The sequence below is a fragment of the Lagenorhynchus albirostris genome, chromosome 15 (assembly GCF_949774975.1).
Source record: "Lagenorhynchus albirostris chromosome 15, mLagAlb1.1, whole genome shotgun sequence".
Lineage (NCBI taxonomy): Eukaryota > Metazoa > Chordata > Mammalia > Artiodactyla > Delphinidae > Lagenorhynchus > Lagenorhynchus albirostris.
The window spans coordinates 23,962,371-24,106,549 of record NC_083109.1 but is presented as its reverse complement, the minus strand read 5'-3'; the positions used below and the strand labels follow the sequence as shown (position 1 = coordinate 24,106,549).

Below are 144,179 nucleotides of genomic sequence, written 5' to 3'. Positions count from 1 at the left end.
GAACAGGAGAGTACGACAAAAAGGAAACTAAATTTTCAAGTCCTCAAAACTGGTAGATGATAAAATTGAGTATGAACCATGGATAAAGTGTTTTGTTTGGCATTACTTTTATTTTTAAAAACTGTTTGCATTAATTCCTATGCTGCCACAAACTCTAAAATGTTAGGTTTCCTTCCAAGATCCCAGTGGGCAGCCCTGCCAAGCTAGCTTGACCAGAAGGGTTATCTGACATAATCTTGAGATAATGCAGATGTCCTGTATCCCTCATCACCACTTTTCAACCTATGGGGGCTTCTGGTTTATTTATTTCATGACTTCAGAGCAGGTTGGAACACCAAATCAGTATATCTCAGTACTTCTAGACCTTTCATTTTCAAAGGGAACTGGAATTCACTCATTCATCAAATATTTATTCAGCATCCGCTCTAGAGCAGATACAGAATATACGGTGGTTAGCGAAAAAAAAAAAAAAAAGACAAAGCCTCATGGAACTTATAAATCTAGTGGGGGAAGAGAGAATAAATAAGTACACCAACAAGTAATTACAAGATGCTACCTGCTATGAGGGTAGAGGACATGAAGACCAATTTAGATAGGATACAAAGCTGCGACATAAAAGATGAATATGAATCCTCTTAACCACTACTACACATACAAACAAGGCCTTACATAATATGTCATGTTGATGTTGGGAGGAAAAGTTTTTAATTAAAAAAAAAGTGATATTTGTAGTAGAGCATTCATCAGATGTTAACTGATCTCTGGCTTTTAATGCCAAAGTAAGTGTACTTACTCATTTTTTTAAATTATCAACTGACTACCTAAGAATAATATTTGCAACATGTGTAAGTTATAGAGATAATAATAGAATAATACCCATATACCTACCACCCAGTCCAAGAAATAATGTGCTACCCTAAACACAAATAAATTACACATTCTGGTAATGACTGAACTTTTCACAAAGAGCTTATATCACTTTTATAACAACAAAAACAAGACAATAATTAAAAAATAAAACAAATGATCTTACCAGGCTTTTCCTTACTCTCTCTATTAACTATATGAGAAATAAGAATTTGCAAAGAAAACATAAAAGCTGAAACCAAGGACTATTAGAAACTACAAAGATGCAATTCTTTTAGCCCAGTAGTTTTCACACTTTTTCTTTTAAAGCACTAGACTTATATTTCTACCAAGTATAAAATAAAGAGAGCTGCTTAGTTAGGGGCGGAGAGTGTCCTACAGCCGAACATAAGGCATGTCCTCATTGTTAAGAGTTAGGAAGGGAAAGAAGAGAAACTCCTGGGAATTACCATCATAACAGCAGGTTAGGAAATGAGTACCAGTGGCTGATAAGTATACTTACTTTTCAGTTTCTGTCCCCGAATAGAGATTGTAGGCCTCATAAGAATTTCTACAAGGAGCTATAAAAAAAAATTGGATAAAAGCTTCAAAATTCAAACCACAACTTACAAAACAGTCTTTGCCATGACAACTCATGGCCCAAATATCTGTCAGGGTACTGCAAGACCCTCTTGGTCCCAACACAGGCAGAAGGCAGTGAAGTTCAGGGAAATGAGCACTGTACCAAGAGTCAGGAAACCTGGGTTCTAGTTGCAGCTCAGTCACCTATTCCCCATGTAAACTCGGGCAAGTCAGTGTCCCTCCATGGCCTTGGCTCTCATTTTTAAAAATAAGAATGTTAGATTAGTTAATCTCTGGGGTCCAACGTGGCTTTAATTTTTTAAAAGCTGCAGAACATTTTCACTATGATTCCTCTTTTGCTTTTAGAATATTTGTGTTCTTTTTATAAACATAAGTTTATAAAAAGAATCACAAAAGGTATACCATAAACTGTTAATACTGATTTCTACAGGGGGCTGGGGAGTATATGCATTCATTTTTCATTTTACATACTTGTAATACAACACATAATTCTGTTTAAACTGTTTACAATAAATATGCATTTAAAAACCCATTCTGTTGAAACAAAGGACAGTTTATAATGATACAAGGGTCAATCCATCGGGATGATATAACAATTATAAACATATATGCATCTAACAACAGAACTTCAAAATACATGAAGCAAAAGCTGACAGAACTGAAGGAGACAATTCAAAAATAATAGCTGGATAATACCCTACTTTCAATAATGGATAGACAATGAGGTAATACCAAAAATATAGAAGACTTGAACACTATAAACCAACAAGCTCTGACAGCTATAAAGCATTCTGCCCAGCAACAGAATACACATTCTACTCAAGCACACATGGAATACACACACACACACACACACACAGGAATACTACTCAGCCATAAAAAAGAATGAAATTTTGCCATCTGCAGCAACATGGATGGACTTGGAGGACATTATGCTAAATGAAATAAGTCAGACAGAGAAAGACAAACACTGTATATCACTTGTATGTGGAATCTAAAAAAGTAAAACACAATAGTGACTATAATAAAAAAGAAGCAGACTCACAGATACAGAGAACAAACTAGTGGCTACCAGTTGGTGGGGGGCAATATAAAGGTGGGAGAGTGGGAGGTACAAACTAGTAAGTCTAAGATAGCCTACAAGGATGTATTGTACAACATGGGGGATACAGCCAATATTTTACACTAACTATAAACAAAGCATAACCTTTAAAAATTGTGAATCACTATATTGTACAACAACTATACTTCAATAAAAATGCAAAAAATAAATTTCGCTTAAAAGAAAAAAAGGGAATTATCTCAAACCAATAACCTAATCTTTCACTTCAATTCACTGGAAAAAGAGGTGCAATACAAAGCCAAAGCAAGCAGAAGAAAAGTAATAAGGATTAGAATGGAAACTAATTTAGCAGAGAATAGAAAATAACAGAGAATATCAACGAGATCACCATTGACCTTATAGAAAACAAGAACTACCTTCCTCCTGATGAGTACTTTTAACTATTATATATAAAGCCACACTAAGCATCTTTGTATACAAAGCCTTATCTCATTTTGACTTACGTCTTCATGAGAGATTCACATAAATGGAAACAACAGGGCAAAATGAGTAATGATCTTTAAGGTTTTGAAACATACTACACAAATGCTTTTGAAAAGAGATGCCCCACTTTTCACAGTCATCCAAGAAAAGTATAAGATATTCATCTGCATAGGTTATTATATTTAAAATAAATTCTCTTGAAATAGAGGATGGACTATGTCAATGAATAAATTAAAAGTCCCTGAATGCCAAGTGATGGATCATACCTGGGCCACAGACATAACTCATGTGGTCTACACCTACTGAAAAGCTGGGAGATTCTACATAAGAATCTAGATTTCCTACATCCCTGAGGGCAAAGGTCAATAGGAACGGAAGCCATTTCCCCATAAAAGCAGGCATGCACTCTCCAGTTCATCCTAGTCCCTGAAGTCATTTAATTTATGCAGATCTCCATTTTTTTTCTTTTTTTTTTTTATAAATTTATTTATTTGGCTGCACTGGGTCTTAGCTGCCACATGCGGGATCTTCATTGCAGCATGTGGGATCTAGTTCCCCGACCAGGGATTGAACCTGGGCACCCTGCACTGGGAATGTGGACTCTTAACCGCTGGACCAGCAGGGAAGTCCCAGAGAGACATACCTGTTACTTTGTACCTTAAAAAAAAGGCGATATATATATATATATATTTTTTTTAATTTTATTAATTTAATTAATTTATTTATTTTTGGTTGTGCCGGGTCTTAGTTGCGGCATGCATGTGGAATCTAGTTCCCTGACCAGGGAACAAAGCCGCGTCCCCTGCACTGGGAGGCGAATTCCTAACCACTGCACCACCAGATCAATTTACATAAATCAATTATTCTAGTGTAAAAGCTTTGGTGCTTCAATATATGTGAATATCACTGAGCTTCTAAAGATGAAAATTCTGGGGAATTCCCTGGGGGTCCAGCGGTTAAGACTCCACCTTCCAATGCAGGGGGTGTGGGTTCAATCCCTGGCTGGGGAAGATCCCACATGCCACGTGGCCAAAAAAAAAAAACTAGGCCTGTAGTGATAGTTACTCTGTAACTCTGTAAATACACCAAAAATCATTGAATTGTACAAGTAAAGCAAGTGAACTGTACGGTATGTAAGCTATAACTCAGTAAAAATTTTTTAAAAATCATAAAAAAAGATGAAAATTCTGAAATGTTTGCTATAAATTGTAAAATGTTTCCTACCTCCCATTTCAAGAGTTAAATTCCCAAGCCATTAAGTACCAATAGTAATAATAAACAACAACTTACATCAACACCTCCAAACAAATCAAAAATATAAGTATTTGGATAAGTGGTTTCTTGGGTAAGTTTCCTCTCTTCAGTAACAAATGCCATAGCCTCCATGGAGAGAAGAGGAGAAATTTCCTAGTGAAAAAGGATACAAAAAGACATTCAGTTTAGCATCCAACACAAACCAGACACCAAAACACCAGTTTGCATTTTAGTCACAACTTGAACTCCCATGAGGTCAAAGACAATGAACCATAAAAAAAAATCTTACAGAAAAGCTGATACAATAAAAGTTGTTGTAATAGTAATAATAGCTAACTTATTAAATGCTTATTATGTACCAGGCATGGTTCTAAGTACTTCATCTATTACCTATTTTAATCCTCACAACCCAATGATATAATAGTAATTTATCAGCCCAGTTTTACAGATAAGGAGACTGAGACACAAAGAAGTTGTCAATGTCATACAGGGTATGTGACAGAGTCAGGACTTAAACCTAGGAAGTCTGGCTCCTAAGTCTGTGCTTACAAAAGAAAGCAGAACTATTGGGGTGAAACAGGAGATAGGATAGGAAGAATATAATAGGGCCCTACTCATTATGCTCCCTTCTCAGGAACCTGGAGGGAAGATGGAACACAGTGGGCTAGAGCAGCAGTTCTCACACAGTGATGATGAGCATCAGAATCATCTGAAGGGCTTGTTAAAAACCCAGACTGCTGGGTCCCACCTGCAGTTTCTGATTTAATAGGTCTGGGGTGGGGCCTGAGAATGTGCATTTATAGTAAGTCTCCAAGTGATGCTGATGTTGCTCCAGGTACCACACATCAAGAAAAAGCAAAAAAAAAAAAAGAAAAAGAAAAAAAGAAAAAGCAGAACCCTCTCTTATGGATAACCTATTATATGCCAAGCACTGGGTTTCTATACTTTAGCCCATTTAAATCTTTAAAACAATTCAGTGAAGTGAGTGTAGTTTTACAGGTGAAAAACAAAATCACAAAGTTGTACAAGATCACATAATTAGTAAGTGACTGAACTACTTTCTCTGGGTTTCATTTCTCTCATTTATAAAACTAGAATGTAATTCTGCTGGCAACATGGTACAATGGAAACTGGTTTCAGGAGTAAGACAAATCTGGGCTCACAGCAATAATAGCCACGTGACTTTGGGCAGGTTATGCTGAGTCTGTTTTCTCAACTGAAAAATGGAACGGAGAAGACATCTGGATTTGCCTGCTCAGTATCTCCTTTTCTCTTCCTCAGGCAATAGCCCTACTTCTGTGGAGGAACATGAGGCCACACACAGATGTCAAGATAAGAAATGGACAGCCTAACTCTATTTGGCCCCTTAGTTCACATCTGTGCTTTCCGATTATGTGAGACAATAAAAGATCTTTTTCGCTAATCTGAGTGGGTTACTGTTACCTGCAATCAAAGTATTTTGGACTAATATACTAATACCACCCATCTCACAGAGTTATCATAAAAATTAAATATGCCTGGTACACAGTACATTTCAAATAAGTATTTGCTGAGTGCATGAAGAAATGATGATCACATAGCAAGCACTCAAAATATTAATTTCCCTCTTTCATCTACCTCATATCTCAGAGATTTTGCATGAATCAAATGAAATAATGCATTATTCCTTGCAAAATGTTTTCAAACAAGTGTAAGACACTATTTCTATCCTAATCAGACTGTGAGAAGATCAAGAACACAAAATGCCTTCTTTTTAATTAAATTTTTATTTGGGAATGATTTTCAACTTACAAAAAAGTTGTATAGACAAAACATCTCTTCTATTTTTTTAAAGATTTATTATTAATTAATTAATTTATTTATTTCTGGCTGTGTTAGGTCTTAGTTGCAGCATGCAGGGTCTTCGTTGAGGCACGCGGGATCTTTCGTTGCAGTGTGCAGGTTTCTCTCTAGTTGTGGCGTGCAGGTTTTCTCTTCTCTAGTTGTGGCACGTAGGCTCCAGGGCACCTGGGCTCCGTAGTTGTGGCATGCGGGTTCCAGAGCACGTGGGCTCTGTAGTTTGCGGCACGCAGGCTCTCTAGTTGAGGCACACGGGCTCAGTAGTTGTGGCAAATGGACTTAGTTGCCCTGCAGCAAGTGGGATCTTAGTTCCCTGACCAGGGATTGAACCCGTGTCCCCGCCAGTGGTAAAGGCGGATCCTTTACCACTGGACCACCAGGGAAGTCCCAAACGTCTCTTCTCAAAGGTACAGACTAAACTTTTTGGCCCTATTATATATACATTTTTTTTTTTTTGCAGTACACGGGCCTCTCACTGCTGTGGCCTCTCCCGTTGCGGAGCACAGGCTCCAGACGTGCAGGCTCAGCGGCCATGGCTCACGGGCCCAGCCGCTCCGCGGCATGTGGGATATTCCCAGACCGGGGCACGGACCCATGTCCCCTGCATCGGCAGGCGGACTCTCAACCACTGCGCCACCAGGGAAGCCCCTGGCCCTATTTTTAAATGACTTCTTATGCGATATAATAAACAGAACTTCACCTCTGAAAAACATTATATCGTTTCATTATGATCAAATATAACTTGCATGGGTTTTAGCTACATTAGAGCCAGTAATCTAAATTCAAAGTTGGACCCACCTCCCCAAGCTGAAGTCTGACCTACTAAATAAGAAACTGCCGGTAGGGCCCAGGACTCTGTTTTAACAAGCCTTCCAGGTGACTCTGATACACACTCAAGATTGAGAACAACTGCCCTAGATGTCTATGCATTCTTTCCATCCCTCTCCCAACCACCAGGCCCAGTCCCTTCATCTTTATATGCTAGTCATAATTATCAACAGCCACAAGGCTACTTCTTGAACCTTCAGCAAAATGGGATCTTTTAAATCCTGTTGAAAAAGAAGGTAACCTAATCCCAGGGCACAGGCCTCCTTAATTAAGCAAGCACTGATACAAAACAAATGTGAATAAAACCCAAAAGTATATACACAGGAAACTTAATGGTGATTATCTCTGGATGGTGGGGGATTATTGGGGATTTTTATTTTCTTGTTTGCACTTTTTCTGAACTTCCCAAATTTTCTATAGCTTATGCAATAAAAACAGACTATTTTAAAAAGTAAGCGGAAGAAGAGAAAAAAATCAGACATCTTGTATCATCTGGAGACCCTGAATGCAGTCCCTCCAAGTCCCCTAAGTTACCTTGAGGATGTTCTGGCACTCAATGAAGTCACTGTGGAGGTGGCTGGTTGCATACAGCTTAAGGAGCAGCTGAGGAATTCCACTCCATTTGGACTGTTTGTCCCTCTCCGTCAAAAAAGTTTCAGTGAACTGTGAGGCAAAAGAAAAAAAAAAAAAAAAAAGAGGAAAAGTTTACTGGTGAGGAAAGAACTACTAGCATATACAGCAAAAGAGAGCAGCTGGCTCCCAAACCCACACAGGACAAATAATTCAAAGGTCTTTCTAGAAACGTTCAGAAGTTCCCCAACAGCCTGCAAGATAAAAGTCCAGCTCCTTGCTCATGATACACACCCTTCCTATTCTATCACCTACTTTCCTCTCTAGCTTTATCTCTTTCCCAGTGCCCGCTCTAGGCTCCAGATGTACATGTTCTCTCTCTATGCCTCTCTGCACATGCTTTTCCCCTGCCTACAGAGCTGTGTACCTGTATATATGGTATGCCACCTGTGTGGGGAGAAAATAAACCTAAGGTCGGGGCAAGGTGGGTAATTATTTACACACACCCATATACAGTTGACCCTTAAACACAGGTTTGAACTGCGTGGGTCCTCTTATATATGGGATTTTTTTCAATAGTAAATACTATAGTACTACACAATCCACGATTGGTTGAATCCACAGGTGCAGGGAAACTGCAGGTATGGAGGGCTGACTCAAAGCTATACAAGAATTTTCAACTGTGGAGGGTCAGTGCCCCGACCCCCTGTATTGTTCAAGGGTGAACTTTACCGCCACAGAACATCTTTGGATGTCTTTTCTATCTGGAAAGCTCCTTCTCCTCCCTGCCTTTTCTACCCAGAAAGCTCTTTCTCCTAAATGCAAGCCAAAAAACCAGAAATTTTCCTTGATAGGCCTTCCCCTCTCTCCTTTCTAAGAGTCTGGGGCCTTATCTAACATTTATCATATTGTATCATAATTACTGGCTCATTTGTCCCCCCCTCCTGTAGACCACAAGCTCCTTCAGAGTAGGTACCAAGCTGTGTTTATTGTGCACACCTTCTTTCTCTCAAAGAATACCAGACACAGATCAGACACTCAGTAAATGTGTGAAGGCATGAGCAATAGCCGAGTCTAATGACAGGTTCATTAATCAATATGGCAGTGTCTACTTTGGGGACACAGCATTATCAGGTGCCAGAAGTCAATTATTTTCATGTACACTTGTCCCTCAATTAGATCAAAAGTTCACTGTAATTTATTACAGGACATGCACGTCTTCAATAACATCTTAGCCTATCCGGACGCATATCAGTCCTATGACCTTGAGCAAGTCCCATTATTCTTCCTGAGCTTGTTTTCTTAGATGTAAAAATAAGATAATACAGGGGTAATGGGAGGTAATGAGATGTTTGTGAAAGTAATTTGTATTAGGGTGAACCATAGGAAATTACCACTTCCGTAGGTCTAAATGATTATCAGAAATTTTATATACTTCAAGCAAGCTCAAATCAAGGCAAGCCCCAGAACTATGAAAAAACATCTTTCCCTTCCTTGAAAGGAAAGAAAGAGAAGACAATAATGGTTTCATGGGACTCAGCAAAAGCAGTGCTTACAGACAAATTTATAGTTAGAAACATTTATATTAAAAAGGAGAGAGGATCTCAGATGATCTTATCTTCCACAATAAGAAACTAGGAGAAAAAAGGAATAAACCAAACCCAAAGCAAGCACAAGGAAATTAAAAAGATCATTGCAAAAATAAGTGATATAGAGAAAAGAAAAATAACAGAGAATAATCAACAAAATCAAATTTGGTTCTTTGAAAAACCAACAATATTGAAAATAGTTACAGTGACCAACTCACACTGACTCAACTATATTCAGGAATGAAAGAGGGGACAATACTACCAATTTTAAGGAAATAAAAAGGTCCTGTGCTCCGCAACGGGAGAGGCCACAGCAGTGAGAGGCCCGCGTACCGCAAAAAAAAAAAAAAAAAGGTTTACAAGGAAGTACTAGGAGCAACTGTATGCCAACAAACTACATAACTTAGATGAAATATACAAATTCCCAGAAAGACACAAACAACAGAAACTGACTCAAGAAGAAACAGAAAATCTGACATACCTACAACAATTAAAGAGATCAAATTAGTAATTTAATAGGAAAGGAAGAAAGGGAGGGAGGGAGCAAGTAAGGAAGGAAAGAAACTACCCACAAAGAAAAGCCCAAGTCCAGATGCTTCACTGGTAAATTCTACTGAACATTTAAAGAGAAATTAGCAAATACTTCACAGACTCTTCCATAAAACAGAAGAGGAGGGAACAGGTCCCAACTCATTCTATGAGGCTACTATTATCCTGATACCAAAACCAAACAAAGATATTAAAAGAAAACTTATAGAACAATATCTCTGATGAATATAAACACAAAAACGTCCAGCAAAATAGCTGATCCTTGAACAACATGGGGGTTAGGGGTGACAACTGCCCATACAGTTGAATTTTACAATCAGCCCTGTATCAACGGTTCCACATCCACAGATTCAACCGCAGATCATGTAGTACTGCAGTAAGTATTTATTGAAAACAATCCACGTATAAGTGGACTCATGGAATTCAAACCTATTGTTCAAGGATCAGCTGTGCCAGCAAACCAAGTCCAACAATATGTAAAAAGGATTATACAACAGACAAAGCAAGATGCATGTCAGGAATGCAAGGTTGGGTGAAACATGAAAACTAATCAATGTAATCAATCTGATAAAGGGCGTTAATCAAAATTCCACAGCTATCATCATAATTAATGGTGAAAGCCTGAAAGGCAAATATATTGTAAAGGCTGAGGATCAACCACTTAAATAAGCTATATGAAAATTAAAAGACAAAAACTGTAAAGTCAACTGTAACTATAATAAACAATAAAGGGATAAACATAAAGATATAAAACTATGACATCAAAAACAAAATGTGAGGGAGAGGAGTAAAAAAATGCAGATCTTTTAGAATGCATTTGAACTTACATGACTATTAGTTTAAAACAAGTCAATACAGTTAAAAGTCAACATATATGAATGTCATAGTAACCACAAATCAAAACCTAAAATAGATACACAAACACTAGAGAAAAAGGAACATAAGCATACCACTAAAGAAAATAGTCAAACCACAAAGGAAGAAACTAAAAGAAGAAAAAGAGAACAGAGGAGAACTACAAAAACAACCAGAAAACAAGTAACAACAGGGACTTCCCTGGTGGTACAGTGGTTAAGAATCTGCCTGCCATTGCAGGGGACACAGGTTCAATCCCTGGTCCGGGAGATCCCACATGCTGCGGAGCAACTAAGCCCATGCGCCACAACTACTGAGCCTGAGATCTAGAGCACGCACACCACAACTACTGAAGCCCACGTGCCAAGAGCCTGTGCTCTGAAACAAGAGAAGCCACTGCAATGAGAGGCCCACGCACTGCAACAAAGAGTAGCCTCTGCTCACTGCAACTTGAGAAAAGCCTACATGCAGCAACGAAGACCCAACGTGGCCAAAAATAAATAAATTTTTTTAAAAAAGGAAAGAAGGCCCTGATCATTTAAAAAAAAAAAAGTAACAATAAGTACATACAAGGCAGTAAGTACATACCTATCAATAATCATTTTAAATGTCAATGGACTAAATGCTCCCATCAAAAGACATAGGGTGGCTGACTGGATAAAAAACCAAGACCCATCTATATGTTGCTTATAAAAGACTCATTTCAGAGCTAAAAACACACCTGAAAGTGAGGGGATGGAAAAAGACATTTCATGCAAACGGAAATAACAGGAAAGAATACTCATATCAGACAAAATAGACTTTAAAGCAAAGTATATAACTAAAAAAGAAGGGCATTATATAATAGTAAAGGAATCAACAGAAGAGAGAATATAACACTCATTTACATATATTCACTTAATACAGAAGAACCTAAATACATAAAGCAAACATTAACAAACATAAAAGGAGAAGTTGACAATAACACAATAACAGTAGGGGATTTAACACCCCATTTACATCAATAGACAGATCACTGACACAGAAAATCAATAATGAAACAGTGGTCTTAAATAACACATTAGACCAGTTGTACTTAATAGGTATCTACAGGACAGTCCATCCAAAAAAAGAACATACATTCTTTTCAAGTGCACATGGAACATTCTCCAGGAAAGACCACATGCTAGGCCACAAAACTAGTCTCAACAAATTTAAGTGCATAGATAATTATGTCAAGCATTTTTTCTGACCACAACAGTATGAAACTAGAAACCAATTACAAGAAAAATGGGGAAAAAACACAAACAGGTGGAGACTAAAATAAACTACCAAAAAACCAATGGGTCACTGAAGAAATCAAAGAGGAAATCAGAAAATACCCAAAGAATGAAAATGGAAACACAACATTCTAAAATCTGAGATGCAACAAAAGCAGTTCTAAGAAGGGAGTTTATAGTGATACAGGCCTATATCAAGAAACAAAACAAAAATCTCAAATAAAGAACCTAACCTACTATCTAAAGGAATTAGAAAGAAGAACAAACAAAGCCCAAAGTCGCAGAAGGAAGGAAATAATAAAAATCAGAGAGGAAATATATAAGAGAAACCAAAAAAAAAAAAAAAATAGAAAAGATCAATGAAACCAAGATCTAGTTTTTTTTTAAGATAAAACAAAACTGTTAAGCCTTTAGCCAGAAAGAGAGAGGACCCAAATAAACAAAATAAGAAATGAAAGAGGAGAAATAACAACTGATATCAGAGATACAAAAAAATCACAAGCGAATATTATGATCAGTTATGTGCCAACAAGTTGGACAACCTAGAAGAAACGGACAAATTTCTAGAAACATACAACCTTCCAATACTGAATCAGGAAGAAACAGACAATCTGAACAGCTTGATCACTAATAGTGTAACTGAATTTGAAATTTAAAAAACTTCCAGCAAACAGAAGTCCAGGACCAGACAGCTTCACAGGAGAATTCTACCAAACATATAAAGAAGAAATAATACCTATACTCAAACTATTCCAAAAAATTGAAGAGGATGGAACACTCCCAAATTCCTTCTACCAGGCCACCATTACCCTGATATCAAAACCAAAGACACTACAAAACAAAATTACAGGCCAATATTTCTGATGAATATAGATGCAAAAATCCTCAACAAAATACTAGCAAACCAAATTCAACAATATATAAAAGTGATCATACATCATGATAAAGTGAGATTTATTCCAGAGATGCAAGGATGGTTCAATATCCGCAAATCAATCAGTGATACACCACATTAACAAAAGAAAAGGATAAAAAATCACATGATCGTCTCAATAGATACAGAAAAAGCATTTCACAAAATTCAACATACATTCATGATAAAAACTCTTGTCAAAGTTGGTAATACAGAGAACATATCTCAACATAATAAAGGTCATTTATGACAAACCCACAGCTAACATCATACTCAACAGTGAAAAGCTGAGAGATTGTCTTCTAAAATCAGGAAAAAGACAAGGATGCCACTCTTGCTACTTCTATTTAATGTAGTATTGGAAGCCATACCCACAGCAATCAGACAAGAAATAAAAGGCATCCAGAGTGGAAGGAAAGAAGTAAAACTGTCACTATTTGCAGATGACATGACACGATATATAGAAAACCCTAAAATTTTCACCAAAAAACTATTAGAATAAATGAATTCAATAAAGTTGCAGAACACAAGATTAACATACAGAAATCTGTTGCTTTTATATACACTAATAATGAACTATCAGAAAGAGAAAACAAGAAAACAATCACACTTAAAATCATACCAAAAAGCATACCTAGAAATAAACTTAACCAAGGAGGTAAAAGACATATACTCGGAAAACTATAAAACACTTATGAAGGAAATTAAGGTTGATACATAGAAATGGAAAGATATCCTGTGTTCTTAGATTAGAATGATATTGTTAAAATGTCCATACATCCAAAGCAATCTACAGATTTAATGCAATCCCTATCAAACTACCACTGGCATTTTTCACAGAACTAGAACAAATTCCTAAAATTTATATGGAACCACAAAAGACCTTGTATTCCCACAGCAATCCTGAGGAAAAAAGAACAAAGCTGGAGATAACACAATCCCTGATTTGAGACTATACTACAAAACCACAGTAACCAAAACTGCACAGTACTGGCACATACATGCAGACACACAGATCAGTGGAACAGAATAGAGAGCCCAGAAATAAACCCCCACACTTATGGTCAATTAATTTACAACAAAGGAAAAAAGAATATACAATAAGAAAAGACAGTCTCTTCCATAAGTGGTGTTGGGAAAACTGTACAGCTACATGATAAACAATGAAATCTGTAACAAACACTGTAAAACAACTATACTTCAATAAAATAAATTTTTAAAAAATTTGAACATTTTCTCACACCATATAAAAAATAAACTCAAATGGATTAAAGACCTAAATGTAAGACTGGAAACCATAAAACCCCTAGAAGAGAACACAGACAGAACACACGTTGACATAAATCATAGCAGTATGTTTTTGTACCAGTCTCCTAAGGCAAAAGAAACAAAAGCAAAAATAAATAAATGGGACCTGATCAAACTTAAAAGCCTTTGCACAGCAAAGGAAACCATCAACAACATGAAAAGGCATAACCTACTGAATAGGAGAAAATATCTGCAATATATGACTGATAAGGTATTAATATCTAAAATATATAAACAGTTCATACTACTCAAATCAAAAATACAAACAACCCAATTAGCAGAAACTAGCTTAACATTGTAAGTCAGCTATACTTTAAGAGAATAGAGGAAAAAAATATAAACAACCCAATTTAAAAATGGGTGGAAGACCTAAATAGACATTTTTTTCAAAGAAGACTAAACATGGCCAAGAGGCACATGAAAAGATGCTCAACATTGCTAATCATCAGAGAAATGCAATACAAAACCACAGTAAGATATCAGTTCACAGGAGGATGTGGAGAAAAGGGAACCCTAGAACACTGTTGGTGGGAATGTAAATTGTTTCAGCCAGTACAGAGAACAGTATAGAGATTCCTCAAAAAACTGAAAACAGAATTACTGCATGATACAACAATTCCACTATTGGCTCTATATCTGAGGAAAACGAAAATAGTAATTCAAAAAGAAACATGCACCCCAATGTTCATAGCAGCACTATTTACAATAGCCAAGAAATAGAAGCAACCTAAGCGTCCATCAACAGACGAATGGATAAAGAAGATGTGGTATATATATATACAACAGAATACAAGGTTGCAGGATACAAAATCAATATACAACATGCTCAGCAATAAAAAAGGATGAAAGGACCTAGAAGGTATTATGCTTAGTGAACTAAGTCAGACAGAGAAAAACAAATACTGTATATTATCACTCATATGTGGAATCTAAAAAATAAAACGAATGAATATAACAAAACAGAAACAGACTGAGATACTGTGAACTAGTGGTTACCAGTGGAGAGAGGGGAGGGGCAATAAGAGATATAAACTACTATGTATAAAATAAATAAGCAACAAGGATATTTTGTATAGAACAGGGAAATATAGCCATTATTTTACAGTCACTTTAAACAGAGTATAATCCGTAAAAATACTGAATCACTATGTTGTACACCTGAAACAATATGATAATGTAAATCAACTACACTTCAATTAAAAAAAGAAAAAGAAAAACTGGGGAAATCTGAATAAAGTATGGACAAAAGTTCAGGACCAGATGGCTTCAGAGGTGAATTCTATCAAACATTTAGAGAAGAGTTAACACCTATCCTTCTCAAACTCTTCCAAAAAACTGCAGATGGAGGAATACTCCCAAACTCGTTCTATGAGGCCACCATCACCCTGATACCAAAACCAGACAAAGATATCACAAAAAAGAAAATTACAGACCAATATCACTGATGAACATAGATGCAAGAATCCTCAACAAAATACCAGCAAACCGAAACCAACAACACATTAAAAAGATCATACACTGGACTTCCCTGGTGGTGCAGTGGTTAAGAATCCGCCTGCCAATGCAGGGGACATGGGATCGAGCCCTGGTCTGGGAACATCCCACATGTCGCGGAGCAACTAAGCCCACGCGCCACAACTACTGAGCCTGCACTCTAGAGCCTGCAAGCCACAACTACTGAGCCTGAGTGCCACAACTACTGAAGCCCGCACACCCAGAGCCCATGCTAACAAGAGAAGCCATCAGAATCAGAAGCCCACGCACTGCATGAAGAGTAGCCTCCACTCACTACAACTAGAGAAAGCCCACACACAGCAATGAAGACCCAACGCAGCCAATAAATAAATAAATAAATTTATATACATATATATAAAAAGATCATACACCATGATCAAGTGGGATTTATTGCAAGGATGCAAGGATTCTTCAACATGTGCAAAACAATGTGATACACCATATTAAAAATTAAAGGAAAAAAGCATATGATCACCTCAACAGATGCAGAAAAAGATTCTGACAAAATTCAACACCCATTTATGATAAAAACTCTCCAGAAAGTGGTCATAGAGGGAACCTACCTCAACATAATAAAGGCAATATACGACAAACCCACAGCAAACATCATTCTGGTGATGGTGTGGGTGAAAAACTGAAAGCATTTCCTCTAAGATCAGGAACAAGACACGGATGTCCACTCTGGCCACTATTATTCAACACAGTTGGAAGTCCTAGCCACAGGAATCAGAAAGGAAAAAGAAATAAAAGGAATATAAATTGGAAAAGAAAAAGTAAAACTGTCACTGTTTGCAGATGACATGATACCATCCATAGAAAATCATAAAGATGTCACCAGAAAACTATTAGAACTAATCAATGAATTTGGTAAGGTTGCAGGATACAGAATTAATGCACAGAAATATCTTGCATTCCTATACACTAACAACAAAAGATCAGAAAGAGAAATTAAGGAAACACTCCCATTTACCACTGCAACAAAAAGAATAAAATACCTAGAAATAAACCTACCTAAGGAGGCAAAAGACCTGTACTCAGAAAACTATAAAACACTGATGAAAGAAATCAAAGATGACACAAACAAATGGAGAGATATACCATGTTCCTGGACTGGAAGAATCAATATTGTGAAAATGACTATACTAACCAAAGGAATCTACAGATTCAATGCAATCCCTATCAAATTACCAATGGCATTTTTCACAGAATTAGGACAAAAAATCATACAATTTGTATGGAAACACAAAAAAGACCCCGAATAGCCGAAGCAATCTTCAGAAAGAAAAACGGAGCTGAAGGAATCAGGCTCCCCAACTTCAGACTATACTACAAAGCTACAGTAATCAAGACAGTATGGTACTGGCACAAAAACAAATATAGATCAATGGTACAGGATAGAAAGCCCAGAGATAAACCCACACATGTATGGTCACCTAATCTATGACAAAGGAGGCAAGAATATACAATGGAAACAAGACAGCCTCTTCAATAAATGGTGCTGGGAAAAATGGACAACTACATGTAAAAGAATGAAATTAGAACACTCCTTAACACCATACACAAAAATAAACACAAAATGGATTAAAGACCTAAATGTAGGACCAGACACTATAAAACTCTTAGAGGAAAACATAGGAAAAACACTCAATGATGTAAAACACAGCAAGATCTTTTATGACCCACATCCTAGAGTAATGAAAATAAAAAGAAAGATAAGCAAATGGGACCTAATTAAACTTAAAAGCTTTTGCACAGCAAAGGAAACCATAAACAAGACGAAAAGACAACTCACAGAATGGGAGAAAATATTTGCAAACGAAGCAACAGACAAAGGATTAACCTCCAAAATATACAAACAGCTCATGCAGCTCAATATCAAAAAAAACAAACAAACAACCCAATCAAAAAATGGGCAGAAGACCTAAATAGACATTTCAGCAAAGAAGGCATACAGATGGCCAAGAGGCACATTAAAAGATGCTCAACATCACTATTAGAGAAATGCAAATCAAAACTACAATGAAGTATCACCTCACACTGGTCAGAATGGCCCATCAAAAAATCTACAAACAATAAATGCTGGAGAGGGTGCAGAGAAACGGAACCCTCTTGCACCGTTGGTGGGAATGTAAATTGATATAGCCACTGTGGAGAACAGTATGGAAGTTCCTTAAAAAGCTAAAAATAGAACTACCATATGACCCAGCAATCCCACTACTGGGCATATACCCTGAGAAAACCATAATTCAGAAAGACACACGTACCCCAATGTTTACTGCAGCACTATTTACAATAGCCAGGACATGAAACAACCTAAATGTCCATCGAAAGATGAATGGGTGAAGAAGATGTGGTACACATATATAACAGAATATTACTCAGCCATAAAAAGAAATGAAATTGGGTCATTTGTAGAGATGTGAATGGACCTAGAGTCTGTCATACAGAGTGAAGTAAATCAGAAAGAGTAAAACACATATATATGGAATCTAGGAAAATGGTACAGATGAATCTATTTGCAGGGCAGGAATAGAAAGGTCGACCTAGAGGACGGACGTGTGGACATGGGGGGGAAGGGGAGGCAGGATGAATTGGGAGATTAGGTTTGACATAAATACACTATCATGTGTAAAACAGATAGCTAGTGGGAACCTGCTGTAGCACAGGGAGCTCAGCTCGGTGCTCTCTGATGACCTAGATGGATGGGTTCAGGATTGGGGTGGGAGGTCCAAGAGGGAGGGGATATATGTATACATATAGCTGATCCACTTCACTGTACAGCAGAAACTAACACAACATTGCAAAGCAATTATACTCCAATAAAAATTTTTTTTAATAAAAAATAAAACGAATGAATATAACAGAACAGAAACAGACTCACAGATACTGAGAACAAACTAGTGGTTACCAGTGGAAAGAGGGGAGAGACAATAAGAGATACAAACTACTATGTATAAAATAAATAAGCAACAAGGATATTTTGTACAGCACAGGGAAATATAGCCATTATTTTATAGTAACTTTAAATGGAGTATAATCCATAAAAATACTGAATCACTATGTTGTGCACCTGAAACAATATGATATTGTAAATCAACTATACTTCAAGTAAAAAAAGAAAAGAAAAATTGGGGATATCTGAATAAAGTATGGACTCTACTTTTAAAAAAATTGAAAGCCTGAATGAGTTCCCAAAATGATCAAGAAAATGACACATACGTTAACCCTCACCACTTCTATTTAACATTGTACTAGAGATTCTAGCCAGAGCAACAAGGCAAGAAAAAGAAGTAAGGGCATGCAGATTGAAAAGGAATTTGTAAAATGATATTTACAGATGCTATCATCTTGTATACAGAATATACTAAGGAACCCCTACACACACACACACACACACACACACACACACACACACACACACACAATTAGAGCTAATAAATAAGTTCAGCAAGATTGCAGGATATGAAATCAATATAGAAAAATCACCTGAATTTCTATACACCTGCAATGAAGAATCCAAAAGTGAAAATAAGAAAGCAATCCCATGGGTGTGCTCAGAGCAGGGGTCTGAAGAAATGGCTCGTCTGTTTACAACACACTCAACAGGAACCTGGGTTCACTGTGACAAGGGGCACAAAACTTGTGGCCTTCCTATGAACAAATACCCAATATGTATCCCCCTGCACTTTTACGTGGCTACCAGGCAGGACCAGTGGGACAGGGCTCAGTACTGGAAGGAAATCTACAGTATTTAGTGGGGGAGTTTGGCACCTAGAGCCTGTCTGGTCTATGCACGGGTGGGCCATGAGTGGTCTTATAGGCATTAGGGCTTTGAACCCCTATCTTCAAGGAAAAAAGAAAAATAGATTCCAACTATATGCCATCCTGGAAAAGGCAAAACAATGGAGACAATAAAAAGATCAATGGTTGCCAGGAGTTTGGGGGGAGAGGGGAGATGAATACACAGAGTACAGATGTTTTTATGAGTGGTGAAAATACATTGTATGACATTATAATGATTTTATGTCACCATACTTTTGTCCAAACCCATAGAACGTGCAACACTATTCACTTCATTATAGTGAACCCTAAGGAACTTTGGTGATTATGATGTGTCAGGGCAGTTCAGCCTAGGTTAAAAAAAAAAGTCTTAAAAAGAATTAACACACAGGGTAGACGTTTTTGGCAAAATTTTGTTTCACTTTTATATATGTATACATATTATATATGTGTGTGTGTTGCACTGTGATATAAAATGTACTTTTTAGATTAAAAAAATTGCCAGCTACTGTATTTATACTGGCAAATAAAAGCACAAATTAATCTCAAAAAAAGAGAAAGCAATCCCATTTATAACATCATCAAAAAGAATAAAGTACTTACGAATAAATTTAACAAAAGAGATACAAGACTTGTACAATGAAACTACAAAACATCATTGAAAGAAATTAAAGAAGTAAAGAAAACCTAAATAAATGGAAAGTCATCCATGTTCAAAGATTGGAAGACTTAATATTTCTAATATGGCAATACCCTCAATATTGATTCATTGCAGTTCCTATCAAAATCCCAGATGGCTTCACTGCAGAAATTGACACTACATCTAATAACCACTCACTACACATTGTTTGCAAGTACACAGAACGTTTACAAAATGACCAGTTGCTAGGCCATGGAGCAAAATTCAACATATTTAAATGAACTGAAATACAAACTATGTTCCCTGACTGCAGTGCAGTCAGCCTAAAATCTGTAACAGAAAGATAATTATAAAACTCCAATGTTTGGAAATTAAGAAATACCTCTTCTAAAAAATGCATAGGTCAAAGAAGAAATCAAAGTAGAAATTTGAAAATATTCTGAAATAAATGACACTGAAAACACTACAGATCAAAATTCGTGGGGTCCAACTAAAGCTATGACTAGTGGCCAGGATAAACTTGATACCAAAACCCGGTGAAAGGAAAATTATAGGCTACTTTCACTCATGAACACAGAAGGATAAAAATCCTAATAAAAAAATTAGTGAATCAAATTTAGCAATCTAAAAAGGATGAAATTTTGAATCAGAAATTCAGATTTGGTTTAATATTTGAAAATTGTACTCAATGTAATTCACATTAATAACACAAGGAAAACAATTATATGAACATCTCAATGCAGAAAAAGCATTCTGATAGAATTCAACATCATAAACTCAAACTCAGAAAAGAAGTGAACTAATAACAGTATCTACAGAACATCTTCAGCAAACATCATACTTAATGGTTAAATGTTTAAGGCTCTCCCTCTTAGATCAGGAACATGTCAATTCAATTCGCTGTACTGGAGCATCCCAAACAGCACATTTAGGCAAGGAAAAAAAAAAAGGATGTAAGATTGGAAAGGATAAAAGCTTCATTTGCAGATATGATATTCGCAGATGACTGTATACATATACAATCCAAAATAACCTAAAGGTAAAGTATTAAAATATAGAGCAATATAAATGCTGAAGCAATAGAAAAATCAATCTTGTTTTTATCTTACAGCTATCGTGAGAAGACGCAATTTAAAAAACACTATTTACGATACCATCAAATCATGTCAAATGCCAAGGAATAAATCTAACAAAAGTTATGCAAGACCACTATATAGAAAACTACATACATAAGACATTATCAAGAGAGATTAAGGGAGACCAGATCAGAGAAAAAGAGGAGTAAGGGCAGGAGAGAGAGAATGAATGTGTTGTACTGAATAGATTGAAGGCAATCCCAATCAAAATTTTTTTGTAAAAATGTACAAGCTCATTCTAAAATGTATACGGAAATGGCAAAGGGGCTAGAAGAGCCAAAGAAATCTTGAAGATAAGTAGGAGAAGCTACTCTTCTGATTCAATATTCTATAACCAAAATCAACACACATAAAGTTACAGAAAATAGGACAATGTGATTTCAGTGTAAGGGTAAATGGACAGACCAGAGAAACGGAACAGACATGAAACAGATGTGAAAACAAACACTACAGAGCACTGGACGGACAAAAAAGACTTTTCAATAAATAACAGGTCGGGGCTTCCCTGGTGGAGCAGTGGTTGGGAGTCCGCCTGCCGATGCAGGGGACGCGGGTTTGTGCCCCGGTCCGGGAAGATCCCACATGCCGCGGAGCGGCTGGGCCCGTGAGCCATGGCCGCTGAGCCTGCGCGTCCGGAGCCTGTGCTCCGCATCGGGAGAGGGCACAACAGTGAGAGGCCAGCATACCGCAAAAAAAATAAATAAAAATAAATAAATAAATAAATAAATAAATAACAGGTCAACTTGGTATCTCTACTGAAAAGCTCACACCACATCCAAAAATAAATTCCAAGTGGAGTGTATGTTTAAATGGAAAAGGCAAAACAATAAAGTTTCTAGAAGATAAATAGAAGGGTAGGCAAAGATTTATTAAACAGAATACAAAAAGCACTAACCATAAAGGAAAATAGTTATACAATGAGTCGTATTAAAATAAAGCACTTCTGTTCATCAAAAGATCTTTTTAGAGACTAAAAAGGCAAGCCACCAAATAAGAGAAGCTATCTGCAAAACATCACCACAAAGGGCTCTTATCTAGCGAATAAAAAGAACTTCAAATCAATTAAAAAAAAAAAAAGAACGAAAAACCCCACCAGAAAAATGTGCAAAAGATTTGAACAGGTAATCCACAAGAGAGAATGTCCAAATGGCCAGTAAACTTCTGAAAAGGTGCTTAACTTCATGAGTCATGAGGGACACACAAAATAAAACCATAATGAGATTCTACTGCTCACACACTAGAATGACTAAAATTAAAAAGACTGGCAGCACCATAGGTTAGCGAGAACATGGAACAACAGCAACTCATATACACTGCTGGTGGGACTGTAAATTAATACAACCACTTGGGAAACTGTTCAGCAACAGCTGCTGATGCTGAACCTATGTATATCCTATAACCCAGCAATTCTACTTCTAAGTATATACCCAAAAGAAATTGTGCATATACACATCAAGAGACATGTACAAGAATGTTCACATAAGCATTATTCACGATAGCCAAAAACTGGAAAGATCCCAAATACTCATCAAAAGTACAATGAATTAACTGTGGTTTAATACCACAGAACACTATACAGAAATGAAAATGAATGAACTACAGCTTCACCCATCATCATGGATGAATTTCACAATGTTGACTGAAAGAAGGCAGACTCAATACACAGTTTGATTCTATTTACATAAAGCATGAAAACTAGTACAACTAAATGCAATGTTGGAAGTTGCATTGGGTTGTTCTTTATTTTTTGTGCATTTTTTTTGTATATTTCAACACAAAAAGTTTTGTAAACACCTAAAACAAAATAATCTGTATGTACTGATTATGGAAGGATCTCTAAAATATATTTTAAGGGAAAAAAGCTGGATGCACAACAGTGTGTATAGTATCACTTGTGTAAGAACTAACATATAGAGACATATTTGCTTTCCGAAGCTTAGATACAGAGATACACAAGAAATCAAAACCATAGCTGCCTCTGGGAGTAGAACTGGAGCGTGCTAGTAGAGGTGGTAATAGGCTGTTTGCAAGGGAGACTTATTTTTCTCTGTAACCCTTTTGTACATGTGCATATGTTATCTACTCAAAAGAAGCACCTCTGGCAGGGAGGGACTGACATGAAAGGGGCATTAAATGTATTGGTAACTCCTCAAATTTGGTCGTGGGTACATGTTTATTGTTGTAACACACTGGCATTACTTATTACAGCTTTTCGAAGGTCAAATATTTAACAATAAACTTAAAAAAAAAAACCCCAAGTATCTGCACAATGACAAACTGTGTATGCTCAATAAATGTTAGTTACCCTCCCCACTCTATTCCCAAATATCTAAACTTATCTCCCACCTATGTCCCACAGGAGCACTTCACTTTCTCTTCCATCTTCTAATGGCTGGTTATGAGGACTTTCTCAGTGGTGTTCTTAGTGTCAGAAATACCTCTGCTACTGTTAAAATTCTACTCATTCTTCAGAAACAACTCAAGTCTCACCTATTCCATGAAGCTCTCCAAAGCAATCACAGCCCGAACTTCACAGGAGAGAAAATGTCTTTCAAAAATAGGAAGGTCCTGGGCTTCCCTGGTGGCACAGTGGTTGAGAGTCCACCTGCTGATGCAGGGGACACGAGTTCATGCCCCGGTCCAGGAAGATCCCACATGCCGCAGAGCGGCTGGGCCCGTGAGCCATGGCCGCTGAGCCTGCGCGTCCAGAGCCTGTGCTCCGCAACGGGAGAGGCCACAACAGTGAGAGGCCCGCGTACAACAAAAAAAAAAAAAAAAAAAAGGAAGATCCTAAGAGAACACTTAGTGCAATCATTTTGCAGAGGGGGTTAGTTAATGTCAGGTGATAGACATGACTTTATTATAGTTGTTACATATTTTAATGTATATCTACACAAAGTGTTCCCACAATGAATAAAAAGAAAGACTTTCATCAATGCATATCATAGTTAAATTTCAGAATACCAGAAAGAGAGATGATCCTAAAAATGCTTAGGGAGTAAGGAGTGGGAAAACAGGTCATGCACAAAGGACAGGGAATCAGAACAGAACCTCTCAACAGCTACACCAAATACTTAAAGACAATGGAATAATATAATGCCATTAAAAATTTAAGGGAAAATAACTTCCAACTTAGAATTCTATACCCAGCTAAACTAAATACTCAAGTATAAGAATAAAAGACATTTTCAGACACGCAAGCTTTAAAAAAAAAGTTACCTCCCATGTAGGCTTTCTTGGGATGTTACTAGAGAATGTACTCCAAGAAAAAGGAAAACAGGATTCAGAAAACAGAGATCCAAAACATGAGAAAAATAAATAAAATGCCCTGAATTTGGTGAAGGGAAATCCCAAGAATTCAGCTATACAGCTGTTCTAGCAAATAACTAGTGCAAATTGCAGAACAGAGGGTTCCAAGAAAGATTTCTTAAAAAAAAAAAAAAAGGAGTTTTAGAATTTGGGAGTAAATTGTAAGTAAACAAAAAGAAAAGTAAATTTTATAAGGATGATTATACTAGTGAAAGAAGCCAGACTCAATGCTACATATGGAATGATTCCATTTCTATGATAGTAAAATGGCATTAACAGAATAGAAAACAGATGAGAAGTTGCCAAAGGAGGGCGGTGAGGAAGGGGTGACTACTACAAGGGAATTTCTAAATCCTAACTGTAGTGGTGGCCACACAACGGTGTGCTTGTCAAGACTTGTAGAACTATACACTGAAAGGGTGAATTCTACTATATTTGTGTCTCAATTTAAAAAGTAGGGGGAGAAAGGGCAGCTTTTAACTCTAAGAAAAACAAATTATACAGAACAAATACAATTGTTGTATACTATATGGCTCTGCTATAAACAATTATATCTCATCACTATCATCATAATGTAAATACTTAACACCAACAGTCAAAACTGATATAAATACATAAGGAGAATGATGGAGACCAAATGTGTGGCACAGGGTGCTGTGAATTAAATCCTAATCTCTACAAGAGGAAGAAAATAGATAATCTCTAAAACTGTAAAGTCAAGAAATAGCCTTATAAGCATGTTATTTAGAATGCTGGCTTTCCTGTTTCCTGGACTCTTCCTCTATAAAAGAAAACAGCTACAGTGTGGGCAGTGGTTGCCTGGGGAGGGTGGAACTTGGGGGTGAAAAGTGGGGGCACTGCTGTTATTTGTTACAAGGTTCATGATACCCAGAGATCCTCCAAATTGTATTCAAAATATTCAACTTCACATGGAATTTCTTTTACTACTACTAGTTTGTCTCACAAGGCATTTACTCTCATTTAAAAACATACATCTAAAAAAAAAAACAAAAAAAAAACAAAAACATACATCTGGGGCTTCCCTGGTGGCGCAGTGGTTAAGAATCTGCCTGCTGGGGCTTCCTTGGTGGCGCAGTGGTTAAGAATCTGCCTGCCAATGCAGGAGACATGGGTTCGAGCCCTGGTCCAGGAAGATCCCACATGCCGTGGAGCAACTAAGCCCATGAGCCACAACTACTGAAGCCTGCACTCTAGAGCCTGCGAGCCACAACTACTGAGCCTGTGTGCCACAACTACTGAAGCCCGTGTGCCTAGAGCCCGTGCTCCTCAACAAGTCACTGCAATGAGAAGTCTGTGCACCTCAACGAAGGAATAGCTCCCGCTCGCCGCAACTAGAGAAAGCCCATGTGCAGCAACGACCCAACACAGCCAAAAATAAAAATTAATTAAATTTTTTAAAAAAAGTATCTGCCTGCCAATGCAGGGTACATGGGTTCGAGCCCTGGTCCAGGAAGATCCCACATGCCGCAGAGCAACTAAGCCCGTGCACCACAACTACTGAACCTGCGCTCTAGAGCCCGCGTGCCACAACTACTGAAGCCCGCGTGCCTAGAGCCTGCGCTCTGCAACAAGAGAAGCCACCGCAGTGAGAAGCCCGCGCACCGCAGGTAGAGTAGCCCCCACTCGCCACAACTACAGAAAGCCCACATGCGGCAACGAAGACCCAATGCAGCCAAAAATAAATAAATTTATAAATAAATAAGATAAAAATAATCATCTGGATTTTGTTTTCCTTGTGAACAGCTGAGTAGCGTGATGAAAAGAGCCACCATCCAGGCGTCTTCAAAGTTGAATTTTTGGCAGATGTTGTATGGGTTTCTTCTCTCGGAATACTTGTGGTTTAACAGTTTACAGGAGTGATAATCTCTTACATCATGCTGCCTAAGCTGTCAACCTGTTTAGTAAATGTGACACTTCCAAACATTTACAGTTTTCATTGACTTATTTTTATCTTTACTGCTTTTCTTTTTAAATAATTAAAGGCTGAATTCCATAAACATAAAATGTATATCTTACTTGTTTAATCCTAAGATATCTAATGCCTCAAAATGCATTAAGTGCAAGTAAATACCCTTCTTAAAGAATAATTAATGAAGATTAAATACCTTTAATTAATGAAGATTAAATACACTTATATTATTCTGATAACAAACATTAACCAATGAATGCTTGTGTCTACTTTAATGGGATTTGTTTTAATATAAGAATGAATTTTATGGTTTGCGAATACAAAAACTGTTTAAATATTATTCATATTTTTAATTAATGAGAATTTATCCTATCTACAGGGTTTTCGATATCAAATTATCCTTGACAGGCAAAGAGACTGTATTTGACTTGAACCGCTAGGTTTCAAATGTTAATGCTCAGAACAAGGTTAAAACAATTGTGCCAACTGAAATTAAAAAAAAAAAAAAAGAGGAGTCAATCCAAAAAAATATATATGAAGTAACACTCAAGTAGAATTTAGATATGCCAAAAATCACGAAGGATGCAATGACCGGAAATTTGGGAAACAAAACAGGATGCCAGGGGCTTCCCTGGTGGCACAGTGGTTGGAGTCCGCCTGTCGATTTAGGGGACGCAGGTTTGTGCCCTGGTCCGGGAAGATCCCACATGCCGCAAACAAAACAAAACAAAACAAACAAAAACAGGATGCCAAAACCTAGCCTCTCACCAGATTGCCAAACTGAAGTAGTATCTCTAGGTGCGGTAGGTCATGACCTGTGTGAGTTGCTTTGCCTAGTCTATCCCTTTCCCTCAATTCCTACTGATTGTGCAGAGTCTTGTACACCCCTGGAAAGGAATCTGGATTTGATTCCAACTGCAATGGGATGCCATTGGAGGGTTTTAAGCAAGGGATTATAAGATCTGATTTGCTTTAGGGATCAAATGTGCTGATAAATGTGAACAGGCTCTGTAAATGCTAGAGCATCATACCAGCATATTTTATTACCTTGATAGAGGTCAAACTGAAAGGGAGAGATGAAAGTAAGGAACATTAAAATCCAAGTACGACAAGGCCCATTCTAAATCATGTGGCCTGGGGTCTTCTCCCAGGCTTCTCTCAAGTTCTGTTTGGGACTTGAGGAAGATCAGGTTTGGTGGAAGAGGAATTAGGAATTGTATTTGCCATATTAAGTTCGAGGTGACTATTAGACGCCTAGGTGGAGACCCTGAGAAAGTATCTGGATATATCCAACTGGAGCTAAAGAGAGAAACCAGGATGGAAATAACAGATTTAGGATCTATCAGAATGTAGTTTTGCTAAAAACGATAGTTGCTAATCTTTATAGCATGCTTACTATATTTTAGACACCATTTTAAGTGCTTTATGTGTATAAACGCTCTTGGTCCTTACCACAGCTTTAGCAGGTTAGGTCCCATGATTATCTCTATTTTAAAAATGAAGAGGGCTTCCCTGGTGGCGCAGTGGTTGGGAGTCCGCCTGCCGATGCAGGGGACACGGGTTCGTGCCCCGGTTCGGGAGGATCCCACATGCCACGGAGCGGCTGGGCCCGTGAGCCATGGCCGCTGAGCCTGCGCGTCCGGAGCCTGTGCTCCGCAACAGGAGAGGTCACAACAGTGAGAGGCCCGCGTACCACAAAAAGAAAAAAAAAAAAAAGAAGAAACTGAGGCACAAAGAGATTAAGCTACTTGTCCAAAGACACATAGCAAGTATGTACCAGAGCTGGAACTCAAACCTAGGTAATCTGACTCCAGAACTCCTTAAAGCCATGGGACTGTTTGGGATATACAAAGAGACAGGACTGAGGAAGAGGAGGACAGAGCCCTCACATACAGTATTTCAAGTCAAACAATTTCCTGAGTCCTGAAGATCAAGTGACTGGCGCTGTTTCAGGCTCTGCAGACACAAAGAAAAATAAGACACAGTCTCTCAGGAAGCCCACTCTGATGGCTATGAGCTGATGGCAACTATTTACTGAACATTTACTATGAGCCACACACTGGCCAAGCTTTTTAGATATGTTATTTCACTCCTCCTAACAGCCCTATGAGGTAGATGTTACTACAGCCATTTTAGAAATAATGAAACTGAGGTTCAGAGAGGTTAAATAATATAACCTAGTTATAAGTGACAGAACTAGGATTCAATCCAGGTCCACCTTACTTCAAAATCTGGTCTTTTCCAAGGAAATCCTGTTACATGCTACAACATGGATGAACCTTGAGGATATTATGCTAAGTGAGATAAGCCAGGCACAAAAAGACCATGTATGATTCCACTTATATGACGTATCTAAAGTAATCAAATTCATGGAAACAGAAAGTAGTAGAATGGTGGTTACCAGGGGCTGGGGGAGGGGAAAAAAGTAGTTGTTTAATGGGTTGAGTTTCAGATTTGCGAGATGAAAAAATTCTGGAGATCTGTTTCACAACAATGTGAATACTTGACACTACTGACTGCACACTTAAAAATGATTAAGAAGGTAAATTTTATGTGTTTACAACATAAAGAAAAAAAATTTTCATCTGGTCTTTCCAAGTATACCACATGCCATAATGGATATGCTTACTGTGCTATGGAAATACTTGTGAGGATATAATTTATTCTGCAACGTGGGGGTGTAGCAAGGAAGAGATCAAAGAAAGTGACTAAGAAAGGACACATCTGAAAGATGAAGTTCCCCACTTTATCTTCACTATAGTTTTGGGAAGGTACATCCATCTCAATCTCTGAAATAGCTCCCATTCCTGTCTGTATACAACTACTGATTACCACAATAACCAGACTAGATCAGGCTCAAGAACATTCCAGCACCTTCTATCTGGTGAGCTTCTTCAGTCTCCTCCCATTTCAAGTCATCCAGCACTGGAAACAAATTAAGTGTACTAAATTTCCCCATTCATTAAGTTAACTTCCGTGGCTCCCTATTGCCCTCAGAGCACAGAGGATTATCAAGACGAGTGTTTAAGAGCAAATTACCTAATTTTTCTGAGCCTCAGTTTCTTCATCTGTGTTGAGATGAGTCCCGACACTTGGTTCAAAAGATTGAGAATTAAATAAAGACACTGTATACCTTGCACAATGCTTGATCCAAAATATGTGCTCAGTAAAGGTGAGTTAGTTCCCTTTCTGCCCATTCCTACATACCCAGCTCAGTAAGGGTCTTTGGGTTAAAGGATAGAGCAAGTATTTCCAGAATCTTAAGGCAGACAGAGAAGAATGCAAAGAGAAAAAAGTTGCTCATCTATGGTTAACTGATGTTCAGGAAAATACTGTTCACCCAGAACTGCTTCTTCATCTGTAACCCTCTACAAACACAGACCACCTGGTCTTTATCTTATATTCTGTCCTTTTAACCATATGAGTAATATTGAAGTGGTTCAAAATTAAGTTCATATACAAAGTTATACTGTGAAAAGTCTCACTCTCACGCTCTCCCTCATCTACCCAATTCCCACTCCACTCCCACCAATCACTTTATTACTATTCCTGTATTTACTTAAAAAGTTTCTTTACGCAAAAGCTATCCTTAAATTAAGCCAATGCTTTACAGGTGTGTTTGCAACGTTAAGTTCTGGGAACATGGGGGCGGGGGGAGTAGAGCAGCGAGCAGCCTAGGTTTATTCATCCCGCTTTACCCTAAAGCAGTGTCCTTCATTCATTCAAAAAAAAAATTCTAATCATATATTGGGCACTATTTAAGCCAAATACCAAGTATAGCATTAATATTAACTGATTACGCTTCAGCTTTTTACTGTGCACCAGAAATGCATTTAACGCTTTTACACAAATCAGGAAACTGAGGCACAGAAACGTAACTTGCCCAAGCAAGAGAGAGCAGGGTTCTGAATCCAGGCCTGACTCCAGAGCCCTAGCTCTTTACCATGACGCTCTACTCTGGCAAACCAGATACAGTCCCTGCACCCGCTGGAGCTCAGCCTAACGTGGGACACACGCGAGAAAAAGGACAGACAACAAAGAAATATGTAATTACAGACTAAGAAAGTAATGTGGACGGAACGAATTCAGGGCTGTAACTGAATAACAATGGGGACCCACTTTTGAAGAGGGAGAGTTGTGTCGAGGAAAGGCCCCTCTGAGAGAATGACATTTATGATGGCTTGGGAACCGTTTGGGGTTTGCAGTGATGACCCACCGCCCAAGTCACGGGGAAGAAACTCGCGGCCCGTAGAGGCTACAGCAAACTCGCCCAGGGTCCCCCAGACGTGCAGACGTGGCGCAAGGAAGGGAGGATCTAGGAGCTGGGCCTAAGACTCGTACACGCCATCAATGCCCGATGCAGCCCAGCCCTGCTCGGCCCCTAAGCCGGAGCCTCTAGCCTGCCGCTGCCCACTGCCCCGCCGCGGCTGACAGCGTCGCGACAGCCCACAGGGAGGCCCCGCGGCCAGCCAAGAGGGGTCGGGCCCGTACAGTGGCGGCCTGGAAAGGCCTCTTGCCCGGCCCCCCCGCCAGCTCCCGCCCGGTCCACCCCGCCCCGCCCCTCCGGGCCGGCTTCGTACCTGCACGGCCCGGACCAGGCCCCGGCCGGTCAGCTGGCCCTGCCGCAGCTGCAGCAGAATGTTACCAGGCCGCGGCCGGCCGCCCCATCCGCCCCAAGCCGCCACAGTTGCCGCCGCCCGTCGCCCTCGGCCGACCCCAGACCCAGCAGCCGCCGGCGCCGCCGCCATGTCTCCTCGTCCGACAAACAGGAAGCAAGCGGCCCCGGGGCCGCGGAGATTCCTACGGGGCGGCGGAGGGGTCGCCGCAGCGCCCCCAGTAGGCCGACGGCGGAGGCGCAAGCCGCGTGGCAAGGGGCCGTGCGCGCCGCGGGGACTGCTGGGAAATGTAGTCTTGCTCTCAGGAGGGCAGGTGCGAGAGAGCGATGTGGCGTTTCCTGCGCCACTCGTCCTTCTGGCCCCTCAGTCCAGCATTTCAGTGAGGTCCCCCGAGGTCGAAGATAGGTCCCCGCGTGTGCATTCTCCCATTTCTTGCCTATTTGGGGAGGTTACAGCCAACTGGCTAGGAAAAGATCTTGGATGCCAGACCAGGAATCAGGCCGTCTGGTCTGATTTCCCGCCTGCTTCTTTCTGCCTCTGACTCGCCACGGACCTCTCTGAGCCTCAATTTCCTCATTAGTTCATTCAGTCAGTAGTTCCTGGGAGCCTAAACAGCCAGGAAATAGTTCCTTGGGGCCAGCTCTGCGCCCAGCACTGAACGGTCCCTGAGAAAACAGTGGTGAGCAGAGCGGAGTAACTAGGTCCCTGTTTTGAAATGCTGGTTACAGGGAAGACAGCACATCCATACACAGACGCACAGTAACAAACTGGGTAACTTGTGTAACTGGGTAGGTTGTTGTGATGTTAAATGGAATAATGGAAGGGAAAAGGATTGGTAAATTGTGACATCATATTCTCTGTCAGAGGACTCTTGTCCTGATTTCTCCCCACCAGATAGTATGTTCTGTTCTACTCTGAGCCCAGGTAATCATTTTTTTGGCAAACTTCTGTGCCCGGATCGTGGCATCTCCTCTCCTTTTTTCTTCCTGGGAGGGGGTCTTGTAACATAAATGAAAGAGGAATGCTGGGTGTGATGCAATAAGGAATGGTGGAGATTGTGACCCATAACTTACTGCCCAAACCAGAACTTTTAAGAATGAAAGGATGCTATTAATTACAACGGGACAGCAGGCGTGTAAAGGGACTGTTCCTGGCAAACTGTGATTGTGGTCACCATCCCCATGCCCATCTACAAGGAGTGGTCTCTACTCGCCTCCTGCAGATTGTTGCTGAATTGTCTAGTTTTTCCAGAAAGGCCAAAAGTCTGGGTTTTTATGTGAAATCACTCAATTTAAAAAACTCCATGGGCCAAATAAAACCCTATTTATGACCCCTGGAACAGGGAGACCAGGATCAGGTCCAGGTGTACATGGAAGTTTAGCATGTGGTAAGGGAGACATTTCAAATCAATGGGCAAAGAAAAAAAAAAGTTAGGTCTTAAACTTTACACCAAGTTAAAAGGAATCTCAGACATACTAAAAGCTATGTATAACAAAATCAAAGTATAGTTCTAAAGCTGGATTGTGGTAATAGTTATACAACCTTAAGTTGACTAAAAATCATTAGATTGTATACTCAAAATGGGTGAGTTTTATGATATGTAAATTATCTGATATATTAAAAACCAAAGTATAAAAATAGTACAAGTGGGGACTTCCCTGGTGGCACAGTGGTTAAGAATCTGCCTGCCGGGCTTTCCTGGTGGCGCAGTGGTTGAGAGTCCGCCTGCCGATGCAGGGGACACGGGTTCGTGCCCCAGTCCGGAAAGGATCCCACATGCCGCGGAGCGGCTGGGCCCGTGAGCTGTGGCCGCTGAGCCTGCGCGTCCGGAGCCTGTGCTCTGCAACGGGAGAGGCCACAACAGTGAGAGGCCCGCGTACCGCAAAAGATAAAAAAATAAAAAAAAAAAGAATCTGCCTGCCAATGCAGGGGACACGGGTTCGAGCCCTGGTCTGGGAAGATTCCACATGCCGCAGAGCAGCTGAGCCTGTGCGCCACAACTACTGAGCCTGCACTCTGGAGCCCATGAGCCACAACTGCCGAGGCTACGTGCCACAAGTGCTGAGGGCCACGAACCTAGAGCGCGTGCTCCACAACAAGAGAAGCTACCGCAGTGAAAAGCCCATGCACTGCATAGAAGAGTAGCTCCTGCTCACCGCAACTAGAGAAAGCCCGCACGCATAGCAACAAATACCCAACGCAGCCAAAAATAAATAAATAAATTTACCAAAAAAAAAAAAGTAGAAGTTAATCTATGGGAATACTTTCACGATTTGGGGATAGAAAAGTTCTTCTCAATCATAAAACCCAGAAGTCATGGATAGGAAAAGATTGACAAGTTTGACCTTAACAATGTTAAAATTTTCTGTACAAGACACTATGCACAACCATAAAAGGCAAGTGATATTCTGGGAAACAGTCAATATCCAGAATGTATGAAGGACTTACTGCACCCTCTGCCTGAAGTTCTCATCCCCAGGAAGCTCTCTGAATGGCTTGCTTCCTCATGAACTCCAGGTTTCTATTCACGGAGAGATCTTCCCTACTATCCATATAAAAACAGCACTCCTTAAACTCACCATCTTATTACCTGCTTTGTTTGTTTCTATAGCACTATCTCCACATGACACAGTTGTTTACTTTTTGCACCCCTCCCCCTGACTGGAGTATAATCTTGGTCTTTGTTCATTGCTGCATTTATCTCCAGCACGGTAGGTGGTCAAATATTTGTTTATTGGTTCAAAAAATTAATGAACAGATGCATGAACACCTACAAAAATCAAGGTAAAGGGTTCCTGGTGGTCCAACGGGTAAGACTCCAGGCTCCCAATGCAGGGGGCCCGGGTTCGATTCCTGATCAGGGAACTAGACCCCGCATGCATGCGGCGACTAAGAGTCCGCATGCCACGACTAAGAAGTCCACATGCCGCAACTAAAAAGATCCCGCATGCTGCAACGAAGACCCGGTGCAGCCAAAATCAATCAATCAATCAATGCTTTTTAAAAAAATCAAGGAAAAAACCAAACAACCCAATAGAAATATAGGTAGAAAGGAAGAGGCAATTCACAAAAGATAAATAAATGGCCAGTAAATGTGTAAAAAATGCCCACCCTCAATTTTATTAATAGTAGAATGTTTATGGTGAGAACATAAACTGATATATCTTTCTGCAAAGAAATTTTTTAGCAATATGAATTAATCATAAAGAAATCCAAACTTTTTGACTTGATAATTACTCCCTAATGATATTATTTGATATGATGATGATTTAATGCAAAAATGCTTATTACTGTATTATTTGTGAAAGCAAAAATAGAAAAAAATGTAACAATAAAGTAGGATCATGGTTAAATCTAGTGTTTCAATATAATGGAATATTTGAGCCATTGAACATCATCATTTACAAAATAAAATACTAAGATTTCAAATAAAATTAAATATTCATATACTTTGATCTGCTTCTAGGAATTTATGTCTTAGCAACAGCTAAACAAGTATACCAAGATGTATTACTAAAATATTCAGTGAGATATTTATATATCAAAATATTGGAAAAATCTGAATAGCCATCAATAGGTGACTAGTTAAACGAACCACGTTTCATCTACTCAGCAGAATACTGCACAGTCACCGAAACGAATAGGACACACACACACACACACACACACACACACACACACACACACACACACACACTGACATGGGAAGATGTTCATGACACAGTTAAATTAAAAAAGCTCATAGAGGGCCTTCCCTGGTGGTGCAGTGGTTGAGAGTCCGCCTGCTGATGCAGGGGACACTGGTTCGTGCCCCGGTCCGGGAAGATCCCACATGCCGCGGAGCAGCTGGGCCCGTGAGCCATGGCCACTGAGCCTGCGCGTCCGGAGCCTGTGCTCCGCGACGGGAGAGGCCACAACAGTGAGAGGCCCGCGTACCGCAAAAAAAAAAAAAAAAAAAAAAAGCTCATGGAGGGACTTCCCTGGCGGTCCAGTGGTTGAGACTTCGCCTTCCAATGCAGGGGGTATGGGTTCGATTCCTGGTCGAAGAGCTAAGATCCCACATGCCTTGCCGCCAAAAAAGCAAAATATAAAACAGAATCAATATTGTAACAAATTCAATAAAGACTTTAAAAATGGTCCACATCAAGAAAGAAACAATCTTAAAAAAATTGTTTAAAACAAGCGCTCATGGGGCTTCCCCGGTGGCGCAGTGGTTGAGAGTCCGCCTGCCCATGCAGGGGACATGGGTTCGTGCCCCGGTCCGGGAAGATCCCACATGCCACGGAGCGGCTGGACCCGTGAGCCATGGCCGTTGAGCCTGCGCGTCCGGAGCCTGTGCTCCACAACGGGAGCGGCCACAACATTCCTTTCATTCTATTATAAGCGTAGATAACTTTAATAATTTAAAATATAAATTTAAAAAAGTACATATCTATAACTGGATAGGAAGGTGCTCACCACACACTCTTGAAAGAAAAATAAAGCAAGTTATAAAGGAAGAGGTATATTATGACCCCATTCATGTATAATTAGACATTCATACTCTATATGGTTATATGCACAGAATTACCTGAAAGAAATGTTACCAAAAATGTCAACTGTGGTTATCACAATGTAGACAGACTTCAGGTAATTTTTACTTTATTAATATTTTTCTTAATTTTTTACATAGTCTATGTATCATTTTTACACTCAGGGAGGAAAAAAAGTTCTTTTAATGTTAGAAATTAAGAAAAAAGAAAGGGGGCTTCCCTGGTGGCGCAGTGGTTGAGAATCTGTCTGCCAATGCAGGGGACACGGGTTCGAGCTCTGGTCTGGGAAGATCCCACATGCCACGGAGCAACTGAGCCCGTGAGCCACAACTACTGAGCCGGCGTGTCTGGAGCCTGTGCTCCGCAACAAAAGAGGCCGCGACAGTGAGAGGCCCGCGCACCGCGATGAAGAGTGGCCCCCGTTCGCCGCAAATAGAGAAAGCCCTTGCACAGAAACGAAGACCCAACACAGACAAAACTAAAATAAATAAATTAATTAATTTTTTAAAAAAAGAAAGGAAAAAAATCCATTCCAGGGCCACAAAGCTGGACATTGGTCAGCTGTCTGTGAAGCAGCCAGCCTTCCCTGGGCAATCAGAGCCCCAGGATTTCACCCAGAGCTCTTCCTGAGGCATATGGTGGAATATACTCTCATCCTTGTCACAGCAAGGAGACAGGATCCTGACAAACCTTACAGTTCAAATGGCCCTTCAGGTTTCCCTTGGCACTCATGATGCTAGGAACAAGTCTTCCCACCTCAGTTTTGACCCAACTACAAATGTCACTTTACATTCCTAAATTTGAACCTTCCTCAGCCCAGCCTGGCCCAGGCATTCCCCAAAGTCAAAATAATCACATCAAGTTCAGTCCTAAGGTCACTACTGACTAGGAAATAAGGAGATAGGTTTCCAGAAACCTCTGGGCAAAGGTACTCTCCACTTCATCTCTGTTCTGCTGGCCCGTTCTGTAGAAACCAGATGAGTGTCTTTCACCACCAGAGGGCAGAGCACCCCTCCCGTAAGAGGCCAGCTGATGTCAATTTAGGTCAGGGTTAGAAAAACTGAAGCTCCTTAATAGGCTAATTTCTTGCCCCACAATAATCCCAAATGGCTTAACGAAACATGCTGATACTACTCAGAGAGTATCACTTCTTGTAAATGAGTTACCAAACTCAACTAGGCAGATGGATTTTCTGGGGCAATTTTTTAGATCATATTTTTGAATCATAGAAAAGTCATTTTAATCAAAGCAACTGGCACAGTTATATTCAGACCACGGAAACAGCTGTTCATGCATCGTCCTTTGGTGTTATTTCCGACTGTTATATTCTTTCACATTACATTTCTAATGTACAATCTCTCAAGGATTTGTTTCAAAAATGTTTGTTGAGTACCATTTCACCTGCCAGGCACTATTGTAGGTGCTAAATAAAAGAAACAAAGTCCCTGCTCTCATGGAGCTTATACACTTGTGTAAGACCCACCCTTCTTTCAGCATTTACCGTTGGCCAAGCACCTTATTTGCAATATTTTATTTTCCCTCAGCTTTTTGGGGGGAAATTTTCAAATCTACAGAAAAGTTGAAAGAATAATACGATGAATACTCATATATCCTTGCTTAAACTCACCAATTGTTAACATTGCTTTATCTATTTCTTCTCTATCTACATGTGTATATATACATATATATCACATTTTTGCCAAACCATTTGAAAGTAAATTACAGATATCATGATACGACACCCCAATATTTCAGCATCTATCTCCCAAGAACAAGGACATACTCCTAATAACCATGACACCATCACACCCAAGAAATTCAATGTTGATATAATATTACCTTACATTCAATTTTCTGCAATTGCCCCCCAAAATGTCCCACAGAGTCTTCCCCGCACATTCAGGATTCAATCAAGGATCACTCATTGCTTTTGAATGCCATGTCTCTTTAGTGTCTTTTAATCTCTAAGACTCCCCTCATCTTTTCTGTCTTTCATGAGAGTCCCTTTCATTTTTCTGTCTCTTCAGTGTATGACAGTTCCCTTTTCTCTACATCCTCAATAACATTTGTTTCTGTTTTTTGGTTTTTTTATTTATTTGGTTGCACAGGGCCTTAGTTGCGGCAGGTGGGCTCCTTAGTTGCGGCTCACCGGCTCCTTAGTTGTAGCATGTGAACTCTTAGTTGCAGCATGATGTGGGATCTGGTTCCCTGACCAGGGATCGAACCTGGGCCCCCTTCATTGGGAGCATGGAGTATTAACCACTGTGCCACCAGGGAAGTCCCATGCCAACGTTTGTTATTTGGGTTCCTTTTGATGACAGCCATTCTGATTGGTGTGAGGTGATATATCATTGTGGTTTTGATTTGCATTTCCCTTATGATGAGTGATACTGAGCATCTTTTCATGTGTCTTTTAGCCATTTGCATTTCCTCTTTGGAAAAAATGTCTACTCAGTTCCTCTGGCCATTTTTTAATTGAGTTGTTTTTTTTCTTGATGTTGAGTTGTATGAGCTGTTTATATATGTTGGATATTAACCCCTTATCAGTCATGTCATTTGCAAATATCTTCTCCCATTCAGTAGGTTGCCTTTTCATTTTTTCAGAAAGAGAAATTAAGGAAACAATCCCATTAACCATCACATCAAAAAGAATAAAATACCTAGGAATAAACCTACCAGAGGAAGTAAAAGACCTGTATGCGGAAAACTATATATAAGACACTGATGAAAGAAACTGAAGACAACACACACAGATGGAAAGATATACTGTGTTCTTGGACTGGAAGAATTAATATTGTTAAAATGACCATACTACCCAAGGCAATCTACAGATTCAATGCAATCTCAATCAAAATAAAATGGCACTTTTACAGAACTAGAAAAAATAATTTTAAAATTTGTATAGAAACACAAAAGACCCCAAATAGCCAAAACAATCTTGAGAAAGAAGAACAGAGCTGGAGGAATCATGCTCTCTGACTTCAGACTATACTACAAAACTACAGTAATCAAAACAGTATGGTACTGGCACAAAAACAGAGACATAGATCAATGGGACAGGATAGAGAGCCCAGAAATAAATAAACCCACACTTATACGGTCAAGTAACCTATGACAAAGAAGGCAAGAATATACAATGGAGAAAAGACAATATCTTCAATAAGTGGTACTGGGAAAACTGAATAGCTACATGTAAAAGAATGAAATTAGAACATTCTCTAACACCATATATAAAAATAAACTCAAAATAGATTAAAGACTTAAATGTAAAACCAGATACTATAAAACTACTAGAGGAAAACATAGGCAGAACACTCTGACATAAATCACAGCAATAATTTTTTGGATCCGTCTACTAAAGCAAAGGAAACCAAATAAAAATAAACAAATGGAACCTAATTAAACTTAAAAGCTTTCGCACAGCAAAGGAAACCATGGACAAAATGAAAAGACAACCTACTGAATGGCAGAAGATATTCGCAAATATGTCCAATAACAGGTTAATATCCAACATCATTATTGTTTTTAATGCTCAAATTGTCCCAAATTTGACCAGTGGTAGTCCTTTCAAGCCAGTTCCTGTGTCCTTTTGATATTTTCTGGGACAATCCTAATTTTAAATGGTCCCTGTGAGACTTGAACTTGTTCAACTCTGTCACCTGATCTGAGTTCAGAAAATACAATCACTCTAGATCTCTGCTCCAATCCCCACCAATGTAGATTCTTTCCTCACTTCCAGAGCCAATCACTCCTTAATCTACAACAGCACTTCCTAACTTTTTGAAGGGCTGAGGACCCTTCTATGATGAAAGCTTAAACCCCTTCTCCCCAAAAAGATGCATACACACACAAACACACACACACACACACAAATTTTGCCACAAGGTTCTTGGCTTGGGCTTCAAACTAGTTATCTCAAGGCTGTTCATGGAACACCTGCTATGTATCAGAAATTATGGTAGAAATGCAAAGGGAAGAAAGGAAGAAAATTAACATTAAAAAAGACCTACTATGTATGTTCCAGACACTGTGTCAAAAGTTAGATACATGTTATCTCAACAAAGAGACATAAAATAGGGAGTTAATAAACTAACCAACAAATTGTCATAGCAAGATGGAATACGTGCAGTTATAAATAAAGGCATATGGTCATTAAATTTCATTCACTCACCAAATATTTATTGCAAACTTACTATGTGCAGGCACTCTCCTAGGAACTGGAGATATATCTGTGAATAAGATAAACATGGTTTGTGCCTTCCAGGGTCCAGAGTCTAGTGGAGGAAGACAGATAGATAAGCAATTCCAATCCACACAAGCATTATAACCTTGAACAAGTTACTTAACTTTCTAAAGCCTCAATTTGCTTATGTGTAAATGGAGAAAATAGCAGCATCAACCCCAATGGATTGTTCTGAGTTTTATATGAGATAATAGATATAACACAGGACCTGGCACAAAGTAGACACTAACAAAATATTAGCTATTATTATTACATTATATTTATCACATAAATTTTCTTGTTCAAAAATATGTAAAATTCAGTGGCTTTAAACTGGCATTTTTAAGGCTCTACACAATCCATGTTTACCCCTAAGTATTCAATCCTGATTCCCACTGTTCTTCCACATCCCCCTCCACGTTCCAGGCAGACTGGGATCCTTAGAGACCTCCTGTCATGCTAAGGATGAGAGCCTCCAACTCCTGCAAATCCCACGTTTTCTTTAAGACTAAGCTCCTACCCTTTTCAGGACTCTGGAAGCATTTCTGGTCAGACTCTCACAACTTAACCCTTGCTCACAAACCGTTTTAGTATTGTTCAATACTTAGTTCTTATGGTTTCTTTCAATTTCGTAGGTAGATTGCATCTAAGAGCAGGATAAAGTAACAAGATTACTTTCCCCTCCTTTTAACACACATATAGTTCAAAAGATATTCAAAGCCTTATTTCCTTGACTTGTATAATTATCCCCTTTAAAAAATCCTTTTTGGAAAGAATCCAAAAAAATCTCTTTTAAAAAGAAAGAAAATTCTGAGTAAAAGCCACTGCCTCTGAGTCTTTATTACAATTCTTGGAAACCTCTTGACAAGCAACAAATTCGAATTCTCTGGTGGATTCGAGTCTTACAAACAGCCCAAAGTCCTTCTGAGTGGAGCTTGATGAATAAGTGGATTATTAATACCGTTTTTTCCTGTTCTTTATTAAGAAAACTTCTAATTTGGAATAACTTTAGATTTACATAAGAGTTGCAAGGATAGTACAAACAGTTCCCTTACTGTTTGTAAGGGAACAAACACACCTGTAACCCAGCTTCCCCAAATATTTACGTCTTACGTGACCATCATTTTTCTGTTTGTTTGTTTTTTAAGCTGCAGTACAAGAAATCCCACATTGACTGTTGTGCTGCAATCCCAGAAAGCAATCAATCAAATTAGAACAGACCCTGTGAAAAAAATAGAATAGATTCCAACCAGGAATTAGTGTCAAAAATTGAAAGGAGGAGCATCATTTCAGATTCTTCAGCAAGATATAATGAACAAGAAGAAGATTGTAAGAGGAGATAATGAACAATTTTATGCCTAGACATTTGAAAATTTAGATGAAATAAATAAATTTCTAGGAAAAAAAGCCATACCTAAATGGACACCACAAAATTGGAATAATCCCATATCTATTAAGAAATTGAATCTATAAATTAAAAACGTTCCCACAAAGAAAACTCCAGCCCTAAATGGCTGTGATATCTACTAAACTTTCAAGGAAGAAATAATACCAGCAATACACAATTTCTTCCAAAGACCAGAAAAAGAGTTAACATTCCCCGACTGATATCACGAGGCGAGCATAACACTAATACCAACATAGGAGATAAGGTGCAATAAAAATCTCTAATTTTATTTCATTTAATTCAAACTGCTTTCATTAATAAGGTCTCATCAATTTGTTGCAACAATGATGGGGACATCCAATACCCTGGTTCTCAAACTTAAGCTTGTATCAGAATCACCTGGAAGGCTTGTTGAAACACATATTGCTGGCTCTACCCCAGAGTTTCTGAATCAGAAGGTCCAGGGTGGAGCCCAAGAGTTTGCATTTGTAAGAAGTTCTCTGGTGATGCTGATGCTGCTGGACCAGGGGCCACATTTGAAAACCATGGATCCAGTGGCATATATATTGAAATCTTGTTGCCATAGCAGTAATATTATTTGAAATGCTTGGATAGGCTTGAAATGTTGGAATGGGTTTCCCAAAAACTTTCTAATTTAATTCACTAAGAATGTTAAAAATATATATCAAATAGGCCAACATTGTTACTCAAAAAAAACTTTGAAAAGATTTTCCAAATGAGATTGCTTTTTGGCTAGAAAAATATGAATTTCACTCTTGTATTCCTATAATGTGCTTCGGACTTTCCTTTAAGACAACCAACTAACTTTGATATGATAAACTAAGTGGTAGGTCAGCTCTAAGCCCCGAAAAAGTGTTGTTGTTTTTTTAATTAGCTATTTTGTCAGCTTCCTTTAACAAAATTAACAAGCACATACACATGAATTTCAGCAGAATCTCTGTTTTCCAAAGATTTACAACATATAAAAGAGTATGCCAAATAACATTGTTTTTAGATGCTTCTAAAATTTTTAAATGCCTTTGTTATATTTTCATTTTTCCAGACTAATTTACATTGACCAAAATTGCACTTGTCAATTCTGTAAACATTTTAAATCAAGTTTTGTGTGAAAAGGTTAACTAAACACCTAACAAGACCCTCCTTAAAATGGCCTTACCACTCATATCAGACATAAACTAAGTGTTGTGCAATTTGCAACTTGTTTTTCTCAAGTTGGATCACAAAATCTATACCAGACTGTAATAGCATAACAAACATTGCTTCTAAAATCTGCAACAGCAAAGATTCAAGGAGAAATCATCTTATTGCTAAGACATATTTTTATCAGTTGATGTACCATAAAAACAGTACACACCAAAATACATACCAGAAGATTAAAACGCTTTTGCACAGGGAAGGAAACCATCAACAAAACCAAAACGTCACCTATTGAATGGGAGAAGATATTTGCAAATGATATATCCAGTAAGATATTTGCAAATGATGTATCCAAAAGATACAAAGAACTCATACAACTCAACATCAAAAAACAAAATCACTTGATTAAAAAATGGGCAGAGGATCTGAATAGACATTTTTCCAAAAAAGACATACAGATGGCCAACATGCACATGAAAAGATGCTCAACATCACTGATCATCAGGGAAATGCAAATCAAAGCCACAATGAGATATCACCTCTCACCTGTCAGATGGCTATTATCAAAAAGACAACAAATAACAAGTGTGGGTGAGGATGTGGAGAAAAGAGAACCCTCGTGCATTATTGGTGGGAATGTAAACTGTTGCAGCCACTATGGAAAAGAGTATGGAGATTCCTCAAAAAATTAAAAATAGAACTACCATACAATCCAGCAATTTCACTCCTGGGTATCCAAAGAAAATGAAAACACTAATTCAAAAAGATATATGCACTTCTATGTTCACTGCAGCATTATTTACAATAGCCAAGATACGGAAGCAACGTAAGTGCTCATCAATAGATGAATGAATAAAGAACACGTGACATATATATATATATTATATATATATATACACACACACACGCACACACATACATACATACACACACACCATGGATATTACTCAGCCACAAAAAAAAGAATGAAATCCTGCCATTTGTGACAACATGGATGGACGTAGAAGGTATTATGCTAAGTGAAATAAGTCAGAGAACGATGAATGCTGTATGATTTTACTTATATGTGGAACCTAAAAACGAAAACAAAGGAACAAACATAACAAAACAGAAACAGAGTTATAGATACAGAGAAGAAACAGGTGGCTGCAGAGGGGAATTGGGAAGGGGAGGAAAGAAATAGATGAGGGAGATTAAGAGGTACAAAATTCCAGTTACAAAACAAATGAGTCAGGGGTATGAAATGTCCAGTGTGGGGAATATAGTCAATAATTATGTAACATCTTTGTATGGTGGCAGATCGTAACTGGACTTAGTGTGGTGAGCATCTTGCAGTGCACAGAAATATCAAATCACTATGTTGTGTAACAGGAACTAACATAGTTTTATAGGTCAAGTATACTTCAGAAACAAACAAACTCAGGAAAAGAGACCAGTTTTGTGGTTACCAGAGGCAGGGGGTGAGGGGTGGAGAACTGGATGAAGGCAGTCAAAAGGTTCAAACCTTCAGTTATAAGATAAATTAACACTAGGGGTGTAATGTACACCATGATAAATATAATTAACACGGTTGCATGTTATAGAGGAAAGTTGTTAAGAGAGTAAATCCTAAGAGTTCTCATCACAAGGAAACGTTTTTTTCTATTTCTTTAATGTTGTATCTATATGAGATGATGGATGTTCACTGAACTTATTGTGGCAAACATTTCATGATGTTTCTAAGTCAAATCATCATGCTGTACACCTTAAATTTATCCAGTGCTGTGTGTCGATTATATCTCAATAAAATTGGAAGAAAAACAAAAACAAAAAAATATATACGCCAAAAGAATAATTTTTTTTCAGGAGCCATGTGAGCAATTTTCCCTTTAGACACATAATATACAACCCAATACAATGATAACAAGGTTTTCTCACTGACAGGTACATCATGACTCAGAAAAATTTGCCCATCACAGTATATATATTTTTTCTTTTTTTGAAAATATTTAAGGGACTAAGTCAGCATATCATGTTTCCAAGTATCTTTTTAATATCGGTGGCTTTAAGTTTTCATTGGCAAGTATATCATTACAAATAACACACTAGTATATGTCACTTTTTGGTTTTGCACATTTGATAAAGCCATATATATATGTATAATATATATACATATATATATATATACACACATATATATATTTGGCTGCATTGGGTCTCCGTTGCTGCGTGGGGTCTTTTTCTAGTTGTGGTGAGCGGGGGCTGCTCTTCGTTGAGGTGCGCGGGCTTCTCATTGCAGTGGCTTCTCTTGTTGCAGAGCATGGGCTCCAGGCACACGGGCTTCAGTGGCACGTGGGCTCAGTAGTTGTGGCTCGCGGGCTCTAGAGCGCAGGCTCAGTAGTTGTGGTGCACGGGCTTAGTTGCTCTGTGGCATGTGGGATCTTCCCGGACCAGGGCTCGAACCCGTGTCCCCTGCATTGGCAGGCGGATTCTTAACCAGTGTGCCACCAGGGAAGTCCCAAAAGCCATATTTTTTAAGAGCTGTCTTACTAAACTTACCCTTTCTTTTTAATGAGGCACAAATAAAGGCACCATCTGCTGACTAACGTCAGTACTTTCCCCAATATCACTATTCACTGTTCCCATATTTTTCACCTTCTCATTCTCATTTTTTGTAGCATTAAAATAATTATTTAAGGGCAATTTGAACTAGTGCAATAAAAAAAAATGCTACATTTTTCCACACATTCAAGATTTTCCTGATTATGAACTTTCTGAGAAACCACACTGCAAATTCCTAACCAAAACTCACTTGAAAGTCATGGCAATGTTGCCAAAAATAAAATTCTCCCACACTTTCATTCACAACTAACTTCAAATTATGTTGCTATAAAGTTAAACAATACTCAATTCTCCCATTGTAGGGTGATGATCATATTACTGACAGTCATAGACCAGAAAATCAAAGTAGATGCTAGTCCACTGAATAAAACAATCTGCTCCTAACCAATGTATATATTTTTCACATTCCATCTGTGTCTCTCTCCCACAGCATGATGCAGTTAGCCTTAGTATTGCCAATGCCCTTGATCTTGTCAAGGATCAACATGATACACTCTAACAATTTCTAATCCATTCTATTTCATTACTGTAAAAGTTAGTTGTGACTCATTATATTTATTTCTTGACCCGCTGAAGGGTCATAAGCTGAGTCTCAAAAACACTGCTTAAGGCACTAAACAAGCAAGAAAGTTTGAAAGTATATATAAACAGAATAGCTTATGTCTCCGCATGCAGAATGCTTCCTTTGGTAAATTTATTTTCCAGGTATGGATTTAGACCACTCTGTGCCTGCAAATTGCTGCTGCTTCTTGAGAGAGTGTATGTTCTTTTTCGTTTCCTTGTTTTTTTTTTTTTTTGCTTTTAAAAAAAATTGAGATATAATTCATATGCCATAAATTCACCCTATTACAGTGTACAGTTCAGGGACTTCCCTGGTGGCGCAGTGGATAAGAATCCACCTGCCAATGAAGGGATTGGCAGGTTTGAGCCCTGGTCCGGGAAGATCCCACATGGCGCGGAGCAACTAAGCCCGTGCGCCACAACTACTGAGCCTGCGCTCTAGAGCCCGCGAGCCACAAGTACTGAAGCCCTTGCTCCTAGAGCCGTGCTCCGCAACAAGAGAAGTCCCCGCTCACCACAACTAGAGAAAGCCAGCGTGCAGCAACGAAGACCCAACGCAGCCAAAAAAAATTTTAAAAATAAAGTGTATGGTTTAGTAGTTTTTAGTATATTCACAAAGTTGTGTAACCATCAACACTAATTTTACATTTTCATCACCCACCAAAAAAAACACAAAAAACCCTATGCACATTAGGAGTAACTCCCCATTCCTTCCCCCCTCCCCCTGGCAACTGACGATTTACTTTCTGTCTCTATGGATTTGTCTAGGTTACGTGCTTCATATAAAAAGAACAATATGATAAGTGGTCTTTTGTGTCTGGCTTCTTCCACTTAGCATATATTTTCAAGGTTTAGCCACGTTGTAGTATTTATCAGTACTTCATTCCTTTTTGTGGTTGAAAAATATTCCATTGTATGGATATGCCACATTTTGTTTATCCATTTTTCAGTTTACGTATATGAGGGTTTTTTACACCTTGGGCTATTATGAATAATGCTGCTATAAACATTGGTGTTTAAGGTTTCATGTGGGTATATGTTTTCATTTATCTCAGGTATATATAAACCTGGGAGTGAAATTAGTGGGTCATAGGTTATTCTATGTTTAACTTTTTGAGGAACTGCCAAACTGTTTTCCAGACCAGCTTCCCCATTTTGTATTCCCACCTCCAACATATGAGGGTTCCAAATTCTTCTTAACATTTGTCTTTTTTTTTTTATTATAGCCATCTGCAATGGACTGAATGTTTATGTCTTCCCAAAATTCACATGCTGAAATCCTAACCCCCAAGGTGATGGTATTAGGAGGCGGGGCCTTTGGGAGGTGATTAGTTTCACCCTCATGAATGGCGTTAGTGCCCTTATAAAAGAGGCCCCAGAGAGATCCCTCATCCCTTCTGATGTGGTTACGGTGGAAAGACAGCCATCTAGGAAGCAGGCTCTCAGCAGACACGGAATCTGCCAGCACCTTGATCTTGGGCTTCCCAGCCTTTGGAACTGTGAGAAATAAATTTTTATTGTTTATAAGCCACTTAGTTTATCGTATTTTGTTATAGCAGCCCAAACAGACTAAGACACTGTCCTAGTGGATGTGAAGTGGTATCTCATTGTGGGTTTGATTTGCATTTCCTTAATGACTAATGATGTTAAACATCTTTTCATGTGCTTATTGGCCATCTGTATACGTCTTTGGAGAAATGTCTATTTATCTCCTTTGCCCATTTTTTGATTGGGTTGTCTTTTATTGTTGAGTTGTAAGAGTTCTTTATATATTCTGGATACTAGACCCTCACCAGATATTTGATTTGCAAATATTTTCTCCCATTCTGTAGGGATAGTGTCCTTTGAAGCACAAAGTTTTTAATTTTGAGAAAGTCCAATTTATCTGTTTTTCTTTGTCTACATGTGCTTTAAGGTGTCTTCTAAGAAGCCATGGCCTAATCCAAGGTCACAAAGATTTATGCCTATGTTTTCTCCTAAGAATTTTATAGTTTTAGCTCCTATTTAGGTCTTTGATTCACTGAGTTAATTTTTTTTAATATGGTGTTAAATAGTGGTCCAAAATCTTTCTTGTGCAAGTAGATATCCAGTTGTCCCAGCAAAATTTGTTAAAAATATTCCCCATTGGATTGCCTTGGCACCTTTTTCAAAAATCAACTGACCACAAATATAAAGGTTTATTTCTGCACTCTCAGTTCTATTCCATTAATTCATACATCTATCCTTATGCCAGCACCACACTGTCTTGATTATTGTATCTTTGTAGTAAGTTTTGAAATCAGGACGTGTGAATCCTCCAGCTTTGTTCTTCTTTTTCAAGATTGTTTTGGCTATTCTGGGTCCCCTGACTTTCCAAATGACTTTTAGGATCAGTTTGTCAAATTCTCTTTAAAAAGCAGCTGAATTTTGATAGACATTGCATTCAATCTGTAGACTAATTTGGGTAGTAATGCCATCTTAACAATATTGTGTCTTCTAACCCATGAACATGGAAATATTTTTCCATTTATTTAGGTCTTTAAAGTTTTCTTTTAACAATGTTTTATAGTTTTCAGTGTACAAATCTTCTTGTACTTCTTTTGGTAAATTTACTCCCAAGTAATTTATTCTATTTTATGCTATTATAAATGGAAATGTTTTCTTAATTTCATTTCTATATTGTTAATTGCAAATGTATGGAAGTAAACTGACTTTTGAATATTGATCTTGTATCCCACAACCTTGCTAATCTAATGTTTTTCTTTTATTTGGGAGTGGTGTAAAGATAATGATTAACTTTAGACTTTAAATTAAAAACATGTACCAGTCAGAATGGTCTCTAGGTGTAACAGTCAGGCACCTGACAGGAAACATATGGCTCATTCAAATTAGGAACATTAGAGGAGGGTTTAATAAAAAGACTATTTACAAAGGTATGGGCAGAGTGTAAGAGAACCACAAAGGATAACTCAGGAATCTGGGGCTACTAACAGCACAGCAATTACCATACCCAGCCTGAAAGAACAAGGGAATGGAAAGGTTACCATTTCCTGAAAAGAAGGAGTTGAGAGAAACAGTGACCTTCAATTGAGAGACTAGCCAGCCTGAAGCACCCCAGAAGGAAGGAAGCCAGGGGGACAAATATCATGACATCATTCTACTCCCTTCTGCCAAATTCCTGCCTGGACGCCCCATTGACTAGACCCAAGTAGAAGCCAGAAGGAAAGTGAACCCACTGGGGTAGTTCATACAGGCTACAGGAGTAGAGAACAATTCACCCTCGTGGGGCAGAAAGGGTGGAGAGTACTTCTGGAGGAGCAAATGGAAGATACCCTACAGACTAGGTCATGCCACAGTAACCAGCAACCTCATCAGAATCACTCAAAGAAAGTATAAGAAAGAAAACAATACAAAATACTGAATCACTATGTTGTACACCTGAAACTAATATAATATTGTAAATTATACTATACTTCAATAAAACATAAAGTACACCTGATTAGTAATAAAATATGAAAGTATTAAAAAAAAGAAAGAAAATAATAAAATAAAAGCAAAAATTAGGACAATAGAAGATAAACATAACAATTGACAGTAACAACCAAGTCAAAAGTTTGTTGCTGGGCTTCCCTGGTGGTGCAGTGGTTGTGAATCTGCCTGCTGATGCAGGGGACACGGGTTCGAGCCCTCGTCTGGGAAGATCCTACATTTCATGGAGCAACTAGGCCCGTGAGCCACAACTGCTGAGCCTGCGCATCTGGAGCCTGTGCTTCGCAACAAGAGAGGCCACGATAGTGGGAGGCCTGCACACCCCGATGAAGAGTGGCCCCCGCTTGCCGCAACTGAAGAGAGCCCTTGCACAGAAACGAAGACCCAACAGAGCCAAAAATAATTAATTAATTAAAAATGAATATCTGTTTATAAAAAAAAAGTTTTTTGCTGAAAAAAGAATAATAAAATTAAAAATCTCTGGCAAGACTAATCAAGGCATAGATAACTAATATTAGGAATAAAAGAGAACAACTTTAGGGCTTCCCTGGTGGCACAGTGGTTGAGAGTCCACCTGCCGATGCAGGGGACGTGGGTTTGTGCCCCGGTCCGGGAGGATCCCACATGCCGTGGAGCGGCTAGGCCCGTGAGCCATGGCCGCTGAGCCTGCGCTGTGCTCTGCAACGGGAGAGGCCACAACAGTGAGAGGCCCGCGTACCACAAGAAAAAAAACAAAAAACAACTTTATGCTAATAAATTCCTAGAAAAACACAAATTTCTGTGGTGATCATTTTGTTATATATAAAAATATTGAATCACTATGTTGTACACCTGAAACTAGTATAATATTGTAAGTCAATTATACTTTAATTTAAAAAATGCAATTTTGTAAGTTGGGGAAGTCGATGGGATTTGGGGAAGGACTTTCCTTCCTCTCTCTGGCCTAGAATCTAGTGTGTTGACTGATGATCAAGGGTGTCCCTGAGTGTGGGGTGAGCTGGCCTCGGCCACAAAGAAGCCCTGAATAACGAGTGGGGTGGATTGTGGTTCTATGAGCAGCCATAGCTAATGGTAGTTGTTAGTTTCTAGATGTTGTCATGTCCTCAACTTTCAGTCAAGTCTTGTTAAAGGTTATAGCGGTTCTTATATGTGCTGTGGGGAATTAAGAGTAGGTCTAGGTCCCTATTCTGAGGCAAAGTAATAAAAGGAGGGCAACAGGTATCCTTGTCTATCAAAGTGGCCACAGAGGCTTGTCCTGGAACTGCAGAAGATAATCAGCAGCTGAATTAATGAAGGTTCACGGGCAAAGATGAGGCTGGCAGATAAAACCAGACAAGCTGCTGGTAAAAAGTCACCTCCCCAGCTATTAGAGAAATGGTCAATTCAGGGATGGGGCAGGAAATATATAAGATGAGCCTGAAACATCTTCTTTTACCAGAAAGCAAGGAAGCTATCAAGGATGACTGGGGTTGCATTAACAGGACTCAGGAGCTAACTTGAAGAGAGGCTTCCATTGGCCAGAAATGGGAAAATTTGAGTTTTGATTCAGTGGACTGAAAACCATCAAATGAGTTTAAATCCAAGTTCGAAGTACTTTTTATAAAAACTTCATTGTCACCTTTGGAGGATGCTAGGGAATCTGCTCATTATTTTGAAAACTGGTAAATAAAGGAAAAGAACCAAGACTTTTCTGTATGAACTATACCTCAAGGTAGCCAACTAGTGAATAAGGAAAAGTCTTTCTTTAGAGAAGTATTCTAGCCAAATCAGAATATCATGATATTGTAACCCCTACTGAAATAATGAATGTAGGCAATGGTCAACAAAAGGCTGTTAGTAATTGAGACAACCAGATACATGTGCCTCCTGATTGAAGTACACAACACCATTTATGAAACATTCTTGAAAAATAAAAACAAAATGTAAAAATCTGAATCTGGGGACTTCCCTGGTGGTGCAGTGGTTAAGAATCCGCTTGCCAATGCAGGGGACATGGGTTCGAGCCCTGGTCCGGGTAGATCCCTCATACCGTGGAGCAACTAAGCCCATGTGCCACAACTACTGAGCCTGCGTGCCACAACTACTGAAGCCTGCGTGCCTACAGCCCGTGCTCTGCAACGAGAAGCCTGCACACAGCAACGAAGAGTAGCCCCCGCTCGCTGCAACTAGAGAAAGCCCATGTACAGCAACAAAGACCCAATGCAGCCATAAATAAATAAATAAATAAATATTTTAAAAAATGGCTCTTAGGATAACATATTCTAAATGGAAAACTTAAAAAAAAATCTGACTCTGATTAAGTCTCTAGATCTTAATATCAATTTACCAAAACAAAAACACCAGGGAGACATTAAACAATCAATTCCACAGGGATGCAATTAGCTAAACCCATAATATGGGAAACTATAGGACAAACAACCCAGTTTCTTCAACAAATAAATTGCTGTGAAAGTAAGAGAGAGTTCAAGAAAATGAAAAGACAAGCCACAGACTGGGAGAAATATTTGCAAGACATATACAATAAAGGACTGTTTTCCAAAATATACAAAGGATACTTAACTCAACAATTAAAAAAACCCAACAACTTGATTAAAATGTGGGCCAAGAACTTAACAGACACCTCACCAAAGAAGACACACAGATGGCAAACAACCATATGAAAAGATGCTTCACATCAAATGTCATCAGGGAAATGCAAATTAAAACAAGGAGATACCATAACTGAGTCACTTCTCTGTACAGCAGAGATTGGCATAACATTGTAAATCAACTATACCTCAAAACAAAACAAAACAACTCCCTCCCCCCTCCCCCCCCCAAAATAATGAGATACCACTACACACCTTTTAGAATGGCCAAAATTCAAAACACTGACAATATCAAAAGCTGACAAGGATGTAGAACAACAGGAACTTTCAGTGCTGGTAGAAATGCAAAATGGTACAGCCACTATGGAAGACACTTTGGTGGATTCTTAAAAAAACTAAATGTACTCTTACTATAATATCCAGCAATCATGCTCCCTGGTATTTACCCACAGGAGCTGAAAACTTATGTCCACACAAAAACCTGCACACAGATGTTTATAGCAGTTTTATTCATAATTGCCCAAACTTGGAAGCAACCAAGATATCCTCAGTAGGTGAATGATTAAATAAACTGATATATCCAGACAATGTATTTTTTTAAAAAATGAGCTATTGAGCCATGAAAAGGCATGGAGGAAACTAAAATGCATGCTACGAAGTGAAAGAAGCCAATCTGAAAAGGCTATATATTGTATGACATTTTGGAAGGTAAAATCATGGAGACAGTAAAAAGATCAGTGGTTACCAGGGGTTAGAGAGAGGAAGGGATGAAAAGGTGGAGCACAGAGGGTTTTTAGGGCAGTGAAACTACTCTGTATGATACTATAATGGTGGACACACATCATTATACATTTGTCAAAACCCATACATACAATGTACAACACCAAGAATGAATCATAATGTAAACTATCAACGTACAACCTCCCAAGACTGAATCAAGATGAAATAGAAAATATTAAAAGATCGATTACCAGTAATGAAATTGAATTAGTAATTTAAAAAAAAAACTCACAACAAACAAAAGTCCAGGACCAGATGACTTCACAGGTGAATTCTACCAAACGTTTAAAGAAGAGGTAATACCTATCCTTCGCAAACTATTCCAAAAAACTGAAGAGGAAGGAATGCTTCCAAACTCATTCTACTAGGCCAGTATCACCCTGATACCAAAACCAGACAAAGGCACACACAAAAAAGAAAGGTACAAGCCAATATCACTGATAAACATGCAAAAATCCTCAACAAAATATTAGCAAACTGAATTCAACAATATATTAAGAAGATCATACACCATGATCAGGTGAGATTTATCCCAGGGATGAAAGGATGGTTCAATATCCATAAATCAACGTGATACATAAACAAATTGAAGGATAAAAATGATATGATGATCTCAATAGATGCAGAAAAAGCTTTTGACAAAATTCAACATCCATTTGGCTGCTCTCACCTTCTGAGACAGCCCACACTCTGTGGAGACTTTCTCCCAGGGCTGCTCTCACTTTTTTTAAAAAAATAAATCTATTTATTTATTTATTTTTGGCTGCATTGGGTCTTCGTTGCAGTGTGCGGACTTCTCATTGCGGTGGCTTCTCTTGTTGCAGAGCATGGGCTCTAGGCACACAGGCTTCAGTAGTTGTGGCGCACAGGCTCAGTAGTTGTGGCTCGTGGGCTCTAGAGCGCAAGCTCAGTAGTTGTGGCGCACAGGCTTAGTTGCTCCACGGCATGTGGGATCTTCCCGGACCAGGGCTCAAACCCACATCCCCTGCATTGGCAGGCGGATTCTTAACCACTGCACCACCAGGGAAATCCTGCTCTCACCTGCTCTCACCTTTTGAGATGGACTGCATTCTGTCTATGGAATGTGTATCTCTGCTTTCACTTTACTATGGCTTGCTCTTGAATTCTTTCCTGTGTGAAGCCAAGGACTCTCACTTGGTGGCCTGTCCCAGGAACTTGCCTGAGACCTGAGACATGACCATCCTCTTGTGCCCCATTTTCCTGCAACATCTTTACAAAGGAAGAGGAAGAAGTTGGTCTTCTCCCCCTCCCAACTTTTCCTTTGATTATAAAGATGTAGCCCACTTAGTTCTCAGGGCAGAGCCCTCTTGCCTGCCCACTTGTATCCTTTATGAGCATCCTAAATTATAAATCTACTTCTTGCCTATCAAAAAATATTCAACATCCATTTACAATAAAAACTCTCAACAAAGTGGGTATAGAAGGAACATATCTCAACATAATAAAGGCCATATATGACAAATCTACCATCAATATCATACTCAATGATGAAAAGCTGAAAGCACTTGCTGTAAGATAAGGAACAAGGCAAGGATGCCCACTCTTGCCACGTTTATTCAACACAGTATTGGAAGTTCTAGCCACAGCAATCAGACAAGAAAACAAAATAAAAGGAATCCAAATTGGAAAGGAAGAAGTAAAACTGTCACTGTTCATAGATGACAAGATATATCTATAGAATCTATATATAGAAAATCCTAAAGATACCACCAAAAAAACTATTAGAACTAATAAATGAACTTTCTCATACCATGTTCAAAAAGAAACTCAAAATGGATTAAAGACTTAAACATAAGACCTGAAACTGTAAAACTCCTACAAGAAAATATAGGCAGTATGATCTTTGATACTGGTTTTAACAATATATTTTTGTTTTGGATATGTCTCCTTGGGCAAGAGAAACAAAAGCAAAAATAAATAAATGGGACTACATCAAACTAAAAAGCTTTTGTACAGAGAAGGAAACTATAACAAAACAAAAAGGCTGCCTACTGAATGGGAGAAGATGTTTGCAAACAATATATCTGATAAGGGGTTAACATCCAAGAGATACAAAGAACTCACACAACTGAACATCAAAAAAACATACAGAGATTGGTTCAAAATGGTGGAGTAGAAGGACATGCGCTCACTCCCTCTTGCGAGAGCACCAGAATCACAACTAACTGCTGAACAATCATCAACAGGAAGACAATGGAATTCACCAAAAAAGATACCCCACATCCAAAAACAAAGGAAAAGCTGCACTCAGACAGTAGGAGGGGCGCAATCACAATAAAATCAAATCCAATAACCGCTGGGTGGGTGACTCACAAACTGGAGAACAATTATACCACAGAAGTCCACCCACTGGAGTGAAGGTTCTGAGCCCGATGTCATCCTTGCCAACCTGGGAGTCCGGCAATGGGAGGAGGAATTCCCAGAGAATCAGACTTCGAAGCCTAGGGGATTTGATTGCAGGACTTCGAAAGGACTGGGGGAAACAGAGACTCCACTCTTGGAGGGCACACACAAAGTAGTGTGTGCATCAGGACCCAGGAGAATGAGCAGTGATCCCATAGGAGACTGAACCAGACATACCTGCTAGTGTTGGAGGGTCTCCTGCAGAGGCAGGGGGTGGCTGAGGCTCACCGCAGGGACAAGGACACTGGCAGCAGAAGTTCTGGGAAGTACTTCTTGGCATGAGACCTCTCGGAGTCCACCATTAACCACACCAAAGAGCCTGTAGCCTCCATTGCTGGGTCTCGCCTCAGGCCAAACAACCAACAGGGAGGGAACTCAGCCCCACCCATCAGCAGACAAGCAGATTAAAGTTTTACTGAGCTCTGCCCACCAGAGCAACAGCCAGTTCTACCCACCACCAGTCCCTCCCATCAGGAAGCTTGCACAAGCCTCTTAGATAGCCTCATCTACCAGAGGGCAGATAGCAGAAGCAAGAAGAACTACAATCCTGCAGCCTGTGGAACAAAAACCACATTCACAGAAACATAGACAAGATGAAAAGGCAGAGGGCTATGTACCAGAAGAAGTAAAAAGATAAAACCCCAGAAAAACAACTAAATGAAGTAGAGATAGGCAATCTTCCAGAAAAAGAATTTTGAAAAATGACAGTGAAGATGATCCAGGACCCTTAAAAGAATGGAGGCAAAGATCGAGAAGATGCAAGAAATGTTTAACAAAGACCTAGAAGAATTAAAGAACTAAATAACAAACAAACAGACATGAACAATACAATAACTGAAATGAAAACTACACTAGAAGGAATCAATAGCAGAATAACTGAGGCAGAAGAACGGATAAGTGATCTGGAAGACAAAATGGTGAAATTCACTGCCGCAGAACAGAATAAAGAAAAAAGAATGAAAAGAAATGAAGACAGCCTAAGAGACCTCTGGGACAACATTAAACACACCAACATTCGCATTATAGGGGTCCCAGAAGGAGAAGAGAGAGAGAAAGGACCTGAGAAAATATTTTAAGAGATTATAGTTTTCCACTATAATCTCTTAAAATATTTTCTCAGGGGCTTCCCTGGTGGCGCAGTGGTTGAGAGTCCGCCTGCCAATGCAGGGGACATGGGTTTGTGCCCCGGTCCGGGAGGATCCCACATGCCACGGAGCGGCTGGGCCCGTGAGCCATGGCTGCTGAGCCTGCGCGTCTGGAGCCTGTGCTCCGCAACGGGAGAGGCCACAACAGTGAGAGGCCCGCATACCGCAAAAAAAAAAAAAAAAAAAAATTTCTCAGGTCCTTTCTCTCTCTCTTCTCCTTCTGGGACCCCTATAATGCAAATGGGAACATGGAAAAGGAAATAGCCACCCAAGTCCAGGAAGCTCATAGAGTCGCAGGCAGGATAAACCCAAGGAGAAACATGCCGAGACACACAGGTTATCAAACTGACAAAAATTAAAGACAAAGAAAAATAATTAAAAGCAGCAAGGGGAAAATGACAAATAACATACAAGGGAACTCCCATAAGGTTAACAGCTGATTTCTCAGCAGAAACTCTGCAAGCCAGAAGGGAGTGGCATGATATACTTAAAGTGATGAAAGGGAAGAACCTACTACCAAGAGTACTCTACCCAGCAAGGACCTCATTCAGATTCGATGGAGAAATCAAAAGCTTTACAGACAAGTAAAAGCTAAGAGAATTCAGCACCACCAAACCAGCTCTACAACAAATGCTAAAGGAACTTCTCTCAGTGGGAAACACAAGAGAAGAAAAGGACCTACAAAAACAAACCCAAAACGATTAAGAAAATGGTCATAGGAACATACATATTGATAATTACCTTAAATGTGAATGGATTAAATGCTCCAACCAAAAGACACAGGCTCGCTGAACGGATACAAAAACAAGACCTGTATATATGCTGTCTACAAGAGTCCCACTTTTACCTAGGGACACATACAGACTGAAAGTGAGGGGATGGAAAAAGATATTCCATGCAAATGGAAATCAAAAGAAAGCTGGAGTAGCAATACTCATATCAGATAAAATAGACTTTAAAATAAAGAATGTTACAAGAGACAAGGAAGGACGCTACATAATGATCAAGGGATCTATCCAAGAAGAAGATATAACAATTATAAATATATAAGCAACCAACATAGGAGCACCTCAATACGTAAGGCAAATGCTAACAGCTATAAAAGTGGAAAATGACAGTAACACAATAATAGTGGAGGACTTTAACACCTCACTTACACCAATGGACAGATCATCCAGACAGAAAATTAATAAGGAAACACAAGCTTTAAATGACACAACAGACCAGATAGATTTAACTGATATTTATAGGACATTCCATCTGAAAACAGCATATTACACTTTCTTCTCAAGTACACACGGAACATTCTCCAGGATAGATCACATCTTGGGTCACAAATCAAGCCATGGTAAATTTAAGAACACTGAAATCATATCAAGCATCTTTTCTGACCACAACGCTACGAAATCAGAAATAAATTACAGGGAAAAAAACATAAAAATCACAAACACATGGAGGCTTAACAATACGTTACTAAATAACCAAGAAAGCACTGAAGAAATCAAAGAGGAAATCAAAAACTGCCTAGAGACAAATGACAATGAAAATACGACAATCCAAAACCTACGGGATGCAGCAAAAGCAGTTCTCAGAGGGAAGTTTATAGCAATATAATCCTACCTCAAGAAACAAGAAAAGGGCTTCCCTGGTAGAGCAGTGGTTGAGAGTCCGCCTGCCAATGCAGGGGACATGGGTTCGTGCCCTGGTCCGGGAAGATCCCACATGCCGCGGAGCGGCTGGGCCCGTGAGCCATGGCTGCTGAGCCTGTGCGCCCAGAGCCTGTGCTCCACAACAAGAGAGGCCACAACAGTGAGAGGCCCACATACTGCAAAAAAAAAAAAAAAAAAAGAAACAAGAAAAATCTCAAATAAACAATCTAACCTTACACCTAAAGGAATTAGAGAAAGAAGAACAAACAAAACCCAAAGTTAGCAGAAGGAAAGAAATCATAAAGATCAGAGCAGAAATTAAAGAAACAGAAACAAAAAAAACAATAGCAAAGATCAATAAAACTAAAACCTGGTTCTTTGGGAAGATAAACAAAACTGATAAACCTTTAGCCAGACTCATCAAGAAAAAGAAGGAGAGGACTCAAATCAATAAAATTAGAAATGAAAAAGGAGAAGTTACAACAGACACCGCAGAAATACAAAGCATCCTAAGAGACTACTACAAGCAACTCTATGCCAATAAAATGGACAACCTGGAAGAAATGGACAAATTCTTAGAAAAGCATAACCTTCCAAGACTGAACCAGGAAGAAACAGAAAATAGGAATAGACCAACCACAAGTAATGAAATTGAAACTGTGATTAAAAATATTCCAACAAACAAAAGTCCAGGACCACATGGCTTCAGAGGTGAATTCTAACATTTAGAGAAGAGCTAACACCCATTCTTCTCAAATTCTTCCAAAAAACTGCAGAGGAAGGAACACTCCCAAACTCATTCTACAAGGCCACCATCACCCTGATACCAAAAACAGACATAGATATTACAAAAAAAGAAAATTACAGACGAATAGCACTGATGAGTATATATGCAGAAACCCTCAACAAAATACTAGCAAACAGAATCCAACAACACATTAAAAGGATCATATACCACGATCAAGAGGGATTTATCCCAGGGATGCAAGGATTCTTCAATATACATAAATTAATAAGTGTGATAAACCACATTAACAAATTAAAGAATAAAAAGCATGTGATTATCTCAACAGATGTAGAAAAAGCTTTTGACAAAATGCAACACCCATTTATGATAAAAACTCGCCAGAAAGTGGGCATAGAGGGAACCTACCTCAACATAATACAGCCCATATACAACATACCCACAGCAAACATCATTCTCAATCGTGAAAAACTGAAACCATTTCCTCTAAGATCAGGAACAAGACAAGGATGTCCACTCTCGCCACTATTATTCAACATAGCTTTGGAAGTCCTAGCCATGGCAATCAGAGAAAAAAAAGAAATAAAAGGAATACAAATCAGAAAAGAAGAAGTAAAGATGTCACTGTTTGCAGATGAAATGATACTATACACAGACAATCTGAAAGATGCCACCAGAAAACTACTAGAGCGAATCAATGAATTTGTTAAAGTTGCAGGATACAAAATTAATGCACAGAAATCTCTTGCATTCCTATACACTAACAATGAAAGATCAGAAAGAGAAATTAAGAAAACAATCCCATTCACCACTGCAACAAAAAGAATAAAATACCTAGGAATAAACCTACCTAAGGAGATAAAAGACCTGTACTCAGAAAACTATAAAACACTGATGAAAGAAATTAAAGATGACACAAACAGATGGAGAGATATACCATGTTCTTGGATTGGAAGAATCAATATTGTGAAAATGAGTATACTACTCAAAGCAATCTACAGATTCAGTGCAATCCCTGTCAAATTACCAGTGGCATTTTTTACAGAACTCGAACAAAAAATCTTAAAAATTTTATGGAAACACAAAAGACCATGAATAGCCAAAGCAATCTTGAGGGAAAAAAATGGATCTGGAGGAATCAGAGTCCCTGACTTCAGACTATACTACAAAGCTACAGTAATCAAGACAATCTGGTACTGGCACAAAAACAGAAATATAGATCAATGGAACAGGATAGAAAGCCCAGAGATAAATCCACTCACCTATGGTCAACTAATCCATGACAGAGGAGGCAAGGATATACAATAGAGAAAAGACAGTCTCTTCAATAAATGGTGCTGGGAAAACTGCAGCTACATGTAAAAGAATAAATTTGGAACACTCCCTAACATCATACACAAAAATACACTCCAAATGGATTAAAGACCTAAATGTAAGATCAGACACTATAAAAACTCTTAGAGGAAAACATAGGCAGAACACTGTATGACATAAATCTTTTTTGACCCACCTCCTTGAGTAATGGAAATAAAAATAAAGAAATGGGACCTAATGAAACTTAAAAGCATGTGCACAGCAAAAGACACTATAAACAAGATGAAAAGACAACCCTCAGAATGGGAGAAAATATTTGCAAATGAATCAATGGACAAAGGATTAATCTCCAAAATATATAAACAGCTCATGCAGCTCAATATTAAGAAAACAAACAACATAATCAAAAAACAGGCAGAAGACCTAAATAGCCATTTCTCCAAAGAAGACATACAGATGGCCAAGAGGCACATGAAAAGCTACTCAACATCACTAATTATTAGAGAAATGCAAATCAAAACTACAATGAGGTATTTCCTCACACTGGTTAGAATGGGCATCATCAGAAAATCTACAAACAACAAATGCTGGAGAGGATGTGGAGAAAAGGGAACCCTCTTGCACTGTTGGTGGGAATGTAAATTGATACAGCCACTATGGAGAACAGTATGGAGGTTCCTTAAAAAACTAAAAATAGAATTACCATATGACCCAGCAATCCCACTACTGGGCATGTACCCAGAGAAAAACGTAATTCAAAAAGACACATGTACCCCAATGTTCATTGCAGCACTATTTACAATAGCCAGGTCATGGAAGCAACCTAAATGTCCATCGACAGAAAAATGGATAAAGAATATGTGGTACATATATACAATGGACTATTACTCAGCCATAAAAAGGAATGAAATTGGGTCATTTGTAGAGACGTGGATGGACCTAGAGACTGTCATACAGAGTGAAGTAAGTCAGAAAGAGAAAAACAAATATTGTATACTAACACATATATGTGGAATCTAGAAAAATGGTATAGATGAACCGAATTGCAAGGCAGAAATAGAGACACAGATGTAGAGAACAAACGTTATGGACACCAAGGGGGGAAAGTGGGGGTGGGGTGCGGTGGTGGTAGGATGAATTGGGAGATTGGGATTGACATGTATACACTAATATGTATAAAATAGATAACTAATAAGAACCTGCTATATAAAAAAATAAAATAAAATTCAAAAAAAGAATATATAATCTTTTGTATGTATTCAATATTACATGAACATTAAATGAATATAATGCAAAAACAGACAACCCAATTAAATAATGGAAAGAGAACCTGAATAGACATTTTTCTAAAGAAGACATACAGATAACCAACAAACACATGAAAAGATGCTCACCATCACTGATCATCAGGAAATGCAAATCAAAGCACAATGAGATATTACCTCACACCTGTCAGAATGGCTATCATCAAAAAGACAACAAATAACAAGTGTGGGCGAGGATGTGGAGAAAAGGGATCCCCTGTGCACTGTTGGTGGGAATGTAAATTGATGCAGCCACTGTGGAAAACAGTATGGAGATTCCTCAAAAAAATAAAAATAGAACTACCATAAGATCCAGCGATTCCATTTCTGGGCATTTATTTGAAATAAACAAAAACACTAATTTGAAAAGATTATGCATGCCTATGTTCATTGCAGCATTAGTTACAATAGTCAAGATATGAAAGCAACCTAAATGTCCACCAATAGATGAATGGATAAAGATGTGGTTTGGACGAAGTGAGAGAGTGGCATGGACATATATACACTACCAAATGTAGAATGGATGGCTGGTGGGAAGCAGCTGCATAGCACAGGGAGATCAGCTTGGTGCTTTGTGACCACCTAGAGGGGAGGGATAGGGAGGGTGGGAGGGAGACCCAAGAGGGAGGGGATATGGGAATATGTGTATACGTATGGCTGATTCACTTTGTTGTACAGCAGAAGCTAACGCACCATTGTAGAGCAATTATACTCCAATAAAGATGTTGAAAATAAAAAAGATGTGGTTTGTGTACACACACACACACACACACACACGTGTGCACACGCAGTGGAATATTTACTCAGCCACAAAAAAGAATGAAATCTTGCCCTCTGTAAAAATATGGATGGACCTAGATGGTATTATGTTAAGGGAAGAAAGTCAGAGAAAGACAAATACCATATGATTTCACTTATGTGAAACATAAAAAAACAAAACAAATGAACAAACATAACAAAACAGAAACAAACTCAAACTGGTGGTTGCCAGAGGGGTGGTGGGGTGGGGGGAAGAATGAAATACGTGAGGGAGATTAAGAGGTACAAAATTCCAGTTATAAAATAAATAAGTCACAGGGATGTAATGTATAGCACAGGGAATATAGTCAGTAATACTGTGATAACTTTGTATGGTGACAGATGGTAGCTAGACTTATCGTGGTGATCATTTTGTAATGTATAAAAATATCTAATCACTATGTTGTACACCTGGAACTTATGTAATTTTGTAAGTCAACTATACTTCAAATAAAAAGTAAAAAATGAAAAGCCCTCCCCCCCAGAAAAGAACTAACAAATACATTTATAACACCCTCCAGAAAATGGGAACTTTGAAAGGAAGGGAGATTCAATTATCAACCCCTGGAGTCTTTTATGTTTAGCTGTTTCTCCAACTGTATGAGAAAAACAAACTAGATTCACAATTGTTTTTAGCCATGAACCCTTTCTTTGAATGAAATCTCATGAAATGATCCAATATGTAAAATAGAAAACCATGATCATCAAAAGCAGATTTATTGTTATAGTTTAGTTTCAAAAACAAAGTATCATCCAGTGGTTATGAGGAATCTAGGAAAACCTGTCCCAGTAATGCCAACTTTGAGGTAAAGGGCTGACTAGGGCAGCTGAGAAGTGGGATTTTCTGCTTGGTGGGCTTCTTCTCCCTTGCCCGGTCATAGTTTTCAGGGGAGGACAATGTCCCTGGCCCTGTTGGGGGTTCCCATGGCCCTGAGCTCATAGTTTTTTTCTGAAATCTCGACCTATTCCGTTTGAGAGAGTAGAATTCCCTCATCAGATCTTCTACTTCCCACTGCTCTTCCTTCAGCCTCCGGCAACAGTGCAGGGCGGCGGGGTCAATGGGGTGTGCTTCAGTGTTGAAGATGTAACCCCCGGCCCCCAGGATGCACTCCCCGTAGGGGGTTATCACCGCATCGAAGGTGGAGCCATTGTTGTGGATGAAGTTGGTCGGGTCAAACAGCAGGTAGAGGTATTTCACGGTCTCGGCCAGGAAGAAAGACTCCATGCGGTTGTCAAGCTTGTGGTCTCGCAGATCTTTGATCTGCCACGTGGGGGAGGGAAGCAAGTCAGACCAGCATCACAGTACAGCAGAAAGGGTCAGGGGACCCTGTCAGGCATTCCCGCTCTGCCACTAGGTGACTGCAGGCCTTTGGGCAAATCACTTAACTTTCCAGAACTTTGTCCCTAAAGTATATTTATATCATAAATCTTACCTGTCACTCCTTCACGGAAAACCCTCTGTTGACATCCCATTGCCCACAGACTAAAATCAAAGTCCTTATCGTGGCCTAACAGGTCCTTGGTGATCTGGCTTCTGCTCCCTCCCTGACCTCATCTCTTCCTGCTCTCTCCCTGGTTCTCGCAGGTCCAGCCACATGGCCTTTCTGTTCTGTGAACAAGCACATGCCCAGCCCGGTTCTTTTCATTGGTGTCCTCGCAACCTGGAGCACTCCTCCTTCAGATGCCCTCCCACTCTTTCACTTCCTTCAGGTCTCTGCTCAAATGCTACCTCATCAGAATGGTCTTCCCTGGCCCCCCTACATGATACAACAATCTCCTAACCCCTTTATCTTACCCTTTTGTGACTCTAAACATTGATCTAATCATTCTTCTTAATGATGTAAAAATGTAGCATCATTTACTTAGCTAATCCTCCCTTGACAGACATTAAGGAGGTTACCAAGTTTTTTGCTCTTATAAACAACTAATTAGGAGTCTTTATGAAGAGAAATTCATACTGAGTTTACAGTCGGGGATGAGTAAGTTTACTTGCTACAAATATTTATTTTAGCTTCTCAGAATTAGCAATACATTTTCTTAAACGAAACTAATTCTCAGTAGACATCTATTTTACACCAAAAAAATGTGACTAAAACATGGACTTGATGTACCAAGAATTATTATTCTCTTGCCCTGTTTGCCAAAGGCCAAGGAGTCAGTTGCCTGTTCCCATCATTCGCCTTGGAAGGGCTCCAAGAGACTTCATTTTCATGGAAATAAGTCAAGAGTTCCTAAGGGCCCAACGGGCTCATCCACTTTGGCTTTTCATAAAATACAACATATTAGAAACTAAAACATATCATTGCTGTATATTTCTCCTACACATATAGGTCTTTTCTTTAAAAACATGTATCTATGTTTTATTTATAGAATATAATCACATTACAACTTTTTGAAAAATAAGGTTTTTGCTTGTTTTTAATTCCTTACCCTAAAAAAAACCTCTGCAGGCTTTTTGGCAAATAGGCTTCCAGGCTATTTGCTTACACATTTGGTTTTTACATGTCTGTAACCACTGTTTATTTCTGTCTTGCCTGCCTGGGTCCTCTCAGGATGTGACATGGCTCTCATCCTTAACCCTTTCAGTCCATTCCCCACAGAGCAGCCAGAGTGATCTTTCTAAAATACAAATCAGAGCATGTCACTGCTCTGCTGTAAATGCTCCCAAGGCTTATCATTCCAAGCAGAACAAAAGCCAAACTCTTCCCCATGACTTATACAAAGCCCTGCACAATCTAGCCGCTGCCTACTTCTGGGGCTGTATCTCCTCCCACTTTCCTCCTTGCTCACGCCCTCCAGCCACACTGGCCTTCTTTCTGTCTTCCAGATACACATTCTTTGTTTTTTCTACTAAAATGTCAGCTCAGGGGCTTGGTCTTTCTTCATTGCTATAACCCTCAGCCTAGCACAGCGCCTGGCCCGTGAAAGACGCTCAGTAAATATCTGTGAGACCAGTACAGCTGTTCCATTAAGGATCCCTGGGTTTGCAAATAAGGCTATGGGACTCTGTAATTCCCTTCTAGAATCCATTTTACAAGCCTTTTCGCAAAATGTTTCACAATATTCACCCATGCCAAGTAGCCTATTCTGACAGCTAAAGGATCTATGAAGCAGGGAGAACGCCAAGGGCATGGAGTCAAGACCCCTGGGAACTAATCCTAGCTCCACCTCTACTAGCTCTGTGACCTTTAGCAAGGCTCTCAGCTTCTGCTCCTCAGTCTCCCCATCTATAAAATAAAGGCATTGCTTATATCTCTAAGGTTCCTTCCAGTGCTAATATTCCAGAGGCTCTTTAGCAGCAGGGGGAGACATTTCCCAATTCTTGGGCCCGTGGAAACACTTACTGTGGCAAATCCACATTCCACCTTGCTGATTTTTTCGATGGATTCCACGGCATCTCTTCCGAGTTCTAAGAGGGTGGGGTCCCCCGTGGCACGGTAGAGGTACATGGCGCTCTCAATGAGTTCTGCAAAGTTCAAAGTAGACCTTCCTTCACCCAGTGGCTGGGCAGAGAAGGCTTGGGGACTGCCTGGGCCAGTGAGAGATTCCTACTCTCCACACCATGTCCACAGGGTCCCAACTAGGGGGAACATGGGACAACTCACTCAATACTGAATCTTCAGAGCCAATATATGCAGTCTGAAGCTTAGTGGACTTAGTGGACCATGGAATCCCATCCCAAGGGAGAGACAGGCAGCCAGGTTCTGGGATAGGGAAGGTGGCAGAGGCGGCTGCCTATCTCCCAATATCTGTTCCCTCCTTCTTCCTTAGTAACAGAAGAGCTAACTTTATCCAAGCACATGGACGCCTAGACTAACAACTATTCCCAGCAGGCAGGTGTGGGATTAAGGTCCCTGCCACCAAAGAGAGTCATGTAAGACCAGAGAAATAAATTTCTATTTTATCTAGCTACTACTTTGTATCTGTCACTTACAGCCTAACCCAATCCTAAAACTTAAAAGAGTATGAGCCTGTCATTACAAGGCCCTTTCCAAGATGGGATAGGCCAAAAGATAAAGGTTAAGATACTCAAGAATCAACTTTCAATCTAACAAAGATGCAGCCATCAGTTCTCTGTGCCCAGAACAAGGCAACAGTCTTGCCCTGTTCTACACCACAACTGGAATTTGACGTTCACACATGGGCCCCATCATAAGATGAATATTCGCCAACTAGCCAACAGGAATTGGACCAGATGGGAATATTTATTCCAGAGAAAAGAAAACTTAGCAAAATGTGTTTGTTGCTTTCAGATATCTAGAGAGCTGTTATGGAAAAGATTTGATTTCTAGGGTGGGCCCAGTAGGCAAAAGCTACAGCTCAACAGACTTTCCTACTTCTTCACCTCTTTTTTCTCAGAAAGGAAAGAACACCTCTCCCCTCCCTATACCAACGTCTCCTCCTGATGTTCTACATCCCGTTTCCTCCTAGCCCTTTATCAGTACTTTTCCCCCTTTTGATTTTTTACTGCAAACTCCATTACTTATTTTTGGAGAAAAGATCGCTGCCTATCTCTCCAGTTTTCTCCTACTTCTCTCTCTGTTTACCCCACAGGCCTCTAGACACTGGCTAATCTAATCACTCATATTCTAAGCAAAGATTGGGGCACATTTACTGGTAGATGAACACACTGTGTGTGTTCAAAGACAGAAAAGATGGTGTCCTCATGGGAAGCCTCTCCTTATGCTTCTCACAGCTGGCTGACTCAGTATACTCAGTAAACAAGATACTCAAGTATCTTGTTTCTTGTTTTCTCTTCCTCACACATGGGCCTGTGTATGCTAGTAAATGCTTTAATTTCCTGTATATCTAGCCAACTCTCTAGAAGAGGGTGACAGCCCAAGGTTTAGATTTGGACTTAGGTGGAGGTTAAGCCCTTCAGAAGCTTTTAGGCTAGGTTCTGTGCTCCAGCACTGCTGATCGGATACATGCACCAGAGCGTCAGGGACTGGCCAATCTAATCATAGAATAGTACCTTATCTCCCATTTGCTATTGTTTTGGGATAGGAAGGGTGACTGGTCTAAGACATTTCTGGATTCCTGGCTGTGGTACCTTGCTTTCCACTGAGCATTCCTGCAAACAAAACATGTTGCCTCCTTAAGTAGTGAGCCCCCTGTCACTGGTGGTAATCAAACAAAGATGAGATAACCACTTGACAGGGCTATTGCAGGGGGATTTCGATTAGAAGACCTCTCAGTTTCCCTCTAACCTTGAGAATGCACATGTCTAAGTCTTACATTTAGTCCCAATCTCTGTCTTCATTTTATCTATTGGTAACATGGGATCCAATACCATCTGAGTATTTTCTCTTTAAAAAAAAAAATGCCATGAGAATAAATGCATGAGAAATACTAAAAACAGCAGCCTCTAAGGAGTCAAAAGTGACTAATTTGCTGCTTCCAGTTGCTGCTTTACTCCCGCTTCTGGTCCCCCTCCAAGACTCCTACAGCAATCACTTAGAGGACTACAGGGTTAGAGGAGGAAGGAAGTGGAGCCGAGGATGGCAGGATGGGCAGAACCCATTAGAAGGCCCATCCCACAGCTAAAAGGCATTCAGGTAGGAAGAGTCTAAAACAATGGGAATGTAACCTATTTTAGGGGGGAGGGGAGATGACTGTGTGCTGACTCAGCTTCCTTCCTCTGTCCCCCTTTCCCTTCCTCTCCTCACAATGTTTAACTTTCCTTCAGTGAGTCATAAGATCGGAGCTGGAAAGGAACTTAGAAGAGTTCTCAAGTGTGTTGTCCCTTTCTTCTCTACATCTTGACTGCTGACCTGCAAGTGGGGAGGTGGACGAGAAGAGATGATTCACTCCTAAAGTCCATTCCAAAGTTCTAACGTTCCATAGATGCACAACTTATCTGACCTGACCCACTGACTTAACGAAGTGTGCCTCCACATCTGAAATCCCAATGGCAAGAACTCAAAAGGCGTCAGCCTGGCTTTTTCCATCTCACTTGCTTGTCTGGGTTTGAAAGAGCATAAGATTTAATTAGGAGACCTGGGTTCCAGTCCTAGCTCCTATACTTAACAGCCTTGGGCAAGCCATTTCAACCCACTAGGCTTCCGTCTCCTTCTCTGAAAATAAGGAGGATAAATAATTCCTAGAAGGAAAACCATCCAGAGCCACTGGAAGAAGCAGATGGGGAAAAAATGTAGCTGTGAGCACTTGTGAGGCATGGAGCCTCATAGATATGCGAGGGGTTGGGGTTCTGAGAATCAGAGCCTGTGGGCTGGCAGTAGGCCAGAGATGCTGCTTACCCGGTCGAAGCGGGTAACCCTCTCGCTTCTCCACTGTATATCCCTGAGGAATGTTGTAGAATTCCGGGAGCCCCCCAAACTGCTTCCAGACGGTGTAGTAGTTGAGGAAGGTCCTCATGGCATTGTCAATGTCCCCAATGAGGGTCTGTAGGAGAGAAGTGGTTGTCAGGCAAGCAGCCACCAGGCAGGAAACCCACATACAAAACCCCACACACGGGCTTCCCTGGTGGCGCAGTGGTTGAGAGTCCGCCTGCCGATGCAGGGGACGCGGGTTCGTGCCCCAGTCCGGGAAGATCCCACATGCCACAGAGCGGCTGGGCCCGTGAGCCATGGCCGCTGAGCCTGCGCGTCAGGAACCTGTGCTCCGCAACGGGAGAGGCCACAACAGTGAGAGGCCCGCGTACCGCAAAAAAACAAAACAAAAACAAAAACAAAACCCCACACACAACCTCAGGGAAAAGAGGAAGCGAAGGCTTTGGAGCCAAAAAGACCTGTGATCAAACCCAGAGTCGGCCATTTACTCAGTGTGCTGCCTCAAACCAGACACTTAACTTCTCTGAGCCTCGTCTCTAACATGCAAAATACAACGTATATTTTACATTGTTGTGAGGGACAGAGGCTGTATACAATGTCCCTGCCTACCAGTACGTGCTCAGTCAATACTGGCTACTAACTGCTTTTAAGTAGGTAAGTCAGCCATCTGATTCAAAATTCTAAGAATAAGAAAAAGATTGATTGTACTTAATCTCACTCACACCCTACCCCCCAGCAAATAACCATTTTGCATTAGTTTGTAAACATAAGCAAAGATGTATGAGTATGTATTATTTCCCCCACATTAAATATGGCTTATTAAATATACTTTTCTGTAGCTTCCTTTATTCATTTAACAATACATCTCAATTTTTCCATGTAAGTACATAAAGCACTCCCTCCTCCTATTTATACAGTTGCATAGTATTCCATTGCTTGGACCACAATTTAATTAGTTCCCTATTGATAGCTAGTTGGCTTGGTTCCAATCTTTTGCTATTTGCTACAATAATCAATGCTGCAATAAATAACCACATACATATGTCACCTCAAACATATGTGAAGCGTGTCTGTAAGACACATTTCCAGAGTTGGGATTGCTGAATCTGAGACTATATGCACTTGTAATTTTACTAGGTGCTTCTATGTAGCTATTCATATTAGTGTAAGCTCACAGGGAAACAGCTGACCTTCTTGACATCTCCACTGGATGTCTCAAGGATAGAACAAATTTGACAGTTTCCAAACAAAACTATCGGTCCCTTCACTCTCCCGCAAAGCTGCCTCCCTCCTCTCACCTCTCTCCCTTTTCAGTAAACGGCACCACCTTCCACTGATTCCACTCTGGCCAGATACCTGCTGGCCATCCTTGACTCCTCCCTCTTCCCCCACTCCCACATCCATTCCATCAGCAACTCCTATCAATTCTCTCTCTCTAAAACATCAAGAGTTTTCTCTTTATCTCCAGAGCCACCACCTGTTCACCTGCATCTTGCACTGGGATGACCTCAAAGGCCTCCTCACTGGTCCTACCACTTGTCTTCTCCAGTCCACTCTTCCCAAGGCAGCCAGAGTAACTGTCTTACTCAGTGGCTTTCCACAGGCTCAGTTTAAGGTCAAGACACCTCACCATGGCCCTCAAGGCCCTGAGCAATCTGGCCACTGCTGACTTTCCATTGACTGATCTTTCCCTTCCCTGGACTGTGGCCATGCTGCTTTTGTCTCTGATAAACACCCAACTCTTTCCTGCCTCGGGACCTTCACACATCATGTTTCCTCTGCCTGGAACATCGTCCCCCACCCCAGTTTTCACATATCAGCTTGAGCATCACCACTTCTGAGAGGCCTTCTTATCTAAAGTAAGTCCCCATCCAATAGTCTCTCTTTTAGCCTCTAATTTGTTTCCTTCATTGCAACCTATTATTTTATGAATATGTCTAAGTTTTTCTTTGAGTCTCACCCTCTATAAAGTTCACGAGGACAGGGCCTGGAATACAGCAGGCACTCAAATATTTGTTGAGTAAATGAACAAATTTAATGTCTATAAGCCTCCTTTCTTCATCTATGAAACATCGTTTACCTCGGCGTGTTGTGATGATTCTGTGTAAAATGCCCAGCACATAAATCATTCTTTCATAAATATTTATCACCTCTATGTGCCAGACAGACTGTCAGCTAAATGTTAGCTATTAGTGTTATTATAACCTCATAGAGAAATAACCCCAGGACCCGTTCTTAAAGCAGGAAAAGTGCCACACACAAAGCACACAAATCCTATACAAAGACGGCAAAGTGTGGTATATACATACAAAGGAATATTATTCAGCCTTAAAAAAGAAGGAAATTCTGACACATGCTACAAGCATGAACCTTGGGGGACATTATGCTAAATGAAATAAGCCAGCCACAAGAAAACAAATACTGTATGATTCCACTGATATGAGATACCTGGAGCAGTCAAAATCATAAAGACACAAAACATAATGGTGGTATGACCCAGCAATCCCACTGCTGGGCACATACCCTGAGAAAACCATAATTCAAAATGAGTCATGTACCACAATGTTCACTGCAGCACTATTTACAATAGCCAGGACATGGAAGCAACCTAAGTGTCCATCCACAGACGAATGGATAAAGAAGATGTGGCACATATATACAATGGAATATTACTCAGCCATAAAAAGAAACGAAATTGAGTTATGTGTAATGAGGTGGATGGACCTAGAGACTGTCATACAGAGCGAAGTAAGTCAGAAAGAGAAAAACAAATACCATATGCTAACACATATATGTGGAATCTAAAAAAAAAAAAAAAAAGGTTCTGAAGAACCCAGGGGCAGGACAGGAATAAAGACGCAGACGTAGAGAATGGACCTGAGGATACGGGGAGGGGGAAGGGTAAGCTGGGACGAAGTGAGAGAGTGGCGTGGACATATGTACACTACCAAATGTAAAACAGATAGCTAGTGGGAAGCTGCTGCATAGCACAGGGAGATCAGCTCGGTGCTTTGTGACCACCTAGAGGGGTGGGATAGGGAGGGTGGGAGGCAGACGCAAGAGGGAGGGGATATGGGGATATATGTATATATATAACTGATTCACTTTGTTATAAAGCAGAAACTAACACACCATTGTAAAGCAATTATACTCCAATAAAGATGTTAAACAAAATAATAATGATGGTTGTCAGGGGCTAGGAGAGGACAGAATGGGGAGTTATTGTTTCAAAGGTATAGAATTTCAGTCTTACAAGGTGAAGAGAGTTATGGGGATGGATGGTGGTGATAGCTGCACAACATGAATATAAATACCACTGAACTGTACACTCAAAATGGTTACCACGGTAAATTTTATGTTATGTGTATTTTACCACAATTTAAAAAAAGAAAAAAATACAATCATTTATTTTTTCTTCCATTACTGGGCATTTGGACCATTTCTACTTTTTCTTAGTCATGAACTTTGCTGCTGGGAATATCCATGTACAGGTTGCATCTTTCCCTGGTCAATTATTTTCTTGAGGAACATGCATAGAAATAGAATCATGCAAAGTCAAAGGGTGTGATCAGTTGTATGGCTGGGTGGTACAAGCAGGTTTTCCAAGAGGAATGTAGTCACAAATAGTTGTAAGGAAATAGATTTCCTGATCCTTAATTTTCCTAAAATGGATCTGCCTGAAAAGATGCTTACAACACAAAGGCAGGCTACCCATTCTATCTCTTCCACAACTGTCCTACCATCTTATAAAAGCAAGGTGTACCCACCAACAATCTCCAGCCTTACTGCGGAACATTGTCCTTGGATATAAAAATGTCCTGAGCACTGAACTAGGTTAAATTTAAAATATTAGTGTAGGTGTTGAGAAAAATGAATGGCTCTAACCACTGGGTAACAAATCCTGCAAATCAGATGGCTTTCAATTCTTTGCCTTCAAAAAATTGAAAGAGGAACTGGTCAAGTTGTCAGCAGAGACATCATTAAAAATAATTTTTGATGACAGATCATTTGTGATTTTTTTTAACCATATAAAGAGTGAACCATAAAATACTGCCACATTTGCAGGTCAAAAATGGTTGATGCTGGCAATTTTATATGGTTCAATCTATTAACTCAATGATTTCAAAGAACTGAATGATATTACAATATCAAACTCCTTCCACCTCCATCTACTTATTTATGTGCATAGGCTCCGCGGCACTTACATCTAAAAAAATGAAAAGCAGGAATAAAACTGATGCTTAACAGTGCTCTGTTTTAGCAACATGTATTATTCATGCACAAATACATGAACTACTTAAAAACTTTAAAAAGCCCCAAAAATCTCATTAAGAAATGCACTTCCAATAAATTACTTCCAGGTTTATAATCATCCAAAATTGTAAGCTATAAATGTTGTTTTAATCAGTTACATACTAATGATAACTAAATCCAGAAGAAAACAAATGTAATACTCAGAGCTTATGATCACGGGAAATTTAAAAACATTTTAAATTTCTATGTATGAACAAATTTTGTCACAGAGAAATATGATACGGTGAACAATAAAATGCTTTCAGCATAAAATATAATAATTAGGATAAAATCCTGTTGGAGTGGTAGAATGGAAATATGAGTTGGAGGAGAAAAAGGAATGGTATGCAACTATTTAAACTCATAAGATTAAAAACATGCATGGGGCTCTATAATTTTTCAAAATTCTTTTAGGGGACACTCAGCTAAATTTGAAGATCTTAGAAGAGTTGAACCAATATTTAATGTTATCAACAAGTTCTCTCTGAGCTTCTTTCCCCATCTATAAAATGAGAGGGTTGGCTAAAAGTATATAATGGGGAACAAGTTAAATAAATGACAATATATCTATTCCATGGAATATATGCAACTGTTTAAAAAAGTAAAATTGATCTTTATGCATCAATAAAGAATGATCTCCAAGATACATTCAGTGAAAAAGAATAAAAATGTTCCTATTTACGTAAAGAAAAAAGGGTGCTATAAATACACATATACCTATGTACATGGATTTCTGGAAAGAGGTACAGAAAACTGACAACAAGGGCTGGATTGGGGAGAGAATCTGAGGGTGGGGGCTTGAGACTTATCATTGTATTCCTTGTTGTGCTTTAAAAATTTACCACCAGGCTTCCCTGGTGGCGCAGTGGCTGAGAGTCCGCCTGCTGATGCAGGGGACACGGGTTCGTGCCCCGGTCCGGGAGGATCCCACATGCCGCGGAGCGGCTGGGCCCATGAGCCATGGCTGCTGAGCCTGCACGTCTGGAGCCTGTGCTCCGCAACGGGGGAGGCCACAGCAGTGAGAGGCCCGCGTACCGTAAAAAAAAAAAAAAGAAAAGAAAAATTTACCACCATCTACATGTTACTGCCTTTTCTTAATTTCTTAAGATTAAAAAGAAGTTGTTTATAAAAATATTAAAAATATTTTAGGACACATAGGGGCTGGATTAGATGGGCTCTAAGATCCCTTCCAGCTGCAACTTTATCAGACCACGTAATGGACACACATAATGATGGCAGACAGAGCAGTCCCAGATGCTGTCACGCCCTTTCCTAGGCCCGCTGTCAAGAATGAGGATACGTGACAGAAATGTCCAGTGGAGAAATGGTCATTGCCAATGGCTATTACCGCCCTGTCTACTTTAAGTGGTACAACATTCCACAGCAAGCTGGAAGTTCAGTTCCTGACACCTTAAAGGTCCCCTTGGAAAATTCAGTTTGGCAGAACTTTAAATCTGTCTCACTCTAAGCCCCTCTCCCATCCCCAATCCACCCCTCCAAAAAAAAGTGCTCAAGCACTTTTTTGACTCATACATTAGAATGAGCTTGCTTTGCCGGTTCCATAGAAAAAGGACCACCCTCTCTGATCGTTCCTACCTGAAGACCAGGCCAGTAGGCCTCCAGAGACTGGAAGACTGGCATGGACACAGTCCCCTTGTACATCTGCACCCACAGGTACCAGTCATCGAAGCGGGTGTAATTCCGAATGGCTTTGTTATATTCTGCAGAGGAGATAAGATGATGGACACATCAGTGATGAGGGACACAAAAAGCAGGCTTTGGCAACAGAAGGATGGACTTAAACATTTGCAAGACCCTAGGGTGGCCCAGCCTCAAAGCAGACTAGGATGCAAGGAGGCACAGAGGAAGGAGCATGGGTTCTGGAGGCAAACTTCCAGGCTCAAATTCCAGCTCCAGCTTTACCACTTGTTAGCTGTGACTTCGGGCAAGTTTTTTCCTCGTAAGCCTCAGTCTTATTATCTGTAAAGTGAGGAGAGTAATGTTATATACCTCATGGGACTGTGCAGTCATTTATTCACTCAACAATATTCACTGAGTGCCTACCGGGTGCCAGGCACCTGGGGGGTGGCAAATAAGACAAAGTCCAGCCCTCAGGGAGCTGGCGTTCTAGTGGGAACTTGAACTTATAACTCCCCCTAGACTGTAAATCTATGAGAGCTAGGACTTTGTTTTGTTGATTGCAGAATCCCCAACATGAAGATAGTACATAATAAATATGCACAATAAGCATTATCTGAATGAACAAAGTACCAAAAACATGCAAATAAATAAGACAATCTCAAACAGTGTTGTACGGATGAAATGAAATAGTCCATGTTCAGTGCTTGGCACAAAACTTAACACATCAATGGTACTCAGTAAATATTTGCTGAATAAATGAATGGTAGCTATAATTATTATTAGGTGCCCAACAATTCCTCAGTATCATTACTACTAGTGTCTAAGGGCCTGAAGGGTAAACTGCTTTTATTCAACAGGCATTAATCTACAGCTACCTCCTGCAAAGCACTGTGGGGAGTACAGAAGTATAAGGCCTGGATGCTGCACTCAGTTAGAAGAGCTATAACTGTGATGATAGCTGACTGCAAAAATGATGCCGGGCTTCCCTGGTGGCGCAGTGGCTAAGAATCCGCCTGCTAATGCAGGGGACATGGGTTCGAGCTCTGGTCTGGGAAGATCCCACATGCCGCGGAGCAACTAAGCTCATGCACCACAACTACTGAGCCTGCACTCTAGAGCCCGCGAGCCACAACTACTGAGCCCACGTGCCACAACTACTGAAGCACGCATGCCTAGAGCCCGTGCTCCGCAACAAGAGAAGCCACTGCAATGAGAAGCCCGTGCACCGCAACGAATAGTAGCCCTGGCTCGTCACAACTAGAGAAAGCCTGCGCGAAGCAACGAAAACCCAACGTGGCCAAAATAAATTAATAATTTTATATATTAAAAAAAAAAAAAAGATTCTGAAGGCCCTAAATTCTGAGGAAGAATCAAGCTATTTTCTGGGCAAAGTGACATTTAAGCTGGGCCTTAACGGGTGGACAGAATTTGGACACATAAAGGCAGGAAAAAAGGTATTTTAGGCAAAGGAAACACCATGTGCAATGGCCAGGAAATAAAAATCCAGGGCTGCATATAGAGAAGCCAGCACGGTTCAGTTGGCTCTTGCAGGAAGGCATGAAAAGGTGTAGCGGGCCTCAAGTGGGCAGTGTAAGTCCATGGTGGTTTTGAATGCAGAGCTGATTCTGTAGGCACTTGGGAGCAACTGAAAGTTTATAAATAAACTACATGTCAATAGGGAAAACCATGGGGAAAAGCCCCCTTACCCTGCCCTTTTTACCTAGGAACATGGCCATGAGCTTCTTATCCTGAAGCAGGATGGCTCCTTTTACCAGGTACTCAAAGTAGGAGTCCACGCCAGCCCCAATGCCCGCGTCCTGGGCCACCCACTTGCCAGTGAGCACATCGATGTGGTTGCCGACCTAGGAGAGAGACATTTGGTGTCAAAGGAGGGCCCAAGACCAAACAAGGATGTCCCCACACCCCTGACTGTCCCGTGAGATACAAGGCAGGCACCCCAGTGCTTCTTGGGAGACATGCAGGCTATCGGGGTACAGGGTTGGGGGGCAAGGCTGGATCATGGCCAGCTCTCTTGCATATATGTACAGTGGAGACACATCTCATGCACGTTTAGGAGGACTTAATTATACACACTGGTCAAAAACTGAAAAAAGAACAATGACTTGGAGTGTTCATGCCCTGTCTAGAGTGAGTGTGAGCTGGGAGATGAGAACGTGCTGTTCCCACAACCTGTCTCAGACTTCTCAGCCTGAGAATCTGCATGCGATTCCAGTGTCTAAAGACATAAGATATACTTTCCATATTTCCATAAATCAACTTGGGAAGGACATCCAAGAAACTGATAGAGTAGTTGCTTGTAAGGAGAGGAACTGGGTAGCTGGAGGACGGGTCACAGATGTCACTGTGTACTTTTTTGTATCCTTTGACTTGTGAACCATTTAAAAATAAATTTTAAAGATTTAAATGAAGAGATATGTTGTCCATATAACTTAGACCCCGATGGAAGCTGATAACTTCACTTGGTACTCATTCAAAGAAACAGCTAATTGTCCTGTGTTAGTTTGGGCAGAGCCCCAGCAAGGAAGCCAGGAAGTAGTTGATTTGGACGGTGAGTCCCTGGAAACTCTGGAAGAGGAGGGGAAAAGTGAGGCAGGGCAGGGAGGCAGCCCTAAAGGGTGTGCTGTCAGGCAAGTTACCACCATGCCCACCATCCCACCGGGCAGCTCTGGGAGTCAGTGTAGAGCACGAGCCTCAGCACGGTCCCACCCGAGGGCCGGGGAACAAGGGTGATTGTCCATAAACTCCCATCAGTATCAGCCACTGATTGAGAACTGCTCTGGGGTAGCATTTAAGACCTGGCGTTTCCAGCCAAGTGCAAGCCGAGCAGGATCCAGGCACCAGAAAAGGCCCGTAGCCAAAGAGACATGGGTGACGGCAACTGGAAGACAGGCCAGTGTGCACGGAAATGATAAAGGGCTGAGAGGATGTAGGCAGGGTGGTCACGGAGTCACTATGGCTCCCGAGCTGGAGAAAAAACTGCCTGTGTTGGACACTAAGGGGGTTACTCTAGTTCTCCAGAGTGGCACCTTCTTAAGGGACTGTCAAGGAGTCCTCACACAAGTTTCACTTTTCAAGCTGACTTAGAACCAGACTTTGCATAAAACGTGCCTCCACCTGAATCACTTTCGGACAACACAGTCTTTATAAGTCATAATGACTCAGCAAGGAGGTATTAATCCATCAGTATTATTGCTGAAGTAACTGTGGATCAGAAAGGTTGAGTGACTTGGCCAGGGTCACACAGTTTCAACATAGTAAGGCTGGGGCTCAGTCTCAGTTCTGACTAAATCTAGTGCTATTTCCTGGACAGCTTTGGCTCAATTACTGTTAGTTTCACTGGATCATCTAGTTTAGGAGCCGAAACCGACCTTAAATTTCCATAGGTGAGTAGGTTTGTAGGGGAAAGAAAAACTCTGGGGTCAAATAAGTTTGTGAAACGTTGAGTTAAGCAAAGTTAAATAGATGAATTTATCATAGGATTTGATAACCTTTAACCTGCTCGTGTTCATTATGACTCTCCAAAAAAAGGATACTATTTATAGTGTTGCCCAAATTTAATTGACCAGTAATCATTTCCTCATGGAACAGCCATTCAACATCTCTCAAATCTTTTGGTTCTAAGAAACACAGTTTTACAAACAAAAATATGTAAAAATGAGGGCCAGACAGGCTGACGATCTAAGGTCACCGAGTGAGTCAGGGGCATGAGGCATATGACCCACTCCCTAGATCAGAGAAGCTTAAGGAGCCAGAGCTTATCATGGCCCCTTTTCCTGCCAGAGGATGTGCTCTCATGCTCTCCTCCCCTCTGTGCCAAAGCATGAACTGGAGGCTTGGTCTACTTTTGGTGTCGTGAGCCTAAGCCCTGGATCGCTCCTGAGGTCACCCTTAGTTTCCTTCGGCTGGACCGCAACTTGTTGCTCAGAGCCCTGAGCCTCATAAGCAGGGGCCAAGGTGGCGAACTTGAACTAGACAGAAGAGTGGCAGCGGACCTACCAGCCCAATATCTGACCGGCTCTCCCAGAGGCGCATCAGGGCCACTCTGGCCACGTCTTCAAACACAGGGTCACCGGTGAGGCTGCTCAGGGTGGCAAATTCCACGATGAAGGTCCCGATCCCTGCTGTGCAGGTGACAGGAGTCTCTCCTGGGTTCACGCCATGAAGCAGGTTCACCGTTCCATACGGCATGCCAGTGGGGGTCTGAAAGGCTGAACAATCGCAAAATTAAGAACCCAGATAGAAGCGGGGAGGTGGGCATGGGTGGACACAGGACCAAAGCCTGAGGCCTTGGCCAGCACTTCCCTTTTGTCTCCTGGGTGATCTGCTAGAGACTGAGCCAGAGAAGGATAAATGTCACAACTGGAGGGCCCTCAGTGGCCACCTAACCCAGATGCTGTCAAACACTGCTCCTCATGCCTTGGGCTCTTGCCTGTGGTGAGCAGGGAAGCAGCAGGCTGTGCTCGGGGGTATCACACTCCACACATGCTCACTTTAGCTAGAGCAGCTCTACTTTTACTTATTTTATATTATGCCTCAGAGCCCAGGCAAGTAACTGAGTGTGAAGCAGGCAGGGCTTAAGCCACAGGCAGTGGGGGAGCTGATGGCACAATGAAAAAGCCATTCATCTACTTCTTAAAACACCATTCTGACCAAATGAAACACATCTGAAGACTGTAAACAGTCCCAGAGCAGCCAGTTTAAGATCCCTGCTCTAAATAAAGAGTTTCAGGGGCTATGTTATACTCTTTAAAAAGGATATAAACCACAAAACTGCCAATGTGGTCCAACCCTCAATTCACAGGTAGGAAAGGTCAGGCTTGTGAAGAAGTGACTCAGAGATCACAGAGAGAGCCAAACGGAGCTGGGATGGGAATGACTATCACGTGCCCACTCCCCTTCCCCCCGCAATGGGCCCAGAGCCCTGTCCACCTCACCCCAGTGCCTTCCAATTCAAGGCAAGGAACTAAGATAGCAAGTCAGAGGCAGAGATTTCCTCTCCAGGCTGAAAGGTCAAACAACCCCAAAGCAGCCTATGCGTCACCAAACTGTGAACAAAGTTGTCAAAACTTCCAAGAACCACAAGGTCCAGCAACTTTACTGTAAGAAGAGAAACTTGCTATCTGGCAGACATGAGTGGTAAGCAAGGAGGATTCAAGTCACAAGCAAGAAGGGCCCAAAGGGATAGTTCAGAGAAGTCAGGCAGTATTAAAAAGGGGGTGGGGAGGTGACAAAATCCTGTTTCTCAGCGTGACTGCACTTTTCAATATGTATATTTCTCAATACAAAAAAAGAAGGGAGCAACCAGACAGTTTCCCTCCAGGGATGAGTCACACAGGACATGACGTTTGTAAGGAGACATTCAGGCCGTGAGTGAGACCTGAACCCAGTTCGCTCACTCTCCTCAGCTCTTCCCCAAGGATGAGAGGCAAGTCCTGGGTGAAGGGGAGAAGTGAGACGGCCAAGAGGTTGGTGGAAAGCACAGTGTAACGTGTTTGGGTGTGAACAGCTCTCAGAGCCTCCACCACACCCTGAAGAGAACACAGCGTCCCACTGATGCTGCCGAGCCCAGCTACTGCCCCTCTGGACAAACACTGCAGCTTGGCCTGCAGCCCTGGACATGGCTCAGCTACAAAACAAGTCCCTCTCATGTCTCAGTGGTGTTTGAGGTTCTCCAAGAACTTTCTCCTCTCTGACCTCATTTTACGTCACCCCAGAGGGAGGCAGGAATTATGACTCCCATTTGATAGACGGGGAAATTGAACCAAGGAGAGGAAGAGCGGCTTGGTCAAGCTATTGGTTGTCAGAGCCGAGTCTAGAACCAGAGGTTCCGAACGCTCAGACCAAGGCTCTTCTCTGGAACCCTTTCATTCCAGTGGCGTGTGGGCCTGGGAGGGGGCAAAAGCACTCACTCAAATAAGGGCAAGAGCCTTCCAGCCACCAGGCTGGCCTTCAGCGCTCCTCGCAGACATTAATGAGGTCAGCTCATCCATCCTAGCCTAGCCGTCAAAATGCCAAGGACTCTCCTGTTTTCCATGGTGGGCGCCAAGAGGTAGAAATACCAAGTGTTTGGGTGAGCAGCACGAGCAAATAATTCTGCACAGCCACTCTCTTCTCCAGCAAGAGCAGCAGGACCTACCAGACTTCATCTCTGCCCCATCTCCATGTGGGTCTTACCTGGGAGGAGTTTTCGGGCTGCCTCCTCAGCCATCCTCAGGAGAGGTCCCGAGCAGGGCCATCCAGCCTCCACTTCTACCCCAGCCCTCTTTGATAGCAGGTGAGCAGACAGAAGTCCTCCTACTACTACAGATGGTACAAAAAGCAAGTGTCAGAATCCTAAGGACCAGTCTTTCCCTTGTACAAATTAAACTTAATGCTCTGTTCAGTGGCTCACTGGGAAGGGGCTGGAGCCATGTAGCAAAAGAAGAGTCCTTAACCCCACACACTGGTACAGTGTTAAGTTCATGAAGTTTTTTTTTCTCTTGGTGGGTCACAAAAATAATGGTTATCGGGCTTCCCTGGCGGCGCAGTGGTTGAGAGTCAGCCTGCTGATGCAGGGGACACGGGTTTGTGCCCCGGTCCGGGAAGATCCCACATGCCGTGCAGCGTCTGGGCCCGTGAGCCATGGCCGCTGAGCCAGCGCGTCTGGAGCCTGTGCTCCGCCACGGGAGAGGCCACAACGGTGAGAGGCCCGCGTACCACAAAAAAAAAAAAAAAAAAAAAAAAAGGTTATCATTTTTTTGCAGTCCCTACTGTATACCAAGCACTAGGTACTACTGTGCCCTCTTCAGACGGAGATACTGTGGTTCAGAGAGGTAAACTGACTTGCCCAGGGTCATCCATCTAGTAGGTGGTAGGGCCAGGTCTGTCTGACTCCAAAGTCCACGCTCCTTGCACTTGGTCACTGTCTCCCCATCACCCCAAGACCAAGGGAGGATACTTATTACCTTCACTTTATTCATTTATCTATTTCAATTTATTACATAATATTTAGGACTTATAAAAAGATACAAAGGTTAGCTGGAAATATGGCTAAACAGATATCCTGAATGGCCCTCCCACTGAAAAAACTGGTGACCTTGAGCTTCAGTTTTCCCCTCCTCCTGGCAGACCAGGAATAAGAGACAAAGGCAGGATCTACCCAGAGTGGGAAGTCTGATAGAAGATCCCTCCATGAAGTTGGGATCTGGAAGAATTATATACCCTGTATAAAGATGAATTCAAAATAAACCCTACACACCTCCCCTAGCATAGAGTAAGGAAAACTGTATATCTCAAATCTCAATGCCAAGTAAAGTGAAGAAAAAAAAAATCTCTCCTAAGAATTAATAACCACAAACTGGTACCCACTAAGTTTTACAGACTGAATTCACACTAACTGTGTAGTCTAGAAAACCTCAAATCTTTAGCCTAAGGTGGTTTTAGCAGATAATGCCTCCAGCCACATGGCAAGAGTAAACAAAAAATATATCTGGAAAAACCCACATTCAACCCGGGCCTCAAAGAATCCCACAGGTAAAACCTAGGCAATAAGTGTTCATTAAAAAATAAATAGGGACATTTAGAGAAGAGCTAACGCCTATCCTTCTCAAACTCTTCCAAAATATAGCAGAGGGAGGAACACTCTCCAACTCATTCTACAAGGCCACCATCACCCTGATACCAAAACCAGACAAAGATGTCACAAAGAATGAAAACTACAGGCCAATATCACTGATGAACATAGATAAAAAATCCTCAACAAAATACTAGCAAACAGAATATAACAGCACATTAAAATGATCATACACCATGATCAAGTGGGGTTTATTCCAGGAATGCAAAGATTCTTCAATATATGCAAATCAATCAACGTGATACACCATATTAACAAACTGAAGGAGAAAAACCATATGATCATCTCAATAGATGCAGAAAAAGCTTTTGACAAAATTCAACACCCATTTATGATAAAAACCCTGCAGAAAGTAGGCATAGAGGGAACTTTCCTCAACATAATAAAGGCCATATATGACAAACCCACAGCCAACATCGTCCTCAATGGTGAAAAACTGAAACCATTTCCACTAAGATCAGAAACAAGACAAGGTTGCCCACTCTCACCACTATTATTCAACATAGTTTTGGAAGTTTTAGCCACAGCAATCAGAGAAGAAAAAGAAATAAAAGGAATCCAAATTGGAAAAGAAGAAGTAAAGCTGTCACTGTTTGCAGATGACATGATACTATATATAGAGAATCCTAAAGATGATACCAGAAAACTACTAGAGCTAATCAATGAATTTGGTAAAGTAGCAGGATACAAAATTAATGCACAGAAATCTCTTGCATTCCTATACACTAATGATGAAAAATCTGAAAGTGAAATTAAGAAAACACTCCCATTTACAATTGCAACAAAAAGAATAAAATATCTAGGAATAAACCTACCTAAGGAGACAAAAGACCTGTATGCAGAAAATTATAAGACACTGATGAAAGAAATTAAAGATGATACAAACAGATGGAGAGATATACCATGTTCTTTGATTGGAAGAATCAACATTGTGAAAATGACTCTACTACCCAAAGCAATCTACAGATTCAATGCAATCCCTATCAAACTACCACTGGCATTTTTCACAGAACTAGAACAAAAAATTTCACAATTTCTATGGAAACACAAAAGACCCCAAATAGCCAAAGCAATCTTGAGAATAAAAAATGGAGCTGGAGGAATCAGGCTCCCTGACTTCAGACTATACTACAAAGCTACAGTAATCAAGACAGTATGGTACTGGCACAAAAACAGACATATAGATCAATGGAACAGGATAGAAAGCCCAGAGATAAACCCACGCACATATGGTCACCTTATCTTTGATAAAGGAGGCAAGAATATACAGTGGGGAAAAGACAGCCTCTTCAATAAGTGGTGCTGGGAAAACTGGACAGGTACATGTAAAAGTATGAAATTAGAACACTCCCTAACACCATACACAAAAATAACCTCAAAATGGATAAAAGACCTAAATGTAAGGCCAGACACTATAAAACTCTTAGAGGAAAACATAGGCAGAACACTCTATGACATAAATCACAGCAAGATCCTTTTTGGCCCACCTCCTAGAGAAATGGAAATAAAAATAAAAATAAACAAATGGAACCTAATGAAACTTAAAAGCTTTTGCACAGCAAAGGAAACCATAAACAAGACCAAAAGACAACCCTCAGAATGGGAGAAAATATTTGCAAATGAAGCAACTGACAAAGGATTAATCTCCAAAATTTACAAGCAGCTCATGCAGATCAATAACAAAAAAACAAACAACCCAATCCAAAAATGGGCAGAAGACCTAAACAGACATTTCTCCAAAGAAGATATACAGATTGCCAACAAACACATGAAAGAATGCTCAATATCATTAATCATTAGAGAAATGCAAATCAAAACTACAATGAGATATCACCTCATACCGGTCAGAATGGCCATCATTAAAAAATCTAGAAACAATAAATGCTGGAGAGGGTATGGAGAAAAGGGAACACTCTTGCACTGTTGGTGGGAATGTAAATTGATACAGCCACTATGGAGAACAGTATGGAGGTTCCTCAAAAAACTAAAAATAGAACTACCATACGACCCAGCAATCCCACTACTGGGCATATACCCTGAGAAAACCATAATTCAAAAAGAGTCACGTACCAAAATGTTCATTGCAGCTCTATTTACAATAGCCAGGACAAGGAAGCAACCTAAGTGTCCATCATCGGATGAATGGATAAAGAATATGTGGCACATATATACAATGGAATATTACTCAGCCATAAAAGGAAATGAAATTGAGTTATTTGTAGTGAGGTAGATGGACCTAGAGACTGTCATACAGAGTGAAGTAAGTCAGAAAGAGAAAAACAAATACAGTATGCTAACACATATATGTGGAATCTAAGGGAAAAAAAAAAGAAAAAAAGGGTCATGAAGAACCTAGGGGTAAGACGGGAATAAAGACACAGACCTACTAGAGAATGGACTTGAGGATATGGGGAGGGGGAAGGGTAAGCTGTGACAAAGTGAGAGAGTGGCATGGACATATATACACTACCAAACGTAAAATAGATAGCTAGTGGGAAGCAGCCACATAGCACAGGGAGATCAGCTCAGTGGTTTGTGACCACCTAGAGGGGTGGCCTAGGGAGGGTGGGAGGGAGGGAGACGCAAGAGGGAAGAGATATGGGAACATATGTATATGTATAACTGATTCACTTTGTTATAAAGCAGAAACTAACACACCATTGTAAAGCAATTATACTCCAATAAAGATGTTTAAAAATAAATAAATAAATAAGGGACTTCCCCGGTGGCTCAGTGGTTAAGAACCCGTCTACCAATGCAGGGGATACGGGTTCGAACCCTGGTGCAGGAAGATCCCACATGCCGCGGAGCAGCTAAGCCCGCGAGTCACAATTACTGAAGCCCACGTGCACAGAGCCCATGCTCTGCAACAAAGAGAAGCCACTGCAATGAGAAGCCCATGCACTGCAACAAAGAGTAGTCCCCACTCGCCACGACTAGAAAAAGCCCACCCGCAGCAACAAAGACCCAACGCAGCCAAAAAAAATAAACAGTTAGTTAATTAATTTAAAAAAAAAGAATCACTGGGTCAAAATTCATTGAAATGTGTAGATCTGTGCATTTCAGTATATGTAAATTTACCTTAATAAAATGAATGATTCATTAAAAAAAAAAAAAGATTCATTGGGAACCTGCTAAAAATACTGACTGTAGGACCCAACCCAGAGATCCCAATTCATTAGATTTAGAGTGGAGTCTACACAGCTGAACTTTTTAAAATGTCCCAAATGCTTCTGATGGGCAGCCAGGTTTGGAAACTAATACCCTAGCCTTGCACTATGTAACACAGTAATTAGTAACCACATGTCACTATTTAAATTTAAATCCATTAAAAGTAAATGAAATTTAAAATTCAGTTCTTCAGTTGCAGTAGCCACCTTTCAAAATGTTCAATAGCCACATGTAGCTAGTGGCTACTGGACTGGACAACACAGATATAAAACATTTCCATCAACAATGCAGAAAGTTCTAACAAACTTTCAATAGGCAATAAGCTACAAGAAGGCAAGGATTACATCTTTCTTGCTCTTGGCTGAAAGCCTGGTACCAAATATATGTTAAATATGTGAGTAATCCTGGCATATTTCTTTTCAGTCTTTTCTCTGTCCCCTGCTCACTTTCATGTCTGAAACTGATGAGGGATCCCGAGACCTCCCTACCGAACCCTACAGGAGGGAAGACTGTCAATCTGGCTTGAGTCAAGTGCCCTGGCAAGGCTGGTGCTTAAGATCCTGTTTATCACCTCTTGGTTTACACAGAAGCCAAAATTTCACATTCTCCTTTCTTCCAAGTGCCCTAGAAGGCAGCCCTCACCTCGGATGTTGGTTTCAAACACAGAGGCGTTCACATCAATATCAAAGTCCACGTTGTCCTGGAGCACTTCAACCACTCTTTGGAATTCTGAGACATTCCCCAAAATCTGAAGGAAAGAGAGACCTGACTGTGAGGCTCTCAGGCTTGTGGGCACTGAAGATGCTAGATTCAGAGTCTAGGATCCTATGCTGGTGTGAATCCTACTTATTCAACTTCAGACCTACAGTTTCTGTTCTAGGACTGCTGGTAACAGGAGAAAACACTGAGAGCTGGAAATCACACAGACCCAGTATCAAGAGACTGGTAAAGTAAATTCTTTGGTACCAATTTAAGAATTTTTATGTACTCATTTAAATGAAACCAATATAAAGACTGTAGACCACATAAGGAAATCTTAGCTTGACATTTACGGTGGATATTTATTGTTTTTAACCTTGTCACATTCAGCCTTATAGAAAATACTGCAGGTTGGTTGGCCCAACATTGATTCTCAATCTTCTTTACCCTTGTAGCTCCCAGCCATAGAGGCTAGAAATCCACATATTTGCTTTCTCAGTCTCATTTGCTACTGGGTGATTGTGTTACCCAGTCAATTCTGAGCTTTGTAAAGTCTACTAGGGGCACTTCTCAGAAAGCTCCTGTTTTCCTAACAGAAAGGGACAAGACACAGTTGGCATGGCTTTTACTCTTTTTCTTTCTGCTTTGAAAGCAGACTTGATTTCTGGAGCTGTGGCAGCCATCTTAGGCCATGAGGTACTAAGCATGAGAATGAAAGTCAGTATACTAATGATGGTAGAATGGAAGGATACAAACAGCATGGGGTCTCTGATGGCGCAGTTGAGCACCTGATCCAATGCTAGAAATTACCTTCATTCAGATTTTCTCATACTTGAGAAAATTAAACTCTTCTGTTTAAACCATCAGTCAAATGCAATCCTGATGCCTTTTATTCTGATATCAGTGTTCCAATTTTCCCTTGAGGAATCACCCTTCTTCCACAGTCACTCCTGTAATTTGAAGAAGCTAACTCCACCCCTTCAGCTGCAAGAATGGGCACTTCACCTGGACCAGCCAACGTACTATACCCCTTGGCCAACTGATTGATTCAAGGATAGATGTGTAACACAAGCCAGATCAGTGAGACTCAGTCCACGGAATTAATGGAAAAGGACTAATTCTCTCCACACACAGGTTACTAAATGAGTGGGATGTGCGTCTGGAGTTACCATTGGCTACCCTGCCAGCTTAAGGAGAGCCTGAGAATACAGCCAGCAAGGAAAGCAGAAATAAGAGATGGAGAAAGAGATTCCTAATGACGTTATTTAAATGTCTGGAACCAGCTGGGTTTGAGGTCAGTCTTTACCTGGACTTTTTAGTTATCTGACTCAGTAAATTTCCTTCCTGTCTACATCAGTTTGATCGCTTGCAGCTGAAACAATCCTGACTATCTCAGCATTCAAAGCCCTCTATGATTTAGACCTAATCTATCCTTCTAACCATGTCTCTCACTGTTCTTCTGTCGACTTCAGTACCCACTATTCCCTGATTTTCTGCCCTCAGACATGCTGTTCCCTCTACCAGAAATCTCACTCTGTGTCTTCCCATTTCCAAATCCAACCTATCTTCGATTATCTAAATGTCACCTTCTCTAGGAATCCTTCGATTCCTCCAGCTGAAATTAACCTCTTCCTCCTTTAAAAGACTCCAGCAAGTTTATCCCCACAACTCTCAGGGCATCTATTTCTTTCCACATTACGAGAATCTTTGCATAGGCAGGAGCCTCCCTCATTCCTGCACTCCCCCAGAGGGCTGAGCACAGTGCATGAAGCAATTACTCATAAAATGTTTGTTAAATGATGACATGAATCTTTCTCCACATTGTAGCCAGTGATCTTCTCAAAACAGGAATCTCATTTCCTACCCTCTTCTTGAAAAAAATTCCACTGGCTTTCCACTGCCCCCAAATTAAAGATCAAAATGAAAGATGAAAATAAAAAGCCCAGGTGAAGAATTCATTTTTCACCCACAGTCAAGCTACCAAAAGAAGAAGGATATTGGTCATGCAATGTTGGAGAGGAAAAGGAATAGATGAGACACTTACCAACAAGGTGTCCAGAGCATCAATAAGAGTCAGAGAAAAACTGTAAAAGGACAAAAACCCCAGCTGCTTAGTAAGAAAATCAAACAAACACCAGTTATTAAGGCTGCCCCAGATCAGAGACCCCAAAAACTAATAAGTGAAGCACAGCGATGCCTCTGCCAGTCCCACCTGAAATCACAACAGAGAAGCCATTGTGAAAATCGCCGGGAACCTCTGACCCATTTAACGTACCTGGGAGGTGGGCTGATGTATAACATCTCATGCAAATAGCTCGACTGTAGTTAAACACATTGCCTATATTCTCTGGCATTCTTCTCCACCATAGGGAGGCAGTATAAGATTGTATCTCAGAGCGCAGGCTTTCCACATCTAAGAATTTATCTCGCAGTGCACAGAACTGTAGCCTTGAGAATGCTCATGGCAATATTGTTTTTAGAACAGCAAAAAGCTAGAAATAACCCAAATGTATACCAGTTGAAAAGTGATTAACCAAACTGTAATACATTCAAACAATGCGAAACTATGAGGTGGTCAAAAAGATTGTTATCAAGAGTTCTATGGGCTAAGGGGAAGACATTCAAATTATATAGGTAAATGAAAAAGACAAGGTACAGAATAGGCACTGTCGTGTGTCGTATTTTAACTGCATTTTTCAAAAAGAGACAATATAGACAGAAAGCAGATTAGCGGTTTTTTGGGCCAGTGGTGGTGGAGGGATTAACTATAAAGGGCCACCAGGGAACTTTCCAGTGTGACAGAAATGTTCTCTATCCTGTGATGGTGCTCACTACACACTTAAAATGGGTGCATTTTATATAAGTTACACCTTTAAAAGGTTATTTTAAAAGATACACATATACATACCTATATGATGGTATAAACCAAAAATATTTCTGGAAGGATACACAAGAAGGTTAACAGTGGTTGGAGTTCTAGGGTATGGGAGATATTTATTTTATTATATGATATTGGACTGCTTGAATTTGCCATTTACTTGTATTACTTTTTTCAACTAAAAAACGAAAACCAGCACAATTTGTGTTGAGCTTAATTTCTCCAGTCCCTAGCATATTCATTTGTAAAACAGAGATAACAGCAATTAACTCCTAGGGGTGTTAATTAAATGAGATGACACAAGTAAAATGCTTAGCACAGTGTTTAATCAAGGTTAGCTTCAGCTAAATGCAATGATTCTTCACTTACTCAGCAAGGAACAAGACAGAGAATTCCATCTCTCACAGATTTTTCTTCTAGTGAAAGTGAGAAAGACAAACTAACACATAAGTGAAAATGACAGTATAAGAGTGAGAAGTGCTACGAAGAAAATAAAAAGGGTGGTTTGTGAGAGTGACCTGTTGGGGTGGGTATTTAGGGGAACTGATGCTCAGGTGACAGTTTGAGCTGAGATCTCAAGAAGCAGTCAGGGATGTGAGGGTAATGGGGGAAGTGGGTTTCAGTTACACTAACAACAAAGGCTCTGAAATTTCATGTTTAGGAGAGTTACATCCCCTCCTAGGCCTGTTTGCCCACTTATAACATGAAGGGGTTGGGTCTTCTGACTTTTTGAAGCCCTTCCACATATCCTAAGCCTCCAGAGATTTGCCCAAGTCCTAACAGCTGGTGTCTGTCACTGCTGTGGCCAGAGCCCGGAGGTCCAGACCACGAGGCTAACCCAGCCTTTTTCCACTATGGGAATCCAACTTTCCAGGAGGCTGGGTGGATCCTGGTGGTGCTGGCCTGAATTAGGGGGAACGCGACCCCACGCTAGCTAGGAGGTTTTTCTGGAACCGGTGAGATCATGAAGCCACCAGCTCCAGCATACCCGCCCGCCTAGGACCGGACTGCCAGACCCAGGCCGCCCCCTTGCTCCTCCGCTCGCACTACCTGCCCCAGGTGTCGTGCCCGTCACAGGTGAGAGGTCGCAGCTCGTCGTAGGGAAAGGCATTCTCCAGGTAGCTGTCGTAGGCGTGGTAGAACATGGCCTTGACTCGCGCCCTGGTGCGGGGTACGAGAAATAAGTCAGAGGACCACCAAACGAAACCAGGCAGAGGAAAGGACAAGAATTAGGGCGGAAAATGGTAATCACCACCTGATTTCTGCGAGGAGCCCAGTGGCGGGGTCCCAGCAGGTCGGGGGGGGGGGGTGGTCTGGGATGGAGGGAATGGGGAAGGGACCAGGTCTGGGATTCCCATTCCCCAACTATGGAAGGGCAGGGAGCCTGACCCCCTTCACCTGTAGTGGGCGGGGTCGGGCGCGGTGCCATCCGGGCCGGGCGCACCATGGTGCAGGGGTAGCAGCGCACACAGGAGGCCAAACGGGACGAGCAGCCGGAAAGGCATAGAGCGCGTGCCCTGTCAGCGCCGCCGCTGCAGCAGCAGCCGCAGCCACCCGCACATCCTGCGACCCTCTGCTGGTTCTTCCGGGAATTAGGAGCACTGCGCCTGCGGGCCGATGAGTCATCCATTCACTTCCGGACTACAAGCCCCAGAATACAATGGGCGGTGAAACCCAAGCAAAGAGCATCTTGGGACATGTAGTCTCTGAAGCGGAGATCAACGTGTCTTAAAAGACAGTGGCTAGTACAGCTACTATTATTAATTAATGTTTTAGCAACAGCATTTTTAAAATATTTCTTAAATTTAATTATCTTTATTTAAGTATAGTTGATGTGCAATATTATATAAGTTACAGGTGTACAGTATAGTGATTCACAATCTATAAAGTTTATAACTCCATTTATAGTTATTATAAAATATTGGCTATATTCCCTGTGCTATACAATATATCCTTGTAGCTTATTTGATACGTAATAGTTTGTACCTCTTAATCCCCTACACTTATGTTGCCCCTCCCCCCTTCCCTCTCCCCACTGGTAACCACTAGTTTGTTCTCTATATCTGAGTCTGTTTCTTTTTTCTTATAGTCACTAGTTTATTGGTTTTTTTAGATACCACATATAAGTGATATCATACAGTGTTTGTCCTTCTTTGTCTGACTTATTTGACTTAGCATAATGCCCTCCAAGTCCATCGAAGTTGTTGCAAATGGCAAAAGTTTCATTCTTTTTTATGACTGAGTAGTATTCCATTGAATACATATACCACATCTTCTTTATCCAGTCATCTGTGATGGACACTTAGCTTGCTTCCATAACTTGGCAAATGCAAATAATACTGCTATGAACATTGGGGTGCGTGTATCTTTTTGAATTAGTGTTTTTGTTTTTTTCAGATATATACCCAGAAGTGGAATTGCTGGGTCATTTGGTCGTTCTATTTTTGTTTTTTTTGAGAAACCTCCATACTGTTTTCACAGTGGCTGTACCAATTTACATTCCTACCAACAGTTTACAGAGGTTCCTTTTTTTCCACATCCTTGCCAACATTTATTATTTGTGGTCTTTTTGATGATAGCCATTCCTTCAGGTGTGAGGTGATATCTCACTGTGGTTTTCATTTGCATTTCCCTGATGATTAGCATTGTTGAGCATCTTTCCATGTGCCTGTTGGCAATCTGCATGTCCTCTTTGGAGAAATGTCTATTCAGATCTTCTGCCCATTTTTTAACTGGGTTTTGTTTTTTTTTTGATATTGAGTTGTATGAGCTGTTTATATATTTTGGATATTAACTGCTTATTGGTCATATCATTGGCAAATATTTTCTTCCATTCAGTAGGTTGTCTTTTTGCTTTCTCGATGGTTTCCTTTGCTATGCAAAAGCTTTTAAGTTTGATTAAGTCCTATTTGTTAATTTTTGGTTTTATTTCCTTTGCTATAGGAGACTGATCCAAAAAAACATTGCTATGATTTATGTCAAAGAATGTTCTGCCTATGATTTATTCTAGGAGTGTTATGGTTTCAGGTCTTACATTTATGTTTTTAATCCATTTTGAGTTTATTTTTGTATGTGGTGTTAGAGAATGTTCTAATTTCATTCTTTTACATGTAAGTGTCCAGTTTTCCCAGCACCACTTACTAAAGAAACTGCCTTTTCTCCATTGTATATTCTTGCCTCCTTTGTCATAGATTAATTGACCATAAGTGTGTGGGTTTATTCTGGGCTCTCTATTCTGTCCCATGGATCTATGTCTCTGTTTTTATGCCAGTAGCATACTATTTTGATTACTGTCTTTGTAGTATTATCTGAAGTCAGAGCAAATGGTTCCTCCAGCTCTGTTCTTCTTTCTCAAGATTGTTTTGGTTATCCAGGGTCTTTCGTGTTTCCATACAATTTTTTAAGATTATTTGCTCTCGTTCTGTGAAAAATGCCATTGGTAGATTGATAGGGATTGCACTGAATCTATAGGTTGCCTGGGGTAGTATGGCCATTTAAAAATATTAATTCTTCCGGGCTTCCCTGGTGGCGCAGTGGTTGAGAGTCCGCCTGCCGATGCAGGGGACACGGGTTCGTGCCCCGGTCTGGGAAGATCCCACATGCTGCGGAGCGGCTGGGCCCGTGAGCCATGGCCGCTGAGCCTGCGTGTCCGGAGCCTGTGCTCTGCAACGGGAGAGGCCACAACAGTGAGAGGCCCACGTACCACCAAAAAAAAAAAAAAAAAAAAAAAATATATATATATATATATATATATATATATATATATATATAAATTCTTCCAATTCAAGAACATAGTGTCTCTTTCCATCTGTTTGTGACATCTTCAATTTCTTTCTTAGCAACAGCATTTTAAAGGACTTGTGTACTAAGACTGTATGGGTACTTTAAATATATTATCTTTTTTTAAAACCACCTTATTAAGCATGAAGGCAGAGACCAGTGGGGCCTCAATATTTATTAGTGGATGTATTTAAAGATGGATGAAGAATGTTCAGCCTTTATCATAATTAGAATTTTATTGAGTTTCCCAAACGAGTTCCTTGCTAATCATGTAAGAGACAACTTACTTCCAAAGCTGCTACTCTCAAGATTTTCAGAAATCCCTTCAGTTCTAGGAATTCATGAAATCTTGACATTCCTTTCCTCCCATTTGGGACATGGTCACATCATCATGGTCTCTTCAGTCTCCATCCCAATGCAGAAGCTACCCCCTCCCAATCCCCTGGACCATCTCAGCCCTGCACCTCAGGGCTGCAGCCCTGTAGGTTACCCCATGTGAGAATGAAGACCTGGGACACTATAGCTTTGAGAAGGTTGTGACCCATTTTTCCATTTTCCTTCTTGCAAGTTCCCAGAGTTTTGTCAGCCCTTTGGACCATAGCAACACACATGACTTTGGGCAGTGTGATGTGCAGTAGAATCAACCCTAGATTTGAAGTGCGACCAGGACTTCAATCACAACTTTATCACTTAAAGCCTCTATATGTGACCCTAGGCAGGGCCCTCCCCTTTTGTGAGCCCAGCTTCTTCATATGTAAAATGAGGAATTTGAACAAATGGATCTCTGAGGTCCTTTTAACCTGAGCTTTCTGTGATGCTAGGATTGGCCATCCTCTGCTCTTTGCTAAAAAATGGCAGCTCAGTGCCTTGAGCTGCAATGAAGGCATATTTGGTCTCCTTTGGTCCAAAGTCCTTGAAAATATCCCTCAGATATATATATCCTGAAATTTCGCCAATAGATACGAGAATTAAAACCTTGACTTACCCCAGAGATCTTGAGGTAGTACAGTACAGAAGTTAAAAGTGTGGGCTTTAGATTTGAGCAGACCTGAGTTGGAATACTAGCTCCATCACCTGTTAGGAGTGTGGCCCCACCAGCTTTTCTTCTGAGCCTCATTTTACTCATCTGTAAAATAGGAATAATATTAGTATTATATTCACCTAATAGGATTATGAGGGTTCAGTGAGCTACTGCATATAAAGTGCTTGTCACAGTGCCTTTCAGAAGAGACAAACAAAAGATATTAGGATGCTTTTGGAAACTCTTCTTGGAAGTGCCAGATGGAAGGGAAAGGAGATGACAGTAAATTGAGACTTGGATAACAACACAGGGGCACGGTGTTAGTTTTCTGTGACTATGCTAACAAATTATAATTACCACAAACTTGGTGTTTTAAAGCAACAGAAATGTATTCTCTCACAGTTCTGGAGGCCAGAAGTCTGAAATTAGTTTCACTAGGCCAAAATCAAGATATTGGCAGGCCCGGAACCTCTAGGGAAGAATCTGCTCCTTGCCTCTCCAGCTTCCCAGGGAAAAGAGAATGTTACTGACATTCCTTGGCCTGTGGCCGTGTCACTCCAATCTCTGCTTCCATGTTCACATCACCTCCTCCTCTGTGGATTAGTATCATATCTCCCTCTGCCTCTCTAAGGACACTTGTGACTGCATTTGGGCCCTACCTAGATAATACAGGATAATCTCCCATCTCAAGATCCTTAACTTGATCACATCGGCAAAGACCCTTTTTCCAAACAGGGTACACTTAAAGATTCCAGGAACTAGGACCTAATTGTCTTTAGGGGGCCGTTTTTTTTCAGCCTAGCATAATAGGTACTAAGCATTTTTTGGGTCTGGGCCCTTCCATGCTATGAAACTCAGCCAGGCCTAAGTGTCCTTCTCTACATAAGTCCTGTCACTTATCTTCTTGTCTCCATTCAAAACTCTCATGTGGATTAAATGTTTGCAGGGAGAGTGGGGCCAGGTTGCCTGGATTTGGTAATGATCTGTCTCTTTTGATGAGCAAGATTGAAATACTCATAATTTTTCTTTGTTTTCTGTTTCTAGCTTGATAAAAATGTGCATTTCCACACTGTCACAGAGCAAATACAATCATGACTTATATTTTCACAATTTATATGGTTGATTTCATCGTTTTTCATGAGAAAAACTCTTTTTTTTTTTAACCTTTTGGAATGTATTAGGTCTCTTCCTTCTTGGCTTTACCTCTCACTCTGTGATTATAATACTAGATTCTAAAAGGTTGTGGTCCATCAGAGAAATGTCAATCTTGAATATTTACTCATGAAGACTCAGAGTAACCTTAATTTCCTGATTCAAAATCTGGAAATCGACAATGCTACAAAGGGTGTCTGGGGGTTAAATGGGATAGTGGTGAAAATTCTACAACAGTGACTAGAACGTATTAAATTCTTAATAAATATTCTCTTCCCTGCGTCCCATTCCTCTTTTTTAAAAAGTGGGGGTATGTTAATTAGTTCCATTTATTGAGCATCTGTCCCTAATAATCCCAGCTGTTATAGGCAATAATTTCTGCCCTCAAGAACTTGAAGCACAGTGCTGGGTATACAACGAAGATTACAAGTCAAGCCACCGAACTTTCCCTTGAAATGCCTGAAATTTTGCTAGAAAGGAAAGACATCTTTTGGAGAATACCTGGAATCATAGAGTGTTCAAGTTTTCCTGTGCATGTTTGGAGGATGGGCAGAGTGTATTAATACCCCAGGTCAGTATTCTTGAACTCTGTGTCGAGTGGAGCAAGCCGTGGACTCGTGGTCAGAAGTCCTTCGTTCTATTACTGGTTTAGTCATTGTCTCTGTGTGATCTTGGGCAAGTCACTTTCCCTTTTGGGGATTCAGTTTCCAAATCTGGAAAATGAGAGAATGAGACTACCTTTCATACAACGAAAATGTTAACAGATTCATAGAGTTATTGCAAAAAATCAAGAAGCAGAATTCAATACACATTAACTGCAGAAATTTTCCCCCAGAAACAATCAAGAAGCAGAATAAAACTGTAGGATGACACTCCAAATAAAATTTGATTATTTCCCAACTGAATAATAATAATAATAAAGAAGAGGAGAAGGAGAAGGCCAAAATGTCTAGATAATAGCAAGAATTTATATAGCAGTTACTATGTCCCAGGCTCTGTTCTTGGGACGTTCGTCCTCACCACGATCCTCTGACACAATACTATTATTATTAGCATTTTAAAGATTTTAAAAATTGAGACACAGATTTTAAAAATTGAAGAGAGGTTTAGTAATAATCAACGTCTCACACTGAATAAGTTGTAGAGCCAAGATTCAGACCTAGTCTATATTCTACTACATTGATGAAATTAATGACAATTGTATAAATAAAAGTCCAAAACAGAATTAAAACGTGGGGATCTGGGCTTCCCTGGTGGCGCAGTGGTTGAGAGTCTGCCTGCTGATGCAGGGGATGCAGGTTCGTGCCCCGGTCCGGGAAGATCCCACATGCCGCGGAGCGGCTGGGCCTGTGAGCCAGGGCCGCTGAGCCTGCGCGTCCGGAGCCTGTGCTCCGCAACGGGAGAAGACCACAACAGTGAGAGGCCCGCGTACTGCAAAACAAAACAAAACAAAACAAAACAAAAAGTATGAAAATTTGTGACTTACAAAAATAAAATGAAGAAAGGAAACAGAGGCAATTTGATTCCAAGTCTAATTAGTCAATATCACTGTCTTTAAGTATTTAAATAAATGTTTAAAAAAAAAAAGTGGGGATCTGATTGACTTCGGCAGTATCCTCTAACTTTAGCTTCATGCGATTCTACATTCACCATTCCCTTCCTTTTTGCTGGAAAGTCAGAATAAAAGGTTCAACTCCCTGAAGCTGGAAGCCCAGGCATTTTAGTTTTCCTTTGACCCAGTACTCTTAACTACTTTTAGCAGGGAAGTATCTGGAAGTTCCTTTTTAGCATCTGGAGGTCATATGGTTCAAGCAGATTCTCTCAACTCCCAGAGCAGAGCTTGCATACTACATACTTTTGGACTGCCAAGAGATAGCTAGTTTGTTCCTGGGGAATTTCCCATCTGTTGCTTTGTAGAAATGCTCGAATTTCCCGTCCCCAGTATATACAAAATCTAGAGCACGTCAGAGCCCTAGAACACGTTTTTTTTGTTTGTTTGTTTGTTTGTTTTGCGGTACACGGGCCTCTCACTGTTGTGGCCTCTCCCGTTGCGGAGTACAGGCTCCGGACGCGCAGGCTCAGTGGCCATGGCTCACGGGCCCAGCCACTCCGCGGCATGTGGGATCTTCCCGGACCGGGGCACGAACCCGTGTCCCCTGCATCGGCAGGCGGACTCTCAACCACTGCACCACCAGGGAAGCCCTAGAACACGTTTTTAATGCTCATATTCCATGTAAACATTCTCTAGGCTAAATCTGCCTAGAGAAACTTAGTCATCCTGGTTATATTTAGGCAAAAGTACAAAATCAAGAAATGACCACCCACAGATGGTCTCATAGTCTGGTTAGTCCCAGGCCCTGAGCCAGATTATAATCTTTGAGATCTCAAGCCTTGAAAATGGTATCCATCCCTCATATGCAATTCAAAACAAAAATAATCTTATTCTATAAAATAAAGGGAGGTGATAGCCAAAAGATGGAAGCAATGCAAGCATCCATCAATGGATAACAGGATAAACAAAATGTGATATAAATACAATGGAATATTATTCAGTGTTAAACAGGAAGGAAATTCTGACACGCAGTACAACTTGGATGAACCTTGAGGACATGATGCTAAGTGAAATAAGCCAGCCACAAGAGAACAAATGTTGTATGACACCATCTATATGAGGTACCTAGAGTAGTCAAATGCATAGAGACAGAAAGTAGAGGGTGGTTGCCAGGGGCTGGGGGAAAGGCAATGTGTTACTGTTTAATAGGTACAGAGTTTCAGTTTTGCAAGATGAAAAGAGTTCTGCAGATGGATGGTGGTGATCGTTGCACAACAATGTGACTGTACTTAATGCCATTGAACTGTACACTTAAAATGGTTAGGACGGTAAATTTTATGTTATATGTATTTTACCACAATTTTCTAAATTGAAAAATTGAAAAAAAATAAATGGATAGTGGTCCCCAAAATTTCTGATTTTTTTCCATGTTGCCTACTGCACTGCCTTTTTGGAAATATCCAGTTCTTTCAAAAATATATATACATGTTCTACGGAGGGGAGAGATATGTGCCTGCTTTGCTGATGCCCAAAGCAGATACTTCTTCTGCCTATTTAATGAGACAGAATTGGCATTACAACACCCCAGGCTGAAGGAAGGAAGAGCATAGGGTCCTGCAGGGTTCCCCACTCAGTCTACCAGTTCTATAGGTCCCAACTCTGATGCTGGGGAGAAGGAAAAAAGCCTAACAGAATGAAAATCCTTTCAGCAAATATTTATTGAGAGCCTTATAATAATAACCGTATCTACTAAACTAAACTTACCAGTGTTAAGAAAAACTAACTAAAACATGTTACTAAAGTAAAAAGATGATTATGTGACCTTTTGATGTCACAATAAAGCACTGATCAGCAAGTCTACTTAAGAGTCATCTGCCTCTGAAGAGCAATTTAACATTATTTACACAACTGATTAGGGCCCAGACATTTCACAATTCTGTTAAGTAATAGGACGGGATGATTTCCTTTTCTGTCTAGTAGAGAAGATAATCCTTAAAGTTATGGTTTTATTACCCTGTAGGACCTTAATCCATTTGAATATAATTTAGCAATATCATTTCAATATTTTTCTTTCTCAGTGACTATAAAACCCCCAGTTTTCGGGAGGGGGAGGTGGCCGTGGTGGGATGAACTGGGAGATTGGGACTGACATGTATACACTAATATGTATAAAATAGATAACTAATAAGAACCTGCTGTATAAAAAAATAAAATTAAAATTTAAAAAAACTCAGTTTTTATATTCTGTTTTGAACTAGCTTTGTCATCCTGCTAGCCCCCTTACTAATGAGTTAAATGAAATTTTGACCCATGCTCACTGTTTGTATGAGAATTATGTGTTTAACATGCTGAGAATTAGCCTTTACACTAAATGTCAGATCCTAGGTTAAGCAATTCACAGACCCATGATACCCCTTTGAGGTAGTTTCTATTTTTATTCCCATTTTCCAGATGATAAAGCAGACGCACAATAAAAGATTAAATACTTTTCTAAGGGCCAATTATGTGCCAGGCATTTTGCTGGTCACAATTTTCTCTCCTTCCCTAGATGTTCTATTTATTTGTTCATTCATCCAATAAATATCTATTGAGCACTTACCATGTGCCAGGTACTCTACTAGCCTTGTGTTACAGAAACGTTAAAACCCATTCCCTGCCCTCTTACAGCTTTTGGTATGAAGGAGAGATGATGCTTAAACAGACAATTATCATGGAAAGAAGTTAGCTGTGATGAGGGGAGAGGGCTACGGTAGAACAGAGGGAATATCCAACACAGATTTGCGTGACATCAGGGAAGGCTTCCTGGAGTAAGAGACACCTACTCTAATAGGTGTTAGGTGCGCCAAAAAGGGGGTGAGAATTATCTGAAGATAAAGTCTCCATTCCTTAGTATAGTATGACAGACTCTTCATCGGACTCCTACTTACCTCTTCACACCACTTTGCCCTCCCCGCTGCCCACCTATTCCGTTTTGGCCACACTTAAGTACTACTAATTTCTAAAGCATGTTATATTCTTTCTCCTCTCATATTATATTCTTTTGCACCTTCTTCTCCCTCTATCTGAAAGAACTCTTCCCCACACCTTCTGCCCTTCCCCCACTGCCATCCTTCATTTGCCCTGCAGGACCACCTTAGGCATCACCTCTTCCACGAAGCCTTCTCTGACTCCCAGGCTAAGTTAGAGGACTCTACTCTCATAAGCTCGATCCCCCTCATGCTCCCCAACCCCAGTCCTCTACGTGCTATAGACTAAGAGAGCAAAAATACTACGTGCCCGGATCTGTACTAAGTGGTTCACTTATATCATTTCATTCTCACCACAACTCTATGAGACAGGTATTATTATTCTTCCTATTTAACTGATGGGCTCAGGGAGGCCAGGTGGCATGCCCTATATCCCACAGCTAGCAAGTGGCCAAGCTGAGATGTGAGCCCAGGCAGCTTCACCCCAGAGCCCATGGCCTCATCCTTGGTGTTACACTCAATACCACCTCTGCTCTGGGTCCTGGGAGGAGGAAGCAGGCTGAGAAGAGAACACAAAGATGCCTTCCAGGGGGTTACAGTCCAGGAGAGAAGACAAGGGGATAGAAGGTGACAATATAGCTACAATGAAGCTACCAGGGGAGGCAATGTTCCATTGGTTTTGTGAGTAGAGTGAGAAGTCAAATATAGCTGGGGTCATCCTGCAAGGCTTTCAAAAGGAAGTGGTATCCCAGCAGGGCTTTGAAGGAATGGAGAGGACATGGAGAAGTCTAGAGAAAAACAGCAGAGAGTAAAATATATATAACAAGGATAATACCTCATGAAGAATTGTCTTCAACAGCGCAAGGTTAGTTTAACACTAGAAACAATGCATTTGCCACATTAACAAATTAAAGATGGAAAATCATATGATCATTTCATTAGATGATGATAAAGGATTTAAAAAACTCGAAACATTTATGTTAAAAACTCAGCAAACTGGGAATAAAAATAATCTTCCTAAAGAAAAAAAGATTCTTCCTTACTCCAATAAACGGTATCTGGTTTTTTTTCAATATAGCAAACATCATAAAAGCTTTCCTTTTTTTTTTTTTTTTATTCGGTACGCGGGCCTCTCACAGTTGTGGCCTCTCCCGCTGCGGAGCACAGGCTCCGGACGCGCAGGCCCAGCGGCCATGGCTCACGGGCCCAGCCGCTCCACGGCATGCGGGATCCTCCCGAACCGGGGCACGAACCCGCGTCCCCTGCATCGGCAGGCAGACTCTCAACCACTGCGCCACCAGGGAAGCCCAAAGCTTTCCTTTTTAAGCCAGGAAAATGAAAAGAATACTCACTTATATTTTCTATCATTTCTATTCAACATTGTACTAGAGATCAGAGCCAGAACAATAAGTTAAGAAAAAGAAACTATAAAAACGAAAGGAAGGAATAAAACTATCACTATCTACTAATGATGTGACTATGCATATAGAAAATCAAAAGAATCTACAAATAATTACTGAAATAAATAAAATAGTTAAGGTTTCTAGATACAAAATCAATGCAATAAAATTATCAGTATCTCTATATACCAGCAATAAACAGAACATGAAATTTCTTGTAATTACCATTGTCAATAACATTTTAAAATATGAAGGACCTAGGGAAAAAAATCTAACAAAGGATGGGCAAGATGTCTAGAGAGAAACTCATGTAACTCTGGGAGACACCAAAGGAGATAGAAATAGAAATAAATGAAGAGATATACTCTATCATGCATTGGACAATTCAATATTGTAAAGATGTCAATTTTCCCCAAAGCCATTAACACATTAAATGCAATACCAACTAAAATCCCAACAACTTGACAAAATGATTCTAAAATTTATGTATAGAAATTCAAGACTCAAAAATAGCCAAGACATGGGAATTCCCTGGTGGCCCAGTGGTTAGGACTCCTGCTTTCACTGCCGAGGGCCCAGATTTGATCCCTGGTCGGGGAACTAGAATTCCGCAGGCTGTGTGGTGTGGCAAAAAACAAAAAACAAGACACTATTGAAGAACAAGGTGGGAAGACCTGATCTGCAAGAAATGAAGATATATTATAAGTCTATACTAATTGAGAGACTGTGACATTAGTGCAGGGAGAGAAGAATAGGCCACTGAAACAAAAGAAACACATTTACTATAAGTCAGAGATGTCACTGCAGATCAGTAAGGAAGGGCAGACTTTCAAGAAGTGGTGCTGGGACAATGGGCTATCCACATAAGGGAAACTAATCTTTTCTTTTTTTTTAAATTTAATTAATTTATTTTTATATAGCAGGTTCTTACTAGTTATCTATTTATACATATTAGTGTATATATGTCAATCCCAATCTCCCAATTCATCCCAACACCACCACCACCCCACTTTCACCCCTTGGTGTCCAAACATTTGTTCTCTACATCTGCATCTCTATTTCTGCCTTGCAAACTGGTTCGTCTGTACCATTCTTCTAGATTCCACATATATGCGTTAATATACGATATTTGTTTTTCTCTTTCTGACTTACTTCACTCTGTATGACAGTCTCTAGGTCCATCCACGTCTCTACAAATGACCCAATTTCGTTCCTTTTTATGGCTGAGTAATAGTCCATTGTATATATGTACCACATCTTCTTTATCCATTCGCCTGTTGATGGACATTTGGGTTGCTTCCATGACCTGGCTATTTTAAATAGTGCTGCAATGAACATTGGGGTACATGTGTCTTTTTTGAATAATGGATTTCTCTGGGTATATGCCCAGGAGTGGGATTACTGGGTCATATGGTAATTCTATTTTTAGTTTTTTGAGGAACCTCCACACTGTTCTCCATAGTGGCTGTATCAATTTACATTCCCACCAAGAGTGCAAGAGGGTTCCCTTTTCTCCACACCCTCTCCAGCATTTGTTGTTTGTAGATTTTCTGATGATAGCCATTCTAACTGGTGTGAGGTGATACCTCATTGTAGTTTTGATTTGCATTTCTCTAATAACTAGTGATATTGAGCAGCTTTTCATGTGCTTCTCGACCATCTGTATGTCTTCTTTGGAGAAATGTCTATTTAGGTCTTCCGCCCATTTTTGGATTGGGTTGTTTGTTTAATATTGAGCTGCATGAGCTGTTTATATATTTTGGAGATTAATCCTTTGTCTATTGATTAGTTCACAAATATTTTCTCCCATTCTGAGGGTTGACTTTTCATCTTGTTTATGGGTTCCTTTGCTCTGCAAAATCTTTTAAGTTTCATTAGGTCCCATTTGTTTACTTTTGGTTTTATTTCGATTACTCTAGGAGGTGGGTCAAAAAAGATCTTGCTGTGATTTATGTCAAAGAGTGTTCTGCCTATGTTTTCCTCTAAGAGTTTAATAGTGTCCGGTCTTACATTTAGGTCTTTAAACCATTTGGAGTTTATTTTTGTTTATGGTGTTAGGGAGTGTTCTAATTTCATTCTTTTACATGTAGCTGTCCAGTTTTCCCAGCACCACTTATTGAAGAGACTTTTCTCCATTGTATATCCTTGCCTCCTTTGTCATAGATTAGTTGACCATAGGTGTATCGGTTTATCTCTGGGCTTTCTATCCTGTTCCATTGATCTATATTTTGGTTTTTGTGCCAGTACCATATTGTCTTGATTACCGTAGCTTTGTAGTATAGTCTGAAGTCAGGGAGTCTGATTCCTCCAGCTGCATTTTTTTCCCTCAAGATTGCTTTGGCTTGGGCTTCCCTGGTGGCGCAATGGTTGAGAATCTGCCTGCCAATGCAGGGGACACAGGTTCGATCCCTGGTCTGGGAAGATCCCACATGCTGCAGAGCAACTAAGCCTGTGCGCCACAACTATGGAGGCTGCGTGCTGCAGCTACTGAAACCCATGTACCTAGAGCCCCTGCTCTGCAACAAGAGAAGCCACCACAATGAGAAGCCCATGCACCACAACGAAGAGTAGCCTCCACTCACCACAACTAGAGAAAGCCCGCACGCAGCAACAAAGACCCAACCCAGCCAAAAATAAATACATTAAAAAAAAAAAAAAAAGGGCTTCCCTGGTGGCGCAGTGGTTGAGAGTCCGCCTGCCGATGCAGGGGACACGGGTTCGTGCCCCGGTCCGGGAAGATCCCACATGCCGCGGAGCGGCTGGGTCCGTGAGCCACGGCCGCTGAGTCTGCGCGTCCGGAGCCTGTGCTCCGCAACGGGAGAGACCACTGCAGTGAGAGGCCCGCGTATCGCAAAAAAGAAACAAACAAAAAAAGATTGCTTTGGCTATTCAGGGTCTTTTGTGTCTCCATACAAATTTTAAGATTTTTTTGTTCTAGCTCTGTAAAAAATGCCATTGGTAATTTGATAGGAATTGCACTGAATCTATAGATTGTTTTGGGGGTATAGTCATTTTCACAATATTGATTCTTCCAATCCAAGAACATGGTATATCTCTCCATTTGTTTGTGTCATCTTTGATTTCTTTCATCAGTGTTTTATAGTTTTCTGAGTATAGGTCTTTTACCTCCTTAGGTAGGTTTATTCCTAGGTATTTTATTCTTTTTGTTGCAGTAGTGAATGGGAGTTTCCTTAATTTCTCTTTCTGATCTTTTGTTGTTAGCGTATAGGAATACAAGAGATTTCTGTGCATTAATTTTGTATCCTGCAACTTTACCAAATTCATTGATTAGCTCTAGTAGTTTTCTGGTGGCATCTTTAGGATTGTCTATGTATTGTATCATGTCATCTGCAAACAGTGACAGTTTTACTTCTTCTTTTACAATTTGTATTCCTTTTATTTCTTTTTCTTCCCTGATTGCCACAGCTAGGACTTCCAAAACTATGTTGAATAATAGTGGTGAGAGTGGACATCTTTGTCTTGTTCCTAATCTTAGAGGAAAGGCTTTCAGTTTTTCACCATTGAGAATGATGTTTGCTGTGGGTTTGCCGTATATGGCCTTTATTATGTTGAGGTAGAAGGAAACTAATCTTGACCTCTATTTCCCACCATACACCTAAAGGTGAAAGACAAAAGTATAAAGCTTTTGAAAATAAATAGGAGAATATCTTCGTGATCCCAGAGTAGGGAAGGATTTCTCAAACAAGGAACAAATAGCATGAACTAACAGAAAAGACGATAAAGTTGACCATCTTAAAATTAGGAATTTCTGTTTATCTAAAGATAAGATAAAGAAAGTGAAAAGATAACATTTGTGTGCTCTGTGTTCAGGAAACCAGAAGGAGCAGGTTTGGCTGAGACTGGAATACTTGGAAAGATAAGGCTGGAAAGATAAACAGGTACCAAGCCAGGAATGCCAGGCTCCCACCACTTGCTAGGCAGGCAGGAGCTGGAATCATCCTACTTTAGGGGCTTCTTTTGGGGTGTGTGAGTGTGTACAGGGGAAAATCTTTTTTTTTTAACATCTTTATTGGGGTATAATTGCTTTACGATGGTGTGTTAGTTTCTGCTTTATAACAAAGTGAATCAGTTATACATACACATATGTTCCCACATCTCTTCCCTCTTGCGTCTCCCTCCCTCCCACCCTCCCTATCCCACCCCTCCAGGCGGTCACAAAGCACTGAGCCGATATCCCTGTGCCATGCGGCTGCTTCCCACTAGCTATCTACCCCACGCTGGTCAGTGTATATATGTCCATGACTCTCTCTCGCCCTGTCACAGCTCACCCTTCCCCTTCCTACAGGGGGAAATCTTGAGGAAGATTCATATCTATTCCTTTGCCTCTCCTTCAGGAAATCCTACTTAATGTCTGCCCTCCATTCCTCCTGTGGCACAGTCAGTTCTGTTTGCTGCCCCCAAAGCCAAGTTTCTTTCTTCTCTCTCCCACCTATTGAATACGTACTGTGTTCTGGCACTTTGTACGAGTCATCTCATTTACTCTTCCAGGATGGCCTGATAGTTAAGAAAACATATTTGGGATACAAGTCACTTGGATTTGAGATCTGTCTTTACTAGTTGGGTGTCTTCCAGCAGGTCAAGTAACTGTTCTATGCCTCTGTGTCCTCAACTGTAAAACGGGAGTAATGGCTATGTCTTCCTACTTTTCATAGGGCACTAGTGAGAATAAAACACAAGTACTCTGCTGACTTAATACCATGCTTAGCACATTGTAAGCTCTCAATACATGTTATTGTTATTACTTCACATCCTAAGGGGTAGGTGATCTCTGAAGGGACCACACTCCGCTGTTATCTGTTGTTATCCGAGTTGGGCCTGGTTGCTTCAACTGCCTCTCTTCAGTAGCTAACAGGGAGGGAGAGGGCTGGTCCTGTGAAGTCCCGCCGGGCACTCTGCCAGTCCCCAGCTCAGCCTAGCTCCTACGGACCTGGCAGGGCCTCTCCTCACCTACTGGGGCTGCACCAGCACTGGCCCCTGCTCAGCTTCCTGTCTCCCTTATCTACCCCCCACACGTGCGCTCTGCAGTGGGAAATGCTACCACTTGCTTCCTTTACTCAACAGGACCTCATTCTTTAGTCCGCAGTCAAATCCCAGCAGCTGGCCCTGTGCCCACTCTGCTCAGTGGTTTTCTGCCCCTCAGCCACCCAGGCCAGATGCAGCAGAGGCTCTGCCTCCAACCCTCACCCCTGGCTTTAGAAAGGGAATGGGGACACCCCTTAAGCTGCCCCCACTTACCAGCTTCCCCAGCCCCAGTACTCTCTTTGTTCTCCCTGTACCCAACCCCATACACCCATCCTCTTTGAGTTCCAATCTCTGCTCTGAACTTCTCAACTCTGTGACCCTGGGCAAGTTAATTACACCTTCTGTCCTTTAATTATCCAATCAGTCACATGGAGACAAGGAGCCTGGTGCTATCTGCCCCAGAGGAAGCGATAAAGGTGTAGCACTTAGTATAAATTTTTGGCACATTTTATATTATACATAACATAAATATTCAAGCATGTTGGAAGTATGTGTTCAAAAATATACTGATGGAGAGTTAGCTCCTCAAATTTTTGAGATACTATGTGGTGGTTAAATTCACAAACTTTGGCATCAGAGAGATGTGGGTTCAGATTTTAGCTTTTGCTCTATGACCTTAGGTAAGTCACTTACCCTCTCAAAGCCTCAGTTTCATTAGTAAAATGATGTTAATGAAACCCACCTGGTAGGGCTGGCATATGAATGTGAGATTATTTGTGTAAAGAGCTTAACACTGTTCCTAGCCACGATAAATGTTACCTATAATAATTGTTGTCTCTGCTATTTAATTTTCAGGACACTGGTGTGTGAGGAGGGTGCTTGGGAAACAGCTGTAGCTGCTGCCACTTCTGTCCATGACAGATCTTAGCTTGGTGGGAAAGATCTCTCTGTAATTAGCTCTGTGCATATTGGTGTGGATCCACTTTAACCCCAGTGACCCAGGCCCTATCTGCTTAGATCAAAGACTCACAGCTCTCAATTGGTTCAATCATATGCTTTATTACCCTCCATCCCAAAGTACCCTTCTAAGCCCCCAAGGGAGAAAAAAGGCAAAGCAAAAATGCACAAACTCACCAGGAATCAGATAAAGCAAACTAAAACCAAAACAAAGTGCCATTTTACATCCAACCATCTGACGTCAATGGCTAGCAAGGAAGTAGAGCTAGGGAACTCTCACGCACTGCTGGGGTGTAAATTGGCCCAACCTTTTTGTAAATCAGTGTGGCAATATCTAGTAAAATTGAAGGTATGCATATACCCTATGACTCAGCAATGCTACTCCCAGGTTTGCACCTACAAAAACTCTCCCACCCATGCACAAGAAAATGTTTATAAGAACATTCATACCAGCACTGTTTATAACAGCAAAAACCTGGAGAAAAGACTGTAATGTCTAACAACAGGAGAATGGATAAATAAATTGTGATATAGTCATAAGATGGCATATTACAGAGCAGTGGAAATTAATGGACCTACACAGGGCAACGTGAATGAATCATTAATATGTCAGGTAAAAAAAGCACTTCAATACTATTTCTATAAAGCTCAACTTATGCAAAATACCACTATATATTACTTAAGGATATATGCATATATTGTGCAAGTATACAGAAATGTAAGGATATAAAAAACAGCAAATTCTGATTAGTGGTTACTTTGGTGGTGGGGCACGGGGGAGAGAGATGCAGTTGGGGAGGAGTACAGAGGGGGCTGCAATTATATTGGTAATATTTTATTTCTTATGCCGAGTAGTGGGGCCTTGTATGTTTGTAATAAAATTCAAGCATGAATTAATTCTTCAAATATGAATTATTTCATAATATTTTTTTACAAAAGGCAAGACAATATAATTGGCAGTGATTTAAGTCCTTTTGCTTTCCTGAGTCCCAGTCCAGGAAAACAAGGCCCCCATTCTCCTTCTAACTAGACCACTTTGACGAACTGGAAAAAACTTTGTTATTTCTATGCTGGTTTATAACAACTGAGAGGTAAGTATGGACACTCTTGCATATTTTCAGCTCAGAGACTGGGAGTCTGGTATGTGCCTAGGGTTTGCCCCAATTCTACTACGACATCTACTCTCCCTCCAAGAAACAGTGTATAAAATAAAAAGTTAAAGTCCCCCCTCAGCCCTTTATCTAATCCCATTCCCCAGAGGTAATCTCTACTGACAGTACCCTTCCAGGCATTTTCCCTATGCATATATAAATACATAGATACACAAATAAAGTTTTTTTTTAAATATAAGAATGGAATTAAATATGGATTACTTGGACAGAAGTAAAAATTTTAAACTAAAAATAGATGGAATTTTACTATATGTATCGTTTACTATATAAATCGTTCTGCAGTTCCTTTTTTCATTTATCAGTGTCTCATGTCAACACATCAGTTCATAATGTGTCTTCTACCACAATCTGTTACTTAAACTTCTAGTTTTAATCCAACAAGAGATATATGATCACATTCTAGATGCAAAATTTTCAAACAATACAGATAGAGTGATAAAATCCTTCACAAAATAGAGAAAGCCTTTCACAAGATTGTCACCCCTAACGCATACACCAAACACACACACACACACACACACACACACACACACTTACTCTCAGGCCCCTCCCTGGAGATGAACTACTGCTATATTTGGTGTACATCTTTCCAGATTCCTTTACTCGCATAAAGAAATAGGTTGTTTAGTTGTTGTGTGCGTGGCTGACACATAAACGGTTCTAAACTGTACATAATATTCTGTAACTTACTCTTGGTGATTTAGGCATATAATCACTATCTCACTGAGTCATCCATTAGCTGACATTTATTATTTATTATGCTATTATTTATGATGTGCACTGTTCCAGGCACAGTAGCAAATAAGATGGACAGCCTCTATCCTCATGGAGCTTAAATCCTGATGGGACATTCAGACAATAAACATGTAAATGAATAAGTAAAATCATTTCAGGTAGTGCTAAGCAATATGATGAAAACAGAGTGGGCATTGGGCAGAAAGGGTTTTTTTTTAACAACTGCATAGTATCCCACAGTATAGATTAACATAGTTTGGGAGAGTGACTTTCAAATTTTTCTACTTGCTTCCTAGAGTAAGAAATAAACTTCACACTGCTACCCAATATCCACCATAGAAATATACACACACAGAGCCAACACACACACATATACAACTGAACAAATATTTCATGAAATAATGTTTACCCTTATTAAGGGTGATGCACTGAAAACTTTTATACTGTTCTATGTCATTCTTTTATTTTTTTTTTAATTCCTTACATCTCTCTGGGCCTCAGTTTCCCCACCAGGAACATGCTGATCTCAACATCCTAGAATCTGCTCTAAGTTGATGCCCCGCCCCCTGACTCAGCGAAGGCAGGACTTCTCTCTGGCCCTTCTCCCCCTTTTCCGCTCCCTGTTCCTCAGAAGTTGCCCAGGGAAAAGGGAAAAGGCAGGTCCCTGCAGGCAGGAGAGTGTGATTCAGGGTGGGGCAGAGGGAGGGAAAGAGAGAGGCCCGCCTCCTAGTAGGAAATGTGACTGGGTAAGAATAACAGTTTATAAGCCTGCCGACCTCTTTCTCTTCCCATGCCCTGGCCACCTTCCAGCCTCCTCCGTCCAGTCTCCTCCCCTCCCAGACAGTCCTCACTTCTTTTTCCCCTAGGCTGCAGTCAGCCGGAGCCCCCAGCCTGCCAGAGCCAAGAGCCCAGGTGGGGTCGAGAACCTCAGCTACAGGATGTTGACAACACTGCTGCCCCTGCTGCCACTACTGCTCCTGCCCTGCTGGGCCCTCTGTAGCCAGGAAGCCTCAGATGGTGAGTCGAGGGCACATCTCGTGCCCCGGGATGGTTCTGGAGACTCTCAGCCTGTCTGGGTACACAGGCAAGACCAGAGGGGAGCTTATCCCACAGTGTCTGTGTCTGCAGCCGGCTGGATCTCTCCAGCGGGCAGGCAGGTCCTGGGGACTGGTTCGTGTCCCAAAGCCAAGGTGAGGAAGCATAGTTCAGCCCCTGGGAAGGGGGAGATGCAGGAGGCTGGGGGGAAACAAGACTGGAAAAATGGGAAAGGGGCTTGTAGAAAGGGTGAGAGAATTAGCCATGGGGAGAGAGGAAAGATGGGGCGAAGTCTGGAGAGGGAGGTCTGAGGGTGATGGTGGATGGAGGTGAGTTTAGGGAACATGGGAAGAGACTTAGGGATGAGACAAGAGATGGAAGGAATGAGAGACACTGGGAGAACTGACGGGAGACTTGGGGAAAGACTGGGGCTGAGACCTGTGAGGCAGAAGAGGAGACTAGATAAGGTGGAGGAAGACTGGGGGCAGGCTGGTGAGGGGAAATCCGGGGGAGAGACAAGCTGCGGTTGATGGGAGAACTTGTGAAGGATCAGGCTGCCACAGTGGCTCCATTTAAGCAGGGAAGGGGAGTTACTGCCTTGCACTGTAATTGCACAGGGGCCTCGTCTCCCCTCTCCCACAGCCTCTGTAGCTTCAGTCTCCCCCTCAGAGAGAGAGCAAATAATAACCAGTATTCAATCAGTGCTCACTATGCTTAATACGTGTATTGACTCATTTCACTCCCACAAAATCTTTACAAGGTGGGTGATATTATTATCTCCATTTTACAAAGGATGAGACTGGTCAAAGCAGTTAAGAACCTTGTCTGGGGGTGACCCACACAGAAATACTCATTCACATCTGCAGACACAGAGCACGACTTCTCAGATGCAAACGTGGACAAGACACATGTCCCCAAGGAGATTTACATCGCCAGACTCATTTCCCCCTCAGACATTCTCTGGGCACCAACTCCATGCCAGGCCCTTAGTGGGTGTAGGAGGCAGAGATAACCAGACATGATTCCATAGCCTAGAGGAATGGAAGCCTGTGTGTTTGGAGACAGTTATGCAGAATCTGAGATCGCTGAAACTGACCCACTGTGTCTGAGAGGGTAAAGAGAAGCATTAGGAAAACTTCTTCAAGGAGAGGGCAACAGCTGGGTCTTAAAGCATGAACAGAAGTTTGCCAGGAGACACAGCAACCCTGGCATGCTATTCACATGTCACCTGAAAGGCAGCATGACGGACTCCAAGTACTTTGAGGTACTATCTAAGCACAGGGAAGAGGCCAAAAAAGGCAGGTGGGGCCCAGTCTCCGGCAGCCTTGAATGTCAGGCTAAAGACTGTGGACTTGATTCTACGGACAGATATCCTATTTGGAGACAGTATAGTTGAGTGGCTAAGAGTGCTGGGCTCAGACTGCCTGCATGCTAACCTTGACTCTGCTATGCCACTTTCACCTGTTTTCCACATGGACTGGGGTTAGTAATAGTAGCGACTACATCAAGTTAATGGAAGGAAAGCACAAATACGATAATGATGCATGTAAAGTACAGTGCCCAGGTCATAATAAGCACTTAATGGCTATTACTATTGTTGTTGTTGATAGGGGACTGTGTCCCTGGAGGATTTTTAAGCAGAAGGACATAATCTTATTTCTGGGCCAGGTGGAGGGCAGATTAGAAGGGGTGACACTGAAAGATGAGTGGAGGGGGGGATGAGGAAGGAAGTTACTACTCCAGGACAGATGAGAACCACTGAGGCCTGAAGTGGGGCAGTGGCAGAGGAGACAGAGAACAGGAGATGGAATTGGGACTTCACTGTAGGTCAGGATTTGTTAACCAACCGGAAATGGGGGGCTGGGGAGGAAGGGGTGAGAGAGAGAAAGCAGACCAGAGTGGCTCTTCCACTGACCGTCTGGATTATCCTGGGGCAAGTGGCTCCTGCACTTCTAGCCTCAGTTTCCTCATCTGTAAAAACAAAGATAATAACCCCTGTCCTGCCTTCCTGGCAGGGTTCCTGAGAGCGTCAAATGGAAGGAAGGGTGGGAGGGCACTTTATGGTTTAGGAAGGGCCAAGAAGGCCGACCTCTGGGTGAGGAGTTATTATCTCGGGTTACACGCCGACCCCTCCCACGCCGGCCTGGGCCCGACGCGCTGACTCCTGCCCCCAGGCCCGCGGTACCTCCACATGATCCAGGTCTCCTACTTCCGCAACCCCTCTCAAGTGTGGCACCGGGGCAACGCGACGCTCGGGGGGGTCCTGACGCACGTTCTGGAAGGCCCGGGCAACAACGTCTCGATCCAACAGCTGCAGCCCTTGCAGGAGCCCGAGAGCTGGGCTCTCACAAAGAACGGTGTGAATCGCTACCTGCAGGAGTTCCTGGGCCTGGTGCAGGTGGTGCACCACGAGCGGGGCGTGGCCTGTGAGTGACGCACGCAGGGGCGGGGGCTGGCGAGGGTGGGCCCTTGAGGTGGGAGGCGCGGCCTATGGGCGGGACCTAACTGGGGGGAGGGTCTGTGGAAGAACCGGGCGGGGTCAAGTTCTGGGATGGGTGTCCTTGCCGGGCGTGGTCTTTTTGCCTTTGCTGATTGCTGGGTGGGAGATGGAGGCTGGAGAAGAGTGGGTGTCCTAGCTGACGTACTGTACTGTCCGTCAGGCCCTCTTCCTGCTGGCATGACCTCGGGGTAGCCCCTGTTAAGAGGCCCTGTCCCTGATCCACCATGCACCCTGAAAGCTCACTTCCCCCTGGCGGACATGCCCCGACACCTGACACCCTTCCACATAGCCCTCTGACCCTGAATCCCCCATCTACAGTTCCTCTGACCATTCGCTGCTTCCTGGGATGTGAGCTGCCTCCTGAGGGCTTGAAAGCCCGTGTCTTCTTCGAAGTGGCTGTGAATGGGAGCTCCTTTATGAGTTTTCAACCGAAGACAGCCTCATGGACGGCAGGGCCTCAGGCATCTTCCAGTGTGGTCACCTACGCCCTGGAGCAGCTCAACAAGTACAATCGTACTCGGTACGAACTGAGGGAATTTCTGCAGGACACCTGTGTGCAGTACGTGCAGAAACACATCACCGGGAACAGCTCGAAAGGTATGGTGGGATCGGGGAGGGTCCTGTGTGTTGGGTGGGTTCCAGGCAAATGCGTGGACCTGAAGGATGGATACCTTGAGCAACAGAAGGCCCAAGGCTGGCGGTTTGGGACAGAGTACACACACCTTCCGTAAATTGGTGAACTAGCCCTCCCCGCCCCGCTTCCTTTGGGGAAGGAATCCCTTGGGGTTTGGTTCAAACCATGGACTCCTTGGGGGTATGTTCTTCAAGCTAACTCTCCGCGTGTTCTGCAGGAAGCCAAGTAGGCCGCTCCTACACTTCGCTGGTCCTGGGCATCCTGGTGGGCTGTTTCATCATCACTGGAGTGGCTGTAGGCATCTTCTTGTGCACAGGTGGACGGCAGCGGTGTTAATTACTCTCCAGCCCTCTCTGAAAAAGAGCTAGACTGATGGGGCCTGGCAAAGGAAGATCTCAGCTCACTGCAAAACTGTACAGATTCCCCATCTGGGACATTATACTCCAGAAGATTTAGAATGGCAGCTCATTTCTTCTCCGAGACCCGCCCACCAAGAGTTTGAGGAAGGGGAGGGGAGGAGCCTAGGTAGACAGGGTAGTTGGTTTGCTAAGAACCTAAGAACTGGCACCTTTGCTGAACTGGTCTGCGAAGTGAATGCTTATCTATGTTTGTGGAAAACAGATGATGGAGTTGGGGCAACGGAGGTGGTCTGTGGCCCACCCATCTTCCAAAGACAGAATCACCTGAGGCGTTCAAAACACATAACCAAATAAAACAAATCATCCACAACCCAAACAACCAACATTCAGTGCTTCCGGGTATGTTAGACTTGGGAAGGGACACTGGTATTATACAATAGAGGTAGAAATAACCAGAGAAATGATGGAAGTGTGCAATCGAAGTAATATGGGAGCAAGGAATTATTAATCAATTAATAACATTAATAAAATTCCTTACTTGTGTATACAGCATTATTATTTCCTCTACTTTGCAAAACTTTGGGGAAAGTAGCCTATACCCTTTGCTTCTACTTCCTCACCACCCATTCTCTCTTCAACCCACTGCAATCTGACTTCTCTGTAAACTGGTCTAAGATAATCAATGACCTCTAATTGTGAAACCTTCATTTTCCATGATATCTGCAACATTTCACTTTGTGGACTAGGGCTCTCTTTTTACCCCAACTTCTGAGATAGCATGCATCTCATCTTTAAAAAGTGTTTTGGCTGCTCAATCAATCCCTTTGCCTATGTCATCTTCCTCAATTCACCTTTGAAATGTTGACTTCCTTAGAATTCCTTTTTTTGGCTCCTTTTGTTCCCCTTTAAACTGTACCCTTTCTGGTGACCTACTAACTTCCATGACTTCAAATACTGTCTCTATGTGGTGGTTTCCATGGGGAAACAATGTCATGGTGTCTTTGAGAGCATGTGTTTTGTCATAAGACAGGCTCGAGTTTTACCTCTATGAGCCAGGCATTTAACTTCTTCAAGTCTTAGTTTCTTCATAAACAAAAGGTATAATAAAATATACTAAAAGGGTATAATAAAAACAATACCTATCTCATAGAGGCATTATGAGTATTAAATGAGATAATATAAGGTAGTATATATATATATATATATATATATATATATACTCAATAAATATAGCCTTTGCTGCTGACCTCCAGACCCCCCCATTTGCCTTGCTTCTTGAAAATCATCTGTACCTTAATATTTTGCAGACATTTCAGAGTCAACATGTTCAAAATGAAATGCCATATCTGTCTCCCCAAACCTGGTCTCCCTATTCTGTTTACTCTCAGTTAAACAGAATTACCATCAAATCATATCAATATAGAGACCTCACTGTTAACCTTTATTTACTCCCTTTTTATCCCAACCTATAAAATACAATATCTGTAGAATCGTCTCCCTCCTTTCCACTCTATTGCTTTTGTTCAAGATGTCATAATTCATCTCTTTCTCTCTGGTAGGCACAGAGGTGTACCACCCAGTTCTGCCTTCAAAAGGAAAGACGTGCTATTCAGCTACAGGAAGTATAGTCAGCAGATAGCCTCTAGCTGCTTCAGTTCCTTCAGGGTCTGCCTCACCCACAGAGAACAGTCCTGCACAAGGTCATGCTCATCCTGGGGCTGTCTTCATCCAGTGCCTGAACGAAGCAGGGGGTATACAGGTTCAGCCATTCTGACCCACTGTATTTCTGATGAGCTGTGTTCATTCCAGAGCTCCTCACCAGGTTGGCTGGGTCTTTGTTGGATCTACACTACAGTCTGATTTCTTCCTCTATTCCATCCTGCTTCCTCCCCCTAGTTAATAATATCTTGCACCTCAAACCCTGTCTTGGCATCTGCTTCCAGAAGGCCCAACCTGTGATTGACAATCTCTCTCTCTGTCTGTCTCCAAATTGAGAAAGTCTATCAGTCTTTTGACTGGACCATGGCAATAGCTCTTCCTCATTTTTCTCCTGGTCTCTAATTTCTCTAATCCTCTACATGGCAATAAAAATATAGAGTTCTGATCATGTCATTGTTCTGTTTTTCAAATTTCCCGTATTTATTGAGCTAAATTCAGAATCTGCAAAATGACTGTCAAGGCCTTGTAAAATCTGGCCCCATCTTACTTTTCAATTTTTTTTCCCTACCACTTCTCTTCACCCAACTGTGCTTTAGATTTACCAATTTTAAAAGCATATTTTATTTTTTTTAATTTTATTTATTTTTTTTTTATGGTACGTGGGCCTCTCATTGTTGTGGCCTCTCCCGCTGCGGAGCAGGCATGGCTCACGGGCCCAGCCGCTCTGCAGCATGTGGGATCCTCCCAGACCGGGGCACGAACCCATGTCCCCTGCATCGGCAGGTGGACTCTCAAGCACTGCGCCACCAGGGAAGCCCAAGATAAACAAATCTGACAAAACTTTAGCTAGACTTATCAAGAAAAAAAGAGAGAAGATCAAATTACAAATATCATTACAGAAATAAAAATGATTATAAGGAATACTACAAACAACTGTATGCCAACAAATCAGACAACATTGATGAAACTGACAAATTCCTAGAGAAACACAAACAATTAACACAGACTAAGAAGAAATCGAAAATCTAAATAGACTTATAACAAGTAAAGATGTTGAATTAGTAATTTTTAACTTCCCACAAAGAAAAGCCCAGGCCCAAATTAATTCACTGGTGAATTCCACCACATTTAAAGAAGAATTAACATTAATCCTTGATAAACTCTTCCGAAAAACAGAAAAGGGAACACTCTCCAGGTCATTCTATGAGGCCAGTATTAATCTGAGACCAAAACCATATAGATAGATTATAAGACAACTACAAATATCTTATAGACACGAAAATCCTCAACAAATTCTAACAAATTGAATCCAACAACATATAAAAAGGATGATATACCGTGAACAAGGGAGATTTATACCAGGGATGCACACTTGGCTCAATATATAAAAATCACTCAGTGTAATACACCATATCAATAAAATAAAGGACAAAATCAACATGATCATCTCAATAGATGCAGAAAAAGCATTTGTTATAATCCCATACCCTGTATGATAAAAACACTCAACAAACTAGAAACAGAAGGGAACTTATTCAACCTGATAAATGTTATCTACAGAAAAACCCACAGCTTACACCATACTTAACCTTTTCCCTAAAATCAGAAACAAGACAAGAATTTCTGCTCTCCCTACTTTTTTTCAACATTGTACTTGAGGTTCTAGCCTGAGCAATCAGGCAAGAGTAAAATCAGGCAAGATAAAAGGCACCTGTATTAGAAGGGAATAAATAAAAGTATATTTATTCAGAAATTACATGATTTTATATATGGAAAATCCTAAAGAATGTACTAAAACAACAATTAGAGCTAATAAACAAGTTTAGCAATGTTGCAGGATACAAGATCAATATATAAAAACCAATTGCAAGGGGGCTTCCCTGGTGGCGCAGTGGTTGAGAGTCCGCCTGCTGATGCAGGGGACACGGGTTCGTGCCCTGGCCTGGTCTGGGAAGATCCCACATGCCGCGGAGCGGCTGGGCCCGTGAGCCATGGCCGCTTAGCCTGCACGTCCGGAGCCTGTGCTCCGCAACGGGAGAGGCCACAACAGTGAGAGGCCCGCGTACCGCAAAAAAAAAAAAAAAAAAAAAAAAACAATTGTAGGGAAAAGAATCTGAAAAAGAATAGATACTATGTATATGTATAACTAAATTATTTTTCTGTACACCCAAAACTAACACAACATTGTAAATCAAATATACCCCAATATAAAATAAAATAATATTTAAAAAAATAAAATATTGATAAAAAACATTTGTATTTCTATGCACTAGCAATAAACCATCCAATAATGAAATTAAGAAGAGAAATCTATTTATAATAGCATGAAAAAGAATAAAATACTTAAGAATAAATTTAACAAAAGGAACATAAGATCTACACACTGAAAACTACAAATCCTTATTGAAAGAAATTAAAGAAGGACTAAATAAATTAACAAATCCTGCATTCCTTGGTCAGAGATTTAATATGTTAAGGCAGCAATATTAATCTACAGATTCAATGCAGTCCCTATTAAAATTCATATGGAAGTGCAAGGGACCCAAAATAGCTCCCAAGAATATCTTGAAAAAAGTTGAGGACTCACACTTCTTGACTTAAAAACTGACTACAAAGCTACAATCATCAACACAGTGTTTTACTGGCATAACAAGAGATATATAGATCAGTGGGAAAAGACTGAGACTCCAGAAATAAACCCTTATGTTGTGGTCAATTGATTTCCTACAATTTGCTAAAGTAATTCAATGGAGAAGGAATAATTTTTTCAACAAATGGTGCTGGGACAACTGTATATCAACATGCAAAAGAATGAAGTTGGGATCCCAACCTCACGCTCTAAACACAAATTAACACAAAATGGATCAAAGTACTAAATATAAGATCTAAAGTCATAAAACTCTTAGAAGAAAACATAAGTGTAAATACTGCCCTTAGATTAGGCAATGGTTTCTTAGATATGATAAAAAAGTACAAGCAACAAAAGAAAAAAAATAGATAAATTGCAATTCTTCAAAATAAAATACTTTGGTGCTTCACAGGAAACTATCAAAGTGAAAACATATCCCACAGAATAGAAGAACATATTTGGAAATCATATATCTCATAAGGATCTAGTACTGAGAATATATAAAAAGTTCTTACAACACAAAAATAAAAAGACAGATAACCCAATTTAAAAATAGGCAAAGGATTTGAATAGGCATTTATTAAAGAATATATACCAGTATTCAAAAGCACATGAAAAGAGGCTCAACACCATTAGTCATTAAGGAAATGTAAATCAAGACTATAATGAGATACCACTTCACACCATCAAAAATGGCTAAAATTAAAAACGATAGACAATAAACAAGTGTTGGTGAGGTCGTGGAGAAAGTGGAACCCTATGATATTGCTGGTGGAAATGTAAAACGGTACAGCCACTTCGGAAAACATTTGACAGTTCCCAAAAAGTTAAACGCAGATTTACCAATTGACTCAGCAATTCCATTCCTGGTATGTACTCAAGAGAACTGAAAACATGTCTACACAGATACTTGTACATGAATGTTCATAGCAGCGCTATTCATAACAGCCAAAGGGTGGAAACAATCCAAATACCTATCAATTGATGAATGGATAAACAAACTGTGGTATATTTCTACAATAGAATACTCTGCAAGCATAAAAATGAATGAAGTATTGACACATGCTACAACATGAATGAGCCTTTAAAACATTACAGTAAATGAAAGAAGCCAGTCACAAAGAACCACATCTTGTATGATTCCATTTACATGAAATGTCCAGAATAGGAAATCCATAGACATAGAAAGTAGATTAGTGGTGCCTAGTGCTGGGAGGAGGAGGTGGTGATAGAAAGTGACTGCTAAAGGACACAGGGTTATTTTGGGGGTGATGAAAATATCCTAAACTTAGACTGTGATCATGGATGCACAATATAGTTAAAACATTGAACTGCATACTTTAAATGGATGGATTTTATGGTATGTGAATTATATCTCAATACAGGTGTACCTTGTTTTATTGTGTTTTGCTTTATTGCACCTCACAGATATTGCAGTTTTTACAAACTGAAGGTTTGTGGCAACCCTGCATTGATCAAGTCTATCAGAGCCATTTTTCCAATGGCGTTTGCTTACTTCCTGTCTCTGTGTCTCATTTTGGTACTTCTCACAGTATTTCAACTTTTTCATTATTATTACATCTATTATGGTGATCTGTGATCAGTGATCTTTGATGTTACTATTGTAATTGTTTGGGGACTTCATGAACTGTATTCATATAAGATGGCGAACTTACTAAATGTTGTGTGTGTTCTGAATGCTCCACCAACTGACTGTTCCTCTGTCTCACACCCTCTCCTTGGGCCTCCCTATTCCCTGAGACACAACAACATTGAAATTAGGCCAATAATAATCCTACAGTGGATTCTAAGTGTTCTAACACTTCTCTAACTGTTCAAGTGAAAGGAAAAGTTGCATGTCTCTCACTTTAAATCAAAACCTAGAAATTATTAAGCTTAGTGAGGAAAGCATATTGAAAGCCAAAATAGGCTGAGAGCTAGACCTCTTGTACCAAACAGTTAGCTAAGTTGTGAATACAAAGGAAAAGTTCATGAAGGAAATTAAAAGCACTACTCCAGTAGCACATGAATGATAAGGAAGTGAAACAGCCTTATTGCTGATATGGAGAAAGTTTGTTCTGGAGAGATGATCAAACCAGCCACAATGTTCCCTTGAGCCAAAGCCTCATCCAGAGTAAATCCCTAACTATCTTCAATTCTATGAAGGCTGAGAGAGGTGAGGAACTACAGAAGAAAAGTTTGAAGCTAGCAAATGTTAGTTCATGAGGTTGAGGAGGGACGCCATCTCTGCAACATAAAAGTGCAAGTAAAGCTACCAGTGCTGATGTAGAAGCTGCAGCAAGTTATCCAGAAGATGTAGCTAAGACAATTAATGAAGGTGGCTACACTAAACAACAGATTTTCCATGTTAGATGATACAACTTTATATTGGAAGATGCCTTCTAGGGCTGTCATAGCTAGAGAGGAGAAGTCAATGCTTGGCTTTAAAGCTTCAAAAGACAGGCTGACACTCGTTAGGGCCTAATGCACCTGGTAATTTTATTTATTTATTTATTTTTGTTTGTTTGGTTTTTTTGGGGGGGTTTTGTTGTTTTTTTTTTGCGGTACGCGGGCCTCTCACTGTTGTGGCCTCTCCCGTTGCGGAGCACAGGCTCCAGACGCACAGGCTCAGTGGCCATGGCTCACGGGCCCAGCCGCTCCGTGGCATGTGAGATCTTCCCGGACCGGGGCACAAACCTGTGTCCCCTGCATCAGCTGGCGGACTCTCAACCACTGCGCCACCAGGGAAGCCCTCACCTGGTAATTTTAAATCGAAGACATAGTCATTTACCATCCTGAAAATCCAAGGGCCCTTATGAATTATGCTAAACCTACTCTGCCTGTGCTCTATAATGGAACAACAAAGCCTGGATGACAGCATATCTGTTTACAACGAGGTTTACTGAATATTTCAAGCCCACTGTTAAGACCTATTGCTCAGGAAAAAAAAAAAGACTCCTTTCAAAATATTACTGCTCATTAATGCACCTGGTCACCCAAGAGCTCTGATGGAGATGGACAGTGAGATTAATGTCATTTTTTTTTAATATACTCTGCTTGTTGACTCTTTCTTTTTTTTAATTGAGATTAATGTTATTTTCATGCCTGCTGACACAACAGCCATTCTGTAGCCCATGGATCAAGGAGTCATTTCAACTTTATTTATTTTTTTTTAGAATTTTATGTATTTATGTATTTATTTTATTTATTATTTATTTTTGGCTGCATTGGGTCTTCATTGCTACTCGCGGGTTTTCTCTAGTTGCTGCAAACGGGGGCTACTCTTTGTTGCAGTGCGCAGGCTTCTCATTGCGGTGGCTTCTCTTGTTGTGGAGCATGGGCTCTAGGCCCACGGGCTTCAGTAGTTGTGGCACGTGGGCTCAGTAGTTGTGGCTCGCGAGCTTAGTTGCTCTACGGCATGTGGGATCTTCCCGGACGTGGGCTCAGTAGTTGTGGCTCACGGGCTCTAGAGTGCAGGCTCAGTAGCTGTGGTTCATGGGCTTAGTAGCTCTGCAGCATATGGAATCTTCCCAGATCAGGGCTCGAACCCATGTCCCCTGCATTGGCAGGCGGATTTTTAACCACTGGGCCACCAGGGAAGTCCTACATCATATATTCTTGACCTGATGGTAAAATTGAATCTGGGAGAGACTAAGCTGCTTGTCCAAGGTTCCACAGTTATCTGGTGTAGGAACTAGCACTAGAACTTGGGACTTCTGACTTTTGACCCTGAGCTAATGCTGCTACACCATGCTGTGAAAGGTGGTGGGAGTCATAAGCTGTAGAAGTAATGGGATTACTTGCAGGGATTTTCTTAAAGTTCTTATTCACATTCCGAAGAAGGAGAGGTAAAGTGTCAGAAAAACAATGGGATCAGTAACTCTGACCTTCTACGGAGATGATATGATCCTCATTTCTAGAAGGTTCTACATGGAGTAGAGAATGAATGGAAGGTTCATTGCCTATGCTTACACATGTGAATATTTGTTCATAGCTGTGTGACCTTGGCTAAGTCAGTGCTTCTCTGAAAGGGAGCTTATACTTTCTAAGATACTTTCCAGCTCTGATAACTAGGATTCTAAGTTCCTAAGTCCAGACAGCTGGCCTTTGGGCAAATGTAAGAGTTCTAGAAGTCCCATTATTCTTCCCAGACAACTGCAGAATGTTTGGCTTATGCCTACCTGCCAATAGCCAGACTACTGGAGGCCAAATTTGAGTTTTCACAAGAAGTAAACAAATCTGGAATAAATGTAAACAAGTGACTCCCTAACGTATTCTAAAAGCCTCCTTCTGGGTAGCTTGGCTTACTGTCTTCCCCATCCTTTTTTTTTTTCCCCATCCTTTTGATTCAGTTCAATATGTATGTTTTTATGGATCAATGGAACAGAATAGAGAGCCCAGAAATAAACCCACTCACCTATGGTCAACTAATCTTTGCCAAAGTAGGCAAGAAGATACAATGGAGAAAAGGCAGTTTCTTCAGTAAGTGGTGTTGGGAAAGCTGGACAACCACATGCAAATCAATGAAGTTAGAATACTCCTTCACACCATTCACAAAAATAAACTCAAAATGGCTTAAACACTTAAATATAAGACAGGATACCTTAAAACTTCTGTAAGAGAACATAGGCAAACATTCTCTGACCTAAGTCATAGCAACGTTTTCTTAGGTCAGTCTCCCAAAGCAACTGAAATAAAAGTGAAACTAAACAAATGGGACCTAATCAAACTTATAAGTTTTTGCTTAGGAAACCATAAACAAATGAAAAGACAGCAAAGGAAACCATAAACAAACGAAAAGACAACCTACAGACTGGGAGAAAATATCTGCAAAATGTGTGACCGACAAGGACTTAGTTTCCAAAATATACAAACAGCTCACACAACTCAATAACAACAAAATAACAAACAACCCAATCAAAAAAGGGACAGAATAAACATTTCTCCAAAGAAGACATACAGATGGCCAGTGGGCACATGAAAAGATGCTCAACTTTGCTAATAATTATCAGAGAAATGCAAATCAAAACTACGATGAGGTATCACCTCACACTCAGCAGAATGGCCATCATTAAAAAGTCTACAAATGGGCTTCCCTGGTGGCGCAGTGGTTGAGAGTCTGCCTGCCGATGCAGGGGACACGGGTTCGTGCCCCGGTCTGGGAAGATCCCACATGCCGCGGAGGGGCTGGGTCCGTGAGCCATGGCCGTTGAGCCTGCGCGTCCGGAGCCTGTGCTCGGCAACGGGAGAGGCCACAACAGTGAGAAGCCCGCGCACTGCACACACACACAAAAAAAAGTCTACAAATAATAAAGGCTGGCGAGGGTGTGGACAAAAGGGAACACTCCTATAATGTTGGTGGGAATATAAATTGGTGCAGCCACTATGGAAAACAGTATGGAGGTTCCTTAAAAAACTAAAAATAGAATTCCATATGATCCAGCAATCCCACTCCTGGGCATATATCCAGAGAAAACCTAACTCGAAAAGGTATATGCAACCCAATACTCATAGCACTATTCACAATAGACAAGACATGGAAGCAACCTAAATGTCCATTTACAGATGAATGGATAAAGAAGATGTGGTAGGGCTTCGCTGGTGGTGCAGTGGTTAAGAATCCACCTGCCAATGCAGGGGACACGGGTCCAAGACCTGGTCCGGGAAGATCCCACATGCCGTGGAGCAACTAAGCCCGTGCACCACAACTACTGAGCCTGCACTCTAGAGCCCGCGAGCCAAAACTACTGAACCCTGCGCGCCTAGAGCCCGCGCACCGCAAGGAAGAGTAGCCCCCACTTGTTGTAACCAGAGAAAAGCCTGCGTGCAGCAACAAAGATTCAACGCAGCCAAAAATAAAATAAATAAAATAAAATAAATAAATTTATATAAAAAAGGAAGCTGTGGTATACACACGAATACTACTCAGCCATAAAAAAAGAATGAAATAATGCCATTTGCAGCAACATGGATGTACCTAGAGGTTATCATACTAAGTAAGTCAGACAGAGAAATACAAATATCACGCGATATCACTTTTATGTGGAATCTAAAATATGACACAAATGAACTTATCTACAAAACAGAAACAGACTCACAGACATAGAAAACAAACTTATGGAGAAGCGGGGTGGGGAGGGGGGAGAGGGATAAATTAGGAGTTTGGGTTTAGTAGATACAAACTACTATGTATAAAATAGATAAACAGCAACGTCCTAGCATATAGCACAGGGAACTATATTCAATATCTTGTAATAACATATAATGGAAAAGAATATGAAAAAGAACATATATATTTATATTCTTTTTCATATTCTTTTCCATTATACATATATACATATATATATATAACTGAATCACTTTGCTGTATACCAGCAACTAACACAGCATTGTAAATCAACTATACTCCAATTTAAAAATAATAAATAAATATAAATAAAAACAAAACGCAAAACAATGTGTGTTTTGATTTTATGCCTCCTGCCAGGTCTGAGGTGTAGGCTTCTGTAACTTATTCTTCTTCCAATTCAAACAGCTGTTGCTGGGGCCTATTTGATGTAAAGCGTCGTGTTAACTGCTCTCAGGATGCAGAAATGGGTAAAACATGATCCCTGAAAGGAGCTCATAATCTAGAAGGAGAGGCATACAAAACAGTTTAATTTCACACAATAGGAATGAAAAGGATACAAAGTAATTATAAGCCATGTACTGAGGGAAAGGATCTGGGAAAGCTACACAGAGGCCATAGATTCACCTGGACCTTGAAGGAAGAGAAGGATTTCAGTAGGTGAAAGGGGGAAAGATGTTTCTCCCCTCCCAGGCTAAGATCTTTGAGGGCAAACTTTATATCTTATTTATCAACATGTTCCTGGGACTTCCCTAGTGGTCCAGTGGTAAAGAATCTGTCCTGCAATGCAGGGGACGCAGGTTCGATCCCTGGTTGGGGAACTAACATCCCACATGCTGCAGGGCAACTAAGCCCTGCGCCATAACTACAGAGCTTGCCCGCACCTCAACTAGAGAGTCCCGCGTGCTGCAAATTACAGAGCCCACGCGCTCTAGAGCCCATGCACCACAACTAGAAAAGAGGAAAAACCCCAAGCCACAACTAGAGAGAAGCCCCTGTGCCTCAGTGAAGAACCCGCGTGCTGCAAATAAACACCCTATGCAGTCAAAAAAAAGTTCCTGACATGTCCCAGCATAAAACACAACACAAGGAAAGAGTCCAGTACATGTTTATTCGATGAATGAATAATGGATTCTGGATGGACATAAAAGCATAAAGGCAAAGAGGGTGAAAGAGAACCGTATGTTTGAGGAATAATAAATGGTCTCATGTGGCTGCTCTGAGTATAGTTTACGTAAGGAAATGGAGATAAAATGGGTCATTTGAGTACCAGATTAAGAATGCCATGCTGGGGACTTCCCTGGCAGTCCAGTGGTTAAGACGCCGTGCTTCCACTGCAGGGGGCAAGGGTTCGATTCCCTGGTCGGGGAACTAAGATCCCACATACTGGGGCTTCCCTGGTGGCGCAGTGGTTAAGAACCCGCCTGCCAATGCAGGGGACACGGGTTCGACCCCTGATCCTGGAAGATCCCACATACCGCAGAGCAACTAAGCCCATGCACCACAACTACTGAGCCTGTGCTCTAGAGCTCGCGAGCCACAACTACTGAGACCACGTGCCACAACTACTGAAGCCCACGCACCTAGAGCCCGTGCTCCACAACAAGAGAAGCCACCACAAAGAGAAGCCCACGCACTGCAACAAAGAGTAGCCCCCGCTCACTGCAACTAGAGAAAGCTCACACGCAGCAACGAAGACCGAACACAGCCAAAAATAAATAAGTAAATAAATAAAAATGAATTAAAAAAATAAAGATCTCACATGCCGCGTGGTGTGGCCAATTAAAAAAAAAGAATGCAATGCTAAGAAGTGATACTTAATTCTACAGGCAGTAGTTAACTAGTTCCTTCTCTAGGGAAATAAAAACCCTTGTTCATCATTGTAGCCTTAGTATCTACAAGAGTGCCAGGGATCTAGAAGAGTGCCAGGGATTTAAAAGATAGACAACAATGACTAGATGAATAAATAAATGGACAATTTTTGAGAAAGGAAGTGATTTCATCCAGTCTTCCACTAACTTTAATAATAATAATCCCTTTTATATATAATTTTATCATTACCGAAATATTTTTATTCTATTATCTTGTTGAAATTTTTGTTGATCTGGCAAACAAGTTTATTAGGAAAGAAGGGCAGGTATTATCTTCATTTCCTAGCAGATGTTATTCTTCTCATTTCCTGGCAGATGTTAGTATTCTCATTTCCAGTATCCAAAACTCATTTCCACAGAATCCAAAACTCTGTTTCCTCTGATCTCCCCTCATCTGGCTGAAGGACTGATGTATGTGGACCTGCATATGATGGCCCTCTCATGAGCAGCCTCAGCCTGGCTCCACACTCACCAGACTCAAGACTTCTACATATTCCCCCCCAAGATAGATCCAACTCTACAATGCAGGAATATTTTACTGATTACTTAATGGAGAGCCTAGTAAAAAGGTTCATCGTGCCTGCCCCATACAGCAGAAACTTAATCAAATTCTCCTTTAGATATTTCTGACCTTTTCCCCAAGATTCCTCTCCCGAGCCATCAACTCATCTTTCTTCTTTGTCTTTCCTCTCACAACTTCACAATACCTTCCCACTTACAGCAAGCAACAACACCCTTGATTTTTTCAAGCCTCCCATTTTTCAGTATGTGTATTCCTTTCTACAAAACAAAAGTCATCTCATTTTTTTTGTTTTACTTTGTTTTTTAAATTTCCTCAGGCATACGTGTTGGTGTTCTCTCTCTCTCTCTCTCTCTTTTTTTTTTTTTTTGGCCACGCCACGCAACATGTGGGATCTTAGTTCCCCGACCAGGGACCGATCCCCAGCCCTTGGCAGTGAGAGTCTGAAGTCCTAACCACTGGACTGCCAGTGAATTTCCCTTATTGGTGTCTCATTTCATCCAGTTAGAGGTGAAGAGGGAAGGATATTTGGTCTGGAAGCTCCGGAGAACAGATTAATGAATAAGAGGAAGTCACAGAGAAATAAATGTTAGTTCAGTATAGTAACTTTCTAACAGAGCAATCCAATAACAGAACTGGCAGCTTCACAAAATAGTGAGCTCCCTGTCACTAGAAGTATTCAAATGGGTCAGGTCCATGTTCTGACCTCCAAAACCACATGTGACAGCCTGGCATACTTTTTTTTTTTTTTTTTTTTTTTTTTGTGGTATGCGGGCCTCTCACTGTTGTGGCCTCTCCCGTTGCAGAGCACAGGCTCCGGACACGCAGGCTCAGTGGCCATGGCTCACAGGCCTAGCCGCTCCGCGGCATGTGGGATCTTCCCGGACCGGGGCATGAACCTGTGTCCCCTGCATCGGCAGGCGGACTTTCAACCACTGCGCCACTAGGGAAGCCCAGCCTGGCATACTTTTGAAGACAGTGATCCTGTCCCCCAAATATTCTCTTCTTTAGGTTAAACATCTCTGGCTCCCTCAAGGGTTCCTTATGTGATGTGGCTTTTCAGTATCCCAGTATTATTCTTCTGGACTTATCACAACTTGTCAATTTATATGAGTTTATTCCAAAAATATTTATTGAGTGTCTACTATGTTTCAGACACCATTTGAGGACCTGGGACTATAGCAGAGAACAAAATGAAGTGTCTGTCCTCATAGAACTTACTGTCTACTGGGAGAGAAAGACAGTAAACAAGTAAAGTTTTAAAATGTCAGTGATAATAAGTGCTATGTGGAAAAGTAAAGGAGGTGAGGGACAGTAATAAAGGGATAATGAGTGCCAGGGTGTGGTGAGTTGCTGTTTTATACAGCACAGTCAGGGCAGGCCTCTAAAATAGGATGACAGGTGAGCAGGGATCTGAAGGAAGAGAGAGAATGAAACATCACATGGCCATGGGAAGAACAATCTAATCTAAGTAGACAGAACAAATGCAAAAGTCCCGAGAGTAAGCTTGGTTTATTTGATTAACGAGGAGGATCGTTTACCTATAGTATATGGTTGGGCAAAGGAGAGAGAAGTAGCAGGACGCTCATCCCTTAGGGCCTTGTAGGCCAATTATAACTCCTTTGATTTTTATTCTAAGTGAGGTGGGAAGCCATGGGAGGCTTTTGAGAAGAGGAGTGATGTGATCTGATTTTTGTTTGAAGAGCATCACTGTGGCTACCATAGGGGAAATAGGGCTCAGGGGCAAAGACACACTCAGGGAGCCCGAGGACACATACATTCCTCTTACGAGGCTACTATAATAATATGGGTGAAAAATGATGGTGGTGTGGACCAGGGTGTTTGCAGTAGAGATGGTGAAAGTACCCTGATGTTGGATATATTATGAAGATAGAGCTGATAGAATTTGCTGACAGATTGCATGTAGGTATGAGAGAAATAGAGGAATAAAAAAGTGACTCTAAGAAATGAAAATTAAAGCCACAATATGATGCCACTACTTACCTACCAGAATAGTTAAAAAGAAAAAGACAAGACTAGGGAGGAAGGGAAGGAGAGAGGAGGGAGGGAAAAACAGTATTGGTGAGGCTATAGAACAACTAGACCCCTACTACTCTGCCGTGGGTAATGTAAACTGGTACAACCAGTTTGGAAAACTGATAGCATCTACTAAAGGTGAATATATCCCTCCTAGGTATATTCCTAATAGAAATGCTTACATATATCCATTGAAAAACACACATATGTTTAGTCATAGCAGCATTATCTGTAATAGCCCCAAACTGGACACTACCCAAACAGCTGTCAAGAATAGAATGATTGCGGGGACTTCACTGGCGGTCCAGTGGTTAAGGCTCTGTGCTTCCAGTGCAGGGGGTGCATGTTTGTTCCTTGCTGGGGGAACTAAGATCCCACATGGCACGGCTAAAAAATAAATGAGAGAAAAAAACAATAGAATGATTGAAAAGATTATGCCATATTTACAAAGTAGAATATACAATGATGAAAATGAATAAACTTAAATTATGGTGATTTGTTCAAGATGGCGGAGTAGAAGGACGGGCTCTCACTCCTTCTTGAGAGAACACTGAAATCACAACTAACTGCTGAACAATCATTGACAGGAAGACACTGGAACTCACCAAAAAAGATACCCCACATCCAAAGACAAAGGCGAAGCCACAATGAGACAGTAGGAGGGGTGCAATCACAGTAAAATCAAATCCCATACTGCTGGGTGGGTGATCCACAAACTGGAGAACTCTTATACCACAGAAGTCCACCCACTGGAGTGAAGGTTCTGAGCCCCACGTCAGGCTTCCAAACCTGGGGGTCCGGCAAAGGGAGGAGGAATTCCTAGAGAATCAGACTTTGAAGGCTAGTGGGATTTGATTGCAGGACTTCAACAGGACTGGGGGAAACAGAGACTCCACTCTTGGAGGGCACACACAAAGTAGTGTGCACATTGGGACCCAGGGGAAGGAGCAGTGACCCCATAGAGACTGAACCAGACCTACCTGCTAGTGTTGGGGGGTTTCCTGCAGAGGCGGGGGGTGGCTCTGTCTCACTGTGAGGACAAGGACACTGGCAGCAGAAGTTCTGGGAAGTACCCCTTGGTGTGAGCCCTCCCAGAGTCCACCATTAGCCCCACCAAAGAGCCCCGGTAGACTCCAGTGTTGGGTCCCCTCAGGCCAAACAACCAACAGGGAGGGGACCCAGCCCCACCCATCAGCAGACAAGTGGATTAAAGTTTTACTGAGCTCTGCCCACCAGAGCAACACCCAGCTCTACCCACCATCAATCCCTCGCATCAGGAAACTTGCACAAGCCTCTTAGATAGCCTCATCCATCAGAGGGCAGACAGCAGAAGCAAGAAGAACTACAATCCTGCAGCCTGTGGAACAAAAACCACATTCATAGAAAGACAGACAAGATGAAAAGACAGAGGGCTATGTACCAGATGACGGAACAAGATAAAACCCCAGAAAAAAAAACTAAATGAAGTGGAGATAGGACACCTTCCAGAAAAAGAATTCAGAATAATGATAGTGAAGATGATCCAGGACCTCGGAAAAAGAATGGAGGCATAGATCGAGAAGATGCAAGAAATATTTAACAAAGACCTAGAAGAATTAAAGAACAAGCAAACAGAGATGAACAATACAATAATTGAAATGAAAAATACACTAAAAGGAATCAATAGCAAAATAACTGAGGCAGAAGAACGGATAAGTGATCTGGAAGACAGAATGGTGGAATTCACTGCTGCAGAACAGAATAAAGAAAAAAGAATGAAAAGAAATGAAGACAGCTTAAAAGACCTCTGGGACAACATTGAATGCAACAACATTCACATTATAGGGGTCCCAGAAGGAGAAGAGAGAGAGAAAGTACCAGAGAAAATATTTGAAGAGATTATAGTGGAAAACTTCCCTAACATGGGAAAGGAAATAGCCACCCGAGTCCAGGAAGCACAGAGAGTCCCATACAGGATAAACCCAAGGAGAAACATGCCAAGACACACAGTAATCAAATTGGCAAAAATTAAAGACAAAGAAAAATTATTGAAAGCAGCAAGGGAAAAATGACAAATAACATACAAGGGGACTCCCATAAGGTTAACAGCTGATTTCTCAGCAGAAACTCTACAAGCCAGAAGGGAGTGGCATGATATACTTAAAGTGATGAAAGGGAAAAACCTACAACCAAGAGTACTCTACCTGGCAAGGATCTCATTTAGATTCGATGGAGAAATCAAAAGCTTTACAGACAAGCAAAAGCTAAGAGAATTCAGCACCACCAAGCCAGCTCCACAACAAATGCTAAAGGAACTTCTCTAAGTGGGAAACACAAGAGAAGAAAAGGACCTACAAAAACAAACCCAAAACGATTAAGAAAATGGTCATAGGAACATACATATCGATAATTACCTTAAATGTGCATGGATTAAATGCTCCAACCAAAGGACACAGGCTTGCTGAATGGATACATATATACATATATATGGATACACCATATATATGCTGTCTACAAGAGACCAACTTCAGACCTAGGGACACATACAGACTGAAAGTGAGGGGATGGAAAAAGATATTCCATGCAAATGGAAATCAAAAGAAAGCTGGAGTAGCAACACTCATATCAGATAAAATAGACTTTAAAATAAAGAATGTTACAAGCGACAAGGAAGGACACTACATAATGATCAAGGGATCCATCCAAGAAGAAGATATAACAATTACAAATATATATGCACCCAATATAGGAGCACTTCAATACATAAGGCAACTGCTAACAGCTATAAAAGAGGAAATTGACAGTAACACAATAATAGTGGGGGACTTTAAAACCTCACTTACACCAATGGACAGATCATCCAGACAGAAAATTAATAAGGAAAAACAAGCTTTAAATGACACAATAGACCATATAGGTTTATAGATATTTATAGGACATTCCATCGAAAAACAGCAGATTACACGTTCTTCTCAACTGCACATGGAACATTCTCCAGGATAGACCACACCTTGGGTCACAAATCAAGCCTTAGTAAATTTAAGAACACTGAAATCATATCAAGCATCTTTTCTGACCACAACACTATGAGAATAGAAATCAATTACAGGGAAAAAAACGTAAAAAACACAAACACATGGAGGCTAAACAATATTTTACTAAATAACTAAGCGATCACTGAAGAAATCAAAGAGGAAATCAAAAACTACCTAGAGATGAATGACAATGAAAACACGACGATCCAAAACCTATGGGATGCAGCAAAAGCAGTTCTAAGAGGGAAGTTTATAGCTAAACAAGCCTACCTCAAGAAACAAGAAAAATCTCAAATAAAAAGTCTAACATTACACCTGAAGGAACTAGGGAAAGAAGAACAAGCAAAACCCAAAGTTAGCAGAAGGAAAGAAATCATAAAGATCAGAGCAGAAATAAATGAAACAGAAACAAAGAAAAGAATAGCAAAGATCAATAAAACTAAAAGCTGGTTCTTTGAGAAGAGAAACAAAATTGATAAACCATTAGCCAGACTCATCAAGAAAAAAGGGAGAGGACTCAAATCAATAAAATTAGAAATGAAAAAGGGGAAGTTACAACAGACACCGCAGAAATACAAAGCATCCTAAGAGACAACTGCAAGCAACTCTATGCCAATAAAATGGACAACCTGGAAAAAATGGACAAATTCTTAGAAAGTTATAACCACCCAAGACTGAACCAGGAAGAAATAGAGAATATGAACAGACCAATCACAAGTAATGAAATTGAAACTGTGATTAAAAATCTTCCAACAAACAAAAGTCCAGGACCAGATAGCTGGAGTAGCAATACTCATATCAGATGGCTTCACAGGTGAATTCTATCAAACATTTAGAGAAGAGTTAACACCCATCCTTCTCAAACTCTTCCAAAAAATTGCAGAGGAAGGAACACTCCCAAACTCATTCTATGAGGCAACCTTCACCCTGATACCCAAACCAGACAAATATACTACAAGAAAAGAAAGTTACATGGGCTTCCCTGGTGGCGCAGTGGCTGAGAGTCTGCCTGCCGAAGTAGGGGACGCGAGTTCGTGTTCTGGTCCGGGAAGATCCCACATGCCGCGGAGCGGCTGGGCCCGTGAGCCATGGCCGCTTGGCCTGCACGTCCAGAGCCTGTGCTTCGCAACGGGAGAGGCCACAACAGTGAGAGGCCTACATACCGCAAAAAAAAAAAAAAAACCAAACGAAAGAAAGAAAAAAAAAAAGAAAATTACAGACCAATATCACTGATGAACATAGATGCAAAAATCCTCAACAAAATACTAGCAAACAGAATCCAACAGAATCCATTAAAAGGATCATACACCATGATCAAGTGGGATTTATCCCAGAGATGCAAGGATTCTTCAATGTACACAAATCAATCAATGTGATACACCATATTAACAAATTGAAGAATAAAAACCATATGATCATCTCAATAGATGCAGAAAAAGCTTTTGACAAAATTCAACATCCATTTATGATAAACATTCTCCAGAAAGTGGGCATAGAGGGAACCTACCTCAACATAATAAAAGCTATATACGACAAACCCACAGCAAGCATCATTCTCAATGGTGAAAAACTGAAAGCATTTCCTCTAAGATCAGGAACAAGACAAGGATGTCCACTCTCACCACTATTATTCAACATAGTTTTGGAAGTCCTAGCCATGGCAGTCAGAGAAGAAAAAGAAATAAAAGGAATACAAACTGGAAAAGAAGAAGTAAAGCTATCACTGTTTGCAGATGACATGATACTATACATAGAGAATCCTAAAGATGCCACCAGAAAACTACTAGAGCTCATCAATGAATTTGGTAAAGTTGCAGGATACAAAATTAATGCACAGAAATCTCTTGCATTCCTATACACTAATGATGAAAAATCTGAAAGAGAAGTTATGGAAACACTCTCATTTACCATTGCAACAAAAAGAATAAAATACCTAGGAATAAACCTACCTAGGGAGACAAAAGACGTGTATGCAGAAAATTATAAGACACTGATGAAAGAAATTAAAGATGATACAAACAGATGGAGAGATATACCATGTTCTTGGATTGGAACAATCAATATTGTGAAAATGAGTATACTACCCAAAGCAATCTACAGATTCAATGCAATTCCTATCAAATTTCCAATGGCATATTTTACGGAACTAGAACAAAAAATCTTAAAATTTGTATGGAGACACAAAAGACCCTGAATAGCCAAAGCAGTCTTGAGGGAAAAAAACGGAGCTGGAGGAATCAGACTCCCTGGCTTCAGGCTATACTACAAAGCTACAGTAATCAAAACAATATGGTACTGGCACAAAAACAGAAACATAGATCAATGGAAAAAGATAGAAAGCCCAGAGATGAACCCACACACCTATGGTCAACTAATCTATGACAAAGGAGGCAAGGATATACAATGGAGAAAAGACAGTCTCTTCAATAAGTGGTGCTGGGAAAACTGGACAGCTACATGTAAAAGAATGAAATTAGAACACTCCCTAACACCGTACACAAAAATAAACTCAAAATGGATTCGAGACCTTAATGTAAGACCGGACACTATAAAACTCTTAGAGGAAAACACAGGAAGAACACTCTTTGACATAAATCACAGCAAGATCTTTTTTGATCCACCTCCTAGAGTAATGGAAATAAAAACAAAAATAAACAAATGGACCTGATGAAACTTAAAAGCTTTTGCACAGCAAAGGAAACCATAAACAAGATGAAAAGACAACCCTCAGATTGGGAGAAAATATTTGCAAAGGACTCAACAGACAAAGGATTTATCTCCAAAATATATAAACAGCTCATGCAGCTCAATATTAATGAAACAAACAACCCAGTCCAAAAATGGGCAGAAGACCTAAATAGACATTTCTCCAAAGGAGATATACTGATGGCCAAGAAGCACATGAAAAGCTGCTCAACATCACTAATTATTAGAGAAATGCAAATCAAAACTACAATGAGGTATCACCTCACACCAGTTAGAATGGCATCATCAGAAAATCTACAAGCAACAAATGCTGGAGAGTGTGTGGAGAAAAGGGAACCCTCTTGCACTGTTGGTGGGAATGTAAATTGATACAGCCACTATGGAGAACAGCATGGAGGTTCCTTAAAAAACTAAAAATAGAATTACCGTATGACCCAGCAATCCCACTCCTGGGCATATACCCAGAGAAAGCCATAATTCAAAAAGACACATGCACCATGTTCACTGCAGCATTATTTACAATAGCCAGGTCATGGAAGCAACCTAAATGCCCATCGACAGGCAAATGGATAAAGCAGATGTGGTACATATATACAATGGAATACTACTCAGCCATAAAAAGGAATGAAATTGGGTCATTTGTAGAGACGTGGATGGACCTAGAGACTGTCATACAGAGTGAAGTAAGTCAGAAAGAGAAAAATAAATATTGTATATTAACACATATATGTGGAACCTAGAAAAATGGTACAGATGAACCAGTTTGCAGGACAGAAATTGAGACACAGATGTAGAGAACAAACGTATGGTCACCAAGGGGGGAAAGCCACGGCGGGGCAGGGGTGGTGGTGTGATGAATTGGGCGATTGGGGTTGACATGTATACACTGATGTGTATAAAATTGATGACTAATAAGGACTTGCTGTATAAAAAAATAAATTAAATTAAATTTAAAAAAAACAAACTTAAATTACATGCTTACAGTGAATTCATCTCAAAAATATAATGCTGAGCAAATGAAGCCAGACACACGTAAAGTATTTACTAAATGATTCCAATTATTAAATTTCAAAGATACATAGAACTTACCTATGGTGCTGTAAGAAGTCAGGATATTGGTTACCATTGATTAGAAGGGGGACATGAGTGCTTCTGGGGTAATCGTCTGTTTATTGATCTAGTGCTGACTATATAAATGTGCTCATTTTGTGAACATTTATTGACTTATACATTTATAATTTGTGTACTTTTCTATATTAGTATTATGTTTCAATAAAGCCTCTGTTAAAAAGATAGAACCCTGAAGTTTTTGGTCTGGGCAACTGGAGGCCAGAGTTATCATTTATTGAAAAGGGGAAGCTATAGGAGAAGCACGTTTTTGTGGGAAATACATCAATTTTTATACACTAAGTTTGATACTTAATCAGATACTTATTGGTATTGTAATGCTACTTATTAGTATTTCCATCCAAGCAGAAATGCTGACAGGTAGATGGTATGCAAGTCTGAAGTTCAGGGAAGAAGTCTAGGCTGGAACCTAAATATGGGAGCTCACCATATAGATGATGCATAAACCAATGAAGCTGGATGGGATCACCTAAGGTATAGTGAAGACCGAGAAAACACCCGAGGATTACACCCTGGGGGAGCCCCAACTTCTAATGATTGGGATGGAGGGGAAGCCATCAAAGAAATGTGAGAAGTGGCCAGGGAGGAATGAAGAGAACCAAGAGAGGGTGGCATCTCAGCAGCCAGGTGAGAAAGGTTCCAAGGGGGAAGTGATCAACGGTAGCAGATGTTCCTGGAGGTGGAGTAAGGTACGGATTGAGGATGGATTGTTGATGGAGGTCACTGGTGACTTGGTAAGAGCAATTTGGGTGGTGGGATGGACAAAAAGCCTGATTGGAGTGGGATTAAGAAAGAAAGTGGGGAAACTAACTTGAGGCAAAGAGTATAAATAACTCTTTTGAGTAGTTGGCTTGTTTCATAGGGGAGCAGAGAAGTAGGATATAAAATAGAGTATTAACTAAGGGTATTAGAAGTGTGGGATTAAGTATCTAAAAGAGGCTGTGGAGTAAAAAGAAGTTTTGGGGGGGACTTCCCTGGTGGCGCAGTGGTTAAGAATCCACCTGCCAATGCAGGGGACACAGGTTTGAGCCCTGGTCTGGGAAGATCCCATATGCCGCAGAGCAACTAAGCCCGTGTGCCACAACTAGAGCCGAGCCACAACTACTGAAGCCTGTGCACCTAGAGCCCGTGCTCCGCAACAAGAGAAGCCACCGCAATGAGAAGTCCACACACCGCAACGAAGAGTACCCCGCACTCACTGCAACTAGAGAAAGCCCACGCACAGCAATGAAGACTCAATGCAGCCAAAAATAAATAAATAAACTAATTAATTTTTAAAAAAGAGAGAGCAGATTGCTCCATCTCCTATTAAAAAAAAAGTTTTTTTTCTTTTGAGAAGGTGGATAATGTAGCATGTTTGTACACTTATAGGAATAATCAATCGGGAGGGAAATTTTGATGATGCAGGAAAAAGGACGGTCACTGGAGTTGTGTCCTTGAGGAGGTGAGAGAGGATGGAATCTAAGGCACAGATGGAGAAACTGACTTGGCTGGGAGCATAGACAGTTCACTCATAGTAACTGGAGGGGAGACAGAGCAAATGGGTAGAGATACTAATAGATCAGTAGATGTGGAAACTGTTTTCCCAGAGAATTAGGAAGCACAGTTTTCATCTGAGCGTTAGAGGGACACAGTGATGGTGGTGGCTTGGAAAGAGAGGTGTGACACAATCATCTTGGAGATTGGAAGAGTGCAAGTGTGAACTGGACAATAGTTCTATAGGTAGCATTTGACTAGTGCATCATCTTTATCCAATGAAACTATTACTTTCTGGGTTTTGTATACAGTGTTTTCTCTCCAACAGTACAATCGAACTTATTACTAATCAAAATTCTGGTTTTTACTTCTGGCACTGGCCAAAAGGAGTAAACCCATTACCGCCTTTCTCTCTCACTGATGGCAGCTAAAAATCTCTGACCAAAAATATGAAACAAAACAAAACAAAAACAGTCTGAAGACTCTGAAAAGTTAATAATAGCGGACAGATCGGGGAAGGAAGTCAAAACTTGAAGAATGCCCACTTTGGCAGTGGTGAATTTCCTAGTGGTGTTTGGTTGGGACCTTTTTCTCCTTTACCCCTGGCTTTCACCCGAGGGTGGGTCAAATCTGGGAACTCTGCAGCAGGTGCAGACAAAAAAACCACTAAGATAACCCCATCTTTCTGTCCAGAGGATCGGAAAAGGAGACATTTTGAGCTGGAGAGTGTGGGGAGAATCCCTATTTTTTTCTTCTCCCAGTCCCTGCACTGCTATGGGAGTGGTGTTGTCAGTATGGCCACCTAAAACTCTGGAGAAAACCCATTTTTAGACAGAGGATCTGGAAAAGAGACCACTGTTGTGTGGATTTTTTTTTCTTTTTTTTAATTGAAGGGTAGTTGATTTACAATACTATATGTTTTGGGTGTACAACATAGTGATTCACAATTTTTAAAGGTTATACTCCATTTATAGTTATTATAAAATATTGGCTATATTTCCTGTGCTGTACAATATATCCTTGTAGCTTATTCTTTTTTTTTTTTTTTTTTGGCGGTGTGTGGGCCTCTCACCGTTGTGGCCTCTCTCGTTGTGGAGCACAGTCTCCGGACGCGCAGGCTCAGCAGCCACGGCTCACGGGCCCAGCCGCTCCGCGGCATGTGGGATCTTCCCGGACTGGGGCACGAACCCGTGTCCCCTGCATCGGCAGGCGGACTCTCAACCACTGCGCCACCAGGGAAGCCCCTTATTCATTTTATACATAGTAGTTTGTAACTCTTAATCCCCTATCCCTATCTTGTCCATTTCCCCTTCCCTTATTCAACTGGTAACTTGTTTGTTCTCTATATCTGTGAGCCTGTTTCTGTTTTGTTATAGTCACTAGTTTGTTTTATTTGTAGATTCTACTTATAAGTGATATCATGTAGTATTGGTCTTTGATTTCACTAAGCATGATACACTGCAAGTCCATCCATGTTGTTGCAAATGGAAAAATTTCATTCCTTTTTTATGTCTGAGTAGTATTCCGTTGTATATACATACCACATCTTTATCCATTCATCTGTTGATGGACACTTGTGTTGCTTCTGTATCTTGGCAGTTGTAAATAATGCTGGTATGAACATTGGGGTGCATTTATCTTTTCAAATTAATGTTTTTGTTTTCTTTGGATATATACCCAGGAGTGGAACTGCTGGATTATATGGTAGCTCTATTTTTAGTTTTTTGAGAAACCTCCATTTTCACAGTGTCTGCACCAATTTACATGCCCACAAACAGTGTACAAGAGTTCCCTTTTCTCCACATCCTCACCAACATTTGTTATTTGTGGTCTTTTTGATGATAGCCATTCTGGCAGGTGTGAGGTGATACGTCATTGTGGTTTTGATTTGCATTTCTCTGATGATTAACGATATTGAGCACCTTTTCATGTGCCTGTTGGCCATCTGTGTGTCTTCCTTGGAAAAATGTGTATTCAGGTCTTCTGCCCATTTTTAAATCAGGTTGTTTGGTTTTTTTGATGTTGAGTAGTATGAGCTGTTTATATATTTTGGATATTAACCCCTTATTGGTCATATCATTTGCAAATATTTTCTTCCATTTAGTAGGTTGTCTTTTGTTTTGTCAGTGGTCTCCTTAGCTGTGCAAAACCTTTTAAGTTTACTTAGGTCTCATTTGTTTATTTTTGCTTTTGCTTCCTTTGCCTTAGGACACAGATCCAAAAAAATACAGCTATGATTTATGTTAACGAGTGTTCTACCTATATTCTCTTCTAGCTTTATGGTTTTTGGTCTTACATTTAGGTCTTTAATCCATTTTGAGTTTTGCGTGTGAATGTTTTTCAATGTAGATTTTATTTTTATTCAGGTATCGTGAGGCCAACAGATCAGGAGATGATTGTCATAGAAAAGATGGCCACTGGGGCCACAGAGAGAATACTGAGGTCCACTGCAGGCAGAGAGAGGACCTGGAGGGATGTCTTTAAAGTGGTTTTGGAGGGAAGGAATGAGGGAGACAGGGTAAGCAAGTTTAGGATAGATTAGTTTGAATAATTTCAGGGCCTCTAGGATTTAGGGGCCCAGAGGTGATTCTGAGGTAGGGCCTTAGTATTGGTTAATTTGCATACAAATGGCACACGGGAGAGAGAGTCATTTCCTATTTCTAGGAATCAGCTAACCCTTGAAGGAGCAGCAAGGCCCTGGGTGTCAACGCACCAAATATAGAAACTAGAAAATGTGGTTTAAACTGTGGAGACTCTGGAGGGAATCCCCCACCGTTTTTTCCTCTTTTCTCTTGCTAGTTCACCCCAGAGGTGGGCTGAGTCATATGGAACTGTGTGACAGGATGGAAGGCTAAAGCTCTGAGAGAACCCCAACTTTCTAGACAGAGGATTCAGAAAAAGAGGCCTCTGGGAGCCAGAGTGAGGGAGAAATCCCAGGGAGGAGGGAGCAGGAGAAGGGGGACCCTTTAATTCTGTGCATGAACCAACAGAAATTCTGGGCTCATCCCCAAGTAGCAGAACATACCTAAGCTTAGTAAGGGCTTTGGAAAATGAACTATGATATAAACCATCACCTAAGTCCCAGACCAACCCCTGAGCAGCACATGACAGGGTCAGGTCCAAACAGCTAAGGAAAAACTCGGAAAACGAACTGACACTGGAACCACCACCCATAGAAGGTGAGACAGAACTTGTAGTCTGAAACTAATTATGTTGATTTGATTGTTAATATAAAAATAATCGGGCTTCCCTGGTGGCGCAGTGGTTGAGTCTGTCTGCCGATGCAGGGGACACGGGTTCGTGCCCCGGTCCGGGAAGATCCCACATGCCGTGGAGCGGCTAGGCCCGTGAGCCACGGCTGCTGAGCCTGCGCGTCCGGAGCCTGTGCTCCGCAACGGGAGAGGCCACAACAGTGAGAGGCCCGCGTACCGCAAAAAAAAAAAAAAAAAAAAAAAAAAAAAATCAACATCCAGAAGATTTAGTAGACCTCAAAGTCCCACAATATGGACTTCCCTGGTGGCACAGTGGTTAAGAATCCACCTGCCAATGCAGGGAACACGGGTTCGAGCCCTGGTCCGGGAAGATCCCACATGCCGCAGAGAAACTAAGCCCATGCGCCACAACTAGTGAGTCTGCACTCTACAGTCAAAGCCACAACTACTGCGCCTGTGTGCCACAACTACTGAAGCCCGCGTGCCTAGAGCCCGTGCTCTGCAACAAGAGAAGCCTCCGCAATGAGAAGCCAGCGCACTGCAACGACGAGTAGCCCCGCTCACTGCAACTAGAGATAGTCTGCACGCAGCAACGAAGACCCAATGCTGCCAAACATTAATTAATTAATTAATTATTTAAAAAGTCCCACAATATAATATTCAAGACGGCCAGGATAAATCCAAAATTACTTAACATACCAAGAACCAGAAAAATATGACCAGTCTTCAAAGGAAAGCAAAATAAGCAAATGCTAATCCTAAAACGACCCAGATATTGAGATTACCTGACAAAGATTTTAAAGCTATTTAACCATCCTCCATGAAGTAAAAGTAAACACCTTTGAAATGAATAGAAAGGTAGAAGTTCTCAGTAGAGAACCAAAAAATAAAATAAGAACAAAATGGAAATTATATGAAGAAAAAAAAATTACTAGAGGGACTCATTAGTAGAATAGAGATGACAGAGGAATGAATGAGTAAACTTGAAGACCGATCAATCTGAAGATCACAGAGGAAAAAAAAACCATCTTTTTTTTAATGAACAGAGTTTTGGGACCTGTGGGACAATATTAAAGAAAATTGAATTCATAGTTTAAAACCTTCCTAATGAAGAAAATTCCAGGCCCAGAGTTTCACTGGCAAATTCTACCAAACACTTAAGGAAGAAATAATACTAGTTCTACACAAACTCCCCCAGAAAATAGAAATGGAGGGACACTTTGCAACTCATTTTATGAGGCCAGCATTATCCTGACACCAAAATGAGAAAAAAAAAGACATTACGAGGAAACTACAGACCAATATTCCACATGAGCGTAGACTAAAAATTCTCAACAGATTAATAGCAAATGGAATCCAGAAACATATAAAAAGGATAATACTTCACTACCAATTGGAATTTATTCCAGGTAATTCAATGTTGATACAACATTCAAAAATCAATTAATGTAATTAACCATATTGACAGACTAAAGCAGAAAAAAAATACATGTTAATCTCAACTGATGAAGAAAACACATTAACAGAATTCAACATCTATTCATGATAAAATTTCTCAACAAACTAGCAACAGAAGATAACTTCCCTAACCTAAAAAAAGGACATCTACAAAAAGGGCATCATACCTAAAGACTGAATGATTTCTCCCTAATATTGGGAACACAAAAGGATGCTCACTCTTGTGTATTCAATATTATCCAGAAAATTCTAACTAATGCAACAATGCAAGGGGGGAAAAAGACATATGGATTGGAAAGGAAGAAATAAAACTCTCTATTAGTAGCCAACATAATTGCCTATATGGAAAATTCTATTAAATCTACAAAAAATTCCTAAAACTAATTAATGAGTTTGGCAAAGTCACAGGATACAAGTCATAATATAAAAATCAATTGTATTTCTATATACTGACAACGAACAATTGGAAAACAAAATTAAATAAATAATAATTAACAGTTGCACCAAAATAATGAAAGTCTTAGGGATAAATAAAACAAAATATATGATGGATCTTTATGCTGAAAAACTACAACACACCAATGAAGGAAATCAAAGCGATATAACATGTTCACCGAGTGGAAGCCTCAATTCTGTTAAGACATCAGTTCTCCCTAAATTGATATGCAGATTCACTACAATCCCAATCAAAATCCCAGAAGTTTTTGTAGATATCAATAAGTTGATTCTAAAATTTATACGGAAAGACAAAGAAACTAGAATGCTAAAACAATTTTGGAAAAGTAGAACACTGGTGGAGAAATACCACTACATTGATAAAGATAGCATAGTACTGGTGAAAGGACAGATGCGTAGATCGATGGAGCGGAACAGGGAGTCCAGAAATAGATTGACACAAAAATGGCCCATTGATTATTTTACAAAAGTGCAATGGGAAAGATTGTCTTTTCAACAAATGATACTAGAGTAACTGGACATTCCTATGCAAAAATGTAAACCTTGACCTATATCTTACACTTTCTATTTTAAAAACTTAGTTGAAATGCATCTTGGACCTAAATGTAAACCTACGAAACTTTTAGAAGGAAGCAAAGGAGAAAAATCTTTGTCACCTTACATTAGACAGAATTCTTAAATGCAACATTAAACCAAATTCATAAAAGGAAATCTTGGTAAACTGGACCACAGGATAGAGAGAACATCAGTGTGGCCAGGGCTTAAGCGTGGGAGAAGGTTTTGACTACAAAGGGTTAATACATGGAAATTTTTAGGGAATGATGAACCATTCTGTATTTTTATTGTGGTGGTTACATGACCGTGCAAAACTCACAGAACTATACACCAAAAAGTCAATTGTACTGATATAAATTACAATTAAGTTGTATATACAGATACATATATTATATGGATGGATGGATGGATGTATTTATGAATTTTTAAAGAAGCTTTTCTTCTCATATCAAGTCATATCTAACAGATTTTGTATTTGTACAATTATTTTTCTTGAGACCAAGATTAAGACTGCCTTAATCCCAATTAACTTTCCATTTTCTTTTATTCCATAGAACCTAAAACTTCATCACTTGAAATTTATTCTTTTTTGACTAGGTTATTCTGTCTCAAGAAGGTCCAACTCCTATTATTGGGAGTGGTAAAATTACACACTATCTGCCATTAGCACGTTAGCAGGGACCCATTTATTGGGTGAACTGGCTGTCATCGTGGATGGCAATGAGTAGGCCTCTGAGGGGCTGGGACACAGGACAGATGTGCTTTGATGGGAGCAAAGGGAAAGAAAGGCCTGCAGCTCAGGACAATGATAGGGCACCAGAGGCGAGAGGTGGAGGTGGGAGGGCAGTGATCAGAGAGCAGAGATACAAGCTTGCCAAGAACACACTGTGATAACAGCTTTGCCTCCCGCTGGCTATGGACTTAGGCCAGTCTCTTCCTTGAGCTTTCATTTCATCTCTTATGAATCTGTCAACTCTCGGCTCACATCTGATCCATAAGATAACCAAGATCCTCTTCCTCTGCCTCCATTTATTCAACAAATATTTATCATAACTGACTCCAATAATACTCTCTTCTGTTTGCACTAAAGCTCTTTTATATCTGCTTCTTTTTTTTGATCCACAGGGAGGAGAATTAGCCCTGATTTCCGAGGAAGGAAATAGAGTCTCAGAAAAATTAAATCATTTACCTGAAGTCACCCTTTCAATACTGAAGTGGACTTTTTCCATTATCTATACTCTGCTGCCCCCTACTGTGCACATAGCATTAGGCGCTAAACTGCAGACACAACACACAGTTTCTATCAATACAATCTGAGGGTTTATATTTGTTAATTTAACAAATATTTATTGAGATCCTACTATGTGCCAGAAAAAAGACAAGCATGGTTCTTGTGCTTATGGAGCTTGTGATGTAGAGGGGGGAGAGATAATTACATAAATAATTACATAATTACAATTTGGATGAGTACTAGAAGTACAAGGTGCTATATGAGGGTATAGAATAGGGGTATATGTAGTCTAGTCTGCAGGCTTAGGGGAATTTTGCATGAAGTGTAATCTATAGGAATAGATTATTCATTGGCTATGGAGCAGGTTAAGGAGGTATCAGAGATGCCTCCCAGGCCTCTGGCATGAACTGGGCAGAAGGAATACTGTGACTCAGCTGGGGAAGCCTAGCAGAAGACGAGACTCTGACTGGGAAGAACATGAGCTTGGCTTTGGTTTTTTTCAGTTTGTAAATTCTGTGGGACCTTTAGGTATAGATATGGAATAAGTAATTGGATTTAGGAGTTTGGGAGCAAGGTCCTAGGCTAGAGATAGAAATTTGGGAGTTGTTGGGATGCAGGTGGTATTTAAAATTGTGATTAATGGGGACTTCCCTGGTGGCCCAGTGGTAAAGAATCCACCTTACAATGCAGGGGATGTGGGTTCGATCCCTGGTCGCGGAACTAGGATCCCCTTAAGCCCGTGCACCACAACTACTGAGCTCACGTGCTCTGGAACCAGCGTGCCACAACTACAGAGCCCACATGCCCTGGAGCCTGTGCGCCACAACTAGAGAGAAGCCCACACCACAACGAAGATCCCACGTGCACAACTAAGACCTGATGCAGCCAAAAAAAAATTTTTTTTTTCTTGCGGTATGTGGGCCTCTCACTGTTGTGGCCTCTCCCGTTGTGGAGCACAGGCTCTGGACGCACAGGCTCAGCGGCCATGGCTCACGGGCCCAGCCGCTCCACGGCATGTGGGATCCTCCCGGACCAGGGCACGAACCCGTGTCCCCTGCATGGGCAGGCGGACTCTCAACCACTGCGCCACCAGGGAAGCCCCCCCAATTTTTTTTTAATTAAAAATTTTTTTTAAATAAAATTGTGGTGAATGGATGAAATCTCTTTGTCAGAAAAGAAGAGGAAGGAAAAGTGTTTCTAGTGGCTGGATTATGAGTCTGGAGAAAACCACTCAGTGCCCATTGGCATTCGTTTAAAGTATTACTTTCAAGGAAAAACAATGAAGAAAGACTTGTTTGCTAACGTAAATTGCTAGAAATAAAAATAACCAAAGGCAGAAAAAAAAAAAAACACAGAAAGAGAAGAGGGCTTATAACTGCCATGAGAAGCTCTTGAATTTAAAAGGTCAATTGGAAGAGATGGGACTAGAAAAGGAAAGTTAGAATGAGGGGCCAGAGAGGTTGAAAGGAAAATAAGAGTGTGATAAAAGCCAAGGGAAGAGTGTGTTTTAAGAGGGAGACTGTCGGGACTTCCCTGGTGGCGCAGTGTTTAAGAATCCGCCTGCCTGTGCAGGGGACACAGGTTCAATCCCTGGTCCAGGAAAATCCGACATGCCACAGAGCAACTAAGCCCATGTGCCACAACTACTGAAGCCTGTGCACCTAGAGCCCATGCTCCGCAACAAG

General features: G+C 40.7%; 3 protein-coding genes and 1 non-coding gene across 11 annotated transcripts in view; 2 read left to right on the top strand and 2 right to left on the bottom strand.

Moving 5' to 3' along the window:
* Positions 1 to 31,052, bottom strand: part of TRPC4AP (transient receptor potential cation channel subfamily C member 4 associated protein) — a 77,683-nt gene extending 46,631 nt beyond the window's left edge. For all 4 annotated transcript variants that reach the window (XM_060122174.1, XM_060122175.1, XM_060122176.1 and 1 more), the window contains exons 1-4: positions 30,850 to 31,052; positions 7,451 to 7,579; positions 4,286 to 4,402; positions 1,370 to 1,427 (exon numbers count right to left, since the gene is read on the bottom strand). In XM_060122174.1, the coding sequence (XP_059978157.1) occupies positions 1,370 to 1,427; positions 4,286 to 4,402; positions 7,451 to 7,579; positions 30,850 to 31,017 (472 nt within the window). In that variant the 5' untranslated portion in view covers positions 31,018 to 31,052. The remainder of the gene's footprint in view (positions 1 to 1,369; positions 1,428 to 4,285; positions 4,403 to 7,450; positions 7,580 to 30,849) is intronic.
* On the top strand, positions 19,020 to 19,148 carry LOC132506563 (small nucleolar RNA SNORA11). Its single transcript, XR_009535886.1, has one exon. It is a non-coding gene; the product is annotated as a small nucleolar RNA SNORA11 (small nucleolar RNA).
* A 31,192-nt stretch (positions 31,053 to 62,244) lies between the features above and the next one.
* EDEM2 (ER degradation enhancing alpha-mannosidase like protein 2) lies at positions 62,245 to 94,812 on the bottom strand. 4 transcript variants are annotated; one of them, XM_060123438.1, is made up of 13 exons: positions 94,624 to 94,812; positions 92,935 to 93,075; positions 89,568 to 89,776; positions 89,220 to 89,330; positions 87,336 to 87,375; positions 85,235 to 85,340; positions 79,984 to 80,109; positions 77,806 to 78,017; positions 75,509 to 75,650; positions 73,744 to 73,868; positions 67,822 to 67,966; positions 64,906 to 65,027; positions 62,245 to 62,822 (listed from the first exon to the last, which is right to left on the bottom strand). In XM_060123438.1, the coding sequence occupies exons 3-13, from the start codon at positions 89,672 to 89,674 to the stop codon at positions 62,322 to 62,324; spliced, it is 1,737 nt and encodes a 578-aa protein (XP_059979421.1). In that variant the 5' UTR covers positions 89,675 to 89,776; positions 92,935 to 93,075; positions 94,624 to 94,812; the 3' UTR covers positions 62,245 to 62,321. The 4 variants fall into 4 exon arrangements, with proteins under 4 accessions (XP_059979421.1, XP_059979422.1, XP_059979424.1 ...); XM_060123439.1 differs by lacking the exon at positions 79,984 to 80,109; XM_060123441.1 differs by lacking the exons at positions 85,235 to 85,340; positions 87,336 to 87,375 and having other exon boundaries at positions 94,624 to 94,810.
* Positions 94,813 to 108,542: 13,730 nt separating this feature from the next.
* PROCR (protein C receptor) lies at positions 108,543 to 114,517 on the top strand. Of its 2 annotated transcripts, XM_060124124.1 has the most exons (5): positions 108,543 to 108,633; positions 108,754 to 108,904; positions 111,097 to 111,348; positions 111,741 to 112,019; positions 112,274 to 112,967. In XM_060124124.1, the coding sequence occupies exons 2-5, from the start codon at positions 108,826 to 108,828 to the stop codon at positions 112,390 to 112,392; spliced, it is 729 nt and encodes a 242-aa protein (XP_059980107.1). In that variant the 5' UTR covers positions 108,543 to 108,633; positions 108,754 to 108,825; the 3' UTR covers positions 112,393 to 112,967. The 2 variants fall into 2 exon arrangements, with proteins under 2 accessions (XP_059980107.1, XP_059980108.1); XM_060124125.1 differs by lacking the exons at positions 108,543 to 108,633; positions 112,274 to 112,967 and adding an exon at positions 113,975 to 114,517 and having other exon boundaries at positions 108,658 to 108,904.
* Positions 114,518 to 144,179: the final 29,662 nt, after the last annotated feature.

Excerpts from the sequence above, each read along its gene's own strand:
- EDEM2 (XM_060123438.1), bottom strand. The coding sequence starts at position 89,674 with ATGCCTTTCCGGCTGCTCGTCCCGTTTGGCCTCCTGTGTGCGCTGCTA. Across the intron at positions 80,110-85,234 it reads GTTTGAAACCAACATCCGAG|TAGTAGGAGGACTTCTGTCT; the intron begins GTGAGGGCTGCC and ends TACCATCTGTAG. Across the intron at positions 78,018-79,983 it reads AGCCCGAAAACTCCTCCCAG|CCTTTCAGACCCCCACTGGC; the intron begins GTAAGACCCACA and ends GCGATTGTTCAG.
- PROCR (XM_060124124.1), top strand. The coding sequence starts at position 108,826 with ATGTTGACAACACTGCTGCCCCTGCTGCCACTACTGCTCCTGCCCTGC. Across the intron at positions 108,905-111,096 it reads TAGCCAGGAAGCCTCAGATG|GCCCGCGGTACCTCCACATG; the intron begins GTGAGTCGAGGG and ends TCCTGCCCCCAG. Across the intron at positions 111,349-111,740 it reads CCACGAGCGGGGCGTGGCCT|TTCCTCTGACCATTCGCTGC; the intron begins GTGAGTGACGCA and ends CCCCATCTACAG.